The sequence below is a fragment of the Cucumis sativus genome, chromosome 2, assembly GCF_000004075.3.
Source record: "Cucumis sativus cultivar 9930 chromosome 2, Cucumber_9930_V3, whole genome shotgun sequence".
NCBI classification, from domain to species: Eukaryota; Viridiplantae; Streptophyta; class Magnoliopsida; order Cucurbitales; family Cucurbitaceae; genus Cucumis; species Cucumis sativus.
Window position 1 is genome coordinate 14055501 of NC_026656.2, and position 142173 is coordinate 14197673.

The following is a 142173-nucleotide window of genomic DNA, read 5'->3' on the forward strand; positions in this document are numbered from 1 at the left end:
TATTAGTCTTCTTTGCTTATTAATTTAAAACCTTACATGGTTGAATACTACACTAATTTTATTATCAAAATGATGAAATGAAGTCATCAAAATATATATTTTCCATGTTCAATAATTAGTACACAATTATATAAAAGTTTTCTTTGTATATATTTTTTTTCATGCATTTTTACATTTTTACCCTGTTTGAAATAAAGTCCTAATTATTCCAATCATAGGATAATTGAAATATCACACTTTTATTTATTATACATTTTTTTAATCTTAAATATTTCATCCTAATCCCTTATATATTACTTACTAATAATGTTCAAATTTAATCTCTAAATATATTTTAAATAATAGGCATGTTTGATCCCTAAATATACAAAATAAATGTATTTGTAATCTTCAATTTTTTTTAGGATGGACTTTAAAATGTTCTTAGAGTTAGAAATATTATATACAATAACAATACAAATATAGCTTTAACTTATTAGAATATAATTAATTGCATTGACCAAGAGATTAGTGATTAGAAGTCATTGCTCTCAATCATTTAAAAATAAAATAGATAATAATAAGACATTATTTAAGATAACATATCATATCGGTATTGGTATGTACGTGTATCTTCAACATTAAATACTTATATTTTCAATAAATCTTAAGCTTTGTTTTTTAATAAAAACTAAATAATAGTTATTCACAATTTCCATTAAAAAAAAATACTAATGTAAATAAGTTTTCAAAATTTGGAGTAAAAATACTAAAAAATAACCAAAGTTTTTGAAATAATAATCTACACTATAATAAAAAGAAAAGAAAATTAAGTAGGGTTTCAGTATAAAATTGATTAAAAATCCATGTAATAATATTAGACATTTATATTATGTTTGATAACTATTTTTTTTAAATTAAGTTGTTGTTTTGTTTTTTAAATTTAGTTAAAAATTCAAAGATTATATTTATATTCATGAAAGATACAAATAATTATTGTAAAATAAAGAGATGGAGTAGGTTTAATTTTCAGAGAAAAATAAATGATTATGGAATAAGAAGTTACAAATAGTATGAATATGTAAATTAAAATAGTATTTATAACTTGATGGTTTATTATATTTTGAGAAGAAAACAAAAATGGTACACAACACAATGTGGCAAGATAGTAATAAATACTGAAAAGGGAATATTAAAAAGTTACCATTTGTGGCAAAGGACAACCATTAAAATAATTCTTAATAAACTAAACTTCACATCTTTTCATAATATATATTTATCTATATTTCTCTCTCTTTTTCTCTACAATATTTATTTATTCCATTTGTTATTATTACTAATATTTTACATTTAAATTGCTAAAGCATAGATAATCAAGAAAATACAAATTTTATAATAAAATTTTTAGTAAAAAAAAATAATAGTTAATCTATATATATATATAACAAAACTAAAAAAAATTAAAATTTACCTTTTATGTAACAAAAAGTAAAGTTGATGAATTCTAGATATTCTATTGCTTGTTTTGAATTTTGAGTTAAATGCTTATACATCTTTTTCCTATTATTACATCTATTTCTTCATATTTTCACTTGTTTTTGTTCGTGATTTCTTTTATCATTTCTTCTATAATTTTTTTTTCTTTATCATCTCTCATCTTCGAGTCATCTTCTTGTTCTTTTTTCATTATTTGGTATTGTGTCATTTTTTTTATTATATGGTATCGTGTCCTTTTTCTTTTTCTTCTTTCTTCTTTTGTTTTCGTTATCAAGTATTTTCTTCTTCTTCTTTTAAACAATCGTGTATCAATATCTAAACGATTATCTTGGTACAAGATTGTAGATCAATATCATTTAGATTTTGTACACTAGTGTATTAATATCTAAACGATCAATCATCTATCCTAGATAGACAGAGATATACCACTATTATTGTCTATCCTAAATAAATTAAATAAGTGATAGATTCAAATGATTGTTTACCAAGATCTGAGCGATCTTTTAAACTCTATTATACGATCGTTTAAATTAGAAGTTTTTTTGGACGTGTGTGTGACATATTAATCACATGGTGCTTTTTTTTTATTTCATGTTGCAGCCTTGTAGACTTTTTCCTTTTCCAAAATTGTTCTACACTATGTAAATATTTTTACGTTTTGTTCTAATTTTTTTAAAAAACCCCTAAGATAATTGTATTTTGCATTTATAAATAGGTTTGTTTTTTAATATAGCAAAATGAACCAAAATATTTATCTATATAATAAAGTATCACTAATAAATATTGATAAACGATGATAGATTAATGATAAACAGTGATAGACTATTACCATCTATCACTAATAGATGTCAATCAGTACCAGTAATAAAATTTTGCTACTTTTATAGGTACTCAAACGTTCTTTTTATTATTATTATTATTTAAAATAGCTTTCTTTTAAATATATGTTTAGTACCATGTTTCAAAAAATCAAATTTCAACTAAAACAAAATTTTTTGAAATGCATTTAATAATATATGTTTATGAACAGTGAATTAAAAGTTGTTCTATTTACCCATCAAAACTATTAAATGCAATTAGCTTAGAGCATTGGCTCATTCTTTTTTCCTTTTTCTTATTCCTTTTCTTTCATTTTTGTATACTGAAAAGAGTTAAAAAATTATTAAATGATTGAAATATTTAAGAACTAAGTAGAGCAGACACTATACTTAGTTGACATACAAATAATGTATATCAGTAAATATTACAAGATTTCTGTTTTCAATATTCTATATACCAGTTGTTTTTGTGATTTTAATATATGATAGCCACTATAACTAGAACTTTACAAGTATAACAATATCTTTTAATATCAAACTGATTTAATAAAACATTTGTAGAAACTAACATACCAATTTAACTTAAATCATCATGAAATTGTATTTAGTTATGGACAAACTTGGATGTTTTCTGAGTTGCATCCATCTTTATGCCGTCCAAATAGTTTTGCTAATAAAAAATTTTCAAGTAGCAAATATATATACGTGTGGGTGCACCTATATGTTATCTTAGGCCATCTAATTTTAACTTTGATATATTTTGTTTATTCTTCAACTTTTGTTCAATTTAGTTCAACATACATGCAAAATGTTTATTTTGATATTTAATCTACAAACTTTAATATATATCATGTATATTGTAGATGTTCTTTAATATTAAGTTAATGATATTTTTATTGATCAACGTATGGTTTGCATATAAGTGTATCATTTACCATCACTGATTAAATTTCTCTTTCAATTGATTAAAAGAGGGTTATTTCACACACGTGAAAGCCATCTCTATTGCCCTATAATGTTAGATACCGTTGTTTGTTTGTTATAATTAGAAAAATGATAAAAAGAAACAACTAATTTTCCATATATATATCAAGTTACCAACCATAATGGAAACCATGAACTTGACTCTCAAAAAATACATGGACCAAAACATGAAAAGACTAACTCTAGCTTGTGTTTTCCCACGCTTTGGTGTCGTTACGAGCAACAACAAGTGTGAGGACTATATCCAAGTAGCGAGATCGTTACGTTGAAGGTGACAACAACCATGATGGTTTCCATCGATTTCAGTTATATGAGAAGTTCAAGTCATTCAACTAAAGTACAAGACCAAAGTTTTATGTGGTTGATGAACAAAGTGAAACCCATGGAATGCAAAAATGAACTAGTTGTACCTACACAACCTTACCAGTCCCTCGATGGTTTATTACAGATAAGATGAAGAAGATGATGATAATAGAATAGATAGGAGAGTTTGAAAAATATTCCTACATGGGTGATTCTCAAAATTCTACTTGTAAAGACTAAGTTCAGATGAGGTGCATGATAATGTGAACCAAGATGCCATTAAAAAGGGTAACCAAAGTGAGAATTTTGACTACAAATTCAACTATACATTTCTGGAATATTATGCAGGAAGGTCTCATACACATGATTTTGAAATTTCTAATCTTTTAATCAAACAAATTTTTGAAAACTAATTAAAAAAAATAAAAAGTAAGTTTTAAAAATATTTACAAATATCATAATTACTATAGTCTATTTAGTGTGTCACCATAAACTCACTATATTTATAAATATTTTTATTAATACTACGTTTATATATATATATATTTTAAATGTTAAGTTGTGCGTAATGTTATAATGTTAGGAGCATAGTAGATTTATAGTAGTATGTTATTTGAACCATGTTCAATTATTTAAAAAAAGTAATATAAAATTTAAAATAATAAATTGAAATGAATGGAAAATTAAGAAAATGATATAAATCACGAATATGAAATTAAAAAGAAAAAAGAAAATTGTACGAGTGAATGAATTAAAAAGTGGAATGGAATATGAAAGTACTTCCACCCACTTGTAAAAAAGGAAAACTTGGTACACCGAAAACTGCACCCAAATTACTTTAATGTGGTTTGGTGACACCTGTTACCAACTATATAATATACACAATATATATCTATATATACTCCAAATCACACAACTTTATATACATCATTTTTAAATTAAATATAGTCTTTGTGTACTCCAAAAAAAAAAGAAAAAAAAGATTTTGTTCTTGTATTTGGTTCGATTTCATTTGATCGGCACTTTGAATTGTTCAAAATTGTCCGAGAAGTAATTACAAATATAATAATTAAATCTAGAGGTTTAGAAGTAAGGATATCACATTCTACTAAAATTTAGATTCAACTTTAAAAGTTGATCAGTGAAAAACTATATTGTTAACATTGTACATCAATTTTGATGTATTTGTATTTTATTACGAAATGTTGTTATATAATCGATTATTAATTTTTAAGAAAAATTGCAGTGAGTAGCATTTTGAGAATATAATATAGCAAATATAGTACATTGTTTTAGAATTTTGCAAATATAGTAAAATTTTCACTTTTAAAAGTATTTTTCATCCTAAATTTGTTGTTATTCCTAAACTACTAGTCAATAATTTATTTTTTTTCCTCTTTTTATTGCTCTATTCATCCCTCATTTCTTACGCGGGAAAAATGATTTGTTCTTTCTGTTTTAGTTTTAATTTTAGTACATCAATAGTACTATAACTGCAATATAAAATACAATGGTTGTTGATCAAAGTAATTTAACTTCGTTTGTGATTTTTCTTTACTTTCTTTTATGTGTCTTTGAGCTAAATCTGATTTTAAATGATTTTGTTTTATTTCTTTTACATTGGTTTTGCTTTGGTTTTACTTTCTCTTTGTTTTGTATATCAGACGTACTTATATTATATGTATCAGTTGGTCGATGTACTTCTTACGTGATTATTTCAATTTTTTTTCAAACTTTACATAGTTCATTATAATCTTATTAAGTAAATGAATGAGATATACTCAGTGTATCACTATCAAGTGTATCGTATATCGTCATATCAGTAAAATGAATTCTTATCAAATATAAGAATTAAGTTTACAAGTTTATTTAATCAATCAAATGTGTAAGCGAAGAATACTAAGTGTATTTGCAAGGTGTATCAAAGATATCACGTGCATCAAGCTACAAATTTGTTGAGTGTACCAATGAAGGATAACAAATTTATTAGTGGTACATCAAGTGTATCAAACGTATCAGTGAAGTCTTTAAGTTTATCAAGACCTAAAGAGTATAAAAGTGTATCGAGAAGAATCAAGTGCAACAAAAAGTATTAGGTGTTTTAGGTGTTTTAGGTGTATCAAAGAGTATCATAGTGCATCGAGTGTATCCCAAAGGTTATCAAGAAGTATCAAATGTACATCAAGTGTATCAAAAAGTATTAAGTGTATAAAGGAATACTAGATGTATCATATGTGTATTAATGGATATTAAGTTTATCAAGTGTATCAAACGTATATTAATGACAAAGACATTTGTGAAATTTTACATATTCGTAGGTTTGAGTTGGACTTTTTTTCCATTTTTACAAGTAAGAAATTTGCGTGGTATCACTTATTTTGGCTATTTTGGGAGTACCCAATTTTCAAATTGTTACGGAGGGTAGTTACCCAAAATTAAACTTGGGTCTAAGCCCATATGAGAGCTTGTGAAATAATTTGGGTCTTCTTCCTAGATGACCTATCTAAGTAGATCCGTTTTTGCTTCAACTATTTTTTGTTGTGACTAGATAAATGATAAAATTAAAGGTTTAATCATAATAAAATTTAATTATTAAAATGGAAATTTTGAATAAATAATAAGAAATATTAAAGTGTGATATTGTAAAAAATATCTTCATTTGAATTAAAATGCAATTCAACTTGGAGAGGTTTTAAAAGGTTAAAAAAACACTACAATACCCGATAACTAAACCAAATACCATATGATGGAGATGTATCTATCCGACGTTAAATATATTATATCTAAATGTGGTATTTGGTTTAGTTATCTAAAATGGGATTCAAGATAATGTGATATAGCCAAGAGAATGGAATTCAAGAAAGTGTGGTTGAAACAACAATCAGAAACATGGGATTGAGAAGGAGAAAAAGAGATTTTGGTGGGCAGCTAAGTAAAGAAGATGAAAAAAAATGAGATTTAGGGTTTTTTGTTTTCTTATTTTACTTTATTAACAATAACAACAACAATAAAATAGGCTTTGGATTGGTAGAAAAGTGCTTTTATCCTTTGAAAACGTTACCATGCGTGCATGTATGAGATTTGCTCTACTATATATGCACCTTCAGAAGACTGACAACAAAAATGGCAATACAATTTGCACAAAAAGAACTCATAGTGCACTCCCAAATGTGCATTTTACAACATGCTTCAATCAATATAACTCATCTTCAAAACCAAAAATCATCCCTAGAGACATCACTACTTTCAATCTTCCACTATGAATTATATATACAACTAAAATAAAATGGAAGGCTAAAAGTCATTTCTATCTCTCTAGTTTCTTACTCACATATAATAAGTTAGCCACATCCTAATCAAAACACTTCTAAAAACATATCAGGTAAGAAAACTTGTACGTGCAAGATAGTCGATAGTCATAGCACTTCAATACACACAATCTTAATTATACCCAATCCCCAACAACGATTTGATTCTTGACAAGGCGTGAAAAATGTGTGTAATATGTAGTTGGTAATATCGTTTAAAGAGTATTCATGTAAACAATATAAGTTGTGAGTGAAAAGAATTTATCCTTTTTCTAATACTTTCCATATTAACATTAATGACTTGATGACTTGAGGTATATTTGTGAAAAGTTATTGAAAGCACTTTTTAAAACTTGAGTTTTGGACATTTTGCTCTGCATATTAACTTGGAATATTTACAAAAATGGACCATTTTGTTTACTCCTAAATGTTTCCTCTATCATGATGATCAAACGTCAAAACTCTTTCCTCTCGCGAGAATGAAAGTGGGAAACTAAAAATCTACTTTTAACTTTTAACAGGAAGCTAAAGGTTTCTCAAAAACTATTTAAACAGAAAGCCATACTTTGCAAGATCACACATAGAGTATAACTTGCAATTATGGTACAAAATAATAATCAATTGAAACTTGGAACTTCAAACCATCTAAGCTCTTCTCTACAACTTCACGATTGATTGGTTTCTTGGTATTTTTGGATGAACTAACAATTTTGGTGCCTTTCTTCTCTGGAGAAGCTTTATCTTTCACATAACAAGAAGAAGCAAACTGATTCTCCTTTGAAGGTGAATTGGATTTCCAAGAGCTTTGCTTGGGATTCATGAGCCTAGCATAAGAATTACCTGGTTGTCGTCCAAATGTCGTCGGTGTTGGTGAACTGATATGCTCATATGAAGCTAAAGATTTAGATTGATTGTGCTGTAAACTTTTCATTGAGATACTCTCAACTGCATTGACAAAGATAGCTTCTTCATATAGATGTTGTCGAAAATTCACAACACGTTTTGAAAGCCAAACAATTTCCTCTTCAAGAACAGCTACTTCAGCAAGAAGCTCAAGTGTCTACAAGCAAAAAAAATGCAATGCAACATCATGGACATACATCAATATTGTAACATGGTGAGGATCCTACATTGAAAAAGATCAAGACTTTTGTAACCTTATGCTTCGAGACTTTTGTACAGACGACCTTCTTTTGGAGTTCAAGTGAAAAAGGGCCAACTACTTAGAAAAATAAGTTTTTTAACCTTATGCTTGCTTGCATCATCACCTAAATTATCGTAGCAAACCCTTCGAAGCATGCATGATGGCCACTGACACTCAATTCTCGATATTGATTCTCACTTTCAATAACTCAACACTTGATGTTGCCCCCTTAGCCTCATTACTTATTCTCACTTCTCGCTTCAATATATATTAAATTTGAGCAAAACATTAATTAATTTCTTCTTTCTTGTATCGTTTCATGTCATTTCTTCTTGATATTCACTCTAACTCTTGAGAATGAGTAATGACCTTGACAGTGAGAGTAAGTGTTGAGTCATCGAGAGTGAAGCGGGGTTAGTAGCAATAATTGATCATCAAAGGGCCACCAGATGTGCTAATTCAAGGTGTTAGTACATTAATTTCACTTTAGGATGATGCAATGTAATGTAAAAAAGAAAAAAGAAAAAACCTTAATGCTGTGAAAAGCGAAAGAGACAAACTTGGTCATATTTAATACAATATAAAAAGTATATGAAGTCTAAACTGATGTCATTTATCTAATGGTGAACTGAAAGAGACATAATCTCAACGTGCATTTGAAAAAAATCAACAGACTTGCAATGAGATTTGTAATGGTAGAGAGAAAGAGAGTTACAGATGGAGGAAGATAAGAAGGTAGACGAGGCAAAGCTCCTAAAGGTCTATTGAAAGCTCTCTTCAAAGCTCTTTGAACATTCTCCTCATGCCTTAGCTTCTTCTTCAACTTATCAACCTATAAAACAAAATAAAAAACAACATGCAATTAAAAAAAAAAAATTGGGTTTGTTTTTTAAAGAAAAATTTGATCAAATAATACATCTTGTAGTAATGCCATTTTCTTCTCTCTATTCAATCTTCTTCTATTATTGATCTTGATGATTCCACCTTTCTCATCACCCATCTCTGTTTCATCCCTTTCCTCCTGCTTTCACAGGAAACAAATTCAATATTCCAATAACTAATTAACACCATTTTCTTTTTTGTTTAATTTCCCTTGAGAGCTTACTTTTTCATGAATCGATGACGGTTTCGGTATCTGAAATTGAGCCTTGGCACGAACTCTAGCATTCATTTTTTCTCACTTCTGTCTGTGAAAGCAAAACAGAGCAAGAATTAATCAAAACAGAGCTTGCAAACAAACAAGAAAGGAAACAAACAGAGAATGAACCATTTTCGATTACTTGTTAAGAAAGAAGAACAAAGAAAGGAAAACAAGAATTCCTAGAAAATGGAAAGAATCAGAAGAAGAAAACAGAAGACAAGTGGGGAAAAACTATTGTGGTGCGCTCTGTTTTCTTGTGTTGATTTACCATAAAAACTCACACTCAATACATTCATCAACTCCTTGGATTTTTTAAAGCTCTTTGTCAATTTGTTTCGTATGAAACAAACAAAGAAAAAAATGTGAGACGGCTTCCAACTCCTTTTTTTAACATTACTTTTGTCTTCCAGGTTTTGCTTTCTACCTCAATTCTACTTTAACAATTCTTTTTTTTTACTCTATTTCTTAATAAATAAGAGAAAATGGGGTGAGTAATCAAATATTTTAGTTTGAGAATAAAATAATAAACATCGTATAAATAGCCCATGATTACGTTTTATAAATAGTAGGTTCATTTGATTACATTTGTTGTTTATGTGTGTTTTATGATTACAGTGGATGATTTGTTGTTAACTTAGTTCATATACTTGTTTATTTAATTTTTTAATATTATTTATTATTTAACATAATCATAACAACTTGTTTTAAATAATCCAATATGCATTGATGGTATTTAATTGAAGTCTTCAAAGATAGAGAACCAAAAGGTTTGAAAAACAAATCTATTACATTAGATTACAAATCAAATAACCTAATATGTTTAGCTAATATAGTGTAACATCATTACTAGATTTCATAACATTAATGAGTGGTTAGATTTTCATAATTTCATTATTATTATTATTATTATTATTATTATTATAACTCATGTGCATGCCCTCACTTTCATAGGTAAATCAAAAGTGGATGTGATTTTAAACTTTGTCTAAAGGTAATATCAATTATCAAAACCCTTTAAAAGAGGAAAATACTTTCCAATAATACAACAAAATTCTAAACACTTTCTTCAAAGAAAAGAAAAGAGAAATGAATTAATGATACAAAACAAATCAAAAGAATCATAAGGAGATCATTAGTGGGGTTAAGATGTTGATATATGTCCAAATACTCATTGTCTCAAGATTTGGCTATAATCACCCTTTTTCTTTGAAAAACAAATATAGAGAGCAATGTCACTCTCTTTTTTCAATATTAATTTATACCCTTAATTCTTCATTTAATTTTCTTAATCTAATCAAAATTTTGATGCTTTTCATTAAGATTGTCTTTGTAGGCTTTTTCAAATGTGGTAATTTGATCTCGTGGGAGGTTCGATCTCCATCTCCACAATTATTGTATTAAAAATGATGTTGATTTGATTTATAAACAATAATTTCTATTTGATTTATAGAAATGAAATAATCAATAACTTATTTTTATTATTATTTTGACAATCATTACTATTATATCATATTACATTATATTAAGTTGAAAAGTGATTATTTTGGGTAGAAATTTGACGTTGATTAGTGGATGAAATGAGTATTTTGGAAATAAGTGAACAAAATAAAAAAAAAGTGGCATACCGAAAGGAAGTTAATTATAATATCATAGACTGCTCTTTCTCTCCACTACCCTAATTTCTTTATGCAAATAATTTCAAATGAAAAAGAAAATAACAAAGGTCCATTATTTTACAAACTAATTAGAATTCATACAAAAATCGACCACCAAATTTGGTAGGTTTGTTTTTTTGTCAAATTGCAAATATAGCAAAATTTATCAAATTCTATCAATGATATAAGTCTATAACTGATACACCATATTGCAAATATTGGTTTATCACTTATATATCATATGAAATCTATCAGTGATAGTTTTGCTATATTTGCAATTTTTTTTAAATGTTGCTATATCCTTAATTATTATTGTTAAAATAGTCATCCATTACAATTTTTTTTGTTTTGTTTGTTTGACCAGTTGACCAACGACTATTTATTTTAGTTTATTTAATTTTTCTTTAATTATATATAAGATATATTAATCTTTATTTTGTTTTATTTTCCACCTAAATAATAAATTAATATTTTTAAAAATAGAAAAATAAATTAAAATATTTACCTATTATAGTAAAATTTTGGATTATATCTTTGATTATATTTTATCAGTATAGTATAGCATATCAATATTCAAATATTTTGTAAAATTTGCTATTTTTAAAAAATTTCCAATAATAAAAGTGAAAAGGTTTCTTTTTCGTTTTTATTTTTATTTTTTCTTTTTAGTTGGATGAAAAGCAGGTGCATATGATTCTTTGCACAGTATATATGTGAATAGTGACTTATGGTCCTCCTAAGTATGAGTCTCTTTCTCAACTATAATCTACTTCTTTCTTTGTTACAAGAACCCTTCAATCAAGATAGTCTAGAGAATATCTATGGATAACGGATGAATAAGCCTTTTGAAATTAAGATTCATGTACAAAATATAGTAAACCTTAAGCATATTTTGACGTTTGTTGTGACGGAGTTGTATAGGTTTTGTAATTGTTGGTCTTTTGCAGAAGTTGGTTTGTTTGTATGTAAGTGGATTTTGCATATTTTGACGGTTATGTAATTTCAGGTTTTTTTAACTTGTTTGAAGTTGATTGCACGTCGCATATATGAAAGAGATGTAATGATTCATATTTTTTTTATTTTTTAAAAACTGCTATATGTGACGGTTAAAAAACGGCAACAAAAGAATTTCGTTCACTATCTAAAACCAACAATAAAAGGATAATCCTTGATGGATAAAACACATCAATGAAAGGGTCGGGGTTATCTTGATGAGCTTTTCCATATTTTTCATGATCAAAACGATCAAGAAAGGGTGTTTGATGACTTGGTTTGGCTATAAAAAAACGATTTTTGTGTTCATTTTGAACACCAACTGGCTTTTAGACTAAATTAATTGCTCAATTCATGGAGGAGGAGATGTATTTCACACAAATCAAGCAATTGCAATGGAAATGCCAAGTAGGTTGATTAGTAGGAAAAGCCTAGTTAATTAACCAACTAATTTAATTCTAATTCCAACCTGATAGAAGAATCACAAAGATTAATTTTCAGAATTGTTAATCAAAATAGAAGAATTTAGAAATTTACTAAGAGTGGTAATTGTTATTTGACTTCTTAGCAAAATTCCATCTGTTTTGGTCAGTCATTTATGCAATAAAAAAGGTAGACTTTATATTATTTTGGTCATTCTTCTTGTTATCCCAAGACATAACATAAGTAGAGGAGTTTTCGTTCTTCCTAAACACTTTATGAAAAGCAAATTCCTTTAAAAATAAGAACACGTCTTCAACGATTTTATCTCTAAAAACACCCATAAAATAGTCTCTGACTTAATTTAAATTTACCTTTTATGTGTTGACATGGATAGATTTATTATAATTAGTTATCCAATTCAACCAAAACTTCATTCTTCCTCAATTCTTATGCCACCAACAGTCCAAATGCGTCAAAACATATTGATGAAAAGGTAATCTCCCGTTTTACTTGAGAAATGTTTTGGCTGGCAACTACAAAAGATTGAACGATAGGTTTTCACAAAATTTTCCATAACACAAATCTGTATAGTAAGTTCGAGTGTTAGCATTTCTTAAGACCCGAGTGCGTGCTAAAGGGAGGAAGAAAAACATTTAATAAAATAATATGCTTTGATATCACTACAGTAAATGAAATGTACAAAACCGATACAACACTACAAATCATTTACTACAAAAGAAAATAAAAGGAACTTATACTAAAACAAACAATCACAATGGAGGCCAAAAAATGGAGGGAAAAGAAAAGACGAAACCCACATACAAACATACAAACTATATAATATATAATACATCGAGCAGTTCTTCAAATGCAATCTGTTCAGCCGCTTTGTTGGGGAATGTGCAAGCAAACTCAGTAATGGCCAAAACCATGAAAGTTCATCTAGAAGCAGTGTCAAAATTAGTTTAACCAAACGGTGAAGGTACAGGTTCTGCAAGAGCATCTGATCGTTTTATGCTTCCCATGCCACAGATTATGCATCCAGGAGATGTTAGAGCTGAAAATTTAGCACCACAAAGATCGCACACATCATAACCGATAGTTGACAATCGGCTGAGGGTGGCAGCACAAAACATCGAGGGATCTTCTTGTGGATCAATGGACTTGTTCAACAAACCTCTTTGAACACACATGTCAATGAGGCTCCTCAACTCATCTTGCTTGCTTGCAGGAGCTTTGGAGAAGAGAAGTTCAAGCATCTGTTTGGAATAAGCGTAATTTTGAACCTCCATATTTCGTTTTATGGCAGTTCGAATACAATTTATCCGATGCTTTGCAAGAAGAGGCAAAGAACCTAAATGGCGTGATAGTCTGCCCATTTCATCTTTGGCACTAAGTGCACTTGATCCTTGTACCTTTTGTAATCGTCCGATTTCCTGCCGAAGATTCAACTGTTAGACAAACAAGATCTGGGACACTAAAACATAATGATTGTCAAACTTTTGATTCATATGATATTTGCTTTTATTTTATAATTGCCAAAACTTCAATGGCTAGAAAAAAAATTAGGGTACTGCTGAAAGGCCTCGGAAATCAATACCTGAAGAAGAGTAACAGCTATCTTGTACTGAGCACATATGGTCGCTTGAGCTTTAATATCAGCTCCTCGAGAATGGTCTTTGGCAAGTGCCAGAAAAGCTTCATCAAAACAAGACAGAGCATCTGAAAGATGATTCTGCTCTAGATGCGCTAACCCAGTCTTGAAGCATATGGAAGCAGCAGCACCACGGGGAACCTGCATGAGGAAATTAAGGTTGAAAATGATAAAGAAGGAATTAAACCAACAATTAAAACGTTACTGCTACAGCTAGAGAGAGGAATGCTGCATTGCAGATAGTTGAGCATTTAACCACCAGTATTTATTTATTTTTAAGCCAATTTAAACACCAGTTGATTAAAAAGGATTTGTGAACCTGTCCAGGTCGCACAGAAGTTGCTTGAGGTGGAGGAGGCTTTCCAGAATCAGCAGAATTTGGAACTCCTAGAACACTGAGATCAATAGGCTGTGAAGGAAATGAAGGCTGTGCTGGCTGAACTGCCTGAACTGAAGGCGGCATGGCAGTGGGCTGACCCAAGGATTGTGGTGGCACACCACCATCAGGTAGTCCAATTGATTCAAAAGGTAAAGCCGGTTGCTGGGAAGCTTGAGGGGGAACACCACCATCTGGAAGTCCAACATTAACTTCCGGTGCATTGGCCTGGTTGGAGGAGACCTTGTTGCTGTCAACTCCACGGGAAGCTGGATCTAACTGTGAAAGGTAAGTTCCAGGAGGAGGAAGGGAAGCTGCAATCTGAAGAGAAGGAATTGTATTCTGGAAAAAGTCCTCTGGAATGGGTCTGGCCGCAACTCCTGCACCCGTGCCCTGGGTAGAAGTCTGTAGGACTGGTGCAGGTTGCATCAATGAATCTGTACCAAAAGGATCAACCGGGGTGGCAGAAACAATTGGAGCTGTTAAAGCAGTTGTAGCAGGAGGTTGGGATAAATTTTGTGCAAGGTCCGGAGTGCTGCCAGTCAATGACTTGGTTCTGCTAATGGGTGGACCAAATCCTTCCCCAAGTTTAAATTGCATCGTAGCTTCTTTAATCTTTTTCACATCAACTGTGGGAGATGTAACCGGTTTATCTCGTATTCTAATATGTAGCTTTCGAGTTTTTGAAACATTCTCTTCATCACTACTGCTACCATCATTAGCAGTACCATACATCGTTTTCTTGAACTCTTCTTCCGCTTTAGCCTGTTCATCTGCAGCGGCTGAACTTTGTTTCATAAGAGTTTCCAGACCCATCAAATTATCCTTCGAGTCACCATCAGAAGATGCCTTGGATTTATTAGAAATGGATTTTGCTAAAGGTGTTTGAAGCCCAGTGGCCTTATCAACATTTCCACCAGCGGGTGCAAAAGACTTGACCAGGCTGTCCTCACTTACTACTTCAACGATACTGCCTCTACCTTTAACTGAGCCAAGGTAAACACCAATATGATCAGCAACAATTGAAGGTATAGAACCATCATCTGTTTTCATATATGGCATCACTTCTGCAGCTAGCTCCCATTGTGGTATAGCCTTCAAGTTGGTGGGAGTTTTGATTTCCCAGTTTCCACCTCCCCATTCTGGACCTTTGGGAACCATGCTCTCGGCAGCAAAGTTTGCAAAAATACCTTGTGTCCATCCTGTAGAGCGGACCCTTAAAATTCGCTCACAATATCGCCTCAGTTCAGAATCTGTTCCATCCTCTTCCAATTTTTGAGCTAAACGACGCAATGCACTAGGGTTAAGATGGCAGATAAATAAATCAAGTATGCTATCATTGTCTGCTATAACTTCAAAAGTTTCTTTGGCACTATCGAACTGACCAAACCTGCAAACTTAACTCAGTCAGATTTTTGGGAGAAAAAAAACAAAAACAAACTTATCACAGATTGATGAAAAGGAAGAAAATCGTTCAGAGACACAAACTCCCAAAGGGAGAGAAGAAAAACAAAAAGAGACAATTGCAGCCAAAAGGATTTTTCACAAGTTCCAATAAAGGAATCAAGAAAGCACAACTCACTACATTTTTTTTAAGCAGCATATGACCAAAAGCGACCAATCCCTCCCAGTAAGAAAATGAATTCAAACAAAAGGATAAATATAAATGCAAAGAAAAAAAGATTAAAAAGATGAAAACCAAAAGAAAGTAATGCCCAATCATACTCAGTACTAAGAGAATGGATTTTGAGCTATTGAATCAACATGCAGATGGCAACAAGGAAAACCAAGAGAGAAGTGTGATCTTATCTGCATACTTGATACAAGCATAACCCAACTGCCGAAACCGATGGAACAAGTGAGAGGTTGGAGGGCATCTGGGGTAATCTCTAGATCGTAAGAACTCATCCTTTAAAACGGATAAAGCAGTAGAAAAACGAAGTGCTTTAATAGCATATATACCCCGCAACACCTGAGTTCATCGATCAACAGATGGAGAAAAATCACAATTAATAATAAAAACTAGAGAAATTGCATCAAGTGACAAAAACATTTAGAAAAAAACAGATCATGGCACCTATTTTTTGCATATTGTGAATATGGCAAAATTAGTGATATCAGACGGCTATCAGACAGTAATCATAGGGCTATCAGATGGTAATCATAGGGTTATCGGCTTTTAAATTTGCTACTTTTGCAATTTAGAAAATGTAGTGACATGGACCCTATTATCATAAATTTTTTTGCTATTTTTACAAGAGCCTCTAAAAAATAATTAAGAGCAACATGTTTGGAAAGTGCAATAGGGTGAGAGAAAACAACACATGCTCCATCACTCACCTGCGTAAACTGTGGACCAGCTTGGGACAAGGACACTGCAAGATCTCCACAGACAGGAGGACCACCAGCTAAAATATCAAGAGACCTTGGAGTGATGCGCAAGCTGTCAAATCTTCATGGAGTAACATTCTAAGTCAGGTTTCATAACTTCAGATGAATTCAGCACAGATAAGGTAATAAAAGATCCATTAGAAAAAACGTGGTGTTATAAGATCTTATTTAACCAAGAATATAGCAAATTCAACAAAACTAAAATATCTGCAAATGGAAAGAAAAAAACCTTGATGTGATTTGGTATAATATTTCTGAAAGATCAAGCTTCTGCTCAAAGCGTTGTTGCATTGTAGCAAAACCAATAAGAAGAGGTTCAAGAAGTCCAACGAGACAACTCCTTATCTCTACTACCTTCTTCTGTCTGGGATTTATCTCTGTTGGATTTGCAAGCAGCAACCGGTCATTCAAAGCACCAACAAGAACTGCACAGAAGTAGCACATTTCTGGTCAGACTTACATAAGAGACATACGATATTTGCGGTTACGTCATACATCATAGATAAATACATTATAAATACAGTAAAAGGAAGAATTATATAGTTGCAAGAAGGAAAACCGACAGCTAGATTGTAAAACACACCTGCATAAGGCATACTGATCGAAAGAATGGTCCTCACTTTTCCATCCCAGCCAAGCACACTAATCGCTGTTGCTGTAGAAAAGACGAGTGCTGGTCCAATCCACAGCAAAGATCGATAGTGCACATTAGTTAAGTGTTCCAACAAGTTCTTCTGATCAGAAAAGGTCACAATTTGTGGAAAAAGTTCTATGCTTCATAAAAAACCTAACTCCTATTTCGAGAATATAGTGTAGTACTGGTCAATATTATTTATAGTGGTACACATTTCCTAAGAGTTACACAATTGAGGTACAAATTATGATTTATAATAATGTACCCCTTCAACATTATTTTCCTGCTAATTATCAGAACTTCTAAATTGGTTTTAAATTCTAGAGCTTTCCAAAAACAATTTTGATTTGTTCCTGAAACATAAAAATGTAAGACTCCGCCAAATTTACAATTTTTTCTTGTATCCCAGTAGGTAAACAAAGAACGGCTTATCAACTTTTCTTTTAAGGAAAAAACTTTTCGTTGATGAAATGAAAAGAGACTAATGCTCAAAGTACAATGGAACAGAAAAAGTAAAGAAGAACAGCTTATCAACTAATGTCAAGGATATTGAAGGAATTCCCTTATCAAATTTCGCATAAGTGCTTGCCAGTATATCAAGATCAGCTGAAACCATAAGCACTCTCTGGGTGGTTAGTACTCCAGCAACAAGCCCTCTAAGAGTTTCTTGCCAGTGAACCTGCAAAAGCAAAATGATTTATTTTTCCATGAGCATCATAGAAATGATTGGTCTCCAGAAGAATAAAATTTTTAAAATTCGATTCCTCTTTAGAAGATAATAAACCTCATGACAAAATATATGTCAAACAAATTCACTTAACTAATTGATTTATTTATTTATTGATTTATCTAAATTTGGGGCCAGGGTACATGATATAGATGCTATAGTTTGAATAGTATTTAATAAATTAACTTTATTAGCTATTGAGAAACCTTTTAATTATTCCATATAGTATAGATGTTTTCCTTAAAAGGTCCTTTCTATAGTGAAATATACTAGCCAACTAATTGATTTCATTTCTTTTCCTGCTCCTACTTGGTGTCTCAACTGACCAAATCTAAGATCTTTGTAACTACTCCATATTTACTTTACGCACTAGTTGGAGAGTTTTTTTTTTTTGATAAGAGACAAGTATATTCATATAACAAAACAGAACAGCCTAAGGGCGAGGGACAAGAGGGCCCTCCCCGGAAGAAGCTAGGGAACTAAGAAATGATAGCCTTCCAATTGTTGAAAATCATAGAAAGGCTATAATTACAAAAGTGTTTGGTGTAATTCGTACTCCACCAAGAAGCTGTGTGTTGAACCACAGTCCAAAAAGAATCAAAAGAATTAAATCTATCTTCAAAAATTCTGCTATTCCTTTCTTTCCAAATGCACCACAAAAGGGAGCGAGTCACACATTTCCATAAGATGTTTCCTTTTGGGCTATAACCTCTAATGTTGAGACCTTCAATCATCCAGCTATCAATCTTACTAGGAAGACAAAGCTCCAAGTAAAAAATACCAAAGTGTTCCAAGCTTTTTTTGTAAAGAGACAATGAAGAAATAGATGATCCAAGGTTTCCTCATCTTTAGAGCAAAGACAACACATCAAGGGGCTAAGCAATGTGTTCTGAACTTTTTTTTTGTAGCTTCTCATGGGTGTTGAGGCTTCTGTAAGCAAGCGACCATAAGAAAAACTTCACCTTCTTCAGAATTTTATTCTTCCAAATATGACGTAGTTAAGTTAAGAAAAGTAGACTTCGTAGTGAAGTTGTCATTCATGTTAGGAATCCATTTAAGACTATCATTCCTTTCAGTGGGGGCCCAAGAATGAAGAATTTCTAAAGCTGAGGCCGCATTGGCAATCTCGTTATCGAGCATATTTCTTCTAAGGCCCAAATTCCAAGAATGAGTTTTTAAACAACTGTATTAGCATCAACTTTGTACTTTCATTTACATCAACTTCAATAGGATGTACGCTAATATCTTGTTGCTCTTGTTTTGTTCAGGATATTTTTCCTCAACTCCTGAAATTGGTTTCAAACTCTTTTACTGCATTTTTCTTGGTTATTCTCATAATTAAAATGAATTCTAATGCTATTTTCCAGTCCTTGTAGGTGTATCGTTCTTCTTTGATGATAACCCTTTTTCTTCAACATCACCATGTCCAATTTAAATTGTATGCCGCATGAGCGTGAACATGTACCATTCAAACAAAGTAAATGAGAGTATTCTGCTTTGCTTCCCCTTTTGTACTAATACTAAAAGCAGAAAGAAAAATGTGTAGACAATTCCTCACATAATAACAAAAGTTCTTACTCATCTTCGTGGCTCTGCTTACCTGAAGTACAATCTCATTTACTTTCAGCTTAATTGACTTTCTCCCCTCACCCTTCGTTGGTACATAGTTACCATCAGCTGTCGAATTCCGATGTCCCTGAACCAGTTTTGCCAAGCCAATCTGGTCCCCATGAGATGCAAACATTAATGTTGATTCTACAAATGCAATGAATTAATCTATCAGCATAATGCAGCATTCATGGCACTAATTTAATAGAATAAAGCATGAATAGATGAATAGGGAATGTGTGCTCATTTACCTAAGGGGGTAGGAAAGATACGGTCCACTTCAGTTTCAAACATAAATGGCATAGGTCCACGGATAGAATTGTTATTAGTCTCTGTACTGTGGTTGTCTTCAAGAACTTTTTCATTGTCATTCTCTTGTGAAGTCTTTCCTCCTGGTAGTATATATAAAGCAAGTCCAGTCTTGTCGTCATCTAGAATAGCAAACTGATTCTCATTGGGACCAATAAAGGCAGCATCTCGACCTAAGGACACCAAAAATATAGTGATTCAATTGTGTTCCCAATCATGCCTGTATTTCTCATATATTTACCTTAATGCATTGAAACATATTGAATGTATAAATACATACCTTTGACTGTGGTGCATTTACTGTTTGCTGTTTGAGAATCAGTATTTTCCCAATAAAGTACAACTTCATTAGTGGCCCCACTAAACTCATAAGTTACAAGAAATAGACGCTGCTTTCTACTATGAACAATGAACTTCGGATGAAATTCAACATTCCCTGGGATCTGCAGGATTAAAATTTTCTCCACATTGAAATCCCACCTTTTGATTTGGATAAACTGAAGACTACATAATAATTATTGATAATATATAGGTCAAAATATTACCGATGTATACAGTTTCTTATAGATGCTATCTGAACCAGAGCATAGATTATATGCCATGAGGTTTTGACCATCTATATAAAAAGCCCTAACAGGATAATGAAGAACTCGGTTTTCTTTACTGAAGAAATTCAACTCCAAATGAAAGGGCTGTCATTTTATACAATAATGTTAGATATCCCAGAAAACACAACACAATATTGTAAATACATACAATACAAGTATTGCACTGGAAAAGATACCTGGCAAACTGGAACATCCTTCAAATGATGTTTGGAATCTAAAATTGTGATGATAGGTAACCGAGAAATTGGAGCATTTTTTGCATGGCCTTCCATAAAATGCTAAAGAATAATACAAGAAAGATATAAGAGCTCTTTTGATACAAGAAACAATAAACAGAGGAGTTGAATTGAAAAATATATCAAATCTGAAAAAGACATACAAAAAATTCCAAGATTATGGATCAAAATCTCTCATCAGAAACTCACATTTTCAAGAACAAACTTGCATATTTAACTTGAGCTTAAAAGTTCACACATAAAACAAGATCTCTATAACATGAAAAAGCCACAAATAATAATGTAACCTACACTGTGAAGGAAAGCCTTCCGAGCAATGTCCGATATAGTAAGTGAACTATGGCTGCCCAAAATGGTAAAAAAAAGATAATCAGAAAGTTATTCAAGAATCCTCAGTTCGAAATGACTTGAACTATCAAAACTTTGACTAATTGGGTTTATGTTTCCAATAAAAGAAAAACAAAAATAAATAATTTTGACCAAAAAAAGATAAGGGTGGATAAAGCCAAAAAGGTCATAACTCATGAGTATAGAAGTACCGCTAGTATTAAGTTTTATTCTTCTTCTTCTTTTTTCTTTGGGAGAGGAAACAAGTATTCTATTTCATTGAGAAATGGAATTACAAAAAGGAGAAAACCCAACCACTTATAGTAGATTACAAAAATGATCTCCAAGAAGTAACCACTAGTGTTAATTTTGAGACATGCAAGCATTAATATTTTTCAGTTCTCTTTTCAGAAAGGAGAGATGAAATGAAGGAACCAACATTTCTCATTTAAAAAATTAAAAATAGAATAGAATCTCACTATTTGACAGTATTATAAGTAGAATACATTAAAAGTTGTTATCCGGGACCCCAACCCCACATATCCAGGATTGCACCCTGTACCACTCTATCCAATGGTATTGAAGGATGAAACTTGAATTGTGTATGAAGAATTTTTTTCAAGGAAACAGATGATTTGAAAGGTCATTCATCTGTTCAGTTTTTGAAGTCAGATGATGGTTAACTCAGGAAATCACCAAACTCAGGTGCACAATCCTTTGTTTTTCGAAATGATCCAGTCAACGGGAAAAGAAGTAAATAGTTTGCACCTTGGAAAACGAAAGATCTGGCAATGACTAATATAACTTTTAGTGGTCTAGATGAGGACGAGATTTGGACAATTTCTTGATTTGTGCATGTCATCTTTGCATGGGCCAAATCTACTTTGTGTCCTTCCAAATTTGTTGGATGTCCAACAAGGGACTACAAATGAGAAGGAGATTGGTTCATTGAGTCAAGAATTGGTAGCCGAAGGATCATCCAAGGAGTCATATGAAGAGAAAATTGGTGCAGTTTTTGAATATGGATGTGACATTGCATGTCCTTCAAAGTGTTCTCTTAATGTTTAATGAATGGTGAAAATATCAATCATTCCATCAAAGTGTTCTCTGGAATTCCTAGATTATTTTGGGTCAACCATCAACAAGATTGAAGAGCTTTTGGTTAAGTATCTCTCAACAATTTATGTTTGGTCGAGACAACGGGTACTGTGTTTCAGTTTAATTACTTAGGTTGGCATGCATGAGAAGGTTGTAATTGAGAAAGTTAACGTGTTGCACCTTTGCTTTTTTAGCTTTTTTCTGTTTAAGTTTTTGTCTATTTGGTGGTTTCTTTCAACAAAATTTTGCATACTACTGAAGATGGCATTTTCTTTGCTTTCATCAAAGGTTTATGGAAGTTCTTTTCTTCTTGGCAGTATCTTGCTGCAGCTTTTGCAGCTCAATTGGGAGTAGATTTTGTTGCTTCAGCTCATTGGCTTGTCAAGATCTTCGTAGCTGTTTTGCTCTTCAACGTTCTTCCGTTTCTTTTTTAACTCTTGTAGTATTTGGAGGTTTCTATTTTATTTGGTTGTTTTTTTTTTCCTGTTTTTTTGGGTGCTTCCTCTTTGAACCTTGAAATATGCTTCACCAACTCTCACTACTTGACTTACACTTACCCTTTCATTGATAAAAACAAAACATGTTTCTTAATTCTAAACCTAATATATTTCTAAAAAGCCAATTCAAAAGTTTTGCTTTCAGCTTCAACATAATTCAAGAGCAAAGACCCAAAAAGAAAAAAGAACACAAAAAAAAAGTAAAGGAGATGCTAGCCCTTTCCCCTTTTTCGTTCAATCGAGTACAAAATGCATAAACTCACCCTTTCAGATGATGTTCTTGCAGCTGCGCTTGAAGTTGATGGTCAGCTAATATTCCAGATGCACCCAAGGATGAAAGCTTTTCTTTCAAAACAGATGCTGTAATAGCCAAAAAAACCAACAGGTTGAACATAACATGAAAGAAGATGGCACACAAAAAGAGGAAAGCTTCTATGTTTTGCGGCATCGTCAGATTGTATGGGCGTGACAAAAAGCAATCTTACATCAATTAGAAAATGTGTGCATATCATTTCATTAAACTATTGTTGGATCTCCGAACTTAGAAGTACCACAGTAAACTAGTAACATGTGAGGCCCCCAATTACCGTTCAGAATGAAATAAGGGCCAAGAAGGAAAATACGACCTCGACAATTTAGTTAAGACAATGGATTGGAGGGTGGGGACCAGGGGAATGTAAACGAAATGTGGAATCTGTGTAACGGGGATGGTAGTACATGTTATGAGGTCAGGTATTTTGTGCGTTTCAGTGTAAAGGAGAGGTGATAGAGGCTGCAAGATCTGAAAGGAGTATAAAATTTTCACTATAAATATGGCCTATAAGTCTATGCAGTAAGAAGGGCAATTACCAGAAGATCCTCTTGCACTTTGCAGAACTGCAAATAGCTGCTTTCGTCCTTCCCTTGTGTATGCAGCCCTGTTTTTTACAGTATCAGCACCTGACATGTTCTGTCAACCAAAAATGTGAATCTTTCTGGAAACTAACAAACCATTTAGTTTCTATAACATCGATTCACTTAACTGCAAACAGCAACGCTGCTAAATTGAGTTTAGGATGAACTTGTAATGCTTTGATCCTAGGTAGGGGATAAACTGCTTCTCCACCCTGCTGAGAAAGGATGCGAGGTATATCGATTGATTCAATTACTGCCAAAACATAAATAAATATAAGAAAATCAAAACAATTAGTACAACAAAAACACAAACAGAATGATATTTGTCTTCATTTGGTTGCCTTAATATTCCCTTGTTATATTTATTTTTCTGCTTTCTGCTCAAAGAAGAATGAAGACAATGCAAAAAATAAATGATCATCACAATCAAAACAATCAATCTTGATGTGTGTAGGCCAAATGAACGAACCATAAGCCATTTAAATTTCCCAAACGGAAGAAGTAAGGAAACAACAAAGAAGGGATAATAATATTCAAACCTAAAAACTTCAAAAGTTTTAGAAAAATGCATAAAGCACCGTCAAAACTTTAGCCGACCTTTCAATGGAATAATACACGGAAAAATAATAAAGAGAAAAGGCCAACTCTTTTCAATATGAAAAACTAAGCTTGCATTGTTAAAAAAAAAAAAAAAAAAAAAACTCATAGAGGTAATTATATTTCAAAGGGAAAAAGCTCCAACAAAGAACCACTATTAGTTCAACACATCAACAAAACTTATTTCCTAATAATAGATTTGTGATAAAATTATTCAATAACACCTCACCTGCAGGCTCAAAAAAATTTGCTTGCATGGGAGGTCTATTTGGATTCAGGATGACTCGCGTTTTCCAAACTTGGAGGTTTCCGTCTTTGGAAAGACTTACAAGTAACCGCAACATTGGTAACCAAGCAACTGAAATAATTGGCTGAGAACCCACTTGCGTACTGAAATTTCAATAGAAAAAGAAAACTATTACGACATTTCCAACTTTAAGAAGGTAAACTACTTAAAGCGATTAATGCAATAAATGGCATCTACTCTTCATGATGCTAGAAAAAATCCCAATGAATCCAGCATTTCAAGCACAAACGAACACTCAAAAAACTGTGGTCTGAGGGCTAGTAGAGACTCTAGCTATAGAAGGCTAGGTAAAACCTGGAAAATTAGAAGTAGCTTCTCCTCAAAAAATCAAGCAGACTGACGTTAATATACATACAAAATTGTACATACACATACCATTCGGGAGTACGATGTTAACAGTATGTTCTACACTTATCTTCTCCTCAAAAAATCATGTAGGATAGGATATCTTCTTAATGATTTTCTTCCTTTGAGCCTCTTTTCATTTCTTCTATGTAAAGTTTCACTTCTTAAAAAAGAAATATATTTTTATATCTCCTTCCTAATATGTAGCGATTATTTTTTCCTCAAAACATCATGTAGGATACGATATCTTTTCAATGTCTTAGTCTCTTATCACTTCTTCAACGTAAAATTTTAATTTCTTGATACAAGATATTATATCTTTTTTGTCTTTAATAATTTGTGGCAAAAAAACTTGCAAACAACTCCATGCAAGGTCCTACAATAGTCAAAATGTTCAAACCCACCTCATCAATGCACATCCCTCCCAATCCCAACCTTTTCCCTCAAAAAATTCAAATGTAAACATTCTTGCATTCAGTAACTTGTCAATCTATCATGGAATTATATGAGAACTTCTTTCATCACTTGTCCTTAAGCCATACATGCCCCATCAAACCATAAAAAAAAAAAAGAATCAGAAAATTAGTAAAATTACAAGATGCAGAGATGAGCAATCTTGTTTGAACCCCAGAATGCTTAATAGTAACCAACTTAACACCCCAAACGTTCCCTTAAGAGTTAGAATTTCTAGAGCACCAGATGGAAAATTTAAAATAATCAATTTGATGGCACGTAAATAGCATGCAAATGAAACAAGTGACCATAACTACTCACATTCCAATCATACTAGGCTTCTCAGTTGAAACATCTCATGTCAAAGACTATAATAACCACTAACTATAATAACCAACTCAACACCCCAAACGCCCCTTAAGATTTAGAAGTTCTAGACCACAAGATGGAAAATTTTAAATAATCAATTTGATGGCATGTAAAGCATGCAAATGGAACAAGTAACCATAATGACTCACATCCCAATCATACTAGGCTTCTCAATTGAAACATCCCATGCCAAAAGTGTACCCCTCCGGTCACCAACAAAAATCCACTCCAGAGTTGGATGAAAAGCAAATGCTCCAGCACCAATGAGTTTTATAGTGTTGTCAACTGAGCACAAAATGAAATTAAAACATTTGTTACTTTCATAAATACAGGGTGCACCATCCTAACAAAGAAAAAAGAAGGAATCTTCTTATCTCACGTTGCAGAGTATAATGAACAGCATAAGTATGAATGTTATATGCTCGAATCAAGCCATCAGCATATGCCACGTACTGCACAAGGAAAAAGAACATATCCTTAGAGTGTCTTTGAACACAAAAGAAGATATTTGAAATTGTACGAAGGATACAAATATTACCAATAGAGGTAGGCGAGGATGGCATGCAAGATTCACAATAGGTTTCTTCAAGTCAGTCTTAATTTTTGTTGGTGTTCTACCTCCTTCAACCGTTCCAACAACTATCGTGTAGCAACAAATATTCGACAGTTACACAGGCAATTATGCACCTTAACAATAAAACAAGACATAATCACAAAGAATATTGAAATTTATTAATTGATGGTAGCTGACCTGTCACACTCATTCTTTTGTGGAATCCAAAAAACACAACAGGTTGTAGGGGTGTCAAAGCAAGATGCACTTCTGTATCAGATGAAATTTGTTCCATCTTCTTCTCAGGGGAATGCAAGACACAAGTTTGTTCTGAGTCAAAGTCACAAGATCGGATTGTGCAATCCTACAGAAGGGAAGGTAAGAAACTAGGGTCAAAACGATTACCTACCTAACGTGGCCCATTCTTACTTCACTGCAGTATTTCTACAACTCCTCCAGCTACTATACCTACGGAATCAGATAGAAATTCTAACAGACTCCCCAGCCACACATTGCATAAACCCTAAAAAAGGGCAAAAAAAAATCTCCAAAACCTAGCTAATTGAGAGAGAGGTAGATAGAGAAATGTTACAGAACTTTGAAATACTGGTAAGCTGGATTGAACATTGAAGTCATCCAACCCTCTGATCATACTTTTTTCTTCTTTTTTCTTTTTTTTTTTGATAAGAAACAAATATATTCAAGAGGACAAAAGAAGAACAGCCTAAGGGTAAGGGACGAAGGGACCCTCCCAAGAAAAACCAGCAAATAAGAGCCTTCCAATTGTTAAAAATCATAGAAAGACGAAAAAGGATTCAGTCAAGTACAATGAGACATAAAGAGAAATTACAAAAAAGTTTTGTCAGAGTCCAATGAGAACATAGAGCCTAACAAAAGACCAAACATAATCCGAGTCCTCATCAACCTAATAGGAATGTTCTTACTTGTTGAGATATATTAGTAATCACTTAGAGAGTTTGTCTATGCTATTTGGTTATACCATACCTTTAAAAAGCTCTATTGTTCCTCTCACCCCACACCACCCACAAATATAGCACACACCTCAGAAGCCAAAGAAAGGGACCCTTCTCCTCACTTAACGGATTGAGAAAAGACTCCTAGAGCAAGACTCCAACATCTTTGTGCCAAGCCGTAATGTCAAATGTTTGAAACAAAGAATCCCAAACCAAGTAGCAGACTCACAACACAAAAGAATATGGACTAGGTCTTCCTTCGCCTTCCAACAAAAGATACAACAAAAGGGACCCACAAGCAAGGGCAGCTTCCTCTTATGTCAATTCAACGTGTTAGCATGACCGTGTAAGACCTTCTAAGTAAAGAACCTCACTTTCATTGGAATCTTAATCCTCCAAAGCACCAAAAATACATACATCCCTATGGGAGACGGATCGATCAAATTACGAATTTACGAAAGAACGACTTACATAAGATCCCCTCCAAAAGGATCAAGGTTCCAAATCCTCACATCTCTTCTCCCACATCTAAAGGGGTGGCCCTAAAGTGAAGAACGAAGAGTAGTCACCTCCATTGTTTCCCTATTGGAAAGAGCGCGACAAAACCTAAAAGAAAAAAGAAACGAGTTCCCAGTCCCCAACAGAAAATCATCAGCAAAATTATTTTTGAGAACTGAAAAATGATACAATCGGGGGAACAGAGAAGAAAGAGGTCTCTCCCCAACCCAATGATCTTCCTAAAAATAAGTATTTTTCCCCTCCTCCACCACACAACGGACGAAATAAAAAAGGTAGCTCTTTTGAAATAATCTTCTACAAGTTCCAATGAGAGTTTTTAACCCCTTAAATATTACCACTCAAAAGGGTGGGAGCTATGTTTACTAACAATAATCCTATGCCAGAGGGAGTTCGGTTTAGAGGTGAAATGCCAAAGCCATTTAGCTAACGATACTATTGCATTTTTTCTTTCAGTTATCTCAATAAATTTGGTTCTTTGTAAGAAAAAATTATAGAGAAAAAAGGGAAACAAAAAACTCAAGAATGTTGAAAATTGTCATAATGGACCAACCTCAAGCATTGCAATCACAGCATGCCCACTTGTGGGGCTATAAGACATGCGAACAACTCGAGCACCAATGTCAAGGGAAGAAATCTTGCAACCAGTTAATGCATCACATTCTGTGACCAAAAAAAATTAACATAAAAAAGTCTCATCCAAAAAGGAAACGGAGTATATAGCCAGAAAAAGAATATGCATCAATAAGAAATGCTTTTCAAAAACTGGTTAATAAGATTGCTAGATGCTAAGTTTATGACATTATGGCTAGTCATTATGCCGTTCCCCATTATTCAGGAACGTGTCAACTCATACGTAAAATATAGCATTATGTAACTACTCTCTTAGGGATATTTGTACTGATTGGGAGGTGTTCCTTGTAGCCCCAAGTATTTCCTGTTGTTAAGAACATTACTTCAATGAAATCCAAAATCCGTTCTCTGTTTCTCTTCCCAAAAGAAAATAAAAAATATCAACTACAACCATATAAACCCTAGTAATAATCAGACCACTCAAGTCCCCAACTACGAGTATGTTATTATGACTTATCAGATCCCGGAATGATCCCAATCCAAGCAAAAATAGTCAACGAGAAAGACTACACAGTTCACTCAAGTTCCCCGTCTTCTACTCAACTTTCATCAAGTATTTCCAAATTAGAAGTTGATTTACAAAGAATAATTATGGCGTTTCATAAGCCAGCAGCCTATAACATTTAGTGAATAATCTTGACATTAGAGCCTTTACCCAATTATCGTAAGATCCAGAATTGAACCGCTCACTTGGCGTTAGAGAGAGAAAACAGGAACCAAATGAAATAGTTCACAAATGAAGTGAAGAAGAAATAATTACTGACCGACGATGTAAGTCCCGATGGCGACGGCAACGAGTGCCTGATGGGAATGAAATGCAGCAGCATGAGGTTGCAACGGTTTGAGACCTCTCCCAACATGGCGTAGATCCAGATGATGAATCGTGTTCCACTCCATTTTCTACCGAGATTTCAGCCTTACAGCTTCCGCGTCATATAAACATAGACAGAGTATAACTTGAATTCAAGAATAAAAATCCAGTTCAGAAAAAGTTGTAAATCAAATTGGATCAAGAACAACAAGGGAACTATGAATTAGATCTTTAATGCTAGGATGATTCAAATGGTACCTGCTGAATTAACAACAATCGATCTGCTTTGGTTTATCCAACTCCGCGTTAAGAGTTCGAAGGAAATGAAGAAACCGAACACGATCTCAAGTGGGCTTCAACCCAAGAGTTTCCTCATTTCATTTCCGCCCGACCGAAAGTTAGCTAACAGGCGGAAAGTCCATCATCAGTCCCAAACCAAAATTTAAGGCTAAGGTTATAAAAATTACTTTTCCGAACTTTTTACCTTTGGGTAAAAATTATCTCATAATTTTTCACAAGTTTCAATTGAATAAAAATCTTAGCATTAGCATTTGATTAAGATTATAAGTGTATGTTTAAAAAATGTTTTTAAATTCAATTTTAATTATTGTCTTTTATCATATAACATCAAAGGAAGAAAGGGAGATAGGAGTTTAAGTTGCATCTTATTTTTGAAGTTTGGACTATAACTGATGGGTCAAAGATCATTTCTCTCGAGGTTTTCATTTGATCATCGTGCAATTTGATGTTTTAATTGCAAGGAGATTATTGAAGACATGAAGAAGTAAATTTAATTGTTCTAAGGTTCTTCATGGAAGGAGATTCTTGAGGATTAAAAGAAGGAAAGAAAATGGAGAAAAAGGAAAGAAAACAACTTAATTGGACCACCCAAAATCGAAAATAGAATGGACCCAAAATCAAACCATTGATTTTGGCTTTTATTAGACATTGGTTTGATATCCATTTTACCAAGTCAGGTGGTTCGATTGGGTTTCAATATTGGTCATAATCTAAAGAACCAAACTGACTAAACCTCCATTAACATCATGAATTCTAATATGGGATCTTATCAGGAGATCATGTTTCAAAAGTTCATAATTAACTATCATTGTTCAATTTAATAAATGGAAATGGATGAATGGTTGTAATGCTAATGATACAGGCTAATCAAATGAGCTTCTCAACTCACTTGATCATATGATTTACTCATTCCAAGTGTGATCTAGATACGTAATATCCTGTTAAGAAAATATCATCGTCTCTTCTCCAATGATTACTCAATACTCTTAGTAAAATATGGCTTCAATCTCTTCTCAAAATCAAGTAACGTCACATTAAAATCTCTCCCTACAATTCACATGAGAGTGACAAACTGCTCGATTCGTTCTAGTAACTTTTTTAGCAACTCAATTGTCACAAAATCTAACTAGTAAAGTACTCAAATATTAGTTTAGCACTTAAATCACAACATTGATTTATATTGAAAATTTAACGAATTTAGGTCACATTTAAATATATATGTTTAGGAGTAAGGTTGATCTAGACATGAAAAGAGTGATGTTAATCATTTGAAGTCGTTCAAACATGCCCTAATTCAAGTGGTTTAAAGCTACTACGAGGTTTTGTTTTTTTTTTTTCATAATCTTCTCTCTAATATTTTTCTCAATGTTTTAAGCCTTTCAATTTTCCTTCATGTTCTAAATTCTTGGCATCATCTTGCTTAAAAATTTCACCCTTCATATTTACTGTTGGATTTAAATATCTTCTATAACTTAAATGTTAAATTAATTTAGTTTCTAAACTTGGATGTTTAGTATAATTGTTCCATAAGCTCGTAAAGGAGTCCAGTCTAATCTTTGGTGTGTGTTTGCAAGAATCGGGTGGAAATTGCAAGGCACATCATGTGGGAGTGTTCAATTACTAGAGAGGTTTGACGTATCTAAATTTATCTCAACTGATGTTGATGTGCTTTTGGGATCATAAGCATCAATGAAACTATTTGGACCATTGGCATTGAATTTTGTAAGTGTATGTTTGATCTGGACAAAGTAGTGATTATTGTGTGACATATTTGGGAAGCTTAGGAATAATATGGTGTTTCAGAGGCAACATGCTAACACTAAGTCAATTTGTGATTTCGTAACCAAACACATTTTTTGAGATTCATCGTAATGGTGCAAAATCTAATGATAAAGGCAAAGGGATAATTTATCCTAACATCTTCCAGTCGTTGAAAAGATAGCAACACTCTTCAAATTTTTTTCTCTTTTGAAAATTGAACACAAATGTTGGAATCCAAAATCCAATTTAGGTGGATTAGAGTGGTTGCTTTGAGAGGTGTACTTGATGTTGGCCTTCAAGTTTGTTCCTCACTAGGTGAAACTCATTTTGAAGCTAAGACAATTTATCATGAACTCAAGAGCATTTCTCATTATAGGTATCAAATATTTTGGTCGAGTTCGATTTGGACGTAATTAATCTATTGAATGAGGACATTGACCTTGAAGTCTCCTTCATTTTGGAAATAAAGGATCGTGGCAAAGTGTTCGAGGTTGTCGCTTATAACCATATTTGTCATAATCATAATACTCTTACAAACGATGTTGTGCACAAAGCTTTGGAGGCTCGTGTATCTTTAATTCTCCGTTCTTTTTATCTTACATGATTTTCTTTACTTTTACTGGGTGAATGTTCAACTACTTTTTGTTTTTTGGTAGGATTTTGCCGTCCTAATTAACTAGAAAAACAAATAGTTTTAGTTCATTATAACATCGAATACCACAAAATAAACAACTAAATAGTTTTCTTCTTGTTGTACATAAATCCAAATTTACGTGGATTATTATTGTTCCATTAACATTACTAATTAATTTCAAACATCTATTTATTAAAAAAATTGAGTAGACTCAATACATGCATGTAGTTTTTAAATGTAATATAACAACTTTATTACAAGGTGAGATTATAAACTTTGAAAATTGAAATTCATTTTATTTATATATACATACATATATACACACGTACGTAAACTCTGCAGGTATGTGTTTATTTTGGAATGTAAGATACTAACTTAAACAATTTTGAAAATTTGAAAATTCATTCAAAATAGCTTCTATTTAATATATAATTTGAACAATATATATTTACATATAGTGAAGATGCATGGGCATATCATTATATTTATTAAAATATTAAAATATTATATATTCTGAATGAGAGAGAGAGAGTATATCTATATTTGATATGTTATTGTTAAGTTGGGGAGTAGGAAGCAAACTCCATTGGTGTTGTCTTAATAGTAAGACAATTTTAGTACATTCCCCCTGGCACAAACTTGTATCAATATCACAACCCTCCACAATGTTCTCAATAGCATAAATCTTACAATATTTCAAATCAAATCAATCACCGACCAAAATTCTATTCATTAAGGTAGCTTATAATTGATGTTATGATCAAATTAGAGTAGCTTTTTAGTTACGGTATATTTCAAATTTACCATCTTTAAATAAATAAACAAAAAACGTAAATAGAAAAAAAAGGATAGAATTAGAGTTATTTTTGCTATATGATAAAAAAAAAGTATTATATACAGTTGAATTAATAAAGATGTGGGAGGAAAATGGGATGGAAGAAAATGTAGCAATAATAACTTTATATTCTAAGCAAAATGCATGCATGTAGATATGATATAATATATATATATATATAATACAAAGAGAAGCTTATCTCACAAAAAGGGAAAGAGAGAGTGTAGAGAATAGAGATAGGATGGGAAAATGGGAAACCGTTGAAATTATGTGTCAGACCAAACATAGCTTACAATTCATTGCACTTTAGATGTAACGTTATATATCATAATTCATAATAATAATAATTTCTTCAATATATATATATATATTATTTACACTATTCAATGCACTTGAAATCTAACCTCTATTTATTTCTTCTTTTCTTTTTTCTCAAAAGGAAAAAGATACCTATTTTTTTTAACAAAATTATTTTTTATTTAAAAAATATGAACAAGATGATTTGAAATTAGATTGACTAAAGCAAAAAAAATTATTCATAGTTTTGTTATTTTCTATAATTTTCTTTTTGTGAATTATAATAATTAATCTAAGAAATAGATATAAAATTATTATAATTTTTTTAATTTGCATTCTGTTCATGAATATTATTTAGTCTTTAGAATTTATTAGTAAAAACACTTTTAACAATGAACTTAATTAGGTTTGCTATGAAACACCATTTTCTTTAGATAGGATTTGTTGGTACATGGCAGGGACTTTCTAAAAGGCTTGAAGCTGGTTTATTCCTTTTTGGGTTGAAATTGATTCACTCATAGGTTTGTTTGAAAAATGCAATATATCATTTTAAATTTTTATTGATTTCATTTGTATCTTTACATTCTTGTGATCGGTTAAAGGCTTTCTTTTCATCAACCGCAAGAATTTACAACGTTTTGCTCATAATTTAGGTTTGCCAAGCTCAAAGATTATGTTTCTCTAGCTCGGAAACCACTCTACGTGGATTGAATTTTACTTTACTTGATGAGTTAGTTGTTGTCTTCTTAAATCTTTTTGTTTTTGTCTCTTTCGTTGTACTAAAAAAACCTTTCGAACATTTGTAGTCTATTTAAATAAATCTCTAAAATCTATTGTGGTCTAGAAGGTACAATGAATTTTTGTATGTTTTGTATGATAGATCTATAAAATTTTGTTTTAATATGTCTTCCAACGAGTCCTAGATTTGAATATTGACGTATAAATAAACGATGCATTAAATATATAAAAATTAAAATGGCCCTCTAAATATAAAATTAAAATATTCATCAAAATGTCGATATTTTCACATTTTCATATGGGTTTAATATCGAAATAAGGAGTCAATTGATATAATTCTATTATTTCGTAGAAAAATTCATAGAACATAATAATTAAACAACAAAATATCATCAATATAAATATAATATAAGTAATAATAGTTATATTGACTTGCGTTCAAATTATAAAAGGTTTATTTACTAATTTAAATTTAGTTTTTATAATTTTTTATTAATATTTCCATCGACGATCATATTTTCAACATGAAACACAAATTCTGAAAAATTCAAAGTCAATCAACTTTTAAGTTGTATAAATTCACTCATCGAACCAATTAGTATAGGAGTATCGAAGAAATTTACCCTAACTCGTGTGTTGGATATATATGTATATATATGGCGAAAGAAAATGAAAATCGTTGAATATTGAAAGATAAAATGAATTTAATTGTTAGAAACTTAAAATTGAACTGAAAACCATCAATTTAATTAGATGAGGTAATTTCATAGATAAATTTAAAATATACGAAAGTTAAATTTGTAGTTTGTTTAATATAAATGAGTTGGGTTTGATTTTAGTTAAGTAACAACTAAATTAAGTTAATTTTACACATATTTCAATCTTTATATTTATTTGAATTTATTTTGTATTTTTTAGAGTTACTAAGTTATGCTAGCCTATCAACAACAACTTTGGTTCTTCATTTTTTTCTCTTTTTTGTTATAGAGTTGAGTTGAGAGCAAGTATTCAATAATTCTACAATATTCGAAGTTCGAGGCAACAATTCTACCTAAATTAGTCATTATATCCCGCTTGAAAGCTCGTCTAATAACTAATAATTATCTTCAAGACAACACTTATCAAAAGTGTGCATTGATTACAGTTTAAATATACAAAAGGTTTTAATATTCTTTCAAATATTTAACTGTATTAATCCCTTGTTATATCATATAACCGACTTAAGTGTGTGTAATTGCTTTGAATTGAATTGTAATAAGTTTGCTAGTGTATTCAATTCAAATTATATTCAAAATTTCCGGGTAGCAACTGAAGTTTGAATCTAATCTAAATTTTAATAAAGCATTTTTAAGTGTAATAATCTAACTTAATTACATACATGTATTAGCCAAATTTAAATGAAAAACATCATCATTGTAAAAAAATAGTTATGAAAGGGTGTTGAGAAAGTAATACATTACATGTGCATGGGAATTATTCAATTGATGGAAATAGTATATGTATATATATAATAATAATTTTGTGGACATGATTTTATGGGAAAAACAGAGATGGGAGAGATGTGTAGTTTGACTATTTTGGAGATGTGATTAGAAAGAAGGGGGAAAATGGTTGTTAGGGAGGCATGATTCATGAGACAACAACAATTTAAAGCTTTGGCTCTCTCTTGGGAGCAACCAAACTCCACTAACCAAATTTCACCCTCTCATTTACATTAATGTTATTGTTGCTGCTCTTGTTGTTATTATTTACTTTATCACATGATGAAGTAAAAAAAAAAAAAAATCAATAAGATGTGACCATGTATAGTACTATATGTAGCGGTATAACTCGTAGTCCAATCCAATCTAAAATTGAGCAAACTTGAATAAGATAAAAGTTATGTAATTTATACTGTACATAATATTTCTTACACATACATGACAGAATTTAATCAAATAAAGATGATGTGGGAAAAGATGTAATGACATAACTTCATAAAAGATAAGATACATGATATAAATGATTTTAGAAAGAAGGTATATATCACATGTGTCACACTATAATTTGGTCCCATTCAATGTCATCCTTATGTATTTCACATTATTTACAACTCAAATATGGTAAACTAACTAACTTAACAAAAACAAATTAAATATATATGTAAATAAATGGTACAAATTTTAAGTTGCAGTCCTTGGAAAAAATAAAATCTTTTGTTTTAACTCCCATTTAAATATCCCTTCACATAATTTTCTATAAACAAAATAAACGTTTTTAATCACAAATTGCCATGGTTTCATAGAAATAAAAATGAATTTATGATTTCTCATGTCGTGATTATGGTCAACTTTAGTAAACATTGGTGTAGTGTTTGATGATTAATTTAATCAAAATTCTTACCAAAAGTAAAGTGAATGAAAAAAAAAAAACTCCATTACCAAGTCATTTGAATATATATGAAATTAAAGTTTGTCACATGTGTTAGAATCTTCCATATTATTTTTATCAAGATAGTGTCACGTAACAAAAGGAATCGGAGATAATGATGATAACAAGAAGAAAGAAGAAGGATATCACAAGATAATATATATAGACAATAATACAATAGTATGAATATAATAATATATCAAACCCAAAATTAAACTACATTTTCCCTTTAAATAAAAAAGTAGACAAATTAAAAAGCACTTTTCCCCTTTACAAAATTAAAAAGAAAAGAAACACTCAAATAATAAGAGAAATTAGATTAGAGTGATAAAAGAAAAAAAACTTAGATAAATTTTCAAGACTGCATTTGCAAAGAAGCAGGCATTATTTGACAAGCCTTGAAAAGGGCAGAAGCGTAATTTAAATTCGCGGAATTAACAAAATTATTAAAATTGTTATTGTTGTTATTATTATTATTATAATTAAACCCAGCCTGCTCCAGCGTTTGGACTTGCCGTTTCAAAAACTTCACATAATGCACCGCCTCATCCAGCATCGACGCTGTGTCCATCTTCGTCCCGCCCGGCACCAGCCGCTGCAGAATCCTAATTTTCTGGCTAATCCTTTCCCGCCGGTGCCTCGCCGCCACACTCTGTGGATCTTTCGATATTCTCACATTCCGCCGCTTCGGCGCCTTTATCGCCTCCGGATCAATCTCCACCGGCTGCATCGCCGCTATTCTAAATATCATCTCTCTCATCGCCGCCATTCCTCCCCCACTTACGCCGCTCCGCCTCTGCCGCGCAGGAGTTTCGGGGATTATTGTTGGGGTGGTTTGGAATAAGGAGGTTCCGGGCGGCGGGGAGTAGTCGGAGAAATAAGCTGGGGGTGGGATTATTGGGAGTACATGAGGAGTGCAATTGGGGGCGGTGTTGTTTGGGAAGAATGTGGACGACATGTCGGATTGGGAGAGTGTGGATTTGAGGATGTCGATATCGTCCATCGGGATTTGGGGACTTGGGGACTTGGGGATTTGATTCTCTTGAACGTTTATGAAATGATCCTTTTTCTTTTGCTCTGTATTGAGATTTGAAGGGAGAGGAGGGAGTCTTTGTGTGTATATATAGACCAAACCTAAAACCTCTCTCTTGTGTTTATTAATTAAATTAAATGTTTTCTTTTCTATTTCTCTTATTTTAATAATATATTTTATTATTAATATTATTATTATTATTGGAATTATTATATTTTGCTCTCTTAAAATAAAATAAAAAGACTTCCATGCTTACCTTTGTTTTCAATAAATGATTGCTTGTTTGCTTTTATTGGACAAATGAGATTAGTGAGAGAACAGTATTTTGGGATTTTGAGTTTTGAGTTTGATTTCAATTTAGTATTTACGATTTAAAACTTTACAATTTCACTCTCAAGTTTGAGTTTTGTTTCAGTTTAGTTTCTAAGTTTCAAGACTTACACTTTTGACTTTGATTTTTCAATAAATAATATGATATTGCAAATTTAAAGAGATATGAAGAAACTGAGGTCATAAAATGAGATTTTGAGGATATGGTTAAAAAAAGTTTAAAAGAAATGAAAGATATTACATATATTAACAAGAAGCACGTTGATCATTCATTTGAAGAATTTTGTGAGAGTTTTCCTATAATTTTGTGCGTGAACTGTCTTAGAAGTCTATAAGAACGTTGGGATCATCCCGTCTCGGATTCTATTAATTACAGTTAGTCTAAATATATGTATTCATTTTGCTCTGTTTCATACTCTTAGAATTTTCAAACACACCTTTCAAACTTTGAAGAACAAGTTGATGAAGAAAAGAAAAAAAAAAGGTTGAAACAAATTATTAGTGTTATTTAAAAATTTAAAAGGAATAATAAAACATCACGAAATGTTCTATAATTTAGTGGGAATATTAAAAATGTTATCAACAACAAAAGGATTCCTTTAAATTTAAGCTATAAAATATGAACTTTTTTCTCATAATCATTGGGCATGAGAAGGAAACAAAATTAATAAAAAGAAATTAAAACTATACTTTGAGTTGATGTACATATATATATATAGGGAAATGAATATTTAATTAAAACTTAGAAAAAATAGTTAAAAATTAGAAGGGTCATAGGAAGTTGAAGTAGAAGGAAGGATCCAATAATATAAATAAAAAGAAATGTCCTTAACTCTCTATTTATTAATGCATTTATGATCCTCAATGGCAATCCTCCCATCATGTGTGGGCCTAAATCTTACCCAACTTTCCTAACCCCTTTTGGATAATATTTCTATTTTCCAATTAAGGACAAATTTCTCATTATTTTTTTTATTACTCCAAATAATATATCTCTCAACTAGATTTTTTTTTTTAAAAAAAAAAAGAAGAATTGCATATCAAATCATTCTCAAGATTCCATAGATTGAGAAGCAAAATGGATTATAGTTTGGAATTTGTATAATTTTGGTTTCTTTTTTTTTAATAAATATTAAAATTCTTTAGAAGATAATCAACATGTTAAGGAAGTGATTCATTTCTTTGCAACGTATAATGGTACTTTATCCTCTAACTGTGCTTATCCTTCTCTTCTTCTCTATCTCTATCGTGTGGCGTTATTTTTTATAAAGTGAGTTTGATAAGAGAAGAAAAAAAATGGTAAGAAACCCTCGTGTCCAACCCCAAACCTATCGAGATCATTTTTCTAATCTCTTAGTTCTTGCAAAAGAGAGAGGGAAAAAATTGTCATGTTCTTTTCTTTCGCTTTTGTAAAAGGTTCAAGGTTAGAAATTAAGCGACAACTTATAATCCAACGAAACAAAATCTAGTCCATAATCACGTTGAATTAAAATTTATGATTATTTTTGTTTCTCGCATATTTTTATTATTAATTAACCAAATTTAATAAAAAAAAGAATTTTGGAAGAACCATAATCACCAATAAACAAGAGCTCAAAATTATATTTTATGTTAAGTAAGAAAAGAGAATGTATCAACAAATTGTATCAAATTTTCTCAAGTTTAAATTAAATTTATTAAAAAAATCATTTTATATTATATATACTTTAAATCAATTAATCTTAGCTAAGTTGACAAATTGCTTATAACACTTAGTTCTAGAAAAATGTAGTTGTTGAATAGGTCAGAAAAATTATATGTTAAAAATGTATTTATTTTCTTTTCTTTTACTTGACCAATATATATATGTATATATATAGGTATTAAATATAAAAGAGATGCTAGAAATATTTGATTTGATTTGTTGAATTATAAAATGGAGGGAGAAAAAGGAAAAAAAGGAAAAAAGATATGTTTGAATAATGTGAAGTGCATGAATGGGAAATGAAATATGTCTGGAACAAAGTAACAAGTGATATATAATTAATATTATACATATATACATATATACATATATTATATTGTTTTTGGTTTGGATGTTTTTGCCTAGAAAATTTGGATCTCTCATGAGGAGAGAATTCCAAATGGGGAAACCCCACAATCACATGTAAAATGTCAGAATTCAAATTAAACTCTTCATTTTAAAAGGGAAAAATAAAAGAGAAGAAGAAGAAGATGGGAATGCAAAAGTTAAGCCATCCCCAACTGCTAAGTCCCTCCACAGTAGTGTCCACACCATTTGTCTATTTAATGAATTTCAATTCTAAATAATGTGTCCACCTGTCAAATTACGCGCTTCTCTTTATCGTCAACCCTATTAGTTTTTATCTCGGGTTAGTTATTACATAGTGTATCCACTTTTATTATTAGATGAACTCTTTATGATTAATTATCTAGGTTTTTCCTGATAATCATTTGTTTTGTTGTTTTGAGTTACGTTCTTGTGAAAAAGTGTAGGCCTTGTTTTCTCTTAATATAATTCGTTTGTGTTATCTTATATGTTTGTCTGTAAATCGGTTGGCCGTTGTTTCACGTTGTAGTCCAAAATGATTATCATGTTCTTGCATTATTGTTGATGTTCTTTTGAGTTACCAATGTTTTGTTGGCTTTCTTGTTGACTTGGACGTTCTTCTTCAGTAGAGAACTATCATATTTCGAGCTAGTAAGGGTGGAAGTTGAACTAAAAATTTAATATATACTATTGATCAATATGTAATATTTGAATCCACCACTACGTAAATTGTTGAAATATAAAAATAAGATAAAAACTAAAAAGGAAATAAACTTTAAGTTTTGTTTCAATTTAATTTATAGATTTCACGCTAATATTTTACTTTTACTCAATTTTGAGTTTTGTTTCAAATTGGTTCAAGATTACACTTTCTATCTAAAATTTCACTAAACTAATCGCTTTCAATCTTTGAGATTAATTTTTATTAATTGGTTTAAAATAACCTTGAAGTGAAATTCAAATTTTAAGTATTTATGAAAAAAATTCATGAAACTTAATTAAGCATAATTATTTTAAATTAATTAATAGATAAATTTAGTAAAAATTTTAAAGTTAAAATCGTAAATCTTGAATAAATTGTGATTATTTTGTTTTTAACTATTAGAAATGTGGTTGGTTTAAAAGAAAAAGAAAATTAGAAGAAAAGAATTTAGAATAAAACTTTTTGAAAAAACGGAAGTGAAAATGGTGTAAAGTAAAAGGGTTTTAGAAAGATGTCGGCTTGGCTCGTTCTTTTTCGGGTAAAGCCGACGTCCAACCGACCATATATCAATCAATAGTGTACAACAATAAATAACAAAATAATAGAATAGAACTATCAAAATCGACGGTTATTATTCATTCAATTTCTTCCCCTAAATTATGGGCAATACCCCCAATTTGGATGCTTCATATTAATATCATTTTCAACATCTAAATTCCCCCAAAAACATTTATTTCACACAAATAAATAAAAACTTCAATGTCAATCTGTTTTCTGAAAGTCATTGTCAAAAGGAAAAAAAATAAAAAAATACGTTCTCTCAAACCCATGAATAATTAAGGAGAAACATGGAGGAAAAAATAATTACATGTATACAAACCAAATTTAAGAAGCTAACACCTATCCATTCCCATCCCTATGTACTTCCTTTCCATCACAGAAGGAAAAAAAAAAGAACATATTTACCACAAAAACTGTGGATTAAAGTTTCAAGTGATTTGTAGAATGATAAATGCAGCTGCTGGGAGATAACTGTATAAACAATTTTGAGCTGGAGAGGGGGAATGGCACGCTATTTGAGAAGGATAGAGAGAGAGAGAAGAAAAAGTCTGACAAATTCTGAAGCAGAGAGAGTGAAGGTGATGATGATAAGTGGGCAAGTGGGGGTTTAATTTCTTCTTCTGATGGATGTATTCTTGTAAATTGCTAAACCGTTACTAGCTCTAATTTTAAAAGTAAATGCTCCATTCTTTCTTAAATTCCATTTTCACTCTCTCAGTACTCTCTTGCTTGCTTGCAACTCTCTTCTCTTTAGTTGTATAGCTAAGGAAAGAATATGACATTTTTGGTGATGACAATCCCTTTAAAACTGTATAGCCTAACCCTTATTTCTTGTAACGATATACTGTACTGTTTCTGATCTGATCTGATCTGATCGGTCTTGTGATCTCTTCTTTTCATTTTGGCCTTTCTCTTCAAACCCTATTCTCTTAACATTTATTGCCACACTCATGCAACCTCTCTCTCTATTCAATGTCCCCATATTGTCTACTCTCTTTTTCACCTTTTTCTTTTCTCTTTTGCTGGATTGTTTTGAGTACTGGAATTTTAGATACTCTCTCAACTCTTACAAGAGGGTTAGGAATAATAGTTATCATTTCAAACTACATTATAACTTTTAGTCTGTTTCAAAAATAAAATTATGAAAACAGTTTATTTTTTTATTTGAGTTAAAAAGAAATATTAGATGTAATGCTGATATTGGTTGAACAAATGGAAGGGTGTCATCAGCTTTTGAAAATGCTTCGCATATGCTTTATTGATAAGACAAGGAAGGTATGAAAGTTTTTTGTCCTTGTAAATTGGTAAATGTCAATAGAAATGGTCATCTTTTTCCATTTCCAAACATGTGGGCTGCAGTCTTAGGGCTTTGAGAAAAAGCTAAAGAAATGGTATTTTTGGTGAGATGACAAAAAGACAGAAAGTGCATTAATTCAATCCCACTTTCCTTTTAAACACAACTGAGATCTTGTTTGTAATGATTCCTTATTTTTACCTTCCTTCTTGGAAGCCATACATAGGGCTACCTAGTGATGTTGCATTTAATTAGGATTGTGATACATCCCCCTATATATGTATATAAATTTATTGTCCTTTTGCTTTTCTCTACATATTCCCATTCTTTTTTATTGGATGAAAGTACTTTGTGTGTTACAATGATCACAAAATGTTAAGATTCATTCATTAATGAGTTGGTGTTCATATGTATGTAAGCAATAGATATGACATAATTGGTCCTTTAATTTTAAAATTCAGATTAAATTATATGTTTTACTCTATAAATTGTCTATTTATTCCTACACATTTTTATATATATAAATTTTGTATAATACGTTTTTTATCTTTTTAATTTTACTCTTATGATTCGTTTTTGATATCCAGCTAATTAAGTTAAATATGAGGATTTAAGTATGAACAAGACAAGTTGTGATTGCTCAACTTTAGATCGATTGGTTTTAAAATGTAACTTTAAAAAGGAAATTCAAAATTTAAAGATAAAATTGTACTTTCCTAAATCTAAAAATCAAAGGTGAAAAGTACACTAAAAAAATAGGGGTAAAAATGTAATTTAGGATCACCTTTGAACCGTTGAGTTATATTTAAGTAGAATTTTGGTTTAAATTCAACTCCTCCAACAACCATCAACATAAAATGCTTCAACGACTACCTCTTATGGGCAAATGAAGTTCCTTTATTTTCAACAATTCTTAAACTTAATTAGTCCAACCAAATTAAATGTTATTGAATTTGATCAAATAATAATAATAATACTAAGAATTATTTTCTTCAAATATAACAAAATAAACCAGGATATTTACAAAAATAACAAAATATAATCGTTTATCTACAATAAATCGTAATAGACTATTTATATGTGCCTATCTGAATGTATCATATGATCAGATAACCGTCTATCTTAATCTATCATAGTCTATTACAAATAATCTGTGCAACACGTGAATATATCCCTTAAAAATGTGGTAAAAAATCTTAATATAGTTTAAAAAACTTGCAAAAAAGTAAACAATAATCTATTATATCTTTAAAAGAACAGGTGAGTCCCAAAATCTCTATACCAAATCAGTGAACGGAAGAAATGGATAAGATGAAATTGCCCAAAGCAAAAAAGCACAAAAAGTTGATAGAAATAACACAAAAAATCATCACTCAAAACACACAACAATAGAATTCCCATTTCACATTATTTTATACACAAAAAGAATCCATTATTGCCAAACCATCAAGCAAACCCTAATTCACCTTCTTAAACACACCAAAGAAAACACTATATACATATAAGACACAATCTAATTAAACTACAAACAACAACAAGAAATTTCTAAGTTGACAAAAAAGAGATGAGTACATCCCATGATTTTTCAAACAATTATGTTGTGCTAGTTCCTCAAGGGCTGAGTTTCTATGATCTCTTTAAAATGCTATGGAGCAATGAGATTGATCAAATGGGGTTTGTTCATAGCCAAAAGGATAGAGAAGATTATCTTCAAAACAGATTGATGGTTGTGCTTTTCTCTCTTCTCTTTCAAAAACTTCTTCTATTGTTTAGCAAACTACTTGCCAAACTTGGCTCAATGGTTGAGTTTTGCCTCAATTTGGTCTCTTCTAATGGTGGTCTTCTTATGCTTCAAGGTTTGACCTACTTTCTTTTTAATTTTCTGTTGGCCTATAATTACTTATACAGTTCCGTTGTTTTTGTTCAACAATTTTTGTATGAAAATCGACGAATAATTATTCACTTTTGAGATGAAAATGAGTGTATTATGCATGTTTAATAATCTAACATAAAGAGGGTATTTATGGAATTAGATAGTTTAATTTGAAAATGTGCAATGACTTGCCTTTGTCAAGCATTCACATGTGCTTCATCTTGAATATATAAATATTATATACTCATATAACTATCGTGGTTTTGCACAAAGAAAATGTGTGACAGAAGAATATTGTTGAACACATTTCGGCAATGAACTACTAGCTAAAGTGCTTGAGATCAAACTAAATCATATGAATTGTTTTGTAAAGACGGTTTTAAAATCACATTGGTTGATCAATTTAGTTTCACACAAAATTCAAACCATATAGGAATTAAAATGGTAATTTAACTTAACTTATACCAACAAATTCAAACTTGCTTCAGTCTAATAATCATTCGGTTTCAAGATTAAGCTGAGAACTAAATGCTCACTGCTCAGCTTACTTTAGGAAAAGCAAAAACCATGAGAGATTAATAAAGACGTGAGATAAACAAGGATACAATTTAAAAAGTAAAAACAAAAACCAAAGCAAAGCGAAGTTTTGAAAATTAAAAAAAAATGGAGTAGTTTCAACATGTTTTTGTTTTTGTAGTTTGAATTCAACTACCTAACAAACATGAAAACTATCGTAAGAAAATAGTGCGTGTTGATTTCTATTTTCTAAATTATTGTGTTTGAAGGGAAGATGGAAATCCCAAAAGCAGAATCAGAGAAGTTCATGTCATTCATTGGACAAATTGACAGAAGAGTTGAACTTGATAGCAGCATTAAGAGTGGAGATTATAGATATTTTTCTTCACTTACTGTTATGGCCTCAAAGCTTTCCTATGAGAATCATGCCTTTGTTAAAGTCACTGTCCAAGATCATTGGAAGGTAAACTTCTTAATAATTAATTAACTTCTTAACACCCATCCCTAACCTCCCTTCCTTCCTAATTCTCGTTATCAAACAAGTCTTAGGCCCCATTCTGTAACCATTATATTTCTTGTGTCCAAAAATATAATGGCATTCCTTCATTGCAATTTAATTTCTATACACTACCAATGCATGGTCATGTTTTTTCATAATGTGCAGATGGAATTGATTGGATTCTATCAGTTTTGGAACGGTAAGAATTAAATAATAAGCTATATATTTGAGTAAGGTCGAACATCTTAAAACAAATAATACCTGATAAAACGGATAGCTCATATTATACAGATTTTCAAGAACATCACACGACGAATGCTTTCATTCTTCGAGATAAGATATCAAATCCAAACATTATCGTTGTTGTCTTTAGAGGAACGAAATTCTTTGATGCAAATGCATGGTGTACAGATGTTGACCTATCCTGGTATGAGTTTGAGGAGATGGGTGCAATCCATGGTGGTTTTATCAAATCCCTTGGCTTGCAAAGGAAAACCGGTTGGCCCAAAGATGTAAAGACCGACCCGGACAGACCGGTGGCTTATTACTTCATAAGAGAGAAACTAAAGGAGTTGCTACGGCTGAACCGGCGGGCCAAGTTCATCATCACCGGCCATAGCTTAGGCGGTGCTCTTGCTGCTCTTTTTCCTGCTGTTCTTGCTTTACATGAAGAAACATGGCTTTTAAACAGGTTCTACTTTTTTTTCTTTTTAATTGCATTATTATCTTGTTTTCCTTTTTCCTTCTTTTTGAAAGCTAAATTGCATTATAGTGGCAAGTGTTTGAGATATTTCTTAAGAAAATTACAATTCATCACCATTTTAGAAATAATAATTAAGGATATAACAATATTCTTAAAAAATTATAAATATAGCAAAACTATCGTTAATAGACTTGTATCATTAATTAAACTTTGTATGATCTATCAGTGATAGGCCAATATTTGCAACATGGTCTATTGATGATAGACTTATATCATGGATAGAATTTGACAAATTTTGCTATATTTGCAAATTTTTCAAAATGTTGCTATATACTTAATTATTTTGAATCTAATTGCTAAATTGGTAACTATCCATTTTTCTTAGTACATGAATTATATAGGTGGGGCTCAACTTCCAACTTTTAGTAGGGATGTGCATAAATCGGATTGGACCGAGTTAGAAGAAAATTATGGACCAACTCAAATTATCTCGATTGACAAAAAAAAATGTTTCAATATCCCAATAGTTAATCCAATTTAAAAAATATGGGTTGAGTTGGTGGGTTGGTTTTTTTTGTTTTATCCCTCCATAATTTAGACGACTTTTCATATTGTTTTTCAATATGCAAGGTGAACAAATTATCATTCAAAGTGGTATGTGACACACATATATATATATTAGGTTTTAGATTATATATATTATATACATAATCGGGTTGAGTCAGATGAACCCGACCCAACTTTTTTTAAAAAAAAATTTAATCCAACCCAACCTAACCTACTTACGGTTTTGTGTTGAGTAATCCGCGTTGGTCGGGTTACCATTTTTTTTAACATCCCTAGCTTCTAGGAATTGAAGTCATACTAATATCATAGGCAACTATGGGTTGGGGGATTGAACCTCCAAACGTCTATGTTTAAAGGTTATGCCAATATATGTTTATTATCTCGATCTTTCAAATTTAAATTGTGAATGTATGTTTATTTAAATATTTTCTAAATTTTAAATTTTAAATTTTAAGAAAAGAAGGAACAATAAATGAGAAACTAGAGACAAAAAAAAGTATATCATTATCAAACAAGATGCATGGGAAAAACACTTTTCTAGGTAAATACCACAAATATGTAAGAAACTTAGGTGTAAAGTGTAAAATCAAACATTTAAAATGATTTTGAAATAATAAAATGTCTGTTATGGGTTATTTATACACTTTCAAACATACACTAAAATGGTGAAGTGAAGTTGTTATGGTTAGAACAAAGAAAAGTTTTGAGTTTCAAAGTTATTTTCATAGGATTCCTACCTTCAAAATATTTTTAATAGGTTTGTGACTTTGAACGGTGTGTTTAAGCAAATTTGTGAGGGTAATTGTATATAATTATATTGGAAGCTAGTTTTGACATGTTTAAATTTTACCTATAATAGCATAAGCAATGATTTAGTGAAGTTAGTTAATAGCGATGTAACTTTTCAAAGTATATGAATTAAATATTTTTTTGTGGTTATGTATAAACTAAATACATATATACAACCCTAAAATTTATGGATTTTAAAAGATTTTTTTTATGGTTAAATCTAGAAATTTTTCTGATAAACAAGACTCATATAACCCAGTTTCAAAACGTGAACTAGTTTGAAATCAACCAAAAGAGAGTAAAATCTAGATTGATCTTGATGATCAAATTACCTTGAAGTATGAAAGATGCATGTGAGATCTACATAATTCACAAGTAAGAATAACCCAAGTTAAACTTGAATAATTCTAAGCATACAACATAGTTAAGCCTAGAGTATCAAACTGCAACAAAAAACTTAGCTATAGGCTAAAAGAAACCTCAAAAGTTCTTAAGAATATCAATGGCGTGTTTGACACATGATCTTGAAGGAAGCAGTAGGAAAGCATGAAGTTATGAATCTCACCACTTGTTTGACCTAAGGAGCTGTTAGTGGCTCTCACTACTAAAATGTATCAATTTTATACCTTATCAACTCTTTATATCATGAATTTCATGAGTTTATAGACACCTTACTCCTACTATTTCACTTATTACATCCAAACACCTCTCCCAAATTTTAGTTCTACAAAGAAATTAGACTATATGCTACCCAACATGGTTGCAACTCCAAGGTACATAGAATGTTATAATTAAACAAATTACTAACTTCAAATATTGAAAATGAGATTCAAGTCCATCAGTCAACCTTAAATGGTTCTTGTAATCTTGTGATGCATATATAAATAAAGCTCCACCTAGAACTATTTTAATTAAAGAGTGGCTGCTAATTCATTGATTGATGCTTCACTTTATGTTTATATAATGGAACTTAAGTTTGAGTTTGCCATGTGGTTATGCATCTTAGCAAAATCATGATAAAAACTATCAATATTAATGTTTAAAATTAATTACATCTTAATTATATACCATTTGGTAATTAATGAAGGCTTCATGGGATCTACACTTATGGGCAACCTAGAGTTGGTAATGACAAGTTCAAAGATTTCATGGAAAAGGTGCTACATAAACATGGTTGTAGATACTTCAGATTTGTTTATAGTAATGACATAGTGACAAGATTGCCCACAAATAATCCAAATTTCATGTTCCAACACTTTGGTACCTGCCTCTACTTTAATAGTTGCTACAAAGGAAAGGTAATAAAAACAATAATCTCCATTTTCAAATTATATCTTTTCTTTTTCATCTTCTACTTTCAACTTTTTCTGCTCTAATATAAGTATATATAACATCCCACAAAACCTATAATTAACTACAATATCTAGGGTAAGAGTACTAACCAGACAACTCGAATAATCGAGCCTATCCAATCCATATTATAAAAATTGGGTTGGGTTGGTTTAAAATTTGGGTTGGATTGGATTTCAAGTTGGGGTTGAAAGATTTAGTTCAACCCAACTCAACCCGAATTAAAGATATATATATACATACACACACTTGCGGATCATTTGTTTAGCTTCGGTCTTCACGTCACACCTCATCTCTCTGACTCACCCTATCATATATGACGTTCACCGTCTTATTCTTAACTTGACAACCCATATATATTTAAGAGTTGAGTTGGAAATACTATTTGGGTTATTCAGGTTACGAACCCAACCAACCGAAAAATATGGGGTTGGATTGAGAATGTCCACCAACTCAACCTATTTACACTTTAACAATATGATTGTTGATTATATCTTTTACTTATCTTGTTCTTCCCACTTTACCTCTATACAAACTAATAAAAAATAATATACACCCCAAGCATATAGACATGTACATACAATTGAATTAATGTGAGCTTTCTTCACCATAAAAAACTAAATTGAACTGATGTTAATTTTAAAAAATTCTGCGTTCTCACGTCAACACATTTACACACATTCATACTTATCATATATAGATCACATCTAAAAGTGTATCACAACCAAAGTTATAGTATCGATTTTATTTCATAACGTTTTTAAAGAATTTAAGTGATATTTCTATAAAATTGGAAGTTCCATATTTTCTATCAAAATCGATTTATTGATCTCAAAACAACTCACTTTGTTTCTATACATACAATGACAGGAAGTTGAAGAAGAGGCAGTTAAAAACTACTTTTCATTTGGTGGACTGATACAACATTCTTTTGTTGCATTATGGGAGCTAATAAGAAGCTTTTTGATTCCTTACATTGAAGGACCAGAGTACACAGAAACTTGGTTGTTGAAAGCAATTAGACTTATCAGTGTTGTATTCCCATTTATATTCCCAGGTCTAGTAGCTCACAATATGCAAGATTATGTCAATCTAACTAGGTTGGGATGTCAATCTCTCTTTATCAATCTTCAAGATAATGTTATCGTTGAAAGTTATTATTCGTCAGATGAAGATTCGTGTTACGACATCGAACTTGAACATGAAGAGGCAATCTTTTAAAGTTTTACATGTAACTTTGATGATACATTCTTATACGTTGTTTAACTACTTATTGAGAAAGTAATCAAATATATTTGAAACTATGTTATTTAAGAGAAATTGTTTTAAATGACTAAATTGTTGAAAATGTTTATAAATATAGCAAAAATTTAGTTTCAATTGGTGAAAAAATGTGATATATTGATAAGATAGACATCTTAGAGTCTAAATTGATAGGAAAACCTAAAAATTTGAAAAGTAGAAACTCATTCGTTGAACCCTTAAATCAATTAATGTCAGACTTCAAGTGGAAGAACTTGAGTTGGATTGGCTTTTGATTGAGAACCATATTAGAAGATTATAAGAAAACCTAGTTCCCTACCCTAAATTTGGGTACTCCAGGAGTAAGTTGATGGAATGTTTTTGAGATTGAAGTCGGAGGTAAGAATTGGAAGGTGGTGAATAGGTCATATCATATAGAAAAGAAAATAATTTGAGGGAAGGAAGGGCAAATATGTAAGTTGACTGAATAAAATTTCATTTTGGGCCTCCAAAATGGGTTAGGTGTGCAAATTTGTCATTGAGGAACGCTGGTACATAGGATTGTAGGGAGATACGTGGCGGAAGTGGAATGGAGCACCACCATAGTTGGTGTAGTAGGGGATCACATTGAACAACTTTTCATTGCGCTGCCAAAGTCAAAACTGGAGGACCTTAAACATGGGCGAAACCCGACGGCTTTAAAGCCCGTTCTGGCGCGCGATAGAAAAAGAGAGCGAGAGAGAGAGAGAGATAGAGAGAGAGGGAGAGAGAGAGAGAGAGGGAGAGAGAGAGGAGATCTGCGTTTAGGGTTTTGTTGAAATCTCAGAAATTTTGATAAAAAGGTTAGTTGAGCGCGTTATCCACGAATATCTACTGTTTTTGTCTGTTTGATTTGTTATTTTGAGCTTTATTCGCAAAGAAGAATTTGAAACAGGGAAAAAGAAATGATAAATTTGGTGAGATTGCTCTGGTATTTAGCTATTGTGTGTGAGAAAGAGATGTGCCTCTTCTTGTTATCATGTGCAGGGAGCGAGTGCGAGAGATTTGGGGAGAGTGAGCGAGCGTGGGTCTTTGAGCGAGCGAGCGAGGGAGCGAGGAAGAAGAGGAGGAGAGAGTGATATACTTTTTCACTTTTAGGGTTCAATTTCTCTGCCTTACCTGCGCCCATTCATCATGGATCGGAAGCTGGTGGTTAGTATTTTCTTTTCCCCTATTCAGCCACGTCTTTGTGATTTTTCAGCCGTTTCTTCTATTAAGTAATCTGGTTTCCCCATTAGGTGTTTTTTTTTTTATTACCGATTTGATTTGCTCTGTTTATTTCTTTTATGAAATTTAGGTTCTTGGCATTCCATGGGACGTCGATACAGAAGGGCTAAGAGAATACATGAGCAAATTTGGGGAGTTGGAGGATTGTATTGTTATGAAGGTTTGCCTTTTCTATTCTTCTCGTGGTACTACATTCGTTTATCCATTGTTTCTATGGTTTTTAAAAAGCACGCTTTTGACTTGAGCCTAGTGTTATTAGAAGTGTGATTGCTCACTCTACAGCAATGGTCCTTTGGGTTGAAGCCCGCCCAAGCCACAAAATAAAAAATTACTTTAAATAATTTTTTTCTATACACGAAAATGAATAGTATTATGGCTATTAAGATAGTGAAATGCTCGAGAATGTATGTGGTGTGGCCTAAGAATGACTAAGCTAAGGAGCGAGTTCTCCAAGAACCAAATCACGAAACTTTATTTTTCATTCGAAGTGTATTTCAATTCATGCGAGGAACCCTTTTTCTGTAGGAGATTAAACGTAAATGAGGGTAAAAAGGATTAACCTCTGGATTTGCCAAAATTACCCTAATCCTACCCCCATCATTCTATCCCTCCCCAAAGAAACTCGTCTTTGATTTTTAAAAAGATGATATGACTCATTTAATGAAGCGCTACAAAACCAACTATCTACATCTTGTACAATTTTTTTTTTCATCAGAGAAACACAGCTTAGGTACAAATAGACTTAGCATTGCAAGAATAAATTCATCCAATTCAACAAACCAAAAACCACCTACAGCAGAATCGCTTGGTGAAGAAAACTCAGTAAAAATGTTGGGAAAATTTAATGTGTTTTGGGATGATGGATTGAGTCTTTTGGGTATGGGTTGGGTTATAGGCTAGGAATTGGGACTCGATGGGTTTAGACTTGTAGTGTTACAATTCCCAATTTGCTTGGGGATGGGTACGAGCTTAGGTCGATTGATTATGGGGGCGTTGGGGAGAAACTCTTTGCACCTGAAATTTACTTCGTCATCTCCTCTATTCAACTTTTTGTTCTCAACAAATCACCCTTGATTTCTCTATTGGATAGGGTCATCCAAGCTTTGATTTGGAAAAAATCTTGCTGACCTTATCATCTTCCCTCTAGACATTGTCTAGGGTTCTCACCATTCTTTGAATTGAGTCGCGCATGGTTGCTATCTTCTTCCTCTGCTTGAACATCTTCAAATTCTCCTCCTTTTTTGTTCAATTACTTTACTTAAGTTCTTGTCTACTATTTCAAAACCTCCTCCCATGCTTGTGATTTTGATTTCATGTTGATTCTTGCTACTTTGGTCTTTTTCTCGATTTGGCTTTGATTTCAGTTGCTAAAATTTAATGTTTGACTTTGTGTGGCTTCTACAAGATCAAACCTTCATCCATACATTTGTTTTCTTTTTTTCTTCACTGAAAAATCCATGTGAGTTCTTCCCCAAATTCATTCTCTTGAATGAATTTTTGATTTTGTTGAATTACTTCTGCGTCATACAAAACAATACTCTTCCTTGATTGAATTCTTGTTGTTCTCTGAAAAGTAATTCAAATTTTGAATAATTTTTCTCAGGTTATGCAATATGCTGTATGTTGATCCCTTCTTCCATCATCTCCTCCATTGCGGTAGGGTTGATGTGTAGGAATTGGGTGTGCTTGAATGGGCTTGTTTCTCATTACCAAGATAGTAACTTTTGTCCCTAAACATATTTGTTGTGTTGCAAAGGATGATCTTATGAAGCCCTTCTAATTTAAAGGGTTTCTCCTTGTAATTACGCATTGCTGTTTACAACGAACATAACTCATGATGTTTCCTCTTGTGATCTGCGTTGCCAAAAGTTTTTCGGTCTTCACCAGTGGTAGTCAACATTGGCTAAAGTGATTTCTCTGATACCAAATCGATGTAGCCTAGGAATGACTAAGGATGAAGGAGTAAATTCTCCAAGAATCAAACAGCAATAACCTCATTATCAATCAAAGTGTATTCAATATTGGAGAGGGGTCCTTAATTATAAGAAAATAAACATAAATGAGGTTAAAAAGGATTAACCTACGGATTTACCAAAATTACTCTAATCCTTCTTCCATCAATCGAGCTTTTTAGAGATTGTGGAGATAAATGATTACTCTTAACTCTTATGTATACTTTTTAGTTTCTTCATAAAACATTACCAAAAAGAAAATTTTGGCTTCAATCATTGAAGTGTTCAACCCTAACTTTGTGAGTCTGTGACGCTTCGACTCCAAGTAGAGCCTTATGAAGGGCTCCTCTCTTTTTCTGAAGCCACATGGCCATTGACCTAAGGCGTCTACTTCTAAGAAATTTTCCAAATTATTCATTAGGCCTTGTTCTCTTGAATTTGAACTCTTTTAACGAGCTAGTTCTCTCTCTAGTGGCTCTTGTTGGGCTATGGTTTTTGTGTATGTGTTTTTTAGCTTTTGCAGTTTTGTTTATTTATTGTTAACGCTTACTTAATGAAAGTTGCTCTCTTGATGAAAAATGATATTTATTGGTTTTGTTTTGCTGGGGGATTCTATGCATGAAGATAGTGAATACTTTTTGAGACTAATTTTGTGTCATTACAACTTTTTATTTTCAAGTTCTTTTATCTTATAGCCATATGTTTTTTTAATGTCAGGAGAGGTCAACTGGTCGGTCTCGTGGTTTTGGATATGTGACATTTGCAACCGACGAAGATGCTAAGGTAGGAATATGTTAATCACTTTCTCTTTTGATGGACTTGATGTCTTTTTATGCCTAACATCTCTTTGTTGCAGAATGCACTATCAAGCGAGCACTTTCTTGGCAACAGAATGATGGAAGTCAAAGTTGCCACACCTAAAGTTAGTCTCTTTCTCTCTCTCTCTCTCTTCTCTACTTGTCCGACTCTCTTGTGCACATTTTCCTTATGCAGAGTGGTCTTTGTTTTATCTTCCTGTTTGTTTGTTTGTTTTTTTTTAAAAATAAATATATCATAAGAAGTGCGAGTACTTTGTTTTGATGTGTATGCATACAACTGAATTGGACGTGGACTTCAAATTTTTCTGTTGACAGGAGGAGATGAGAGCACCTCCTAAGAGAGTCACAAGGATTTTTGTTGCAAGGATCTCACAAACTGTGACTGAGGCTGCCTTCCGCAGGTAGTTTGGTGTGATTTTCTGCTATTCCTTCTTTTTCTTTTATTTTTGACCATTCGAAAATGAAAAATGAGGTTGTCACAGTCAGTATATTTGAAGTTGAAACATGTGTTTTGACTTGAAATGCAACCCCTGGAAATGATCTTGATAGCTGTAAATGTTAAATCAACTAACTTGTTCATTTCTGGAACTGAAATGGAAGAATCTTATAGACTAGGGATGAATGGTTAATTTTAAGGGGGATAAATGATAAAATTTCAGGCCCTTTCTTAAGCACATTTCCTTCTTTTTTCAGTCATTCTATACTTGAAGTCTATGAAACATGGATATTTTAGCTATGGTAATATTATTCTATCCATCACTTGTTGAACAGTATCTAGAAAAAATAGTGATATTGGACAAAATAATATATCTTGGGAGTAAAATTGAGCAATATTTTCTATGTAACCTCAGATTTCCTTGCGGATAAAAATTATGTATATTTAGGATAATTTATATTCTAATTACTGTGTTCTTCGTAATGTTGTGTCTGTGTTCTACTCTTTTCTTAGGAGAGAAACAAGTTTCATTTTATGGTTTTTTAATATTTTCTTGCAGTCATTTTGAGAAATATGGAGAGATAACAGATCTTTACATGCCAAAGGTACGGTTCCTTTTCACTAAAGTGGGAAAATAGTTCTGTGGTTGTACTACCAAGTTACCAACTGTCTTGTGCTAGAGTAAATTAGGAAGGGATATTTTATTCACTTTCACTTATCAGGAGTTCATGTACTAAGCAAATTGGGAAATATTATTTTGATTTGATGACTGCATATGGAACACCCATGCTTATGTGCACAATCTATAAAGTATTACTGACATTATTTAACGTTTACTTGATTAATTATTCAGGACCAGGGATCAAAAACCCATCGCGGAATAGGTTTCATCACTTTTGCAAGTTCAGGTTGGATTATGTTTGTATATTGATATATGATTGTAGAGTTCAAGTTGCCAATTTTAGTCTTACTGGTAAGTGGTAAGACAAGTCAACCTCCTTGTAGTGTGTCTTGACTTTTTTCTTGAACTTAAAGTTTAGAAAAAAAGAAAAAAAAAATTGGTAACCATCATGGGTTGATCTAATTGGTAAATAAGGGAACATCCCTTTGATAAAGGGCTAAGAGGTCATGGGTTGGTGGCCACCTACTTAGGATTTAATATTTTAGGAGGTTTTCTGACACCCAAATGTTGTAGGGTCAAGCGAGTTGTCCCATAAGCTGACCCAAATACTCACATACGGAGGAAGTTTCTTTTACATCAATGATTTTGTCCTACTCCTATTAAGCACAAAGCACTGAAGTTTGAATAATGTGTGTACTGCTAGTGTCCAACAGATGTTGGACACTCCAAACTTGGATATATGTTAGTTTAATTCACATGTATGGGACATTAGTTATCCTTGGTACAAATGGACTACGAGTTGGTGAAATTTGATTGGCATGCATTGAACATTTGTTAATCATAATAAATAGACGAGAAGTAACTTATGTCATTAACAATAAATTTTGAGGTGAAATTGCATAGTAAATGCTTAATCTAAATCTTAATAACTTTTATATATTCTTTTAAGACAGTAAATTGAAACAAGTGTACTATTAAATTTTAAAATAAAATGTAACATCATGTTTGTTTTAGGCTGGATTTTTCTTTTCTTTTCTTTTCTTTTTTCAGGGGATTTTCTATGAAACATTGAGTTAGAGAGTATAAGCAGCTGAGTTTTAGTGAATTGAGAGTGCTTGGGATAAAGTTTGGGATGTACCCACCTCAATGGTTCATAATCATTGGTTCTTTGCTAAAACTGTTGCTCATAATGTTTGTCATCTGGTAGCTACTCTAAATAGTTCTTTTGTGTCATTGTGACTAAATTAAAATTTTTGTTTTTGATTTTTATCTCTTTTTGGTTGTACTTTCTTCATGCTTCATGAGGAAAGCTCTCTAGGGTTTTTGCCCCTTTTAGTGTACCTTTTGCTTGATATTGCCTCCTTTTTCTTTAATTTTTTTTCTTGACAATCTGCATTGTTTTCACATTGACAAAAAGTTTCACTCTTATCTTGCAGATTCTGTGGAAAATTTGATGGCTGATACTCATGAATTAGGAGGTTCTAATGTGGTTGTTGATAGAGCAACCCCCAAGGCAAGAATTGAACACCATGTTTACCTTCTGGATATTTTTCAATCAGTATTGAATATGTACGTCTAATTAAAGGTTTCTATATTATATTTCCAGGATGATGATTTCAGGCCCATAGGGAAAATGCCGCAGGGGGGTGGTGGGGGTGGGGGTGGATATGGTGCATACAATGCTTATATTTCTGCCGCAACAAGATATGCAGCTCTTGGTGCTCCTACCTTATATGACCACCCAGGCTCAGTTTATGGGAGTATGTCCCCGACAGTACCCTTGTTTCATGTGATGCTTGGTTTGGGTAAACATTGTTATGATGATTTACCTTGTCATTGGATCAGGAAGGGAATTTCGAGGGATGGGAAAAAAGATTTTTGTTGGTAGGCTCCCACAAGAAGCATCTGCTGATGATCTCCGCCAGTACTTTGGTAGATTTGGTCGTATATTGGATGTCTATGTTCCAAAGGTAAAAACTAGATTTAGTTAATACTGACTTCGTGAGACCCACTGATTAGAGATATAAGCCTAAAGATGCAGTTGTTACTGATTAATATAGGATCCTAAAAGATCTGGCCATCGAGGTTTTGGTTTTGTAACTTTTGCTGAAGATGGTGTAGCAGATCGTGTATCTCGAAGATCTCATGAAATTTGTGGACAACAGGTATGTGTGCATGTGACTTTGCTTACTAGAAGGAAGCACAATGGTCTGTTTGAACGTTGGTAGAATATGTAGAATAGAGTTTTTATTTTTATAACCAAATTTATATATACATGCTTGTAGACATGGACATGAAACACTGGAATTCCATACATATACTACAAACACCCACACACTTTCTAAAGTGCAATTACATGCTCATTTTAAGTTCGTTACGCTCTCTCAGTGGTGGGTTGGTTGATTCTTTTTACTTCAATCATGTATATAGTCTCACCGTTGGATTCTGCAGGTTGCTATTGATTCAGCCACACCTCTTGATGATGCTGGAGCTGGAGCTGGAGCATCTGGAGCCAGTGGAACTTTTATGATGAATAGTGCTGCCGATTCTTTTGGCGGCTATGTGGGGCCTATGAGGACTTATGGAAGGATGTATGGAAGCCTGGACTTCGATGATGTAAGTGCTTCTGTTTGGCTTCCTATTTGAATTATATTTAAGTTGCCTAAAATTTAGGTGGTGGTTGGTAGGTTGTCCACCACATTAAGTGATATTTACATTTACTCGTAAATCCATTTTTCTCAAAAAGTAAAAAATACTTTCACCCTGTTGAGATTAATTTGGTACATTATCAATACGTTACCTTAATTATGTATCATGAGATGGACTATTCAGTTTAAAATCTTTAGAAGAAACTCAATAATATAGTTCACCTATCTAAGATTTAAAGTCTTACGAGTTTTTTAACACTCAAATGTTGTATGGTTAGGTGAGTTGTCTCATAAGATTAATTGAGTTGGGTAAGCTGACACAAACAACACTCATATTTTTTGGTATGACCTATCATGGCATTGTTTGATGATACAACTAGCATTGCTTGAGAATTCATTTAGATTTTAAAAATACTCGAGTAAACAATACAATACAAGTACTTCAAAATGTAAGGAGTTTATGAAGTCACCTTTTGAGTGGTTTTGCTTGTTTGTTTCTAAGATTAGTTTGTTATTCTTATACAGTGGGGCTATGGAATTGGTGGTGGAAGACCATCTAGAGCAGACTGGAGGTATAGGCCATACTAAAGAGAGTAGACCACCTTCATTCTTATAAATAAATCAACAGAAATGAATTCCTCGGCCCTATTTATGAGCAACATATTCGGAGTTTTGGCCTTTGTAGAGTAATCTTTGGATGTATGTTTATTGCATTCTTTCCTTTGTTTTTTTTTTTTTTTGTTTCTTAACTGAAACGCGTTGGATTCTAGGTCTCAGGGTTTTGGAGGGTAGGTTGGTTGTTTGTTTGTACCCTTGGTTAGAAGTTATTAGTTAGTTGTATTCTTCTCTAACTCTGCTTTAAGAAAACTCATTTTACGAATTTTTTTTAGAATGGTTTGGGCTTCCACCGGCAATTAATTATATTCATGAGGCATCCAATGCCACATAACAGTGACTACTAATCACTTCTGCTTGTTCTGGCCTTTATGACAAATTTCACGCAATTAAAATTAAGCCATTTTGTAGGTTTCTGTTTTAAATAAAAACCGAAGGTGGGATAAAAGATGTATATGTGTATTGCTAGAATACGATTATGGATCTTTTTTCTTTCATTTGTTTTTTCACGAGAAGTTGAAAAGGCAAAGAAATGAGGAGATGAAATGAATTAGTTGTAGGCAAATATGATTATTGATCTTGAAGTTTGACCTATGTAGATGTGTTTAATGGTAATTAAATGCGTTAACTTTTATCCTGCCAGTTTGAAGTTTAACCGTGATTTAAGGAGAATCTGAGAAGTAGTTTTGAAGAACTTTTACAAATTTCCTTTGGACACTTTTATTTCCTAAAGTTCTAGATTATTACATTAAATTGGTAACCTAATATAGTAGTGCCGACACTCTAGATTCCTCTCAACACAACCACTAGTTGCAATAGCTCAATAAAACTAAAACTACTTTAGTAGACTTGTAATTCAATTTTTTTAAAACGGTTATAACTCAACTCATATTAGGTTTGTATTATCAATATCAAGAGAAAAAAACGTCTCTAATTTTTCTTAGCCAAACATAAAGTAGAGGTATTCTCTTTCCTTACAAGTATTAGGATCCAATTTAGCACACGAAACTGTACTCGAGAAAAAGCATTCTCCAATATCTCTCTTCGTTCTAAATTTCTCGACTCCCTCCCTTTTATGGGCAGAACCATCATCAGGACAAATATCAGGTCAAGGCAATCCTTGTCCAATGAGAAAATACCAAGTTGAAGCAAACAAACTTTGATACTCAATACATTGTACAACTATTTGTCCCATGAAAAAACTTTAAAAAATTTCTTAATGCGGGAGGGACACTGAGAATCGCTGGCCTACAATGAATAACGTATCTAACGATAACAATGGCAAAATTAATGGTGCCTCCAAGGCTTTTGATACGTACATTTGGAAGTGATAAATCTAAGGCTTGGGGGAATATTTTTTTACCCCTCATTGAAATATCAAAGTATTACCATGAGATTCACTGTTGTTTAACACCGTGTTAATATCTCAGCTCCATCATTGGTTATTAAGATGGTGTGTTCAAACTGTGCTGACAGGCTCCCATCTTCTGTTACCACGGTCCAGTTATCATTCCACATGACAGGATTTATGCTACCAATGGTTAGCATTGGCTCTGCACAATAATTCAAAAATGTGTACAAAAGAAATCAGCAATGGCGCAAGATGATGAAGGTAAGAATTTTAATATGACCCTACAATGTACATGCCAAAAGAATATTTTCCAACTTCAATTAATTTTCTAAGAGTTTTCTTGACATCCAAATGTTGTACGATCAGACGGGTTGCCCCATGAGATTAGTCGAGATGCACATAAATTGGTATACTCAAGAATATTAAAAAAAAGACGTGCATGCCAAAAGAAGTTTGAACTGTATTAAACAAAAAGAGGTTTAATTTTGTAGTTGAAGAATATGCTAGGACCTTGCAAGTTTGAGTCTTGGAAATGAAAAATATTACACAGGCCCTAGATCAGTCAAGAAACATCTTTTGCATGCTTAATCCAAATTAAACCTTTGACGATTGGTTTTCTAGAGCAAGGAGAGGATTGATGTGGTGAATCTAAAAGTCGTAGAATAAGAAAAGTAGAAGAGTTGAATTTGTAGAATTAAGGGCTCAAATCGATCATACAATTGAAGCTACCAGTGATTCACTCAACAAAAGTTGGTGTTTGCATCATTAAAAGTTCAGTGTTGAAAAGTTCATGGTGATTAGTTTTTCTCGCCTACATCCATAAGTTTTGAATGCCTAAAAACTAGACTTTATACCACAATAAATGTAGATCATCATAATGCTATCAATTTGGTGCTGTGAGTTGATAAACCTAACCCCACATTCCAACCTACCAAATTTCAGTGAAGTTTGACCTAGGCGTTCTCTATTTCATATAAAGAGCTCTCTTTTATCTAAAATCTTGACCACTGAGAGTTCTGACAGGTGATGATCATCAATGAGATGACTGCTGCCATATATAAATTAGCATTAGTTCCCCCCCCCCTCAATAAAGCTTCTGAAGTTGCCAAAAAGTGACCCAAGTGGTAAGCCCATGATCCGCAGGGACACGACCTCTTATACAAGATTGTTCAAAGGTTGAGTTTCAAGCTGGAAGAATAAAAGATGAAGTGACTTGCTTTTGCTAGGATGAAAAATATTTACGAAGTGCCAAGGAGCTCAAGGTGATGATAGCATGGCGAGGTACAGGTTGGTAGTTCCAAATTCAGAAATATTATCCAGCAGCATTCACTTCTTACTGGTCACGAGAACATGGTTGGCTTGAAGATTCCTGATTAGCGCCTCTTTTCATAGCGTGACAGCATCTTTAGCTTAAAGATGACGGAGAAATGCATTATGTTTTGTGTATTAAAAAGCCAGCCAATGGAATTTAAGATTAGGATTCAGCTGAATCTTTAATGATTTGCTGAACCTAGACGGAGTAGACAAAGTAGGGCTACCAGAGAGCTTATTGCTTCTCATTAAAGTCCTTACTATAAGATTATGATGGGTAGATGTAGCCTTAAATACCCCTTTTTGTAAGGTCCTTTAAAATGGTCATGATCCTAAAAGGGCAATTTTTTCAATGGTAGCGGCTCGCCGGGATATAAACACTAGGTAAGGTCTTCCAGTTTTGAAAAGACAAATAATGTTTTGAGATTGGTAGACTAAGAGCTTCCTCCTAATGCTTCCTTTCCAAGTTATTTTCAAAATTACTTAGCTCAAGATATTTGTCTTAATTGGAATGCTTTCATTCAAGCTATGTAATTATGTCATCATGACAATTGACATATAGTGCTCTAATGTTATTGATATATTTTGTTTTGGGATGTCATGAAGGTGCTATGGGTGTGCCTAGTTCAGACAGTCAGGTGTGCATGTTGATCTCTAGTAGTAGTACTTGTATCCACTTTATCTCTTTGTAATTCAAAGAATAGTCTCTTTTCATTTCATTAATGAAAAGTGTTGTTTCCGTTTTAAAAAAAAAGGAATAGCCTGCCTGATGTAGACTAAGGTTGTTTATGATGCATATGGTAACAAGAAGAGGGAGAAAAATATTATGATTGTTTAGGCTCTAGTAAATTGGTAGAGGATAGAGACAAAGAGGAAGGGTATAAGATTTTGTAAGGTACTAAGTTGGGAGTAAGGGGCATAAAGGTAATTAGATAGAGAATAAGTTAGTATATCTTGATATAAATAAGAGGTAGTTGTTGAATTATCTGGGGCTTAGGTAGACATAATTTCAAGAGGGGTTTGAAGAGAGAAGGTTCAAGTGCCTTAGAACTCGATTATCTTGTAGTTCATCTTCTATATTTCAATATATTCCAATCTTATTCTAGTTAGGAGGTATACCAACAGCTTTTTTTGGTTGAACTAAAATATGGATGGAAATAAAATTTATCATAATGCTATCACTATGATTCAAATTATACTAGAAAAATAATTGCAAATGCAATTTCATCCAACCACTTTATATATGAAGTTTCCATCAATAACTTAATTTACTTATAGCGGACTTCATCTGCATGTTTCAAGTACCATCCGAGAAAAAATTATATATAAATACAATATATAGGAAGGTTAAAACCAATAGAAATATAATACCAATTGTAAATGTTTGATTCAACACCATGCGCCCAGCATCATTGTTCCCTGAAAAGAATAAGAAATCTTGCTTGGTTAAAAAATTTCACTTTTTCGTGTGCTTGGTTAAAAAATCCAAGCATCTCACACTTCACAGTACAACAAAAATAGCATATAAACTGAAGCAGGAAATCTTTTCTTGAGCAAATTATAAAGAGAAAAATGCACCAAATAAATTGATGAGGTTCCACCATACCGTCCACACAAGTCATTTCTTCACAATGTAAATAATTTTTCAACTTTTATCATAAGCGATATAAAACATCTCTTTAAAGATTATTCTTCACAGCTAAACAGTTTTCATTATGATCAAAAGAGAGGCTAACCATATGCTTCATATGGATCTTATGACTTCATTACACTTCCATTATTAAATTATTTGTTATTTTATAACCACGAGCATAAGAACTTGTAAAGATCAAAACCATGTTCGATAACCAGCATGACAATAAAAGCACACTGAAAGCAAGCATCTTCAGTAATTGGCAAACACCTTTCACTTATTTTAGTTTATCTTTCTTAGTCAGAAATTGGCGATCCATATTAGTATTTATTTCTTTTGGGGTTTTCCCCTTCATATCAATGGATTGTTTCTTTTACCCAAAAAAAAAAGCAAGCATCTAAAGAAGGGAGTAATTACTGAAGTGAAGAACAACTGGATCAGCATGAAACACACGTCCAACACCGTGGCCAACAAACTGTTGAACTACACCATATCGATGCTTATCTGCATGGTCACTTGATTAAGGAAACAGAGAATTATGAGAAAGGAGATTTTCATAACTCTAATATATGACTAAAGGTTTGAGAGATATATATACAAGTGTGCAAAGATAATCTAAGTAAGGGACGGTAAAAAGACAATAAAGGAAACATTACCAAAATTAACAATAATATAACCGTACTAATATAAGCACTGTGACACTAAGGGCCACTCAGGGCAAACAATCATCTTGGACGCTATAATTAGACAAAGGATTTGAATACAAAAAGAGTCTAAATGAAAAAACTTATCTTGAAAAAAATTTTCATTCCTTTCCAGCCAAATCTGCCACAAAAGAGCTCCCATAGCACAACTACCTAAAATCCTAGTTTTTCCCGATGAATTCTAAGCACGTAGGGCTTCCACAGCCACCTGCCCCTCAAAATTTTCTTCTTACCCGAACAGAAGATAATCATATCATTAACATACTATAGATGCAACACATACACCATAGGTTCCCTTACTTCAAAACCTTTTATGATTCTATTCTCTTGACAATATTATGTTTGGCTGAAAGCATCACTGATAATGAAAAGAGAAGGGGACAACGGATTGCCATGCCTCAAACTTCTTTCAGCTGAAATATTTTTCCTAGGCTTGCTATTAATCAAAACAGAGATTTTCTGTATAAACGCACCCTCTTGTTCATTTTCTCTACAAGCTACCATAGCCTTTTTAACTCCGGAACAAGATCAAGGAAGTGCCAATTCACTTTATACTGAGGCCTTCAACGTCCAACTTCCCCAATTCTTACTTAACTTCCAAAACTTCAACTACTACCAAAGCTACAAAGAATCCTCTTTAAATTAAATCTCAGCTAATTCTTTAACCCTTCTCTTTCCCATTAGTTCGTAAAAAAGAGATTTTACTTCCCTAGCTAACATAACACGTTTCCAAATAAAAGCAGAGACAAAAACTGTCTTTATTAAATTAGAACATGCTCATATTTGTGGTATTTTAACACAATCATGTCACATCTAGGCATTAACCACAAAAGGAATCGGAGTAGAAAATAAATCTAATCCTTTACCTTTCTCTTTTGATAGGTAACAGAAAATATCATTCATACCTAAACCTTGAAACTACAATCATCAATGGTGTCATATGGTTCAGCAGTACAAAGTGGGTTTTCTTACTGAATTATTTTGCCAATTTTCTTGAACTCCACTCCTGGTGCACAGATGGATATTGCTTTATCTAAGCACTCTTTAGTCACCTAAAGCGAATTGAAGAAAAAAGCAACAAAAGAAAGAGATATTAATAAAAATATAGACAAGTAGTTATGTGTTAAAAGACATCGAGAACAACATGGCTATATCTAATTGTATAGCTACTCATTAACAAACGAAGAAAGAAAAAGCTACCTGGACAAGTTTTCTGGCTTCATCATCAACATTTCCACAGAAGAAAGTTGCTGAAGTATCACCATGGTACCCCTACAGATTACAATTTCAAATAGCTTAAATAGTTTTAATAGCCACAAAATTTTATTTTGTTAAAACAACAGAAAAAAGATTGATGTTGCTTTCCTACCTTTCTAGATGAGATTTAAATATCAACGTCCATCTAATGAGTGATAAAAAGTGTATGAATATCAGCTTATGAGACACTTTACAATAGCCACCCATTAAAAAAACAATAATCATCATAAGCTATTGAACATCAAGATTGCTTTGAAATCCCAGCAGTAAGGATACCTATTTAGATGCCCAAGCCCTACGTATGACCTATAATCTTAAAGAATGCAAAAATGATAGACAAGAGACAAGTTCATGGGCATGGATATGTTGAAGTTATTAGCTTAATGCGTTTCTAAACAATGGCCGAAGCCAAAATTCTTAAGACTTTATATTAGAACCCTTTAATTAGGCTCATATGCATAGATAGTTCCTTCTATATCTCTATTCCTTTTAAGACTTCTTTCCTCTTTTTTCTTTCTTTTTTTGCTTTTTTCCCCCTTTTTCTCACCCCAATTATGATTAGTGTCCAAGCTAGCTTACAAATATCTCGGACAATCTCATAAATAAGTGTCTAATCCTACAATTGTCAAACAACTCAGAGTTTTAATGGCCTACATAGATAGTCACCATCGAGTTTGAAATTGCTTTTTTATGGTCACTTTAGAGTGTATAAATTGGGCTGTAGTCCTTTTACTTTGCAAGAAAAAAAATATTCACACCACAGGCACAGACTACATGGTAATGAAATTACAAAGTACCAATGAATTCTCACAAAAATTTCATCATTGGTATGCATGGAAGCTAATGAGTAGCTGCCACCCTCCTTGGCCCATTTAAACTAAGCCTTTTGCTTTCACCTAATAGTCTCACTTTTAATCACCTCTTCAAATTCAAGTTTCAGAGACAACATTTCCTCCCTCAGGGAACCAACCTCTTCCAGTCTATCCAAGCAAAGCATGTTAATGCCAGTTAAAAAACTGATTCTTGCAAAAACTTCACAATTCAAAATTCTAAGTGATTCCTTCAAACAACAAAGTTTGTGCATAAAATGATAACCTTCCAATGTTCCTAGGACCCTGAGACAGGTAAAGAGCTAAAAGACGGATGAGACAGCTACATATTTCCAAATCTAAAGAGGTTGAGCGACTTGTCTTTAAAAATATTACTGTTCTTCAACAATAAATTAATTGCTCAATTTTCTACAATACCATGTTCTAAGAGAAGAGAACCTCAAAATTCACCCCAAGAGACATGCTGGGGTAAAAAAAATAACAACAACAATAATAATAAATCAACACAAAATGTTTAGCAGCATGGACATATCCTATATAAAGTGACCATAGACTTTGGGAGGTAAGGTTAATCTTAAGACCCATGGACATAAGCATATGCATGTATGCAGCGTTCCCCAATAGATTTTGAAAGGTTAATTTTGAGATCCAAAGTAGCTTTTAAGGTTTCAGTGAGAAATATTAGAATGGGGTTTCAATGAGAAAGATTAGGTTTCTGATCTTCAAGCCATCAAAAGAGGAAAAGAAAAGGCTGTCATATCTACTAATTGAAGATGAGTTATGTGAATATTGTTGCTTCCACCGATAACGTTTCAATAGTTGAAAGAAGTTGTGGAAAAAAACAGAAAGATAAACTTATATAACTTTAGATTCTCATGCACAGTGTATAAAATGAAAGAAATAGGCACACAAGGTCAAATAAAGGCCAGTATGAAATATTTAAATATTTAAATATGCATCTGTTGAAACAAGTTAGGCTCAGAGTTGCAAATCTTACATTTAGATAGACGGTAACATCTATATTGATAATATCACCATCCTGGAGAAAAAAAAGATCTAAACGTCTCAATTCATTATCATAAAAACAAGCAATTGACTTATAAATAAAATTTGTAGATGTTACTAAGAATCATAGAGAAGACCTCAAGAGCTCGGGAATCTGGTATTCCATGGCAAATGCATTCATTCACTGAAGTGCATACACTCTTTGGAAAGCCGCCATAGCCCAGAGGTGAGGGATAGGCTCCATTATCAATTATCATTTGATGAACAGCCTTGTCAATATCATCAGTCATAATACCTGGCTGCCGATAGATGCAAGAATCAAAATTTTGCAAAAAAATATAATGGTGATTCATAGATGGGTGCAGCATGAACTAATAAACTATAAGTAGTTTAAACAATATAACAAAAAGAACTGTTACATCTAAATTGTTTTTCCTTGGATAAGAAAATGAAAAAAAAAAAAAAAGGAATTGAAAAAGGTAGTACAGATAAATAGTCAAACTTGATCAAAAGTTGAGAGATCATAAAAATAATCTTCAACCCAATTTAAACAAAAACGTGAGTAAACGACAAGATTTCTTCATGGTTAGAAGCCCAATAAGAAGAATTAAGACATCTCACTTTTGAAGCTCATCATTTCACCCATGGCATGTTCACAAACAATTCTATTTCCCGTTCTCAAAAGATCCCAGCAAAATAGCTTGTGTAGCATTCAACCTTATGTTCTTAGCCTCACTAACTGAAGGAATCAAAGATATTTAAGCAAGGAGCTCCACCACAGAGAATGCAGGATGGAACTGGCACCACATGCACATTCAGTGTATTATCAAGTGTCAATGAACAAACAGATGATCTAAGTGCTCTCCTCCTTTTTGAGAAAAGGCACACCTAAAATGATTGACATACATGGTGCATGGAGGATACCTCTTTTGAAATTTTTCATCAGTATTGCCTTCAAATATCCAATTAATAACACTAGAAGTAAGCACGTAGCTTCACTCCACTGTTCTATAGAGGCATTTTTTGGCAGAAAAGTAGAAGATTGAGGATTTTTTGGGAATGATGTAATGTCAACTCTTTGTTAGGCCACTTGGCTGGAGCAAGTATATTTCAAAATAATAAGTACAAAAACCAGAGGTTGGAATCTATTTGGGACAGATTTCACTATTTTACTTTGCCAAAATATGTTCATTTGTTAGATTTCAACCCCCAATGTCAATGAGTCTTAGAGAGTCAAAGTATCACTTGAAAGTAGAATTGTAGATGAAAGTAGAGCATATAGTTACATGTAATTTACTCAGCGACCAGCCATAATAGGCAGAAAAATACCTTGACTAATGTCCCTGCATATTCTAGAACTTGGGCTGCAAGCCTCCCAGAAGCTCTCATACACTCTATACCCTTCTCATCGTGCACCTCAGGTCCACTTGCAATTCCAGGTGGTCGTTTAGATTTGACATAAGGAGGCCTTGTTATATTGTCTGGAACAGGTAGACGAGGAGAAATTTTTCCAGGTCTTAGGCGTTTACGTTTCGTATTTTGCATCTCATCCAAATTTCTATCAATTTCAACGAGAATAGTTAACTTGACACCTTCTGAAAATCAACATATCCCAGTGTTTAAAATATACTAAATAAAAGAAACAATAATGAATACAATTCTTAAGCATGCTCATTAAAAGTTCCAACTCCATGTCAAATATCTAAACGTATCATGACCCCTTCCGAAACTGTATCACAAAGGAAAAATCTAAATAGGATGCCTAACGAAACAGCTATGTAGTTCATAAAAGATATCGTATGTAACTGTGTGAGTGTAGATCTTCAAGATTCACATTGTGTAGTGTACATGTGCAAAAGCACATAAAAGGACATCTAAGATGTTAATGAGAATCTTCCTACTACCCTGTTAACTATATGACCGTCAACTGTGTTGGGGAACATAACTTATATAACTATCAATTATAAACTACCATGTGCACCGCACATTGTGAAATGTAACTTGAAATTGTCATTACAGTATTCATTTGAAGTCCACAAATCAGGAATGAATACAATTTAATGTCATGTGAGTATCCATAAGAATTAAGGAACAATTCACATCCTGGGCAGTCTAAGTGAAAATTACCGATTCAAATAACCGTAAATTTCAAAAGGCGAGAGCAAAAAACTATTGAGCTCCAAACCTTCTACTGAAGAAGAGGTTGGTCAAACCAGAAAGCGCCCTGGATAATTGCATGGAGACATGTTTGCTTCCTACAAAAGAATATAAGAAATACCTTGATGTTACCCAGATTTTGCATTTAAGAGAAAAACAGAAGCAGCCAAAAAAATAAAAAGCAAGTGATTGGATGTTGCTAACTAATTAAGTGAGAAGACAAGTAGAACGAATTAACACAAGAAACCACTGTAATTAATAAGTGATTGGATGTTGAATTCGGATTGGAATGGCATAACAACAAATCATCACTAGAGAAGATCAGGAAACAGGGGATTTTAAAGAGTTGCTAACTAATTAAGCGAGAAGACAAGTATTCAGAAAGAACAAAAGGAGCAATATATAACGGAAATGGAGGAGGAAGGTTAAAAGAATACCTGGATTAAAGAGTTGATGAACAGGCAGCCGAGAGCGAAGGAAATGGTTAGCACCAACTCCTAGAAAGGATGAGAAGAGTTTTGCTTCTCCGTACACCAAAGCTCCGACCATTTTCGCTTTCTTTCACAATCCAAGCTCAGCCTGAAACACTACAACATTATTTATCTTTTTGAAAAATATATGTTAGGTGAGGAATTTGGGGAAATTTGTACGGATGCCTCCAAATGGAGGCCATGTGTTTCACAATTCAACTTCAAACTTCTGATGAGTAATGGTCTTATAATATCAAGATAATTCCATCTGCTTGCAAGGTCAGTCCGCTACAAACTTCTTCTCGTTCCTATTTCTCCCTTCTAATTTCTGTGCCTGAATACTATTTTTTTAATAACTTCTAGTTCTAGCTTCTCGTTCTTTTTCCTAGTTCCTAATCGGCATGACTTCAATTTTTTCTTTTCCTAGTTCCTCTTTCTAGCATTTGCAAATTGAAGAAAAATTTGGAGAACGGAGAATAAAAAAACACATGAGAGAAGAAGAAACAAAGCATAAAAATGGAAGAACATGAAGATGGCAAAGGAAAAAATGAAAAACGAAATGAAAAAAAAAAAAAAAAGAAGAAGTAAGAAGAAAAGAAACAAAAAAAAGGAAGGGTTGCAAAATGAGAAAGGAAGCAGGAATAAGTGTAATTTGTGACATCAACGGAAGGCCAAACCTCAATTGTTTTTAACTCAGGGCTATTTTTCATTTTGGCCCTTTAAAAAAAAACCTCTATACAATTATTCTAGGAATTTAACCTTCACTTCGAAATTCACAAAGTTATCTTTTATCATTCATGTGTCTAAAAGAACAATTTTTTTTTAGTTTAACCAGGGGGATTGGGTAGTTTAGACGCGATAGTCAATTCAATTTTAGAGCCAACCAAATGTAACCAGACTATTTTTGTAAAGAATGGATTAGAACCGATGTTCATTGAAGAATAAAACTGAAGGATTGCTTTTATTTAGTTCTCAGTTTTCTACCTTCTTTTCCTTCTAAATTTTTATTTGGGAAAATTGCACAAACCACCCTTAAATTAGATCATGGGGTCGATTACAATCATTACTTTCAACTTGATCGATTATCCCAAAAACTTTTGTAATTGTTGCAATTAACCCCTTTGCTTAAATTAGGGTTTTATCTGGACATCAAATGTGAAAAAGGGAGGGGGCAAACTTGTCATATATGTAAAACAAAAAATGCCTCTTCCTTTGTTCAACAATAGAGATGAAGGGCCAAAATCATGGAAGACGATGTAGAAAGGGGCTTTAACAAATTGATGGAAAGCTTCATGTGAAGCCACCATAGAAGTAAGCATGGGAAAATTAAAAATAAAAATAAAAATAAAAAACTTATCTATGTAAAAGCAAACCGATTGAAACCAAAACTGAACCAGCGAAAATGAAATCCCAAAGCAAACAAGTACATGAGACGGATTTAGATGGTACCTGGAGCTGGTATTGTCGTGCACGAACGGAGCAGTGCGGCGGTGCAAACAGAGGAGGAGTGTGTTGATACAGACTGAGACGAGCGACCCGAGGAGTTCTGCAGCAATCAAAGATGAACTGATGTGTATTTATGTAGTGGAGGACAAGAATTCTAATTGTTTTTCATAGGATTTTGGCAGCAAAGAAGAGAAGAAATCTGATTTGAGAGGTGCAAAACAATGAAGGTGCTTCTCTTAATTCTTACCGAGAAATTCAAAATGAAGTGTTATATGTTTGTAGTTAAGTCTCTTTTCAAGAAGTTAACAGCAGCTGAATGTATGGATAAGGAGTTTTCTAATGGCTTATGGAAGTCGGATGGTAAGAAAGAAACTAACACTCTTCTTAGTTGGTTAATGGTTTTTGGATACTTAAATTGAGCTTCACTTCTTTGAAGATAACTGGTATCTCATTGTGTTTGTATTAGTCTTCTCTTAGTAATCCTAAATCCAATTAACCGTCGTCTTATAATGACTTGCGTGAGTAATATGAAGAGAGATACAAAAATCAATATTTAAGATACAACTTAAAGGATCTATGTATATGAATGAGATTGGTTACTTTGTGATATTATGGAGTTGTACTTGATACGCGCGCTTTGTGTAGATGACATGTACGTGTGGTATTCTATGTAATGAGTTTGCATATATAAGACGGACTACGAAATAGTAACTATTAAATGTAATTTCGTTGACTAGTTAAGTTTCTATTTCAATAAGATGACCTATGCAACTAATTAGTTTTTATTACGTTTATATTATGAATTTATGCTCATGAGGAACTGTCTTTTGATTTGTATGGATGATAGTGGTTAATACTTCAATTCAATATGCCTACAATTTTGGAGACAAGATCGAGTGGGGAGCTAAGAACATAATAATACAAGATGGATTTTCACTCATTTTCGACATTAGGGTAAGTATCGAGTGTTTCCTTAAGTGGTATTTCTAGGACTTGAACAAAGGGTTCTACCTTCTCACTAGTCTGCTATTTAATGGTTGAATCATAAGCAGGTTGTTCATTGGAAGGATCATCGATGCTTATCATAATACTACCATTCATATTCTTTCTCCAAACACATATTACCAAAACACTACCAATAATAGCCATTTTCTCAAACACATATTATCATAACACCAAGATTATCATAATCCTTTTCCCCATAACTCTTTCCCTCCCCCCAAACGCACCCTTAAGGATTTAAAAGTAACTCGAGGGTAAAATGGTAATTTGACCAACTTGTGTTAAGAACACTTGTGAAGAACTAACATATTGTTATTGGTCTATATCTATAGACACATAAATATATCTACAGAGAAGAGTACAATTGTGATGAGTTTTAATAGAGTGTACACATCGTTAACGAACATTAATTAATATGTGGTTAATGAGTTTAACAAATAACTTCTGACGTAGGTCCATCAGGTTTCCTTCCCAACTCATTATGCTATAGCTAAATATAATGTCTCTTATTTCTAAGGCGAATGACCCTCCTATTTTTCTCGACTCATATATAGTCCCACATTTGTTTGTGACATTAGTTTATATCCTAATTACTTTTCTCAACATTAAGACTTCATAAGATTGATAGACTAAGTGATGAGTTAACTTATCAATAGTTATCAATAAACTCAATAAAGGAAATGCAAAAGTGAAGGAGGTATAAAACACAAACATTGTTAAAACCCTAGGGTATTCATCAGCTGAGCTCTTTAGAGGATTTAGCTCATGATTAATAATAATAACTAGATTTCATTAAATAGAAAACCATGACTACAAGGTAAATGTTCAATAGATGAAAAGAAATTGAGATAGACAATTGCAAAGATAAACTAAAAGAAATGTATAGATTTCATGCTCGACCAATTTTTTCCTAGGGTGATTCATCTCTCTTTCAAGGTCGAACATCACTTCTCCACAGGTTTTCATAGGGTTGAGGTAACCTAGAACGTTCAAGCCTCAAAGAGACTTTCGTTCTTGAAGCTTATTGTTGGGAAAGAATGAGATTTAACGACTGAGATGGTTCAATGATTCTTGAAACGTGAGACTTCTCCTCCATTTATAGATCAAAAGTGTTTGAATAATGACCCAAAATCATGCTCTGAACATTTACCCATCATTTCAAGTGTTGAGTACAACAGCTCTGTCATTAAAGTGTCAAACCCATTGGTCAGCTCTACTCGTCTTACAAATAGGAATAGAGCATATAACCCTTTACATCTTCAAATTTGTAGAGATCGAACTATGAGTCCCTAGCTGTGTGCAATCAGCAAAAGGAATATAATTTGCCAAATCAATTCGAAGACTGCTGCAAGCAATAATAATATTATTGAGACCAAGATCCAATATGTTGTGGTAAATTACTTCTATCTCTTCCATTTATCAAATTCTTACATCAATATAATTTGCTAAAAAATATCATCTAAAGCTCACAACTTTATAAAATTCACCAGAAAACTCCAAAATCAAAACTTCACCTTCAAACTCAACAAAATGATGTTACATCAGATTCATTAGTGGTTCTATCATTACCTCTAGTGTAATTTTTTGTGCTCTTGAATTTTTCTATGATATGACAAAGTATCGATTCACCTCTCACCTTGATATCAACTAAGGATGAGAATAGGATGATCGAAATTGAAAAGAACATACTTGTAATTAACTAAAAATTTAAGGATTAGATAGTGAAGAAAAGAAACTTGAAAGATGAATGCAAGGCCAATAACTTACAACGACTCCTCATCAATAACGAACTAACAAACAAGCTCCGTCAATCCAGCTCTTCCAACATGAGAGATAAACACATAGATGAAAAAAAGATTCATTTACTATTTTAGCGGTGGTGCGAGTTGATTTTCGTTGCTTGTTGTTCGATCCCAATGCTTAATGGGGATGGATTGTTGATTTCCGTTAACCCAAATGGAGCATCAAGCCAGGGTCGAAATGTCATTGTTTTGAAATCTTCAGCGGCGGCGACGGTGGCCGACGACGACGGAGACATGACGGTTTCCCAGTTGGCCAGAAGTCCGAGGCATAGGCTTGCTTCTTCCTCGGTCTGTATCTCTCTCTGTCTCTCTCTCGGAATGGATTGTAAGCGCTGTTCTGAGATTTGTATTTTTGGTTATGATTCTTCTTTGGGTTCGCGATTAACAATAGGTCATGATCCGTATTGGTACTAGGGTAAAGCGCGGAAGCAAATGGACGACAATCCGATGGTTCAGAAGGTTAAGAAGAGACTTGCGGATTGGAAAACTAGCCATGTGAGACTCGTCCTTTTTTTTTTTTCCTTCGTCTTTCATTTTTCTTCTTTATATGTATTAGGAGAGATAAATTCCCTGAAAGATTCTTGTATGTATTAGTCGGCTGACTGTCTTTTATTTGAAGAAACAGATTCCATATGCACTTTCTATGGATATGTTTGTCGTTATTTTCGAAGAAAAATGCTTTTAATAATTCAAAGTCAATTGTAATAGTATGATAATCACCTTAAGAAATATAAATTTTCGAATTGATTTGGAGTGATTTTAAGCATTACAAAAGTGGTTTAACCATTTCAAAGTCACTTCATAACATGCATTAAATAGACAAGTTGGAATTGATGTTCCAAGACATGAATAGAGTTCTTAAGTAAAATATAATGATGATGATTACCATTTCATCTTCATATTTGAGAGTTGGGATTTGGTTTATTTCCAATGGCAGGGTATTCTTGTAAAGAACTTTTAACATCTAATGGAGCTACATTTTCTTTTTCACCAATTGTTAATCATGATTATTGCTGGTTTGTAAAATGGAATATCCCATATCATATCATTCACTTGCATTTTTTACCATTTTCATTTGAACCTGTTTTCAAACCATTTTAACATCTTGGTTTTATTTCTTGCGTTAGTGGATGAAATCCGGACTCCATTCATGTTCTTTCCCCTTTACAGTGCCAATTTAGATTTATTATAGTTAGTGTTGGACTTTTGGGAATCCACTGATCCAAATTCTTGTTGATTCTTGAGCAGGCTGTAACGGGTCCTGGAGGGAAGTTTATGAGGTAGGTGCATTATGGCCTCTGGTTTGTGTCAATTGATGTGCAAAATTGTGCAGACGTATAGCACAACTATTGTTTAACTATAAGCTAATCACAAAAATGTTTTTGCTTTTAAAGCTTTGAGCAAAATAAGGCAGCATTTGATGAGCAATGCTCTCCTGGGGAATTTAAATCGTCTGCTGTGATGCGGGCACTTGAGGTTCGATCAAATTTGGAACAAGAATTTCCTAGCTTCGTGCAATCATTGGTCAGATCACATGTTGCAAGCTTATTTTTGATGGTAGGCCTTGCAAGAATACGTGATTTAAAGTTGAATTGTATAATTGATTAACGGGTAGTATTTCCTATATGTATATTTATCTTTATAAAATAACAGGGGCTTCCTGGGGCATTCTGTAAGTCATACTTGCCAGCAAGAGATAGTACAATGACTTTAGAAGATGAAGCTGGGAGACATTTTCAAGTAAAATATATTGCACATAAGACAGGGTTGAGTGCTGGATGGAGACAGTTTTCTGCTGCACACAAGTTACTTGAGGGTGATGTTTTGGTCTTTCAACTAGTAGGGCCTACAAAATTTAAGGTAATATATTGAATTGTTACAATTTATGTGTGTTTGATGATGTACATCTACTTTTTGAACTCTGAATATGATCATGACTGAGATGATATAACTGTAGTCCACATATCATCCATTTTAATGCAAGATTTTTAGATCAGAGAGACAATATGACAAGTTGGACTACAAAGTGGAGTCCATAATATAGAAGATTTTTAGGAACATATGAGATGGAGTGAACTGATGGTAGTTCCTTCGAGAATTTAGTTTAATCATTTTAATATGTCAGTTCACGTATGTACTACTTCATTTTGTTGGACAGTGAGTTATGTCAACGTTTTGAGTCTTTAGTATAAAAATTGAGATGATTAAACTAACAGTACAATATTTGATTTTAAAATCAATCATCTTCACCATACCCTGGAAAAAACTTTTGGATGAAGTTTTTAGCATTTCTTTTATTTACTTTTATTGAAAGAAATGCTAAACATTCAATATTGTTTATGTGTACGAGGAAAAAAGTGGGTAAGGGCAGTGGGGAAACTAAGGGGATAAATCCTATTATGAAGAAATGAGTGGCGGATGTGCAAGTTACAGGAGGCTAGGGAGGTTGTTCTTTAATGCAGACAAAAATGAAGTTCGTTAGAGTTGAAGCAGTTCATGGAGGTGTGAAGAATTCAGTTTATTTTCATTTGTATTGAAAGAGGGCAAAGAGCCAATATATATAAGTGAGTACAAGAACAATTGACTAAAAAGTAGGGAAAGTAAATAGAAATAGGTTACAACAGTAAAGAAAAATCCAATGTGTTAGTGATATATAATTAAATTTGTCTTCAATCACTAGTTTAAGATGGTCCTAGCTGTGTTCAAGCCCCTGCATTGTTGTTTGCTCCCCAATTAAAATCAATTTCCACTTGTTGGGCTTTTCAAATATTTCAAACTCACAAGTAAGGGGGAGTGTTAACGATATATAATTAAATTGCCTTCAACCACTAGCTTAAACTTTTGGATGAATTGGTGATTTAAGATAATGTTCTCCCAAAAACACATGAGAGTGGAGAAGTGATGAGTTTTCCACAATGAAGTAAGGTCTTGGAAGAGAAGCTTTAGTGAACAATAAATCAACCACTTGATCTTTGAAGGAGACAATATTTGTGAACAACCTTCTTGAACAAAGTGAGTCATTTTCAATGTGCTTTGTTCAAGCATGGAAACTGGGATTGCTTGCCGAAGATATAGCATATACATTGCCACATCACAAAATAAAGGTGCCTTTTAGGTAAACATTTTTATCATAGATCAATTGGCAAAGGCAGTGGAAATTGATTGTAGTGATAGCAAATGACTGATTCGACTCTGGTAGAACAAGAGGCGATTTGCTACTTCTTGGCAGACTGAAATAAGAGTGGCCCCAAAGAAGGTGGCAAGTCAGATGTGAATCAACAATCAAAGGAATCACCATCCAATTAGCACCATAAAAATCAGTTAGAGATAAATCACTAGGTCAAAGGAGAATTCCAAAATCTTTTGTACCGCACTAATAGCAAATAATATGTTTGACTATCGTGAAGTGAACAACAATGGGAGGTTGCATGAGCTTACTCACATGATTCACGAAAAAATTAATATCAGATCAGGGTGGATATGAAATATTGAAGAGAGCTGACAAGCTACAAGTTAACAATGAAGGTTGCATCATGGTAGGCAGGAGCAGTAATATGAAGATCAGTGGTAGTAGACATGGGAGTGAGGCACAATTTGGCTGAACCCACTACGGAAGGAGACTAGAAATGTATTTTGATTGATTGATTCAAAGACCATTGGTCAAAGGGTGAATCTCCAAATGTAAAAATATTGTAGTGGCCAAGATCAGAAATTTGAAACTCACATGCTAGTAGCTGTCTTAATGTGGAGATACATGTAGAAGATAATTTAAGGAAGAACCAATATAGTGTACAAAACAAAAAAGAGGAATTAGCATTGGAGGCAGCAAAACCAATCGTCAATATGTAGAAGGTAAAATGCTCCATTCAGGCATGTGGGTCTGCTTGAGGCCATAGAGACTTTTGTGCAAGAAGCACGCATGAACTGGACATGATGTATCAATTAAACCATCCGGCTGAGTCATGAGCCATAAATACCATTTCTTTTAATGTGTCATGTCATGGAGAAAGGCATTTTTGACACCCCACTAATGTAGAGTTCACCGGATGACCAAGTAGAGCCAAAATAACATGAATAGTAGCCTTCTTGATGATGGTGCTAAGGGTTTTATTGAAATCAATACCTTCAGTTTGATGGTAACATTTTGCAACAAGATGAGCCTTAATTATACATGGTTTGAAATACCCATCAACAGCCAACCAAATTCGTGGCAAAATCACAAGGAACCAATAACCATGTGTCTTATTCTTGGAGGGGAATGGACTCTTCAGCCATGGCTTATCACCATGCTGGATGATCAGTATAAGAGCAGAGGATATAGCAAGATGTAGAACATACACAATCCCAGATTTGGCTCGTGTTTAAATAGGATGGACATTATGTGGGATGTCCAGTGAAGTGGAGCTTGCACAAGGTATAACCGCTGAAGATAAATCAGCAGGCAAATTTATTAAGACAGACGTAGAAGAAAAAAGTAATAGAGTTTGGATATTTTCTTAGTACCTATAATGGTTATGATACAACCCATTCCTTGAGGACAAGGTTTGTTTTGAATGGCCATGTAATGTGAGAGTACTATTTGGGGGATACATGGTAGGAATTAAAATTACTATAATATTAGTAAAGGAATTGTGGTAATTAGCTAGAGGTGTCTTGGTTACAAATAGAGGATGTTGGAATCTTAGAGGGAGTGGATCTTTTTGGTGAGAGTTTCCATTGTGGGACTTTATATTACTATCTATGTATTTCTATTATAAAGGTAGGGAGAATATTTTATAATGGAGTCTGCTAGAGTGGAAAGTAGAAAGGAGAAGGTATTCAGTTACTTAGCAGTAAAGACCAAAGAGTGATCGTATGAGTAAAGGAAGAATCGTCGATTCTACACTCAAAGTAAACTCTTAGATGGCAGAAAGATAACACCACATTTCTAAATTGCTTTACATGGCAATTGATTGTATAGATTGAAGCTGGTTAAATACTATAATAATACGAATAGTGTGTTTGAAAGTTCCTTTTCCAATGAATTACAAAATACTTTTATAAAATTTATTTATAGTTGTAACAATTCAAGAAGAGAGTTGAAAATAACTCTGAAGTACTTGATCATTATTAAACTTATCACTGTTTTAAAGGAAGTTTTGAGAAGATAGTCATTCTGAGACCTCCTTTTTCATTTTTAATCAATGAGCCGTAACTTATTTGGTTCTTCCTCTACTGTAGGTTTATGTCACAAGGGCAAGCGATCTGACCGAAGTGGATGGTGCCCTTGGCCTTCTCAATTTGGAGTCTCGTACAAGGCATAGCGATGCAGGCAATTCTATCCACTGATACTCTGTTAATAATATCTGTCTATTTGCAAACTTTTGTGTGTTAATGAATCCAAGTCCTCTGGAATGTTGACTACAGGAAAAGATACAGATTACAAGGGTGACATGGCTAGCGACATTTTAAACAAGAGACGTGTAAAGTCTGCTCTGCTCGATACGGCTGAAAAACAGAAAAAGCGGAGCCCGATGATGTCCATTTCAAGGAACCAGGTAGCAGAACAATATGTAAATACTAGTGAAGAGGTTGTTTCAGCAATAGTTGAGGCTTACGACGTCTATCCAGCAGTTCCATTTAAGCACATCAAGAGCTTTGACGACTTCAACATTGTAATAGATGGACTATCAATAAATTCTGAACTGCCAAGAGACCTAAGGAAAAGATATTATAAACTTTGCTGTAGTCAGAATATGTTTCTCCATGAAAATCTCATCCAAGGCATGAATCGCAAGTTAGTTACCGGTGTTATTTCCGAAACAATTACTATAGCCAATGCCATTAAAGCTAGCGATCTATCTACTTCGCGAGATGAGTATTCTGCATGGGACAAAACTCTTCGAGCCTTTCAGCTCTTCGGTATGAATGTTGGATTTTTACGTACACGTCTACATAGGCTGGCAAACCTTGCATATGAATCAGAAAATGCCTTGGATCTCAGAACATTGGTAGATGCCAAAAATGACCAAGTGCATGTGCATGATGAAATCAGAAATATTGAGACAAAGCTTGTTGAATTGAAGGAAGCTTGTGATAGATTTGGAGCTGCCATTGATGGCTTAGATTCTAAAGCTGAAATTTATAAATCCAAGTTCCAGGAAGAAGTTTCTGCTCCATGGTAATCATATGTACTCTATTGTTTTTGTATATTCATTTTTTTAGTACAATTCTTTGTGCTCCTTTTTAACTAATCTTGCAAATTGAATATTTACAAATAAAAGAATATGTAACTAAACAAAGCACTTTTAAGATGAGGATTGGATCGGTGGAAATGACTTGCTCAACTATGTGAAGTAGGTCAAATTTATTCATTGGTGAACTTTTGATTGAAAATTCACTTTTTCCCCTAGTGCAAAGTTGTTCAACATTGTGAAAATGATAAAAGTTTTATCAGAAATCGAAATGTATGATTGCTCTTGATTAATTCTTTGAGTATGTAAAGTAGTAAATAATCATAATCCAAATGACTCAAAGCTATTTTAATGCTAAAGTGAAGTTGGTTGAATGGTATTAACATGCCCTTCATGCATGGTGTATCTAAAAATCTATCCTTTGTAAATAAGTTTCTTGAAGTTAAAATTATTCTTAGTTAATCACACTTCTCAAATGGTTTTAGGTAGGATTCTCATGCATTGAGCAAAATATGCAAATTTGGTGTTTCGTCTACATTAAATTTGTTTCTTTTTTATGTATTTTATATTATTATGTTTTTTTTTTTTTTTTTGCATTTCTTATATGGTTTGAGCACGAATATATATAATTATACCAAATAATTTATAAAAATAATATGAAGAATTAGAAAGAGCGAGTCTTCCTAAGTCTAGAGGAGACGGAAACACTAATTTACCACTTAACCAAATAATAATATTGATATAATGTTAGTTTTATATATATATATATAATGAGCATAAAGTTGCTACACTAAATCCACCAATGTAAAAAAACAATATGTACGTAAGGTAAGTGGGCAACACCGAAACAAATAAAAATATAGAAACATATAGAGATTATTAGTAACACAATTCAAAAGCTCTACTCTATAAAGAGTTTAGAAATTACAATGAAAAGTAATCATATGGTAATTTAACTCACTTTTTCGGCGATTCACGACACGTATAGCTTCCTTTCTAGTTTCAGTTTAGATTTTTCATAAGTTTAAGCTTCTCTCACTTTCCCAAAAAGTACTTTTCCAAACTTTATATGAAATTCCCTCGATGTAACATACTTAAGCTTCCCTAAGGGTGATATCATGATCTCATCTTCATATATGCAAGCTTTTCTCATGCTTTGACAGCTCTCCTCAATATACATAAAAAGAAAAACTCGAGATCTTGAGTTCTATCTAATATACTGTTATTTCCTTCTCAATTAATATTTATTTTCACTTGTTAGGCCTTTCACATATTTCAAGTTCATAAGTTAGGAAAAGTGTTAGATGATATATAATTAAATATACTTTCACCCACTATTATTTAGGTTTGTGCCAAGTACACTTTTTTTAAAAAAATAAGAAAGCTAACCCTAAAAAAGTACAAAACCACAATAAATACACACACACATGCATTTATATAGTTTTTTGAGAAGATTTTCAAGGAAAGAACGATAGAGAAAAAGCAATAGGCCACGAAAGTTGCAAAATCTCTCACAAACGATAAATAAGAATAAAAAAATATTATGTAGAATCTACTTACTTATCACGTAACGATGTCACACAACATATTGCGAACGTAATCAAGACATGTTGCAAAATATGTTGCTAAAGTTCAACATGTAACAAAAATCAATCAATCAAAATACAATAACAAGTTTGAAATGGTTCGAATGCAATCATCAACTCTCACATTGACTAGAGATACAAAGATAGTCATGAGTTTACAAGAGATCAATACAACTATTTTCCATGACATGTAAAAGACTTAGTCACGAGAATACATACACGTAAGTAGACAATATAATATCATTTAAACTTAGAGGAAGTATACATGTTAAAAAGAGATAGAGAGAGAGAGAGAGAAATAAATGCAAAGATAGTGGAAATGAAGTGGCAATGTCCTTTGTGTTAGATATGTTGGTCTGATCTGAGCCATTTTTCAGAGTTCAGAGACACCCATTGCCATTACACCTTTGTATTTGGAAACTATTGTTAGGTATATGCTTTTAAAGATTTTTACACTTCTTTCCAACTCCCAATTTTCCCATTATTAATTCTCATTTCTTACCTTCAAATTCCATTTTTATTTTAATCATATATTATGAACAATCGTGGCTTAGCTGTCTGCTGCATTAATATTGTGAAATTTTGCATTGAAACTCTCATATTCACTCTCTCATTTTAATCAAATACTTATCTCTCTTTTGACTTCTTTCTCTCTTTGATTAAAAGAAAATTTATGAGAAAATGCTGATTGGTGAAGAACTATGCTTTTTTCTAATCCATTAATTTACAACTATTTTCCAATTATTTTACTTCATTGGTTTTCGTTAATTTTTAGTATTTGTTTCAAAAGAAGTGCTTCTTTTTGGTACTTTTAGAATAAACACTTCTTTAGAGACCCCTTTTCATTATTATTATTATTATTATTATTATCATAATTTGTTATTAATTAGTCTCATTCTATATCAATTTTGTTTTTTTTATTTTTCAAATTTCAACTTGTTTTTATTTTCTACCACTTTTAAGGATATTGATTTGTTTAGTAGAGAACTACTAAAATTAAATAACAAGACAAATAAACAGTGCTTACAAACTTATTTTTGAAAAATGGACTAACATTTTATAATTGTTTGATTTTTGAAAATTGTGTTTCCTTTTAAAACATTTGAAATTTTAGATATTTTTTAAATTACTAAAATAATTTAGAAAATTGTTTTAGTAATCAAATTTTGACATATAGAAACTAAGAGATGAAATGATGTTTATAAAAATTAATAGACAACTATGACTTATCTTTTATTTTGTTTTGGTTTCTATTAAAAATGATTGTAAAAAAGATCTAATATATTTCATTTTGAAGTACCAAAGTACTCCAAAGTCATTTCAAATGGTACTTCTTTTGTAATATTCTCACGTTTAAAAAGAAAAACCAACTAAATAAACAAATAGAAATCAATAGAGAAACTATTATTAAATTTACGATATTCAAGTTAGATAGAGAATGAAATTAATTTTTTGTTAGTCCAACCGAAACCTTTTGAAAAATTCTCATGGATCTCCAATTTTTTTAAAAGCCAAGTGTGAAGAAAAATAGAGAGATTTTAAAAAATACGACAAAAACAACAAATTTTTATCAAACATAGCGCAATGACATTCGATATATCTTACAAACCAAAAAAGAGATAAGTGATTTGAAAAACTAAAATTTTTTAGGGTAAAGAACTTAAGAACTTAAAGATCAGTTAGCTACAAATCTGAAAAAACATTAGCATTGATCATACAACACAAAAATCTAAATGGTTAATTTAACAATTTGAAAAGAAAGAAAAAAAGAAGAAAGAGAAGAAAAACCGAATGAACAAGAAGGCTCTCTACATTCCTTTTTCAACTTTTAACTAAACTTCTCCCACTGATCTCTAGAAATCAATCTCCACATCTTTGCAACTTGTTCCTGATCCTTCATTTTGTACCTGAAAAACAACATCAATCCAAAACTACCCCATTAATCACTTGAGACGAACAAGGTTAAGAAAAATAGTAGGAATCACATTGAATAATTTTTCGTCGTGGGTCGTTTTCTTTTACCTGGTGGGAGGAGTTTGCCCTCGTACTAGACGAAGAGGACGACCAACCGAACGGCCTTTTGCCACTGCTGACATCACGGCTGCTGCTAGAGCCATCGTTTCTGCACCCTTTCTTGGAAGCATTATTGTGAGACTTTTTCAAGCCAAGAAAGCCCTTCCATCGGCCCCTAGACGTAGGGCGTTGTGAAGCGTCATTGTCGTCTTCGTCTTCTCCCTCCTCTTCCTCGACGAGAAGTTCTTCTCTAAGAGTAGTAGCCGTTCTATTGGAGTCCTTATAAGGGAGAAGACGACCCTCGAAGAAAAGCTCATCAGCCGTCATCATATTGTAGTTGGAGACAGAGAATTCAAAATCGGAGGAGGAGGAGACGGGAGGAGCTGCGGAGCGTTGCTCTTGGTATTTGAGGGACTGTTGGATGTCAACGAAGTCGCTCGAGAAGGAGATACGAGGGCTGGTGGCCGGAGCACGGCGGTGGAGGGACTTATGGTCGGAGTTGTACATGTCTAAGCATGCCATTAGAGAGCTCAAATCAACATGAGGGCGAAGGAAAGGAAGAAAACTATATTGTATAATATAGAATATATGAGTATGAACAAACAATAATGTTACTTAACAAACCTACCTATTTATATGTGTTTTCTTTGCTTTTGACGGCTCTATCCTTTCTTTTCTATTTTATTTTAGTTTTTCATTTACCTCTCTGTTACCATAATTATAATCAAACGATTAAATACTCCAATTCTCTTAATATATATATGTATATCATTTACTTATTTATAAAAGTATTTTAATTTATTTTACTATATTTTATAAATATTGTAATTTATTAATAATTTTATTCTCGATGAAAACATAAAAAAAAGAATGAAATTATATATTAAATAGAGAGAGATAGATAGATGGATGGATGCATGGCATTCCATGATGTGATGTTTTGTCATGACATTTTTGAACTTATATTCAATTATGACCAATCTTTGACTCTGCAGTCCTAAAGTCTATTGTTTTTCTCTTTGTGTTCATTTTTTCTTTTTTCCTTTTCCTTTTTGTGAACCTCATTTAATTCCTTTTCCTTTTTCTTTATTATACAATTAATTATTTTGCTAAATAAACCATCATTTTCATACTCCAATTTCTTAAGCTTCCTTTAATGATTCCCATTTTTCTAAAACAAAAAACTCTCTCCATTTTAGATTAGAAAAACAATCCTAAACATAATATTTATATATTTTCTTCTATCCATTTTTCTTTTTCTTTTTTGTATTAACTAAAAAGTTTAATTTGAAAATCTGATTAAAAAATTAACTCAATTTTTATTTCTTTTTTAATTGGTTACTCGTATGTTTGTTATATATGTGTGTTTCTAATTTATATTTATTAAATAAAATAACATATTTAAAAATAATAATAAAAAAAATAATTTTCCTCGATATTGGAAAATATATTTTCTTTACTTAATACAAAGCAACAGTGTTTTGACTAAAGAAGACTCCAAGAAGTTTCCTTTTAGAATATAAAAAAGCATTTAAGGAATTTTTAAATAATATATATATAAAGAAAAATGTGTGTTGCCAGCTGGTATAATAATATATAGTATATACATAGATTTTGGTAAAATATTATTATACAAATAAAAGTCAAACATAAAAGATTCCAATCAATATCTTACACTAAATATATATACAGAAATGCTGCTTTGCAAAAAGAAATTCATTTTATTTCTAGTTATGTTTAATTCTTTTTTAGAATCCATAAATAAGAAATAAGGGGAAAAAATAGTATATGTATGTGTGTGTGAATGTATCAATGCTTTTATATATACATATATGTGTAAAGAATGGCAAGCATCTCGCAAAAAAGAGAGAGTTAACAATGACGTAAAAGAAGGATTCTAGATCTCGAACGACAATGTTAAATTGGTAATTTTACATTGTGATGTACAAGAAAAAGACCAAAATTAATTAGTTTTGAAATTTGAAGTTAATTTTCATTGGGTTTTGTCATCTTTTTTTTTAAAAAAAATGTTCTCTTTTTTAATGTTGGTATTAGATTTGTTCTACAAACTTTGCATAAGTGAGTTTTGAGTTTAAAGAAAGTTATTAAATACGTCTTTGTTATTTCATTTCAAACCATGTTGCAAATTCAACAAAAGCAAAAATTGTGATCATAACAGGTGCTCAAGGGGTTTGAGATATCAAAATTGTAATCCTTTAGAACCTGTTTGAACCTATCTGCTGAACATTAAGAAAACCTTGTCTTATATTTGAGATTAGAAAATATTGTGTATGTTATGACAAAAACAAAATGGAGAAGTAAGAAATGTGTAAACAATAAAGAACGACACAAAAAATTGTACTGTTTTCTAACAATGTGTCAGCTACATCCACATATATGAAGGAGATAACAGTGTTATTATTTGAGGAAAAAAATACAAAAAAATATATAGATAGTCGGATACCAGTGAAATTAGATGGGTTATAAATTAAAATGATACCTCTCTATACTATCCTAGACCCACAATTATAAACGACATGTAATTTAAAATACAAATCTAGAATTCAGGCGCAATGCCCCGAACCCCCACCAAGTATAAAAGGATGATACATAAGTTTTGCCTCATTGAGGTATATTACAAAGGGAGGCCATTGTTCTAATATGTTAAGCCAACAAGATGGTTGTTAATATGCCATGGATGCAAGAAGCTTTTGTAATTAAGGGCCACTATTAGCTTCTACATATGCCATCAATTCAGAGAGTTTTAATTTGTTAGAGTGTTACCGGTAATTCGGTTCATTCGATTAGATAGTCCACTAGAATTGAATCGAAATTTTGATTTTAGATATTATACAAAATTGACTCAAGCTAGCTAGTCATATGTTCGGTTCAAACCGAATCGAAAGGTAATATTTAGTTATTTTGATTTGATTTTCAATTTTATACATAAATAATTTATATAAGTATGATATAGAATTATAATGTTAATTAAATTAAATTCATCATAATCATGAATTTAGGAGGGTGTTGTAAAGAAAATTAAAAAAATAATGGCACATAATATAATTTCATACACCGAAAGAAGTTTTGGAAAACAAGGTTGAGAAAGCCACATTCAAATTCAATTTAAAGTTAAAATGTAAATGACAAATCAACGAGTAATTAGTTATATGAGTTAGGAATGCAAACAAAATTTCACTTTGGATAGTTAATAAAGTAGTCATGAGTATATAAGTGAGAATAATTATATGAAACCAAAAACAAAATAACGAGAGTACATGCCAAAGTGGATAATCTCATACGTTCGTTATAGGTAAGATATATGGAGGTTCATTGTCCTTATCACATATATTTACATAATTCACTAACAATATGTCAAATTCACGAGGGAGAAAAATAATAGTTTTTATCGAGAGAAAAATCCAAATTACATATAAAGAGGTGTGTAAATAGTTTAGACAGTGTATTCTTCTAAGCTTTAATAAAAAAATATCGCAAATAATCTAAATATGATACACAAAAATACAACCAATTAGGTTTTGGGGTGTGTTGCTCTCAAAGCCTCCACTAGTGATGTGTTGGCCCTAGATTCCAATTCGCTGACCAAGCAGTATGATCCTCAATTATATTTGATATGATTCAAAACGTCACATAACATATTCAAAAGATTCCAACATGACGGAAAGCATCGTGGAGTAGATACAGGTAGTAAGAGAGGAGAGGGGGGAAAAGTGGAATGTTTGAGGGGGAAAAAGGACAAATAATGAAAAGTAGAAGAAAGTGGGTCCTAATGGGGAGAAGAAGAGGACACTAAATAAATGATGGAATTAATGAAAGCTTTTTGAGATGAATGGAGGGATGCCAAGGAACCACTTCTTCACTGCCACTCTTTACAGTTTTCCATTACTCATCTCATTGAAAATCACCACTCTCCTTCAATAGCTGGCCTTTTGGGAACTCCAATCTTTATAATATATGGATATTTTTGTTATAAATTGAAGAGTTGATTTATAAAATTGAAAGGTTTTAAAGGGTATAATTGAGAGGGGTGAAGAATTGGTATTTGGAAATTGGGGGTAAAAAAGAACAATAATTGAGAAAGAAGTGGAGGTAGAGAGGAGGGGGGGAAGGAGGCAGAATATGCAAGTGGGGAATTGGATTGGGGAATGGCATGCATTAGGGTCAGTTTGACCAATCTTTGACCTGCATTTTAGTAAATTAGCTGCCCATTCATGGGGGACCACCCCCACCCCCTTCAACCAAAAGTACTTTTCCCTTCCCTTTCTTTTAACTTTCATAATAATTTTATCTTACGACTTCGTGTCCATGGTTCTTCTTGTATCGTGGAACGAAGACGACCTACTGTTATGAAAGCAAAATTTGATGTGACTTAAATCATACCATTCTTACTTAGAGGAACCATAAAAAGTTCGGAAAAGAGGAGATCGACCCCCACAAACCAAAAACTTTTTCTTAAATTTATTTAAAAAGAAAAACAAATCTATATCCGTCACCATATTAGACAATATTTGTAATTATCAAAATTTGTCATTTAAAACAATTATGTTTGGTAAATATTATTGTTACAGGAAGCATCTAATTAATTTCTAAATTCTAATAAATAGTTAGTTAACATATGTGTTTAACCAGCTTTTATAGGTTTATATTTATCCAATAATTAATTGATTTTTTTTAATTTTATATCAAATCTTCTTGTTATTTGAAATTTACCCTAATTTCAATCTTTTTCTCTTTTATATTTATGAAACTAAATATCTTTACATTTTTAAAGTTTTTTGTTTTTGAGAAACTAGTTTCACGAGACCAATTATTTAGTTCTGAAAATTGAAAAATATTTCAATTAGTATTGAAAAAGAAGAATACACGAAATCAATAATCGAAATAAACCCTAATTAAACTTTAAGAATAAGTATCTCACATGCAACCTCTAAAATATACTATATAAATTCTTTTCTCAAAAATCTATAGCAGAATAATTCGAATAATATATGTATAATATACATGAGATGTAATACTTTGATCCTATCATTTCAATGATTCAGTACTTACCAAAAGGACAGAAAAAAGCCAAAGAAGATTGTTTTTATTTATTATTATTCTTATTTAAAAACAGTGACAAATTCAAAATTTTATCAAAATGCTATAAACATTAAATTTTAATTATAAATTATAGAAACTAAATTTAAATGGAAGTATTAATTATGAGAGGAGAATGGTTTGAATTGTAATGAAAATTGCCACTGTCAGTTCAACTTTACTGTCTTTTCATTCACATTTTTGCAAATTTCTTATCCTCCCTTTATTACACATCTCTTTTTTCTTGTTTTTCTTTCTTCAATTTTTTAAAACAAAGATACCCTAATAATTATTTTTGTAAAATCATGCATTCATCTTCTTAAAATTATAATATTTTTTTAAAAAAAAGTTGGTTTGATTGGATGATGCTTTCAATTTAGATGTTCCTTTTGTTTGTCATTCATTTTATTTTTGTTTCATTTTGAATTAAGTTCATAAAATAAACAACAATACTTTTTCAAAATAGGTCAAAAAGAAGAAGATGCTATTTTGATATATTAAATTATCGATCAACTTAAAAGTTGTTGAATTTAATTAATTATATCAATACTTCAAAACTCAAGAACTAATTACATAAATTCACTTTTTAACAAAAAATATATATATATATAGATTTAATTTTGAAAAGGCCAAACATATTTATTAATAACATCTTCACTTCATATTATTCTTTTCAACCACTTGAAATGTGTGGTGGGAAGTAAATAGCAAAAAAAAAAAAAAAAAAACATCTAAAAATGAACTTGATATATAATAGTATTGGTATGCACTCGATCCTAAAAGTTGAATGTGAAATCTTCCTTCCACCGTATGAAGACGGAATGAAAGCAAGTTGAGTTGAGTTAAAATAGTATGGAAATGGAATGTGTTTTATTGGAAGAATTAGAAGCAAAGTGATTGGATTAGAGGAGATTAGAATTGATTAGGTTAGGAGCAATGGGAAAGAGGCATTTAGATATGTAGTAGTAAAAGAGGAGGAGAAGGAAAGGGTTGATATTTTAAAAGAGGAGGGGGACACGTGGAGGAGGCTGTACAGTCACGTGGTAATAAAAGAAGGTGGACGAATGGGGGATAGACAGGTGGTGAAATGTGGATGGGTGGAAGACCAGTCAAAGAAAAGAAAAGAAAAGAAAAGCATATTTGAATATGAGAGAATGAGAGAAGAGAGATGGTGAGGTGTTGGGGTACAAAAAAATGTGGTGTACTATTAAAATCACAACAGTTGTTCTAAGTATTTTGTTTGCCTTTTTTGTCCCATGGTTATTGTCTATAGGCTAAATGCTTCTTCTTACACACCTCTCTCCTCTTCACTCACTTTTTCCCTTTTTTATTTATAACTTCAATTACAAATTTTATTAAAATAACTACTTACCCTTTTCTTCTAAATATTTTGTACCCTCAAGTCTCTCATTCAAACACACACAGAAATTGTCAGAATTCTAGGGATTTTTTTTTTTTTGAAGAGCTAACGAGTGTAATTAGATTATAAGGAATTAGTTTGAATTGAAGATTAACGGAACGAAATAAGTTTTGTATTGTTCAATCGAAGCGTAAGTTTTGAATTACTTGTTCTATTTGTAGGCCACCAAACACCAAGAAAACCCTTACGTTCTATATGAGATGATTTTTCTTTTCTTTAGTGCCAAAATATAGGGTTTTATTTAGAGTCACTTGAGGTAAATTTTTCATGGTTAAAAAAAATCTTATTTTATATATGTAATTGATCACTTAACGTTGAGATCGAGTTCCATATGATCGTTCTATTAGTCATTTTTAAATATAACTAAATGAATTAAAATATTTATAAAATATAGTAAAATATGAACAGTCTATCTATGGTTCATTACGATATAGATGAAAATAGATTACTATTTGTGTTTATCCATGAAAAAATAGTAGGCGATGTCAAACACGACATCACAACAATATATATGATAAAATCACAATTATGAAAACATGCACAAAAGTAGTGACAATAGAATTCCTTCTTTAGTAACTATTCTCGTATATCTCTCTCTTCAACGTTTTAACTTAGACTCCTCCTAAGCTTGAGCTTCCCTCACTTCCACAATATGCTTTGGCTCCCCTTAAAAGTGAGATGCCCTCACATTCACTATATTTAGGCTCCCCTAAATACAATATCAATAATGAACTTCTCCCGAGTTCTACAATGACTACTTAACCAATTGTCTCAACCACAAGCACAAAGATTTACACTATCAATACATGGAAGGTTAAGGCTTAGACAATCTCTAAGCTCAAAGCGTTCAAGTTCACTGTTTTCTAATAAGGTGACTAACCCTAAAATGAATTAGAGCACCATATAAATATGGCTTGGTTTGGAAATATATTTTAGGGATAATAAATATTAAGTGCACGAGAATAAAGGAAGGAATATATGAATGAAGAAACAAGATTCACAAAAAATGCAAATCAATCATTCGTATATGAAAAAAATATTTGTAGAGGCCTCAATGTTTGTCGTTGACATGTTGTTCAAATTTTTCCTTTAATAAAATCAGCCAATCAATGCATTAACAATCTATATCATGATAGACACAAATAGTTGTCTATCACAAATCCATTATGATATTTTGCTCTATTTATAAATATTTTTAAAAGTTTTATCATTTAAAGTAATTTTCCTATTAATATCTTGATTACTCTATATAAAAAAAATAACTATAATAGATAACAACTTTAGGAATAATAATTATGTATTGATCTATTAAAAAAATTACAAATATAATAAACTTTTATGATTTATTAGTAATAGATCAATATTTGTAATATGGATTTTCAATGATCGACTACTCTCACTCACACACTTTGACAAATTTTACAAATTTTACAATTTTTAACAATTTTTTCTTATATTTACAATTTTTTTTAAAAAATGTTCAACAATCACATATATATATATATATATATATATATATATATATATATAATATGTGGATCCACGTATGTCAAGCCCAGCTAAAATTTAAAAATTATTATAAACTTACAATTTGAATACGATGATTAATTTTCTTAAAAATAGATTAGTTTTTCTTCTGCATCATTGTTTTATTTTTTATTTACACTTTTTAAATAAAATCAAATAAGAGTTAACTAAAAATGAATATTTTCAAATATAATAAATTGAATCAAAATATTTACAAAAATATAACCAAAATTCATACCTAAGGATTTAAAATCGTGGTGTATTTTGTAAATATTTTAAACATTTTTACCATTTACAATAATCTTTTTTAAGTAAAATTATTAAAAATACAATAACAATAGAAAAATGTTAAACTAATAGCGATTAAAACTCTAAATCAATGATTATGTTAATTTAAATACTAAACTTTGTTAGGCATATATTAATAATCACAAACACAACCAAAATTATTGGCTACTCAATCACAATGAGAAACCCACAAATCTATCACATCAATCATAATCATAAATATATTGAACATAGATTCAAAGAAGGAATACGAATAACAAAGCTAAAATCAAACGAAAGTCAATAGAAAATCTCACAAAAAGAATCCATAAAAAGCCCAAATGACCTCTAAATCATTGGTTCAAGCCTAACCCAACATGGACATCCCAATCTTTCTCACCCAAATGTCAATTGCAAAGCTTCCAAATGTAAAACTCACATATAGAAATGAAGAAAAAAAAGTTATCAATTTTGATAAGTAAAAATAATTATGGGAAAAATGAATTTTTATTTTCTAAAACAAAGTAATTTAGAAAAAAATAGAAAAAATAGAAAAAGAAAAAGAAAAAGAAAAGAGGAAAGAAGGCGGTCCAATGCGAACACTGCCTGATTAAGTTAGACGTTTCAATGGGAACCAATTGTTCTAACATTCAAAGCTTTCGACGTTTGTGTTAGACGTTCGGATTTTCTCTGGATTTCTTCTTCGTGCTGCGGCATCGTCTACTATGGTACGTTGTTTGAATTTCACTTCAAGAATTTCTCAATTTGTTGTTCGATCTTTGTCCTGATCTTGGATTTGATTCGATTTTTGCAGCCATGGGGTCGTTTTTGGTTATTTTAGTCTTCTTATTCTGTTGCATTTTACGCTAGTTTAGGTGAATTGTATGAGTTTTTGATATTTAGAACGTGGGTAGAAGCCGCCTTTGATTTTCATAAGAAATGATGATATGCAGTAAACAGCTAGAAACTGGATTGCTTCTTTTGCCAATTCCTTTGTTTTCAGGTGAAAATTGGGTTTTGATTGTTATGGGTTGTTTTGTTGGAATTTGCAACCGTCTTTGTAGGCAAGCTTATACAGAGGTGTTTCTAGGAAGGAAAAGCCTAAAGGACGTCATGGGTTAACTCCCCAAAAGAAGCAGGAGATTAAGGAGGCTTTTGAATTATTTGACACTGATGGCTCTGGTGTGAAAATTATTATTTCTTGTTTTATGCTTGTTATTGGTTTTTTATGTGTGTGGATGGGGTACTCAGTTGTTAGTCTGTTTTACTTTTGGTCAGGGACTATCGATGCCAAAGAACTCAATGTAGCAATGAGGTATGAATATTTCAATATGCATCGTGGAAGTGGAAGCTAAAAGATTGTAAATTTGAACTTTTGTAACTGATTTTATTTTTGTGGCAGGGCTCTTGGTTTTGAGATGACCGAGGAGGTAACTCTATGCCTCTAGGCCGATTAACGTTGTAAAGTTTTTTTTTTTTTTTTTTTAGCATTTATGCATGCGCCATTTTGAAGGACAAATTATATGGCATTCTAGCATGCATGAATACCATTAGATAAGATCGTCAGAAAACATCAGTTTATTTGTCTTGTGGTACCCACGTTGTTTTTTCAACGTCTTAGGCTAATCTTTTCTTCATTGTTACAATGTGATCAACGTGGTTAATTCCTATTCCCCCATTATTGTGAATGCAAATAGTAAGGGTATAACTTATAAGGACAGTGGTATCTTCTTCAGGGTGAATTGCCTGTTTATTGTGGAGTGAGGACCTTGACTGTCTTATTTTCAACTATGCACAAGTGTTTTAAAAAGCCCTCTCAGGCATGCTCCTAGGCTCAAGGCTTAGGTCTGGTGCCTCGCCGTGAAAAGGCAAGGCTAAAAGATAAGGCATGCATGCCATGGGGGGTTTTACATTATTTTTTAAAATAGTAATGATTAAAGTTTTTTTCCTTTGTTATTAACTAGAAAAATTAAATTTAGCAAGTCTAAACAAAATTTCTAGTGTTAAGAGGACCTTTTTCTTTTCCTTCCATATTTCCACTTCAACTATGCTTTCTCTCCTTATTGTAGTACTTTTATGTATACTGCGCCTCACAAAAAAGGCCTTTGCTTTCTTTTGCCTTGCACTTAAGCCCTAGAAGACTTGTGCTTTATTGCGCCTTGACCTTAAAGAACACTGTCTGCAGCTTCGAAAGACAGATTTTTCTTTTATGGAGAAGGGTATTGTTAGAAAAATTTTGTTGGAGTGAGTGATTGTAATATGTAGCAACTAGTAAGTCTTAAGTTTTGGTATCCTTCACATAATACCCTGTAGTTGGAAGATACGGTTATACAAATTAACAATCAATGCCGTAACTTGTTTGAAAACGAATAATCTAATTACTTTGGATTGAATCCTGACTTTAAGATTTTTTCATGTGATAATTATATTACTGATTGACATTTGACTGATCTCTTGTCGCTCATTCCAGCAAATCAAACAAATGATTGCAGATGTGGACAAAGATGGAAGTGGTGCCATTGATTATGATGAATTTGAATACATGATGACAGCAAAAATTGGAGAGAGAGACACTAAGGAGGAGCTTACGAAAGCATTTGATATTATTGACTATGATAAAAATGTAAGGTTATGATCTTTAATCTTTTAGATGATCAGGATCCAGATGGAGATGGCTATGTTTTCTAAAATATCTGACTGGGAAATTTATTTATTTCTTGTTTTAATGTAAATGCTGTAACTGAGAACAAAAATAGTTGTACCAAAATATATTTATGGAATTTATCAAAATTCAATTTCACATTTAAAGTTTTCTTACAGAACTTTGAAGAAGCTAATTTTCTAAACATTTTGTTATTATAATTGAATTGGCGTTACATTTTCATATTCTTTTTCCTGAATTTAGGGGAAGATATCTGGCAATGACATCAAGCGCATAGCAAAGGAGCTGGGTGAGGTCTTCACTGACAAAGACATTCAAGAGATGATTGATGAGGCTGATCGAGATCGTGAGTCACTTTTACTCTATTTTTTAATCAGGTTTTCTTTTGTGGGGTTAGTTTCATGTTTTATCCATTTCTTGTTTGCACCAAGCAAATTTGTTTCTTGATGGTATATATCTGCATTTGTGATATTTAATTTGATGAAGTGGTCGATCCATCCTTTTACTTAATCTCATTTCATTAATGATCTTACTCGAACAAGATCTGTTCTATAGGTTGTTCAACTGTGTCCTTGAGTTCTAAGAAAAACCCTCATTTCTGTACCCTAGTAAAATCTCCCATTTCCATTTTTTTAAAATTTTTGATAATCGAATGTTGGGTTCCCACCCCTCTTATGTCAGGATGATTCAATAATAAATGTTGCTGCTCAATTAATTAAGCTATGAAATGCCATTAACTCTATGTGTATTATCAATATCTCTACGTGTGATTCGTCGAGACATAAACTTCTCCAACTTTTTTTTTAAGAAAATGGTTGAAATGCATTGAATAGATATGCTCATTTTTATATTCATTATTCCTATTAATGAACTAAATCATATAGTTATATGAGTGAAAGAAAACAGCTTATATAAATAAAAATTAGCAGTCAAAATATCGAGTCTCATTTTCTATGTATATTAAGCAGAAAAATATATAGGTGCAAGAGAGCCTCCTCCCATTATGCTCATGGGACGCTCCTCGCAGTTGGGTAGGGTGATGGGAGACAACAAGAGTTTCTGTTTTATGTTATTGGGAATTTTCCATTTTACCCTAAATCAATTGTTGCCATAAAGCATGTTTTTCATGACAGTATATCTTCAAACTCACTTAGCCAAGGATGCTTTAGTCTTATCTGTTAAAAGGTTGTAAGCCAATACCTACATGAGTAGTAGATCTTGTGATCTTTTCCTATTTAACAAGTTGAGGTCCCGAGTTAATTGAACTATCTTTCCAAGGGAAATTTCGGTATAATATTTCAATAAGCAATGTTGTCTTTGAAAATATTTTTGGAGAGGGATGGATAGTACAGGGTAAGGTTCGATAACTTGACTTGTATATGTATGCATGCATGCATGTGTTCGTGGTGTGTGTGTATAATATTTTCAATGGCAGCAACTTTCATCAATAGAAGTTGAAAAAAAATATGAGGTCATACAAAACACCAAACCCACAAAAAGGGATCCAACTAGAGCAGGAGTCTCCAACTATACAAAATAATGCCCATAAATACTAAAGGTCTTTAAATTCGAAGCATATAGGAAAACATGAAATCTAATAAGGGACCAAAGTCACTAGGATCCCTCTCCAGCTGGCAATTCTCTAGACACTCGGTTGTTCTCCTCATCCCAAAGATCTCACAATGTAGTATTGTTGTGGAGGAGAATAACTGAGTGAAAATCTAATAAGGGAAATTGGGCTAAGGTTGAAACACCAAAAGCATTTGGCTAACAAAGCTTTGTTATGAATCCTTAAATTCCCAATTTCTAACCCCCCAAGGAAACCAACCTCTCAAATACCTCCCATTGGACCAAGTGTGAAAATTTTCTTTCTTCCACCTCTTCCCGAAGGAAATTATGCTTGTGCTTGGGCTTCTCAATAGTCTTACAAACATCAGTTATCACTCTAAAAAGGACAAATAGTTAATAGGGATGCCATTCAAAACAAAATGAATCTAATCAACTCTTCTAGCTATGGGGAATAGCCTTTTTTTTTTTCAAGAGGACAACCTTGTCCTAACTTTGTCCACCACGAAAAACAAATCGCTTTTGTGATACTTTCAAGAGGGAGCTAAGTTAAGAAGAGGGAAAGAAACCAACATCACATCCTACTGCTTATCTCCTACGCTTCTTGTCATTACAATTGAGCCCCATAAACCTGACATTTACTCCTGTTAACTTTCAGCTTAGACATATGTGAGACCTATTCTTCCCATGTATGATTCTCTTTGTGGTTTATCTGAATGTAATTCAATTGGGGTCGTTCCTGTCGTTGTGGTCTTCCTTGTTTGTTTTTCATTTGACATTTACAAATATATAGCTGGTATGGAAGAAAAGCAGTTAACTTGGATTTGTAAATGCAGGTGATGGTGAAGTAAACGTTGATGATTTCTTTAGAATGATGAGGAGGACAACATATGGATCCTAGAGGTCGAAGCAGAATGTGTATCATCCACGCAAAGTATGAGCATGGTTAGTACAGTTGTGAAAATAAGAGACATGCCAAAGTATTATGTTTAGGATGTTTTCATTGTGTAACTCGTTTCTGTTTGTAAGATAATATTTTTTAAATTTCAGAGTGAGTTCGAATATATTTTGTTATTGTTTGAATTGTGTAATGCTAGTGATTGACATAGTGCACAAATTTATTGAGAAAGCCATTAAAATAAAGAGGGAGCTGGTAAATGTGTACAAAACCATTTTGAAGAAAGCACTGGAAGAGAGGGGGCGCGAAAGAAGTTCTGTATGATGTGATAAAATCGTTTTGGGGAAACTAATAGAGAGAGATGGACATATGATAGATGGGGAAAAGGCTGGCCAATATAATCACAAAGGGAAGGAGTAGAAGGGAGCATAGAGTAGAACCTAACTATAGGGAGTTTGAGACTGACCTCGATCTTAAAAGTTGCTTATTAAAATTTAAGACTGTCAGTTGGTGCGTTTAGGTTGGTCATGGTCGTGTGGCTATTTAGATTGGAATGGCTACCACCATCTATTGTGTTACAAATGTCATAAGGTACCTTGGCACTAGACTTTTGTGGTTTGGAGAGAGAGGCCATCCTGAGGCACTATACTTCATAGTGTTAATAGCAAAAAGGGGCTGTTTGGGGAGGGGAGGACTATTTTAGTCATTTTCAAGTTTGGGGGAGGAATATGTTTAATTCCCTTGTTCCTTCTTAATTCTCTCTCTTTCTTACTCTCAATCATTCTCATTCTTCAATCAATAATTTTTCATTTCCATCCAACTTTTTTCTTTTTCTAAACTATTAATATTTTTTTCTTAATAATTATGTTTTAACAAATATAATTATTTTTTCATTTTTTTCACAACAATTTTATATATATCTACATATAAATATCAAATTTCTAACAAAATTTTACTCTTCAATTTAATTAAATAAACATCCACAAAAAATATTTGATTAAATTCAAATTCAACCTCACTCGTAAATATTTAATTAATTTTAATTCTACAAGACCATGAATTCTAAATTAAATATCTCGTGCTTGAATTGCATGACTCTTTTTGTTTTGGTTTCTATTGCTTTTTTTTTTTTTGCATTATCCTGATGTACGATGTAATTGGCGTTCATCGTGTAAATGCATTATGAATAATTTTTCTTCTCGTATTTCATTTTGCTTCAATGCTATTATGTTCGTCGTCGTTTGTTAATGATACGCAGTTTCACGATATTGTACTTATAATATAAATTTTCTTTTGCACGTAATACATCAATTAATTTATTGGCACGAAAAACTTGTTTACGTGTTTATGAAAACTAACGGAACATGTTTTTCAATAAAAATTTCAAATTTCAGTAAATTAAAAGTAATAATATTTGTGGATTATTGAATTTACAATACGTTTTTTTATAAAAAAATAATTTTTTTTTTGTCATAATCATTTCCACTTATTTCTTTCTCCAAACAAGTATTACGGTAATCGTGCTCGTTTATTTATTTTGGGAAGGATCATCATAATCGTCACTTATTCCTTTCCCAAATAGGATTGATCATACTATCCTTTCCTTTTCATAATTTTCTTCCATTTTTCACAATCCTTTTCCCCTTATTTCTTTCCTTTTCCAAAAACACCCTCTCTAAGGTTCAACTTCATCATTATATCTTAGTCCTAATAAATTGTGTTGTATATAATCGAACTTTGAATAGAAGATCTATAGAAATAAAATTAAAAGAAACAAAATTAAAAGTTGAAAGATCCGATTTAAAAACCTATCGAGTACAACTTTATTGAAACGTTGATAAACCAAACTAATAAACTTTAATTACTTTAATTACCTTATTTTTTTTGAAATAATTTTATGAAATACTATTTATTTATTTTTGATGCACAATAGATCTCTCTCAAACACATGTTTTTCGAGATGAATTCCTTTAAAATAAATTTTACTCTCTTAGGGGTGATTACTATTCCTAAAATCCATCTAACTTTTTCAATTTTCAAGTTGGAGAGAATTATTCCTCGTTGGAGTTACAAAAAAACGTGTATAGAAAAACATTATTATAAGGTGGTGAAATTTAAAAATGGCATTTTTTTTTTTATTATTGCTATGTTTTGGTTCTTTATACGATTTTTTAAAGAGTGTTATTTTCAATATATAACGACAAAAATAGGATTGAAGGGAAAATAATCTAATGAAAAAATGAAGATCGAGAAATCGTAGAATGCGTGCATGATTAAGATTCAAAACATGTACGTATCCATCTAGATTTAAATGAATTGTAGACTCGGCATCTACTTTACCCTAAATCATGTATCGAGTCAATGATTTAAATCTTTACATGTTAAATCATGGATGAGGTTCACGAACTCTTGGTCCTTAGAGCTCATATTTTGTTTCAGTTGATGCTCTCTTGCAACTTTCTCTCTAATTTCTTATCCTCCAACTGTCAAAATTCTTTTTTTACAATATATGATATTTGGGGTGAATCGGTTCACAAATCTAAGATATTTTTCAAGTGGATGAACAAATTTGTAGATTTAAATGTATATTAGGCTTTTCGTAGTTTTGTACTTATTTTAGATTGTTGTCGGTGTTTTTGTGTGATAGTTTTGGATGAGCTTATTTTACTTTAGACTATTAAGCCATCTATAACGACGAAGGTTTAAATAATTGATATTGTATGACGAAACATTATGAGATTTTTGAGATTGAGTTGAACGAAGGTATTTGTTAGTTTTGTAGTTATTTTATGTTTACAACAAACATATTGTTATACAATCCCAACAAATCCATCTCTTATTTAAAATAATTTTATTTTTATCATATTTTATATTATGCGTCAAATTAACCATTTTTTATATCATGCATCAAACCCATATTGTCATTCCATTTTCTATGTATCAATATTGACAGTATCTATAAAGCTAAAGAAAATTAAGAAGTTGCAAAACGATCATAAAGTGAAATAGATCTTTAAGGGAAGAGTACTAAAGTTTTGGGAACATGAACTCATGGACCATGCGTGTTCACAGTTTTAGACGTAAAATTAAGAACATGACACCATGTGGCATGTAGAACTTAAAATCGTGGTTGTCCAGGTATACAATTTAGAAGTTTTTTTTCTCAATAATATTCATTTACCCGATCGACAAATTTTCAATCCTATATTTTGTGAAAGTAATCCTATATTTTAAAATCCCCATTGTTCTATATAGGATGACACATATATTCCACACAATAGTGAAAGAGGAGAAAAAAAAGAGAGGGGATGCTATTCAAACTTGGATTGATGTCTTGTGTTGATTTGGAACTTGATCCCCAAATTTTAAAATATTCTTTCTTAGCATTTTTTTTTACAAAGTATATTAATCTTTATGCTTGCAAATGTAAAAAGAACTCAACATAAGAATCTATTCCCTTCAACTTTAACAAAAAATCTCTGCCCAAGGGGGATAGTATAAGCATCTTTTTGCTTACCTTTTATCTATCTGTTTTTGAAAATAACTACCGTCTACCCCTTTTAATTTTCTTTTTCAATACATATTTATAGTATGTTTTTTGATTCATCAATCATTCTCCTGCAATAACTTTAGTTAACGTTGTTTTCGTCCTGAATGAAAATACATATCATTAAATTGCTGATATATATCAACAAGAGAAAGAAAAAGCATATCAAAGATACCAACAAATATGAAGTATATATTAGTTAAAATGATATATACTGTGATATATATATACTTAAAGTATAACACTGATATATTCAAAGGACATTTCAAGTATATATGATTGGTGAACCAATAGTGTATTATATCATTTCAAGAAATGTAAGTATTACGTTTGTATACATACATAGGTTTGAAGGGTATGCTTAAGGTGTGTGAGGGAAGTTCGTTTATGAGTTGATGAATGAAAACTTTTGAAGTGAGTTAAGTAGAAGAGAGGAAGTTAGATCACGGCCATATAAATAATTTAAACAAAGGCTTATTTGGCAAGCAATCTACAACTCTTTTTATCGTTGGAATGAGTTATAATTTTATGAGTTGTAATTTATGATTATCGATGAAAAATAATAATGGTTGCAACATAAACCGGGTGTGGATTAGAAAAGCATTTGTGTCATATATTAGAAAAGTTATGACTTTGGTTTTAAATCACGATCACCGTTTGAAGCCCTTTAAGCTCAGGTGTGAATGATATAACGCTTTAAGAGAGTATTCTATGTGACTATAATAACTTTTTTCATATGGTGGAGTACTTTTTCTCATTCGTCGTCTATCTACGTAAATTCTCGTATTTCCTAATTTTTCAATATTTTTCTTCTTATTCATAAAATAGTAGGAAGAGATCGTTCTCCTCACCTCTAATTATTAAGCACGTCTCTAATGGAACAACCACACATTTTTAGTTCATCTTTCATTTTTCTCAAATTATTCGATCGAATTACTAACATCGTTGTTAAGAAGAAAAAAAAGAAGCTTGAAAAGCATAGGGATATTAAGATTTATAGGTAAATAAAGTATATATATGTGCCCATTAAGAATATGTAAGTACTTATAGCATAAAAAAGGCAAAAAGCAAAAAGCAAAAAAGATTATGAGAATGAAGATATCATAGGTATATTAAATTAGTGGACTTATAATGTATTACTGCCTAAACCGACATGAATTAACAAAACAAAATTAAAATTTACGCACAAATTAAAATAGAATATATTATTGAAACCTAAAATAGAAATATAACATTTCATAAAATATTTATGGTTCAAAAATAAAGTATAATAAACGTCACGAATATAAATATTTTGTCAGTATTTTCTATTTTTTAGAAAATTTCTAAATTATTTAGAATTATAAAATTGAGTAAAATTAAATGGTTAAGACGTTAATAGTGAAGATATTTCCATATTAATTATAAAAAATAGATTATTCGATAAAATATTTATATGAGGCAATTAATTTTGTCTTTTACTGATTCTATAAGTGTAAATAGTTTGTCATTTTTTCTATATTTTTAAAAAATACATTAAAACTAATTGGTTAAAGTACCGTTTGCTTTCATGTGCTTTGGTTTTCGTTGTATTTTAGGTCATATTTATCGAACTGTTATGAAAATATAATCGTAATCAAATTTTATCGACAGATCAATATTAACGAGGTTGAACCACAATTGTGATTGAATTCCTTTTTTACAAGGATAATTGTAATGTGTAACAATTTTAGGAGTAGTAATTAAATATATAGTAAAATTTTTAAAAAAATTGCAAATATAGCAAAGTCTATACTTCTATCTCTAATACATTCTAATGATTTATCAGTGATAGACCAATATTTGCAACATGGTTTATTAGTGATAGACTCCTATCATTAATAGACTTTGACATATTAATTTACTATATTTGCATAATTTGATTAAAATGTTTATGTATACTTAAATAATCTAATTGCAATATTTGCAACTATCCATTTTTATATATAACGTATACTTAAAATTATGAATTTTGTAAAATTTACAATTATTGTTACCATTACCTCTACCTCTAAAGGTCAAGCAGTATCAATATTAGTAATGGTGGTATATCAGTTTGTATTTCAGTTGTAACAATAATAATAATGATAGTCGCAACGTAACTATATCGGTAGCGGTAACGATAAAAGGTAAATTTCAGATGTAATTGGATTGAACATCTTCTTCAACTTGTCGATCGAATTACGTTATTTCATTATAGCTTTGGATGTGAGCTTCGTGTGTCAATACAATTGCATAACATAAGTAAAAAGCTTAAACTAATCAAATGATACCCACTTTTCTACGTTTTCACTGTGATGAACATGATCTTAATCTTTATATTTTTAATAAACTTTAAGTCGTTTAATATATTTTAATAAATCATCAATTTTATCAAATCATCAAAATAACATATTATACCCTAATTAGTTAAGTAATAAATAATGTTATACAACAAAACACACCATGTAAATATATTTTCAAAATATAAGAGAAAAAGAACAAATTAAACTAACTCCAAAGACCATTTTCAAGAATCAAAATAAATACTTGAGAAGTAAAAAAGTGTATTAGATTTTAATCATTTGGCACATTTACTCTCCTCTCTCGCTATTCGTCTCTTGGTTTCTTTTCTCGTTCTCGTTCTCGTTCTCCTCTCTCTTGCACTCTATAAGGTGTACAAATCATCGTTAAAAGCTGCTTAAAAGCATTCGAAAAATATATGTCGACAATTCTTTGAGAGACTTTGTTGAAACATTATTGTATCCACGTAGTGATACATAGCTAGATTTCAACGATATGTAGAATATTGGACGCCGCTAAAACTTAATCTTTACTATGATGTATACATGCCAATAAAAATTGATACTAGTACGTAACGCGTTCTATAACACATCGTTGCAAATTTTTCGTTGAAAATATATATTTTTAGCGACACTTGTTACTAAAGTGCATTTCAGCATTTGCATATAAGTTCTGACTAAAGAAAAGTTATATGTTTAATATCATAACATGTAAGAGAGAAGCTTTTGTAAGAACAAATTGAATACAGTTTATAGTATTTGAACTATCAAACCCAATCAAAGGTTCCATTATTCCATAAGAAAAAGAAATAAAAGGCAATTTGGTAAAAAGGAACTTCTCTTTATAAAAGCAATAACTTCAATAAAGCATTTTTTTATTTAGTAGTATTATTATATATCTAAAAATGTCATTTGCAAATATTTTGTTTACTCCTTTACAAAAGATGAATATAATCTTAAAAGTTAAAATATAGTTGACAATAAAAAGCTTAAAATTGGAGCGAAAACAAACACAAACAAAAATACGAAGGGTTAATATATATTTTTACGTATCTCTCATTTTAATTCTTATACTTTCAATAGATATAAAAAATAAGTTGGTACAAATAGTTTATTAAAAGAGTAAATGATTTTTCCATAGACGTCCGAGACGGGTCTTTTATTTATATATTCTTTGACCTTACCTACATAATTAGATTGCTCCAAACTTAAGCACACTTAATTATAGAGTTCTTGTGATTGAGCCACCGTAGAAAAAATGTATATATACGTGATAGGTTTAAGTAGTAATATCTTTCAATTTTTTAAACATTTTTCAACCATACTTTCCTTTCCTATCTTCAAAATGCTGTTCAGGCAAATGTATTGATCTCGATTCATTCGTGTATCCTTTCTAAACTATGGAATAAAAAAGTATTATTTTTAAAAAATATAGGAAAAATAAATTTATATAGGAGGGATATAAATAGAGGGTTGATGGTTATACATTAATTGTGATTGGCATATAGGAAGAGATGTCAAGCTTATTGAAGTTATTCAGAAGCTGTTCTGGAAAGCGACCATCCAAAAACACTTCCTTTTCCATACCAATCAAAGAAAGGTCCAATTCTTCCTCACCCTCTTCAAAGCACTTCCGCCCAAACTTGGAGGAGATCAAATGGGTATGAACAATTCTTTTTTTGCATGAATTATTTCAAATCTTTTTATGAAAAAAACATTGAATTATTTCAAATGTTCATAAGCAATAAAGTTGCTGAGAAAGTTATGAACTGGAACTCTCTATAACAACATGCTGTGCTACGTACGTTCGTAGTAATGATCTCTTTTGGATTTAATAGGCGTTTGAGAAGTTTGACTCGAACAAGGATGGAAAAATCTCATTTGAGGAGTACAAGGAAGCTCACCGAGGCTTGGCTGGAAGCAAAGAGATCACAGACGCAGAGGCAGAGAAGTCATTCAAGCTTGTGGATGTAGATGGCGATGGATTCGTGGATTTGAAGGAGTTCGTGGAGCTGTACACGATGAGCAGCGGGGAAGTGAAGGTGGGCGACATCGAAAGTGCCTTCAAAGTTTATGATTCCAATGGAGATGGGAAGATAAGTGCAGAGGAGGTGATGGGGATCATGAAGATATTGGGGGAGAACACCACCTTGAAGGCTTGCAAGCAAATGGTGAAGGGTGTGGACATGGATGGGGATGGCTTTATTGATGTCCAAGAGTTTTCTAAGCTCATGGGTAAGTATTCGAGTAAGTTTCAAAATTAAAGAACCTAAAACTAAAACCTCGGACGCCCCGTATCCATTTTAATTTTTCTCGAGTGCAACGGTTGATCTCTAGCTTAATTTTCAAAAACAAAAACAAAAAAATAAAATGATTGGAAAACGAGAGCTACACATGTCTCTAGTTTTTAGACAAATGAACGTGGAAAACAAAAATTCTAAGCTATATTTGAAGTTTGTATCCAATAATTAGGAGGATAGTTATATTGTGACAATGTTGTTGATTAATGTGCGACTACTAGTAGTCATTATGCAACGTGTAGATTTGTGATGTAATTTTTGTTAAGTTGTCAACATCTTCAAACGATGAAGGGTTCAATATTGATATAGTGAATTGAAAATCTCTATTATATAAGAAAATTGATGTCAAGATTACTTTTATTGATATTTTCGTTAAGATTTACATTATTGTCAACATTCGTGAGTATAATATATAAGTGCGAGTTTTGTTGGGGCATTTTTAGATATAATATATATTGAACTAAAATATTTATAAAATATAGCAACGTTTTAAATTCTATTAATGATTTATTTCAACAAAAATTTATAGTTAATATTTATCTGTAAGGGTGTTCATATTGTTGATGATATGTAATTAAATTTGTCCTCATCCACTAACTTAAGTTTTTAAGTCAATAAGTGATTTAAAATAGTATCAAAATCTACAAGCAAGATAGAGTGTTAGTGATAGATAATTAAATTTGCCTTCACCCACTAACAAACTTTTGGTCAATCGATGATTTAAGATACATATCTATGATATGATTTTAGATGTGCGTATAAGCATTTGCCATAAATTGATATATATATATATATATATATATATAAATAAAAGATGAAATGATGTTAATACAATATGAATGTAGCTTAACATGTAGCATTGTTATATAGAATTATGTAACTTTAACTTATATACTAAGATTTATTCTAAAAATTGAGATTTTGTCTTCATTATGTGTTGTCTTACCTTGTTTCAAATTTAATCATTGCCATATCTATGTTTAGACATATGAAGTAATGAAATCATGACAAATAAGCTAAACCCTAGAGGGCAAAATTGTATTTTACTTTTTTCTTTGGATAATTTTGTTAAACCCTATATTTACTTAAGAAAACCTATCTTTCATGTTAGTTGATGAATCAAATTTTTGAAATCGACAATTATCCTTCTTTTGTAAGTGACCTACAATTTTCGGAACTCTACTTATTAAAATAATATATCTAAGAGTGATGATTCCTACTATATGATCGTTACATGTATGATACTAAATTTAGTTGGAATAATCACATTAATAGTTGCATTGACACTTATCTTCGAACTCAAATCTGTATTGATAGTTACATTTTAGGTGGTAGTCACAATTACAGTGACAGTTACATTTATAGTTATATCTGTGGCTACCTATTTATATCATTTGCACTCATTTTGAGACTATTATCTTACTAAAAAAGAAAAAAAAAAAAAAGACCTGACGTGTAAGTTAACCTCGACCTTCATAACGCTGAAAAAATGAGACATGAATGAATTCAAAAAAGAAATGTTACTGATATGGAAAGAATATTAGCTAATAACTAGATAAAATTGGTTTACTATCAAACATATTAAAGATAATATCGTACTAACGAATTATTGATACACATACATCCAACCAAATATGATATAATTAGTATGTATATCAGTGATTAGCATAAGATTCAAATTTCATATCCCTATCATAACTTAAATGGAAAGAAAAACTAGGGGTGATCATCGGTTGGGTGAAACGGTTTTGTACAAAAACTGGGGTCGAAAATCGACCTAATTGGTTTATACTAAGGAAAACCGACAAGCAATGTTCAAGAATTGAATCGAGCGACCAAACCGCGGGTTGGTTTCAATCAATTTGGTTTTCTCATCAGTTTTTCCACCCCTAATGGTTCATTGGGCCTAACATTTACTTCAAATATAAATATTTGAAGTTCGACCAGAAATAATAAATATAAAATAAATATCTATATTCCATTTATATCTATATATTATTTTTGTATGATCAGTCCCTTTCGGGTAACAAGTCGGTTGGTTTTGCGAAACCTTTTAATTAAATCAACCACTGAACGTTTTTTTCTAATAAAACCGATCATTGGATGTCGGTATCGTTCAGATCGTTTTTTCGAAGGTTAATGTTTAACCATGAGAAAAACATAGATCTATCATCAACCCATGAATCTCTCACCGTCTAACTGTTATATCAACTAATTTGAGAAAAACCTGTTGAGTGTCAACTTTTAATTACACGTGCCACAAAAATCCATACCAAAATTGTATTTCAGCCATTATATGAACCCTAATTCCCAACTTCAATCTGAATAAAACTCAATCTTGACCTCAAATCCCACCTGATTCATCCATTTCTTCACTCATATTTCCTCTCAGCTTAAGCAGTGTAGTTAGTGCTTCATCAACCTCTGGATGAGACTGCAAACCAGAAGAAAATGATTGGATCTTTGATTTGGCTTCAATCCAACTTACACCAGGATCCTTTCCCACCATTTTCTCTCTTATTCTTCTCCTCATCTCAACAACACCATCCCATTTTCCTGCTGCAGCATAAAGATTTGATAGCAATATATGCGCTGCACTGTCTTCTGGATCTATTCTCAACACTTGTTTTGCTGCATTAACTCCTACTCTAAGGTTTTTTTTAACAACACATGAACTTAAGAGAGTTCTCCATAGCTCTGGATCATTATTTGCAAATGGTGATTTGGTAATCATTTCCTCTGCTTCGTCCATGAACCCAGCTCCACTTAACAAGCTTACCATACAAGAATAGTGCTTAGAATTCGGTATAATGTTGCATTCTTTCATATAGTTCCATAAAAACTGCCCTATTTCAACTGAGTTACTGTGATTACAAGCAGAAAGTAAGGAAAGAAATGTTACTTGATCTGGTTTGACACCATTGTTTTGAAGGTTGAAGAAGAGGTTCAATGCTTGTTCCATATTCCCATGGTGGCTGTACCCACCAAGCATGGAGTTCCAACACTTCAAATCTGGACATGGGACTTGAGAAAATATCAATTGAGCTGAACCCAAATCACCATTTTTAGCATACATGTTGATTAGACTCCCTAAGACATAGATTTCAGCTTCACTCCCTGTTTTTATTGCTAGAGAATGAAAAATCTCCCCTTGTTTTAGAGTGGCAAGATCAGCACATGAACTCAAAGCCAAACTTAGTGAAAAACTGTCAAGTTCATGGCCATTTTGATGCATTTGATGAAAGCATTTGATTGCTTTTTCCCCTTCACCAATTCTAGAATACCCACTGATCATTTCTGTCCATAGAACAACATCCTTCACTGCAACAGTCACAAAAACCCTCGCAGCAGCTTGAGATTCACCATTTCTAAATAACATGGATACAATAACACTGCTTATAAACACACTGCCCTCAAATCCATCCTTTATAACTTGAGCAATAAAAGACATTCCACTCAAAAGGTTGTCAATGGTGGAAATTACAGCTGCATATGTATAATCATCTGGTTTGGTAAGCGATGATTTCTTCAATTGTTGAAATAGCTTCATGGCCTTCTCGTCTTCTTCATTCTCAGAACATCCTGAGATGATCGTGTTCCAAGCAACCAAATCTGGGTTTTCATTTCTGTTAAAAATGCAAAATGCTGTATGGATATCCCCACAATTGCAGTACAAATCCAACAGAACATTTTGCAAAGTTCTATCAATAATGGCGTTTGAGGTGATGATACGGCCATGGATGAGGCGGCCAAACAGGTAGTCTCCATTTCTACAACATATATTCAAAATCATTGCATAGGTGAATTGAGTAGGAATTAGACCAATCCCCAGCATTTGATTGAACAAACGAAGCGCCTCGTTTAATTTATCGTGCTTCAAATTTCCAAAGATCATCGTATTCCAAGTCACTACATCCTTATCGATCGTCCACCGGAAAACTTTTCCAGCTGATTCCAAATCCAAGCAATGTGAGTAAGTCCCAATTAGTGCGGTTTGAACACGTACATCATGAACAAATCCACATTTCACTACTTGGGCATGAATTAAAGAGCTCCAAAATGGATCTTCAGTGAAAGAAGCTGCCTGCAATAAGCTCGTTATAGTAAAACTATTGGGTTTGAGGAATTCAAGCTCCATTTGTGAAAGCAGGTTGAAAGCCAATGGAGCATGACCGTGAGACCGAGAATAGGCTGCGATCAGAGCATTAAACGAAACGAGATTTCTTTGCGGCATTTTCTCGAACACTTTCTGTGATTCCCAAATTGCACCACATCGTGCGTACATGGATAAGATGTTGTTGCAGACGTAAGGAGATAGAGACGAGGCGGTGGCTATGGAGGTGAGAATCAGAGCGTGGAGCTGACGCGCCGCCTTCAGCGAGGTTACGGAAATGCATTTTTGGACAAGCGCTGATAAAGAAAGCGCTTCCGTCATGTGAAGAGGAACTCTTTTATTTTGGGTTTCAAAAAATGAACGAAAGGTTTCTCTTTTATACGAAATATCATTTTCACCCTTTAGAAAGACCCCCGGAGCCAATATCATTTCGTCTCACAATTCGCCATGGAAACTGAAAATTTCGAAGCTTCAGTAGCTGAACTCATCGACGGTGCCTGAGAATGACGCTTGGCGGTGAGAAGTGCTTGCGGCTTAGCCGGCTCGTCGATCATTGTCTTCATCCTTTTACAGTAAGGTTTCGCTGTTCTCTATTGTTTCCATTTCTTTTTCTCGATTACATATTGCGCGCCAAGTTTTCTGTGATTATCATTGAAGGTTCATGTTTTTCACTTTTGGTGAATAGGAAGAAGATGGGGTGGTGTTGGAGAGCAAAGGGAAGGAAAAGGAACTGCTTATTGCGCTCTCTCATGTTTGCTTCGCTCTTCTTTACTCTCTTGGTTCCTGTGATTCTGTTGTTGCTATTGGATTTGGAAATCTTCAGTATTTTACATTAGTTCGTTGCCTCAGTTTGTTGACTGGTCGTTCATTAGGTTGTAACTGAAGTTCAGCGCTGGGTTCGAGAAATTGATGGCGACTCTGATAATGTTAGTCTCTCTCACCTCTCAGACATTTGTCCTGTTCAGTAACACAAAATTCTTCATTGATATAGTATTGTCGATCAGGAAGGGATTCAAATGCCGAATTCTCATGAGAAAAGAAGTGATGAGCAGGACCAATCTTTGGAGAGCCACCATTATATGACGAAGATTGTTTCTGAATTGGTAATTTCTTACAATCAAGGACTTAGAGAGGAAGATCACAAAATTTTGGAGTTCTCTCTTCTGAAATATTTGTTCTTGCATTCTATTAACTATATACTTCTTCCGTAAATTAAACAAGGAAGTTTTTTATACATCTTTTTATTTCTCTGTACTGTGCATGCATAATGTATTTTACATTTCCCTTTGTGTGCAGGTACCTTTACTTGCTTTTGAGAATAAGTATGTCAAACATCTTGTGGGCAATGTACTAACAGCAGTTACAAAATTTATATTTCTAACTGTATGTAACTCTACTCATGTTTGAAATTTTAGTTTATCGCTATCACATAATTTTGGGTTAATAATAAACACATTTGATTATGCAGGGAAACGCAAGCGACTGGTGTGAATTAGTACACTCGTTATGTTTTAGCATGGAGTTAGTGCTTGCCAGAATCATATCTTCTCCTGCACCTTCGATCACTGGGTCTGAAAATTTAGACTTTTATTTATCAATCTTACAACCTAAGCTGAAAAATGCCAATTTTTCCACGGTTGCTGGCCTTCTCCAAGTTTTGCGAAATACCTTGAAATTCTTGAAGCAAGAGCAGAGTGATCTTATTGGAGAGTTGTTTGATTCTGTTAATTCTTGTCTTTCAAAGATTCCTTGGGATTTATTAGGTAGGATCCTTACGGAGAAAATATGTAACATTGTAGAAGTCCAGAGCAACGATGATGCGTGTTCTGATAATTTGCATCAGAGGCAAGGATTAAAATTTCTGTTCCTAGGAAATTTTGTTCAATTTCTCTGTTCCTTGGCTGAGCCAAGTGACTTTGAGGAAGCTTCATGTGGTTCATTTAAGAGTCACCCCCTACTTGGCACAATCATCAACCTGATTCCTAACCTTTTTGATTGGTGCCTTAACAACCAAGTAGATCACTTTGATAGGTGCTTGTCCCGATATTTCAGTCACAAGCTGCTGGTATAGATCTACTCTTTTTCTCCCCCTCCTCAGAGTATACCTTAGATTAGCCTTCTTGAGATAAGGCAAAAATATAATAGGAATACCTGGTGGCTGGCTAGATTGTTCTATATGGTTTTTATGGTGCCTCAATTATTTATTTGGTTGGATGTTTTTGAGAAGCTTGATTCTCATAAGTGACAATGGCATCTACTTCCAACATCAAAGAACAGCGTAGATAGTGAAAGTTGAATTCTATTTAAAGAAATAGGTGCCTGGAACATATGTTTTATTGGAAGTTTTCCACTTTACATTTTTATTATAATTCTGATTCTTTTTTACTTTTAAACCCTATCAAGTTAAATCTATACCTTTAAATTAACTTTTGTATCTGGTTTAGTAATCTCCAATGTTTGTGCTAAAAGAATTTTAATTGGACAGAGGGTTTTGAGATCGATTTCAATTTCAATTGTGCTGTGAATGTGTCCGTACCATTTATGTGTTACCGACACTGTACATGTTATATAACTACCCTGTTTCTGCTTCCACAACTTTGGGTTTCATGGAAGGGTAGTTCAAGTGTCTGAGTGACGTTCTTCTAGTTGTCACTCAAATTTTTGCAATCCTGGATTGTACGTTTTTGTATGTGAACGATAGCTTGACTCTTGATCTTAGTAAAGTTCTACTTTTTATGAGGAAGAATGTGTTTCTTCTAGTATAACTTACTCCCCTCTTGGAAAGACATCTTTAGCTTTTTGATCCCTGCCCCACCCCACCTCTTCTTCCTCATAATATTTACATAGATACACTAATTATCATATCTAAGCTTAATAATTTATTTCTGGGTGCTAATTGCATTGTGTGAATTTGATTTACCTGCCAAAATCTTGGGCATCATTTGATAACCATTTGATTTTTGGCACTTGAAAATCAAGCTTATAAACACTACCAGGACTTATTTGTTTTGTTATCTACTTTTTATGAGTTTTAAAAAACTAAACGAAGTTTTGGAAACTAGAAAAACTAGCTTTTAAAAAGTTAATTTTGTTTATGAAATTTGATTGAAAATACAATTGTTTAGTTAGGTATAATGAAAACAATGATTAAGAAGTTGTCCGAAAACAAGTACAATTAACCGAAAGCAACAAATGATTAACAAACAGGATCTTCAGTTTTAAAAGATTGTTGATGATATGCTGCACTGCTCTTGAGTCATACAAGGTTTAATTCCTAGTGGTTCACTAAGTTCAGTAATTCTTCATTTTTCAGATATTAATGATCAGGCTTAGTTTCCATTGCCATCTTCAGTGTTCCACTCTTGTTCTATGGTTGCAACTTTGCAGAAATTGTTTCCAAAACCTCTTGTTGCTTCCAAAGCTTGAGCTGGAATCTACCGCTGATACTTCCCTTGAAGATTCTCCATTGATTGTGAGCTATTTTGGTGACAAACGCAGTCCATGTTCCTTGCATCTGCGAAGACTAGCTGTTTTTCTATTCCTCAGGTGTTCCTTAAGCTTCATATGTAAACAACCAACTGAAAAGTGTGATCCGTCTATAGCTATAAAATCTCAGTTGATCTACACTACAACATTGGAAAGTAAATGTGATGACTGCACTTGTAGCAAGAAAGGTGTACTGGAGCTTTATAAGTGGCTTCTGGGGAACCTTCCAACAAATATTTTTCTGGATACTAATATGTATGCAAAAAACTGCACCAAGTTCGCATCATCATTTCTCCAGCTATATATGCACGAGGTTTGTACACTTTCTTCTCTGGTTTTCACTATGTCATATAAGGTCTTAGAATTATTTTGTGTTTTATCTTTTATTTTATTGACGCACATTTTCATTTTTTTGCATTGTCCAAACGATTGGGCTTTATGGTGCTCCTGCTTTGTACATCTTTCTCTCTTGATGTTTCTTATCAAACAATGCTAGTATGTTTTAAGCTCTATCAAACTAGAGCTAAAGTAATGTTTGAAAAGAAAAACATATTTAAATAACATACATTTAGGCTTATATCTAATAATTTTATTGTCTTGAACTCTAGGATGATTTATTATTCAAAGTGCTGTTGCAACTTCTTCGGCTGCCTTCTCATACAGAGCCATGGTTAGTAATAATCAGTTTGGTTTTACATATATTTTGATTAACTACCACTTGCAGCATATTTAAGAAGATCATTGCTTGTATTTAGTTCTAGTGAAGGACCATCCCAGGAGGTGAAGGAAGTTATACTTTTTCATGTTTCAAACATTTTTGATCCTCAGCACATGTTCCACATTTTTCTTAAGGAGGCAAGTAACATTACTCCAGCCAGGCGATACCTCCACCTAAGTTTCAATTCCTTCATTCCTCTATTTGCTTTGACTGCTTCCATTTTCCTTCCTAGAATTCTAGACGTTGTTTGACTAGTGTCTTTATGTGCAGTTAAACTATGATCATGAAATGCTCTTAGATTACCTCATGTCAAAAGATGCAGGAATATATTGTTTGGAATACCTACTAAGGTATGCATTGTTTTAAAATAATAACAATGATTTTCTTGGGTGTGCCCTACTGCTTTGTCACTTTTTAAAACTGAATTCAGAAGTACAGTTGACATTTAATTACCTTGGAGTCCACAACTTCCATGCTCCTTGTCTGCAATATGGTCTAAACTTTTGTTTTCTGGTAACTTTTTATTATGTGTGGGGCAGGTGAGTGGTAATTGGTGCCTTAGGATATGAGCATCGACCTTCCCTTCCTGATACCTCAGATTTTTCTTTTTGTAGATGCCTGCATATAATAAATGATTCCAGGCATGCGCTAGGGGATTCATCAACAATTTTGGATATCTTAACTGACTCTTCTGGCAAGAGAAGAAAGGTTATGCTGAACAGCTCAACTATTTCAGAAGAGCGATTGTCTGGTTCACTCAATCAAAGCAATGAAACACTTCCATCCTTTGAGGACACTGGAAATTATGATTATGGCTACAAGCCTCAAAGAGTTGGGGTAGAATCCCTGAAAAAATCTAAAAATTGTTTGCACTCGTTGAAAACATCCTTGGAAAATCTTCACAGAGAGAATCTCTTTCCATACAATCCCAAAGTGCTCATAAAACGGTATGCATGTCTGCACGATGCTTTATTGAGTAAGATTTTAACTCTGGTTTTAATAATTTATCAAAAAATTCTCTGTTTGTGTTGAGTAATTTACAACATCTCCTTTGATGTGTCCTAGAAATCTGTGAATATTTTATCTAAAGGCTATGTTAACAAACAAATTTAGCAAAATAATAGGCACTCTTGCCCATTACTTATGAAGGATTCTCACAAGTTCATTAGAAATTTTGTACATGAGGCATCGAGAAAGTTTTGTTTATTCATGTCGGATAGGTGTTCCATGCCAAATAAAATTATTTTTTTCCTAATTAGAGAACCTTTAAGTATGTCAAGAGTCTTCTTCAGAGTTTGGTTGGATCTATGATGGAATGAATGAACCTTCGGGGGATTTAAGAAAAGAAGTCACTTCTCTGCCGGGAAGAATTAGGAATTAAGGTAAAAGGAACAAGAAAAAGCTCGTATTTAGGTTGAATATCAGTTGGTTGGAGTCACTTATTAAAGAGTACAAACTGAAAACCAACCTACTGGCCTCACTTACTTGGAAACCAGAGAAACTGAAATTAACCTATTGACTAGTGGTATGGTTTGTTTAATTATAACTGGAATTGAGCTTTCTTTTAACTGGAGTAGTATGATTGTCTTCTTTTTACATGGCAGTTTGACGAAATTTTTGGAGCTTCCCATGGAGATTAAGTAATTAAGAGTCGTCCAGCCCCATGCAGAGGTCCTCTTCTTGAAGCATGGAGCTCCCATTTTGATTTAACCCTCAAGCGTGGAGATCCTTTCAATCTAAAAGCTTCACTTTCGAGTTCTTAAAATAAGACTACTAATGGTTTGATCAATTGACTTATCTTCAAGTTATCTCCTTCCTAGACGGGTAAATAGATTGACCTTAAAACAGCAACGCTTAATTACTATTGCTATAAAACAAGCTCGTATTTTATCTTTGTTACCTTTTCTTAATAATGATAAAAATGATAAACAATTTGAAAGAAGCGAGTCGACTCCTAGAACTATTGGTCTTAGAACCAGGAATAAATAGGCTTAGCTTACTCTTTAATTGAATTAAAATTCGGAGCTTATTTGAGAGTGAATCATCAATTGAGGTAATTCAAATGTATTGTATTTTTCAATTCAGAAATGCTTTTGCTCCCTTGGCTTACAGTGCGTTTGGATTGACTAAGTGTTTATAAACATTTTTTCACACTTAAAAAACTAATCCAAAATGTGCTATCTAATCCTGCTTAATTTGGGATTGTGGTGGGTTTTCCCATACCTGTAATGAGTCAACCCAGCAGTATACACCAACACACAGATATTTCTATACAGTAACTCAATACACAAATATCAAGAGGAACAGTTATACGATTTATAACTCTTAACACAAAAACAACAAGCAGTCAAAGTATGGTTCCAGCCAAATAAGAGGGTTGTTCCTCTCCCAATGAAACCCAGTTCATCAAAAAACAACTCATTACAGCCAACGGACTATAGGGCTTTGAATCTATGATTTCACGTTCTTATTTGGCTGTCTTGAAGGCTTTGAAATCAATAGTAGAATTTGGTGTTGATGTTAATTTGAATATGAAATGAACGAAAACGAAGTCAAGTTGCATCAACGGGATCCAAAGGAGCAAAAGAGGCTTATATGGCCTCTGCCTTGCAGCATCAGGGCACTCTGAAGTTTGTTTGTGCGACAATTCTCATCAATGTCACGATGTTGTCCCTAGCGCAATGATGTCGTTACATTTGTTTAAAAACATGTTTCTGCCGCCCAATTGACCTATTTCTGATTCCAACTGCTTTTTGTACGTCTTCCTCTCTACATTTTGAGTTCTTTTCATGAGTTTTATGCCTTTTATCATTTTCTCATCGTTCGGCGTGTGGATGAGAGGTTAAGATACTCGTTTCTAGCTTGGGTCACTAAGATAATTTATCTATTTCTTTGTATTTGTAACATTTGAATCAACTCCTTTATATTGTCAGTTTCTACTGAATATTGATCATGTTTTTGGATGTTTTTGGATGGGGATTGTATAATTCGTTGCACCTTTTCATATCTTCAGTTAAGAAGTTAAAGGTTAGAATAGCTTATTATTCAAAATTAAATTAGATTGGTATTGATCTAATCAACCTTGAATTGGAACTATTTGGTGCTCATTTAGACGCTTGGAAATTGATCACTCCATTAATTAAGAATCTCTAGAACTTAATACGATTATGAAAATTTAATCATCTATGATTTTCATCTAAGTTGAGATGGGATCCTTTGTTGATAAATGCTCCTCTAAGATGGACAAACAATAGGGTATCTAATAGAAAATTAAAATAAAGATACAAATGAAGCTCTTATTATAGATTTTCAACAGTAAACCACAAAAAGATTAATCAAGAAACAATGACAAATTATTAGAAACTTTACTACTGAAACAAGTGAATTGAGGATTTATTACAACATAGAAAATACAGTGATTAAGTATAATAACAAATCAAAGTAGAACTAACCCTCTCATCCCTCTCAGGGTCTTCAACCTTTCAAATTTTCTTCCTCTTCTGTTTCTCCTTTTCCCTCCTTCTTCCTTTCTTATCAGTCACCCTGTTGTGACTAATAATTAAATTAAACCTCTAATCAAACATAAAATTAACACAAACATACCTTTTCAACAGATCAGAAAATGAATATATAACATATTACAAATATTGTTCAAATATCTATATGTATATGTGAGTGAATATATTAATACTTGGATGCTTTGCCACACTTGAGAGCATTGGGTGGAATATCAGTCTCAGTATATAAACTCTTTTCATCATTCCAAACTCTGACATATAACTGTTGACCCAAATAATTTCTCCACCATATTGTAGATCTTAAGTTCCACATCCCCTTGTTGTCTAATGACACTAATATTGCTGTCCATGACCTTGGATATACCTGCCCAAAAACACACACACAATCAATCTTTTTTTCTTTTTTAAATTTGATTTTACAATATTCTATATGATTATATATATTCATTGGATGAAAAATATATTAACTAGGATTGTTACTTGCATTCGACATAGATAACAAATGGAAGTCAACAAAAGTACCTGAACAGTGTGTCTTGATATACCATCCACTAAGTTATAACGTTTCCTCATTTTATAACTCCAAACACCAGAACCATATCTGTTCAAAAACAGAACAAAAAACACTAAGATTTAGTCTAGAAAACCAATAAAAATCCTACAAAAACGAAAAAGGGTTATGAAAGGAATTGCTAACCCAACAACATAGAAACTTGTTCCATCAAAATGCCAAGCTTGGACAGTGTTTTCATTGTTCTGGAACACAATTTCCACAAAATCATGAAGGGTAATGTTAACGACAGAGACTCCAAGCATTGCAGGTCTTGAAGTTGGGACATCAGTGAAGGTTTTGAAGTCAAAAACACCATCAATTTTGAACCAATCAGCCAACTTTAAAGGTGTTGGTGGATCAACATATGACACACTGTTCACTGCACAACGAAGAGCTCCTTTTATCTTTCTCAATGAATTTTCTAATATGAGTCTTCTCACTACTGTTATGTTTCCATAGTGGAATGATCCTTGTGGGTTCGGCCTTGCTGCATTTGCTGTCAAGTTTAATCTGTCGAAATCATTTGAAGTATAACTCAACTGATCATTAGGACGTTGTATGAATTTATTGTGGTTGTATAATCACTCTCCATTCATCTTTTCTTTATAGGTATAAGAACGGTATGTTTTATAGCAACTAACAATATGGTCTCGTGATCGAAAATATAGTTGGTATGAGTACTACTTATCTATCAACTGATTTATTTGTATTTTAAAAGACCAAGGTGATTCTGTTAAGACGTTTAAATAGAAAATATGAAAAGAATAGCAGATTAATCTTTAAAAGCAAACGAAACATGAAGTGTCAAACAGAACGAACCTGATGGTTCGGGCTTGCTTCATGGACCAATGGAGTTGATAAGTAGGTCCAATGGGCAAAGGCTTGGAAGGAGGAATGGAAGAGCCTTCATATCTAAGGATACCAACAGTAGTAAGAATAGTAGGCTTAGTGAAACGTGAAGAAACCACAAAGTAATAATCCTTTGGTAAATTGTTAAGAGACACCAAAACAGCAGCAGATTGGCCAGGATGAATATCCAATGATTCGTAAACTTCTTGAACTGTGTGAGCTCCTTCTACTTCCACAAGTGTCATTAAATGTCCTTGAATCCTAAAGTTTATCGATGTTGCTATCCCAACATTTGATATCCTCAACTTGTATGTTAGCCCTATACAGAAACAATATATAATTTAATTACTACATATGTACTTATATCGATCATATATAGTTAACAATATAACGAAGTGAATATTATATTGTTACCTTTTTTAAGAGTTAGTGTTAAACTAGGTTGTCCATTGATAAGAAGACGATTAGGTAAAGGCAGCAAAATTCCCGAATCCAACTTCTTACGCAACGTCTGCACAAAATGACATACCATTAATGAGTACTTCTAATGTAGCTTAAAATTATGTAAAGGTTTGAATTACGATTTACTACTAGCTAGTAGACATATAATGTATAGTAGGAATGAGAAGAAAGTAGAAATTACCTTATGGTCGGTATTGTACCAGTCGCTGATGAGAAGGTCGACCTCGGCAGCGGGAATGGGGTAGGGAGTTGTTATGACACTTCTAGGTTGAATTACAAAGGCTCCAAAGCCACCAGAAGCCCTTTGGAAGTTGATGGAAGGGAAGTATGTGAAAGTTCCAATTTGATCTTTAACTTGGAATTTGTATGTCCAATTTGAGTTTGGAGGGATTGGGCAATTTGTCCCTAACACCCCATCTTGCCATGATGTCCTCCTTTGCTTCACTCCACTCCTAAATTTATTCACATAATTCCAATGACAAATTAATTAAATATGTATACACTTTCATAGGATCAATTATATATGAAAATTCTTTTGCATTACATTTATAAGGGTCTTATCTTGATTTATAATTAATAATTAAGTTTGAGGACTCACCATGTAAAGAGAAAAGGCTCATCAAGCTTGTTAATGACATTCACAATTATGTTGTCATTTGTCACACACTCTATCTTTGGGGCTGGAAATTGCCCATTCACAAGGATTACCTATGCAAAAAATTATAACACAATATTAAATTTTGATTTTTTTGTTGCATAAACTTTTTCATCTTTAATTACAAAATTGAAAAAAAAAATGCAGTTCTTGAAGTTAATTTATTCTTTATTTTCCCTATATTTTGCACTTGCTTTCACTTTAGTTCCTACAATCTGGTTAAAATCTTTCCAAATACAGTTGTTGTTATTATTAGAGGGCAATACTTTTCTTACTTGAAACACCCGTTTTAGTTAAGTTAATTAGGGTTTAAAGGTTGTTTAATTAGTTACAAATTAATTACTTTTTTTAAAAAAAATGGCTACGTCTTGGTAAAAAAGAAATGAGTTAAGAGCACAAAAAGTGTGGAATTGAAATTGGGTCGTTCAATACACATGTCCAACCAAATTACTCTTCATTTTTAATAATGCATACTATACTATAGACATCACATGAAAATATCTTATCGTTAATAAAATCAACCTAACAAACTTACATTATACGATGAAACATGAATGGAGCTAGAACTTAACTTAAACACAAAAAAGAATTAACAAAGATGATTGTGAACTTGAAACTTGAAACGTGACCGTATAAAAGTGCAACAATGGTTTCTCTTCATCGTGTTATTCATTTCATTTTAACTTTTACAAGTGTTTTCAAAATTATATAATTTGAAATGAGGTATAAATTTTGAAAAAGAACTGTAGATCACAAATGAGGTTGAAATTTGTGTCATGAACCATAAATTAGAGGAGAGGTAAAACCTTTTGATTAAACCCAAGAGGAGCACGTGTACCGTAGGTGACTTGAAAAGTGAAATATCTATATGGGTCTTCAGCATTCACCCATCCCAAACTACAACAAACCAATAGTACAATAATTCCCAAGCTCAAATTCATTACCAAATTCCCCTCTCTCATTCTTAATTCTAAGTACTTCCTTAGCAGCTTCCTGCATGGAAAAGAAAAAGTAATTAATCTCAAAGCTTAAGGGCATGCAGCGAGAGAGAGAGAGAGAGAGAGAGAGAGATCAGGTGAAGAAGAAAGAGGAAGTCATGTTGAGAGAGAATAACCTTAATAAAAGATATGAAGGAAAAATGATAATAAGTGTAAAGAAAGAGAGAAGAAAGTGAATGGGAATTAAGTAGAGAGAAGGGGTTCGTTGTATTATATATATTTATGTTAAGGAAAGGATAGAAGAAGAAGATGATGAGTTTAGGGTTTGATTTAAGGAAGGGGTGAAGGGGACACCACGAGGTTCTGCAATTGTATTCGCCGGATTTCATGGCTAACTTAACTTGCCCTTCTCTTTCCTTCAATACCATTCTTATTTTTATATATAAATCTTAACCACTCTCTTACTCCTCCCTACTTCAACCAAGGAGTGAACGAAGTTGTGAATATATCTCTTTCACGACGTTTTTTATTATCGTTTTTACGGTGTCTTTTCGACTAGTTTTATATTATTTTCGAGAGAACTTATCTATCTTTTTTTTCCTTTTCTTCGTCTTTATCTCTTTTTTCCTTTCTTAATTAAGATTCAATAAAAAAATGTATATTCATTCAAAATTTACATTTTTTTCTTACAATATATATATATATATTAAATGATTTTCAACTACACCCAAAACATTTTAACTTTTCAATCACTTGTGATCTTTTTATTTTACAATTTATGAAGTGGCATAACTAATCCTTTTCACCTTGAGACAAATATTACAAACTCTACGTTACAATTTTACCTATTTCTTTCATTATTTTGAAGATTTATATTAAATGTTTACTATTTTAAAATTCTTTTGACGATATATTCATTGACACGTATGTACTTTTGAACTAGTTTATATGTAAAGAGTATACGCTACCACAATATAATATGTTTGGAGTTTAGATTTCAAACCTTCAAGTTAAGAAAGAGTAAACTATGCTTAGATGAAACATGAAACATATAGATATATTCATTTGCTTGGGTTTTCTCATATCTAAATACATATACATATATATATATATATATAATTTGCTTCATTTACAAGAAGGGTACTTGTGATTAATGAAATGTTTAATGGAATAGGGTTAGATTTTGGAGGGCAGAAACTAAAAAGTATCAAAATTTTCATGGTATTTTGATATATACAACCTACATAGTTATGATTTTTCTTCAAAATTTTAGAAAGTGTTTAAGGTGTGCTTTGTAAGAACCCACATCCAATCCATGACTCGTTATGATGAAAAAGAAAATCTATCTTAATTTGATACTAAAATGTTAATATATAGTTCATAGTATAATTAGTACGATCACATCATCAATTCCTTTCCTTAGAGGTTTCAATCATCTCTATACTAAATAAAGATAATTTAAATTTATTTTATTACAAAAAGTAGGAGTAGTTTGATAAAAAAGAAGTTCGTCCAAAATATCAAACTCCATCTATATACATTACAAGTTTATGAAGTGTAGGTAAGTCGGAAACACATAACTTGCTTCTTGTTATTGTTGTTAATAAGATTGAACTTATTTCCCAATAATTCTATTCCAAAATGAAGAATGAATTGGATGGAGTGTGATTTATTAAGAATTAATTTTAAAATTGTATATATATTATATTATAGTTTATGAACATAGTTTAGTGTGAGATCCAAAACATATTTATAATTAATTTAAATAGTGGAAGTGTGTAGGAAAAGTGAAGAGGAAGAGTTGGGTAATAAATTTGATTAGAAGCGAAGTGACTGGCTACTGGGTGTGTCGGTGGCAAAGTTGGCTGGCGAATGGGCGATGCTACAAACCTAAGCAAAACCCACCTCAGGCTCACGGCATCCACCGGAATTGCCGCATCCGGGTATGGATCCTTCATTAATTTCCTTCAAACTTCCATCTTCCATTTTCAATTTTATCTCCTCACGACTATTTCACTACTTAGTTTTACGCTTATTATTGTTTAACTTCAAAGGACCTCGTTATAAGAGTTGAGGTAGAGGAGTGCATTCTTTGGTTTGCTTTGCTTTGCTTTTGGGATGAACCAAAGACCAAACCGAAACCGAACCAACTTTGGTTCAGTTTTAAACCGTTTTTGGAAAAAGAATAAAGGTCCTTCACTCCGAGTTCTTCTTTTCTGCTTCTTTTTCCCTTTGCTTCCATTCCAATTTCCATTTTATTTTGGAAGTCGGAAGTGTGCGACAGATGAGGACAAAGAGAAGTTAAGAGATGGAGTCGGAAGTGTGCAATTGACAAAAAGAAAGGAAAGTGAAGAATGGAGATGAGAGATGGAGCCAAAAGGTCGAGTTGGGCCGAATTGGAGAAAAATTATGAACCAAACCAAAGTATTTGGGTTGGCAAAAAAAATAACCTTAGCAGTTCAATATGTAAGAGTCAACCCAACCCAACCTAACCTAAAATAACTTGAGTTGGGTCAAGTTGGGTTGGTTGGTTGATTTTTTTTCTTTTCTTTTTCATCTCTCTATAATTTATACAAATTTTCATATTGTTTTTCAATAAGGAAGGTGAGCAAATTGTCATTTAAGATGCAAGATGACATATATATTATACATTCAAATTCTAAGTCTATAATATTCATTCAAAAAAATGTTTACTTTTAGGTTTTAAGTCTACAATATCTTGGACACCCTCGAGCAATCTTGGGTGAAATTGAAGAAATAAGTAAAATCTCAAAGCTAATCACATTGTTTTTCGATTGAGATGAAGGACAAAAAGCTTTAGAGATTGAGTTCTCGAGCTAATTTTGGTGTCTGTCCGGTTGGGATGGAAGTTAGAGTCGAAGTTAAGAAGCCTAGAACTCAAGCCATCTCGAGGCCGAGTTCGGTTGAGATTGGAAACAGAGAAGAGAATTTTATATAGTCAACCCGACCCCTTACTTGCATGACTCGGCTATCCGACGAAACTTTTTTTCTCTCTTCAATTTCCTAACCTAACCCAACCCAACCTGACCCTTACGATTTGGGTTGCAGAATCAAGGTTGATTGGATTACCGATTTTTTTAAATACCACTAGGGTCGTTAAAGTTAGGGTTTTTCTTATGTTATTATTAATTTTATACTTTTAAAATTAGGCCCGAAGAAAAGAACAACACAATAAAATTGTTTGGGTTGGGTGCTTAATTTACTAATATATATATATAAGGAAGTAATAAATATATATTTAATTGGATAATTGCAAATATAACCATTAGATTTAAAATAATTAATTAACTATATAGTAACATTTTTTAACAATTACAAATATAGCAAAATTTGTCAAATTCACTTTATCAATGGTAGAACAATATTTAAAACATGGTCTATCACGAATAGACTTTGTTATATTTATAATTTTTTTTAAAAAATGTTGCTCCATACTTAATAATTATTCATAAAATTGTTACCCATTATAATTACCTTATTTAATTAGTATCAATGTTGATATATCTATTATATAATATAGGCTACAATTGGTTCAGGTTTTGCAGTTTTTTTAGGTGATGAATCGAGGATCAAACTGAACCTCTTGGTTTTGTTCCTCAGAGGACCAGTGGTTCCACATTTCTAAAATAAAATTGAACCAAATCAATCGGTTCGATTTATCCTAGGTTTTTGCACACTCCTAGTTAAGGGTCATATAATTGGTTATCACGATAGCTTCACACACTAGAGATCCTCGATTGTAATGTAGGTTTTGAGGAATCTTTTCATATGGTAAGCTCAATTTGGTTCAAAATTATTATAGGATTTTCAAATTAAAATATCTCATCAATATTTCTAATCATTATATGGCTAAATATCAACATAAGGAATTGATTAATATTTGGAAGAAGAATATTCTTAATTTGGTTTTCAAATGTCTTATTTTCATTCGAATAACATTATATTAGAACAAATCATTACACGTTGAATCAGAAAGTTAAATAAAAATTATTGTTTTCAAATATAACAAAATGAATTAAAATATTTACAAATATAGTAAAATGTCGTTGTATATCAAATATAGATACAAATTGACCATTAATACAATTTATCTGTGACTAATAGATTATGATATTTTATTATACATCAAAGAAATAGCACTTTTACAATTAAGACAATTACCTACAAAACACAAGCAAAAATACAAATAAAATCATGAAAGATGAGTAGCCAAAACTACTTTGGGCATGATCTATTTAAATGCGAATTATGGCTTTGTTGGAGTGTTACACATAACTTTACAAACACAATAATCTACATGTTAGTGTGATTCTTAGCCAACTTTCTATGCCTAAAATTACATTAAAATCTTACATATATCTACGACTATTAGATCAGTTACTCTCTTTGTCGATACATGCATTCAATAACTATACAATAACTTTTAGACTCGTTTGAACTATCATTTTCTAGTCTCGAGACTATTCATTTCGTTTAAGATATATGACTTAACCATTAAAAATGAAGATATAGCTTATGTCACTATTTGCAGTAACTATCAATTCTTTCGAACTTATATAAACTATGTTTTTATTGTCTTGTCTCGTTGGGTGTAACATAGAAGTTATTTAATTTATTAGATTAACAACTATGATAGATTGTCAATGTTATTTGGTTGTACTTTACAAAATTTAAAATAAAAGTTCAAACTAAGAAATTTGGTTGATTCTTCATTTGACTAATAATTAGAATATCAAATGTCTCTAAAAACTTACAAATTACGTACTTTAGAGAAAAGGTGATATTATTTATTTTTTCAAGACAGAAAATTATTGTTTATTTAACAATGAACAGTTGAAGACTGAATTGTTAGGGGAAAAATGGGGAAAAAAGTCAGTGGTTTATTGAAGAAATTGATTGATTGACTTTCATATATATATATATAAAAGTTTGTATGAGTTTGGGCACATGAGAAGAATTGAATTGCATGTGTTATGGAATTGATTTGAGTTTGCAAACAAACCAACCTATGATATATATATTTTTAGTTTCTTCTTCAATGTCCCTTTGAGATCTCACCTTGGGATTTATGCATTTCATTTTGCTATTTTCAAGTTCTCAATACTTTGATTTCTTGTTTATGAAGATATAATGCATCTTTTTTATTTTTATTTTTTCTAATTAACTAAATTTGAGACTAAATTCTACTCTTTTTTTTTTTTTTACCTCCTACAAACTTGTGTTTTAATTTGATTCTTTTTTAAGTTTTAAGTGTTTTATTTATTTATTTAAATTTAAAGTTTGTAATATGTCTTTATTTATTTATATGGCTTAATTTATGCAATTTTAATAGTAATAATAATAAGAATAATTATTGTAAATGAGAATACTATTTATAATATTTACAAAATATGAAATTTTGCAAAATGATTCAACAAACACAATTGCCAAAATCACTCAACAAACACAAAAATCATCCCAAGTGTGAAAAAAAGTATAAACTTTTTTGGATTGAGTATATATATATATTATTTGAAAATGTTTTTAAAAGCTATTAAAATAATTGTGAAACATTTCAAATTTTTAAGATTTTTTTTTTTTAATCCAAAAGCTTAAGCTAATTGATAAAAGCGAATTTAATATTCTACACTTAACACTTTCTCTCACTCGTTGAACTCAAAATATGTGAGAGGCTAACAAGTGAAAATAAATATAAATTGGGCAGAAAACAACGATATAAGAACTTGAACAAAGAACTGACCAACTTACACTAATACCATCTTAAATCATCATTTTTGGGTTATTCTACGATTTATAATAGCTTCTATTTTTGTAACATTAAGACACTAGTTTAAGCTTACATATTCAAGAAAAATGTAGAGTGTGTTGCTAATCTAAGAAAGTGAAACGATTTGAACCATAGGACTCTTAATCGACAATACATTCTTACGTTAGTTCTAAGATTTTTTTTTCTTGTCCGTACAACTTCCTTTTGAAGCTCTTTTTTGTGTGTGGAAGTGTTATTGTATCCGTAATTTGCGAGTTGCTTGACAACTACTCACTGTTGGCTTGAGAGTTTCTTCTACTGTTTGTCCCAAGCAATCTCTTATGGTATTTGTAAGTCGAAGTTGCAAATTGTATTAAGAAACTATTCTTCAATAGGTTTAGGGTTTCTTAGATATATTGTTTAACCTAAGTTACTAAGGTAAGTTATATCAAGCAAATGAACAAGGTATTATGACATTTTAGATGTATTTAGTTCAACATTGAAAAGAAGATTGAAGTGTTTGAAAACCGATTCAAATAACTTTTGAAATCCTTTCGAACATTATTTTAGAATTTTTTTTCTTTATCAAAATGGTTTAAAAAAAAATCCCTTATCAATTCAAATGAGTCCTCAATCACCATGTCAAAACCGTAAAGTTAGAAAGTTCTACAACCAATTAATTATAAGAAAGAAGAGTCATCTGCTTCAAAAAATAAAGAAAAAAGAAGTCTCTTTTGAACACCAGAGAAGAAACACTGTCAAAACACTTGAGAAATGTGAAATATAAACAAAATTCACATGTGCTTGTGGAAAGGAACGAGTCTTACATGAAAAGTAGCCAATTTATTTGATGAACCAAATGGGAAGTGAATCCACATAACCTATTCCTTCTAACATCTCTATGTAATTGACATGAAATAGATTTCGTTTGTGCTGCAACTAAAAAGATAGAACTTTTCCTGTCAAAACATAATGACTCGTAACTTATGAAGTAACATTGGAAAAGGGACAAATCAACAGAAAGTCCATAACTTTTGTACAAGGTACACAAATTCATGCAAAATAACAACGACAAACAAATATAGGACAATGTCAAAAGCAATAGTGAAATCAAGTTCAACTGGCTGCCGGAAAATTAACAGAATAGATCTCCTGACTTTCGGCAGTGTTGCACTTTCATCTGACCCTGAATTCTTCATAACTCATAGCCTTTAAATCATTTTCAACAACGCGAGTTAATAGCTGCGTTTTAATGACGTGGCATAATCCAAGGAGTGCAGGTAAGGTAAACCTGGGGACAGCAAGAAACACTTGTAAAGATAATCTACAATGCAAAGAGAACAAGCTAATGTTCTTCCCTCTTAAACAAATTCTTTGAAAGTCAGAATCAGTCCCAAAAGAAAAGTCCCATAACTTTTGTCGTTTCTGCACCTCTATATCAATTGTCAAATTGCATAAACTATTTCACCACTGCTTTCTATATCAAGCTCAGACTCGTCGTCCAGATCATCCATGTCGTCGTCGTCATCCATATCAAGGTTATCTGCCATGCACATAAGGCCATGTGAACCAACTGCTGGTATTGTGGCCTCAGCGATTATCTGCATTATTGCGTCGAGGCTCTGCATCGGTTGATCAGGCTCTTCAAATTGATTTCCCATTGTGTTTTCATCCATCAAGTCCGATGGGAGATTCTTCAAAAACCAGGAATGGTTCTTAATCTCGGGAATTGTGATTCTCTGTCATGTAAACAGATACACATGTAAAAGAGTAAATGTGAGTTTTTCGATGAGATTGAATTTCTCCATGTTGAAAATTGAACATAAAACTGTAGAGGTGGCAGGTTCAAACAAAACTTAAACTGCTTGGACTTGAAGTCATAATCCAAATGGGCAAAAAGGGTTATTTAATCATATTTAACTGCAAGTATTTAGGTCTTAGAATTTTCAGAAGTTTAGGACTCGTTTGGACTTTGGAGACTTCTCAAATAGCTATCTGATTTCTGATTATTAAAAAATAAATATAGTGAAAATATGTTTTGTTGACTGTTTCAAATTGTTTTTTTTCTTGTTTCTCTGGAGTCACTCATAAATAACCCGACTTTTAGAGTAAAAGAAAATAAGAATAATAAATACTCTTCATACCGTTGCAGGATCTGCCTCAAAAATCCTTGATATCAGGTGGCGACACTCGAGAGATATTTGAACACAATCTGGAATGGAATACTGGACGCCTAGGATTCTCTGCAATGAAACAGTAGAAGAATCTTGAGGTCATGCATTTTCAACTCAGAGAGAACAAAATAATAATAGGGCCATATCACATACTTGTATTGTCTTTCGGAAATCCTTTGGTTCATCAGGATCCTCAAAAGGATAGGCTCCAACAAGCATTACATAGAGGGTCACTCCACATGACCACACATCTGCAATCTGATGATGAGCATAGAATCAAAAGAAAATTCCTTTCAATGTCTAACTACCATCTAGCAAAGATGTAGTGTGATGCATGAAGTTCAATGAGTAGTTACTTAAGAGTACAACTTTATTTCACTAGTAAGATGGAATCAAAAAATAAGAAAAAGACTGCCTATAGGCTCTGGTACATATACCAGTGTAATTTTAAAGCACAATAAATTTGCACAACCTTTACGTCTATTAAAGAACTTATGTCTTTAAACTAAACAAAATTATAAATTTGAGATTGGATAAAAAATGCATGTAACACACAAATTTGCAGGGAAATCTGAACCGATATGGAGAAGGATGAGAGTTGAGAATAAATTCAGGTTTGAAAAAGAGTTCCATGTTTTTGGTTTTTCCCAAACTTCCATAGAAAAACAAAGATAGAATAGGAGGACAAACAGCAAAAAAACAAACCCAAAGAACAAACAAATAACAAAAAACCTTAAAGAGGGAGTCAAACTAAAGACAGGAGCACTACAATCCAAAAAAATAAGACCTAAAGGATGATAAAAGTTTTGTTACCAAATCCCACAAAATTCCATGTAAATATTTCAATACCACCCCAACAAAGCAGGCACGTGTGATGTCATGCAGGAATATTATGCCGTCTAGTAGGTTCAACGCGTCCCCTTTGGTTTGTAGTTATCATTTTCTTTTTATTTTAAATAACTGGACCCTCTTTTGAAGAGGCTTTTTTATTTTATTTTTTATAGTTTGGCATTTTTTCCCGAGTTCTTTTGTCTTGGAGAGTTAGAAATTGGAAATTTAAGGATTCTTAACAAAGCACTATTAGCCAAATGTCTTTAGCAATTCAACCCCTCTCTTTATCACATGTGTTCTATTTTAAAAAGTTCAGTTCCAACCTTTTGAATGATTGTCACTTGGGGCTAAAGGAACTTGACGAAATTTATGGCATTTCTGAAGAGTTCCCTGCTTTCTCTCATTTAATCCATTGTGTGGTGAGGGAGAGGAAGAATACATCTTGTTGGGAAAATTGGTGGGTGGGTGATAGACCCCTCTACTCGATCTTTTTGTGTCTCTTTTATCTGTCTTCCTTAAAAAATTATGTGGTGTTCAATTTTTTAGTTTGGTAGAGGAGTTCCCTATTTCCATTTCATCTGTAGTTCTTTGTCAGATAGAGAAGTAACAGAGGTTACCTATCTTTTGTCCATGCTTGAGGCCTTTTCTTTTGGACTTGGGAGAGAGGATATTCTTCTGTGAAGCCCCAACTCTTTGGAGAAATTCTCGTGGAAATTCTTCTTTCGTAGTTTGTTAGACCCCTCTCCCTTAGGCGAGTCAATTTTTTCTACTCTTTGTAGGATTAAGATTCCTAGAGAAGTTTAAGTCCTGTACCCAACAAATTTTAATTGGAAGAGCAAACACTATGAATCGGCTTGTGAGGAAGTTGGCTAGCTTTGTTGCATTCTCTGTTGGAACTCGGAAGGTAGAGGAAGACTTGGATCACATTCTTTACTGATGTGCGTTTGCAAAATTTGAGTGGAATTACTTCTCTCAAATGTATGACTTCTCACTAGCTCAACACAAGGATACTTGTGATATGATCGAGGAGTTCCACCTCCATCCCCCTTCCATGCAGATGAGAATGATCACTTTTTATAGCTTGTCAGGGTATGAGATTTATTTTGGGATCTTTGGAGCGAAATAATCAAGTGTTTGAAGGTGGAGCACCACAATGGAGCAATGTGTGGTCCCTCGTTAGATTTCAATTTTCTCCATGGGGTTTGATTTTGAAGATTTCTGTAATTACTAAATAGGCACCGTCTTGTATTGTCAAAGCCCATCCCTTCTAGGGGACTTCGTTTTTGTATACCCTTGTGTTCTTCCTTTTCTTCTTCTCTCAAAAGAAGTGGTTGCTATAAATCTTTTAAGAAAATAAATAAAAGAGAAGCAGCAATTTTGCACTGCCACTAAACTATACTGTGTCCAACTAAAGAAAGTGCTCTAGTTGGTTGAATGAGATTGAGAATAGCATATAGAAAGACATGTCTCACATTGAAGGCAACCAGAACCAGAAGTAATTTAGAAGAATCTTACCTTGCCATCATATTCTTGCCTTAATAGCACTTCTGGAGCAATGTATGCAGGTGTTCCGACTGTTGACTTTGGTTGTGAATGGAGCACAGATGACTGAGAAATATAATGAATATAAGCTATTGTGTCATGATGATGCCACAAAGCAATAATTTGAAAGAATTGATTCAACATATATATCTTTACATAGAAACTTAAGTAGAAAATAAAGTCGATGAATAAGATAAAATCTGACTACCCAACCACAGACCTTCCGCAGCCATGAAGCTTGGGATCTGATAGATAGAACTAAATCTAGATTCAAATCTTGTCTAGCACATGTATATAAAACAAGATTAAAAGAGCACATCAACCTTCAAGAGAAACATAAAAGGTTAGCTGACATCTAGACAAGAAATTTTCTTCAAACCCAAGATACTATAAAAGGGGGCAAAACAGGAAGGCATTCCACACAATTGAACAAATATATCAAAATTGGAAGTTGCAAAGAGAAAATACCGAAGAAGTAAAAATTGAAATATCGGCTAAATTTTGTGTAATTTAAACAAAAACTAATAGTTGCAATGGAAAAAAGAGAAATCAATACCTTTGAGTAGCCAAAGTCACATATCTTCAAACGAGGGGCTGGACTTCCATCCAGTAAGGTGTTCTCCAACTTCAAGTCCCGGTGACACACTTGCTTCACCAATAAAAGCAAGTAGAAGAAATAAAAAAAAACAAATTTTCCACTTCCTTTCAAGGACAGGATTTTACAGAAGAAGAAGATAAGGATTGAAGATGCATATAACAGTTCAAGTACCATTGCATGGCAGTAGCTGACTCCCGATATTAGTTGTTGAAAGAAGAAGCGAGCCTACACCAAGACAATAATAACTTCATGAGAAGAGGGAACAAATAGAAAGAAAAAAAAACAGAAGGTCAAATTCAGGAATCTAGACCTCATCTTCACTAAAGCGTCCTGCATTGCTTATACGCTCAAAGAGCTCTCCTCCAGAAGCATATTCCATTACAATTGCAAGATGGGTAGTGGTCAAGATGACCTACATACATGACAGCAATAACCAAAGGTAGAAATCAGTCAATAATACTTGAGTTAGAAGCAACACGGAATGAAGTAATAAAGTGAGTTGACAGAAAAATCTCCCAAAAAATAACTAAATACTTGAGAGACTACCTCTTTGAACCTGACTATGTTAGGGTGCCTCAATGACCTGTGATTGATGATTTCTCGCTGAACATTTTCATCTATCTACAAGACAGTTTCATATGAATTAGCCTTCGATAAGGAGCTAGTCCACTAACTATTATTATTTCAAAAGAAACAACATTTTTCATTGAAGAAATGGAAAGAGACTAATGCTCAAAAGATACAAACTTCAAAAGGAGTGAAAAGTAAAGAAAATTACAATTTAAATTAATATCATAAAGAGAAAAGCCAACAATGGAAAAAGAAAATCTAATTATTTGAACAGAAAAAAAAAAAACCCAAGTTGAAGGAAAAAATGGAATTGTCTTTAAAGATTTAGTCTATGGGTACATGTTTTCTGGTAGCTTTATCTTATCAAAGTATCCCAAATGGGTTCTGTTTTCTTGTAATTGAATAGTTCTACTATTTACATATAAGAACATGCCAATCCTCAAACAGAACATTACTCAACAACCTACCTCAAAATGAAATACGGGAGCTACGATAACTAAAGAAAGGTGGAAAAGTTAGGAGCATTAAATAAAATTCTCATGCCACTCTCTTTCACACTGTCGATTCATATAAATTTCCAAAAAGAAGAAATGGACAAAAACAAACATAGCTCCTCATCAATCGGCCACAGTTTACAGGGAATTTCATCCTTATACGCATCAATTACTACAGCTAGTTCTCATGTTAAAAAAGAAAATTTCCCAAAATACATAAATAGTAATAGGAAAGAAAAAGAAACCAAAGAAATGTGAAGGAAAATCCCAAAATCCAAATTCCAAATTGAGATATTTCAAATTCCCAAGTAACAGATAAAAAAGAAAAGCACCCAATCACAAGATTTTTGTTTGAGTTAAAAAGAAATAAAAAGAGTCATAAAAGCACCTAAACCCAATGATTAAAAGTAGAACAGAACAGAACAGAACAAACAACTGTAAGTCACACCAGCAACGGAAGCAAAAAAAACACCCAAAGCTAATCAACAACACCAACAAAGAAAAAGCTAAAACCTAAACTTCATTTAATTTTTTTCAAAAAAGTGAAAGATTAAGCTCCAGAAGCTCATGTAAAAAAAAAAAAAAAAAGCTAAGAATCAAAGAGTTAATGAAACAATCCAGTGTTCACCTTATCTCCTCGCTCAATATACTTAACAGCAACGAGCTCTTTAGTATGCTTGTCTCTCATCAACCTGGCAACCCCAAAGTTCCCGGAGCCAATATCTCGAACGAAATCATAGCGGTCACTGTCGTGCATAATCGGCATATCCATGGCCGGCCCCACAGTAATCGTCGCCCGATCCATTCTTCAAAGACTCCGATGTAGTCCCGATCACATAAAGAGAGAAATGGAAAGGGTTGAGTGGATCGGAAATTGGAATAGCTGGAGCTTGTATGGGAAGTCCACCGGTGAGATGAATGAATTCTCCAAAGAAGTGTGAAAGGGGTTGTCAGTGAATTTAGAGATTAAGCAATCGGAGAGAGAGAGAGAGAGAGATGGTCGGCGACGGATTAATATCTATGGACAGTGAACGGAGAAATAGGATTATTTTATTATTATTATTATTATTTTGAAGAGAGGATATTTTAGGCAGTAAATAAGAAGAAAAGAGATGAAGACGAAACTGTGTCGTTTAATGGGAAAAGGGGAGAGAAATACGACGTCGTAAATAGAGGAATTGGATTTGTTTCTTTGGCCGTCTTTGTTTGTCCAATGAAATTGACGTTTCCTTTTCTCTTTCCCTTTTGGTTTTTTTTTTGGGTTTAAATTCCTAAAATATCCTTAATTTGGATAATTCTGGTCCGGTTCACGTGAATCCAAAGTGTCAAACCGTTAAGAGCTCAATTCCACTACGCTACTCCCCACGTTTTCAATTCTTATTCCCCTTTTAGGATAAATCACTTTATCTTCATATATTCATAACACTCCAAACCTCACATCATAATAATAATACAACGTTGTAATAGTATCTCTCGTCCAACACTAATCTTAATTGTTCATCTCATTCGCTTACTCTAACGTTGATTTTTCTTCTTTTATAACTTATTGTTTAGTCTAATTTAATCATAAGTACGACTATGTTATCTAGATTTGCAACATTTTGTTTGCTTAAAATGACACATATTAACACAGGAAAGTCCAGTGAGTTAGATACCAACTTGTTATGGATAAAAGATTTTTCACGCATCTTCATAGTGTGATATGTATGATATAGTTTATTTTTCGGATAATAACTCTTGTATGTTTTATTTTTTGAATCAAACTATAAAATGTTTCATACTTGTGGGGATGGTATTGTCTCTCGCACGTATATGTTCGTAATCTTCATCCTATATAGTTAATTAATGTGAAACTTTGATCACTACACTATCAAAGTTTCTCTCTTTTTAAAGACTTATCAAATCTTTGTTCTACAATCAAATATTATTTTGTCAACATGGCTAAATTGAGATGTGGGGCTCTAGCTATACCAGTTATTGTCAAGGCAATGTGAATGTGAAACTATATTTGTGTTATTGACAACAACTTCTACTGCTCATTCTACTTTTGGTCTATTAATATATGTTTGGTTTGAAAAGAAAATCTTATAATTACACGAGAGAAATTTTAAGACTTTGAATCAACTAAATGTAGAATCTATTCTACATACAACATTAGATAAGTTTCACTTTAGAAAAAGAAATATATAATAATAAAAAGTTAGTGTAAGAGAGAACATGAGATATAATTTACTAAAGTCTCTCTTTATAAAAGAAAAAAATTAAGAAAGAAACCTTTGGGTTGAAAAGAATCAATCTTTATCAAAGAATTGTCTTTTTAAGTATAGATATTGTATGCATTACTTTTTTCTTCAAAATATATATTTTCTATACTTATTTTGAATTAACGAAGAATTTACTACGTAATTTTAAATTATACATTAGAAAATTAAGATTTTGAAATAACTTTGATTGCAGTTAATTAAAAACTACAAAATACCCATAAGACGATTGTTATAATTTTAAATAGTTATTTGGGAGTCCGATTTAATAAAACATCTTACATATAAATCGATAAATTAAAAAACAAATTTCTTTTTTATAGATTATAATAACGATGGTTGAAAATATAATTTTTTAATATAAAGACTAAATTGTTTCTTACTTTTTCACTTAAACAAATTTAAATGTATAGAGATTAAAAAAAAACTATTAAAAGTATTTACAAAAGCAAATATTTTAATATATTTGAATATATATATATATATATATATATATAAATAAGAAGGAGAAGAAAGGAAGAGGATAAACGGTGGGAATGGACGGAGTTTGTGAAGGCGTTATCTACCGTTTGATTTTTACTTACCTAACTTCCAAAATGGGTCCCACGGATAAAGGTTAGGGATACAATGGTAAATTCGTTCAATGCACTTTCCTCCACTCACTCAATGTGAAGAAATCTTCGTAACAAAGAAAAGGCCATGATGGTAAATTCCTTTTTCTCATCCTTGATTGATTTTGACGGCTACGATGGACCTGATTACTTCCAAATGATTAGATGAGATTGTAGCCGTACGATTCCATCCACCCGCTTTCAGTTTCTTATTGGGTCAAAGTCAAAGCTTCTTCTTCTTCTTCCAAGTTTCTTTGTGTTCTTAATCCTAAATTTAGGTTTAGTTAATAAATTTGGTGTTATTGTTTTTGAGTTAAAATATTTTTCTTAGAAAAATGTTTTAGATGTATTGCAGTTTAAAATTTTCTTTATTTTATAGACGAGAGTTCAGTAGTGTAGTTTAAATTTTTCTTATTTTATAGACGAGAGTTCATTACTTCTTTGAATCTTTCAGATGGTGAGACAATTGTACTTTTAATATTTTGTTAAAATTGAGTGGTTTGATTTTGAGTAAGATTTTTTTGTTATAAAATTAATATATTATTTTGAACTAATGTTAAATAATTTTGTTAATGTGTCTTTTATGTATTGTGTATTGTACTTGTTAGTCACTCATATTTCACTTTTATAATAACCTTCTTGTTTTTTAGACTCATTTTTGTTGTAGACGGTACATGCTTGACCTAAGGATTTAGAAAGTGGCTAGAAGTAGAACTTCACTTCTTTATTTGACCCAAAGAGTTCGTGGGTTTACCTAAAAACCATCCATTTTGTATCCGGTCAATGGGCTAAGGCAACTCTTTAGATTACTCGAAAATTTTATTAAAACTCAAACATAAGTCATATGGTATAATAAAAGAAGATGAAACATTTGCAAATTTAACTAAATTTAGTTGTTAGTAAATGAGACTAATTCAAGTTGAAAAATTACAAATTTAACTTTCATACTTGAGTCAAATTTGTATATGAAACATTTCAAAGTTTTTAATTAATAATGAATTATATTTGGGTTGGATTTAACGAGTGTTGAACAAAACTAACACACATGCGACAAATATTGAAGAGAAGTGGATAACCAAGTCGAATTGGTTAATAAACCCTAGTTAGTCATTTGATACGACGATTCGTTAAGTTTAATTACTTAAATACAAACATTACGAGTTAAGTCAAGTCAAGTGATAGGAGGTATAATTAGCTAGTTATTGTATAAAGTTCATATTACCCCTAATAACAAGTCATTTTTTGGGCCTAGCTAGACGACTTGAATAAGATGTTGAGGTACTTGGATGGGATTAAAGTTATCTAGAAAACTCTTCATTTATTTATTTTAGTTTTTGCTTACATCATGTCAATGGTAGAGGGTGATCAAGTCTAAGACTTTGTTAACCTCTTCCATTATATAATATACACTCTTTTGTCTGTCCAAAGCACATGAATCCTTTATTTGATGATGTTCATGGCAATATTTTATGTTAGTGGTTGGCCAAATGTTAGAACTCTTATAATAGAAAATGTTTTTTTACTAGTAAAAGAATACCTAGCGTTTAGATTTCATGACACCCGTTCGATCTTTATTGATTCACTTTGATCTTCGTATTAGAAAGAAAGGATCAAGGATATATTCCTCAATTTGTATGAAAACTTACAAGGAAAATCTAAAAAGTAAAACTCCAAAAGTATATGTCGGAAGTAAACAATATTACATACTATTATAGATTTACAGGATTATCGTTGTCTTTAGCACTTCATGCTTCTAGAATTAACGTTCATTTTAATTTTTGCATTTTTACAATATCTTTATCTTTAGGGTTTGTATATAACTTTCGAAATGTTTGTAATTTTGATCACTCCCTTAACACAACTTTAGTTCTTTTTCGATCATGTATTGGTCCTTATGGTGCAGAGTTTGGTTAAATTTCACGAATCATAGTTTGTAAAATGTTGTTCTTTGAAACACTTTGATTGATTTTCGGTAACATGCTCATCTAAAGTCTAAATCATAACTTAAACTTCCTATATAATATGCTTATTATTTTGAAAGTAATTAAATTAACATTGACAAAAATTTCCTCATCAATCTATAGCGCCCTCTAGATGCTATTCTACTTATGAGAAAAAATATTTGGCTATTCATAGATGGATCCATATATGGTCAAATATATATATATATATAACTTCTTGAAAATCTTGAGAAGTTACCTACTCCATTAAAACGAATTTAATGGAATACGTAATGGAATTGTGTACCTATTAGAAACAAACAAATGAATTAATATCAACCATCATTTACCTATTAGAAACAAACAAATGAATTAATATCAACCATCATTTACATCATTCATGTAAAAAAATGTCATTTAATTTTAAATATATCTCACCAACTTCTATCATTTATGTTTGACTTATGTATAGCCACATCTAATTTAATATAAACCATTGACTTATGTGAGTAAAACGGGTTGAAATCAATGTATAGCTTGCGTTTGGAGTTAAAATTGTCGATTATTACATGAGAGTGAATAACATGTTAACGTCAATGATTTTATTACACAACCAACAAATGGTTGTCACATTCGCTCGCCAAACCTGCTACCTAAAAGTTCTTTAGAAGAAAATGTTTATTGTAAATTATTTAGAAAGTAACCTTGCTACCAAGGATGGCCATGCAAACTTGAACGATATGCATCATGATATATACTTTAACTAGTGAGACTCCAAGTTTAACAAACCTTGATGAAGATTGATTTGCTGATGCTTAATTTTCGCTATATTTTTTGTTATTTAATGTTAATTTTATTTCTTTATGTTTATTTATTAATTTGACTAAGATCAATTTGGGGCCAACTAAACCATTATAGGATCATGTTTCTATTTTTGGCTAGGAAATGCCAAATGATAAATCTCATTATGGGCCAATGTTAATACACAACCATTATTAGTGGAGCATAAACAATCAAATTATTTGTAGAGAAGAAAAAGATATTTTAAATTATAAATTAAATGAAGTTTGGGGTTTTTTTTTCTTCTTTTTGGCTTTTTCTTTGATGTTGAACAAAATGATACACTATTTATATTCTAGAGACTATTTGAAATCAAGATATGAACGTTGAGTAAACATATACTGAGTTGCTTGTTTTTGGATTTCATGTTTGCAATATTAACATTAACATTAACATTTGCGTTCTTAGTCAAATTTTAAAAAATAAAAACTATTTCCCCTCTAAAACTTTGGTTAGGTTTTGAATCCATTCCTAAAATCTACCAATAACCATTTAGACTAATGGATGAAAATGATGTTTATATGGTTAATTTAAAACTTAACCTAAAAACCAAATAATTATGAAATGAAATGAGATCTTTTAATTTAAATAGAATGTTGGAATATCTTAAATTTGTTATATAGTGCTTCAATCAACTATGTATAAGAGTTTGATTATTCGTAATGAACTAAAGTCTAGGAACTGCACCCTCGAAATATAAGTAGAATTCGTATTTTTCAAAACAAGAAATATAATTTAAATTTCTTACAAATTAAATTAACTTCTCCATCTTATGTATAAACAAAATAGATAAAGTTAAGAACTCGATTATTTTAAATGAATGAATCAAATAGAAAAAATTCATCAACTTTAATCACACAAATGGATTTAAGGTTTCAATTACCTTTAAGAACGATGAAATGACGGAATAAAGACAATTTTCTTTTTTTATAAACTTTGATAATCGAAAATCTCTCCTTTGAGAAGGGATAGTTACAATCACATACAATTTTATTCATTTTTAAAACTTAGACAATATCATTCATATTCTTTTATTCCACTACTATTTAAACCACTTTATTTAACTACTTTACTGTCTCGATAAAAAAAATTTCATACTACATTAGTATAATGTAGGATTGAGTTTGACAATATTAGAAATATATTGATAAAGAAGACTTTCGTGTATGAACTCATTGAATATGTAGTCCTTGTTTTCAACATGTCTATCCTCTCACATCAACATCTATTAATGAGATTGAATTCAAAAAACCAATCCAACTAGTATGTATTACAATTATGGGTTGGTGTGGGTTGCCTTGCCGCTTGGGAAGTTTGGCCATAGCTAACAGAAAGGCAGTGACTCGGCAGAATTGAAGATTTTGACTCATTGGTTTTTCAGTGGACGAGTCGAGTACCGACCCTCGACTCACTGGAAGATCAAAAATCACTTTCACTCCTCTTCTTTCCTTCCCTTTTGTGACGTTTTGTCAAACCAGAAAAATAAAAAAAGAGCCATGGGGTATTTGACGTTTTGTGGGATGTGGTGGAAATTTTGCGGAGGACCCACTTGCAGAGGAGGATCAAGAGAAATTTGTTGAACCCATTAGACTCTTCCCTCATCTGGGTTTGATCCTTTTTCTCTTGTTTTCTTCTATTCTCTTTTTTTTTTTCTTTGTTTTTTATGATGAACAAGTGTTTTTGATACAATTTTCAGCTTTTGGTGTTTTATTTTATCACCCCATTTCAGTCTGGAATAGAGTGGAATTCAAGTATCCTTTCTTTTACGCCTTGAATTCTCTTTTGTATTACCCTTTTTTTGCTTTTTCTTAGTTGAATTGTTCTTTTGACTTTGCTTGTTCAGGAAAGTTTCAGCTATTTTCAGAGGGAAAGTTCGGCTTTGGATATGCTAAGGAGAATATCTTTGTGTCATTTATTTCTTTTTTGAGGACTATGCATTGGTGGGGTTCTGAAGTTCTATCTGATCTAAGATTTTTCCGATCCAACAGTCTCTGCAGCTTCTATTGCTTTTTTCAGGTGGAATGGAATTGATTTCTCTTTTACTTGATATTGTTCTTCCTTCAATCCCTGTTGCCTTTCCTTTGAACACTGGTGTTTCGATGACGGTTTTTGGTGGTTTTTCAAACGAAGCCTTTTGGCTTTTGATTATTGAAGCAGAGATGGGTTTATCAAGAAGCTATTGGTTTTTATCTTGTACCATCTTCAAGAAGAATTGGCTTACTTCTTGTACGTCAAGTTTGGAAGTTGTTAATTTCATGATTTTAGAATCTTCCGTTCAATGGGTAGATTTGTTCTCTTTCTGGTCTGGGTTTAGAGTGTAATGTCTCTGGATGTGAAAAGTTCCATTTTTGTGAAGTATCACTGTTTTATTTTCTTTCGTGGCTTTGCGTGCGGAAATTTAAAAATCTGTTTTCTTTCTAATGATTTTTATAGCTACTAGATGTTTCTGTACAGCGTGGATGCCACTGTGCGATGCATTGGAGTTTCTAGGAAATGCCATTGGGTCTATATTAAGCTTCAGTTGGCTGAAGTCTTACTTGTCCTGCAAATGTTGTATTAGCTTTGGTTCATTTGAGAAAATTGGGACGGACATTATTCTTTCTCTGCTCGATGGATTCTGTTGCTACCTTTTTCTTGTTGCTGTATTGCTTGCTGCAAACCTATATGTTTCAACTACGTTGACCTATTGAAAAAGATTTGTGCATCACATATACATTTCAGAATTTAGGGTGGATGATTTCAAGTTCCTGACTGAATAACTTGCTGCAGGAAAAAGTATAGTAGCCGAACAATCCAATACTAAAGTTTCTAGTATGGGTTGGTGGACTAAGCTTTTCAAAGGCCATAAAAGCTCATACAGGGAAAGTTATGGAGATAGAATTTGGGATGAACCTCGAACCTCTGTGGTAGGAATCTGGTTTTAGTACTCATTTTATTTTATTTTGCTGTTTCTGCTGTTTTGTCCTAGGTGGATATACATCCGACCACTTCATAGACAGTAACTACAATTACATTGTTGAACAAGAGGAATGGTTATGGTGCCGGAATATGACGTATACAATACAGACTTAAAATACTTCTCTATACTCAGTGCTGATTTGTATTCGTGTAAAACTTGACCGCAGGAGGAATTGACAGAATATGAACAAGAGGAAATTGATTATGCAATTGCACTTTCGCTTTCGGTAGAAGATCAAAATGGGAAAGCAGTGAAAGGTGAATTTGGCTGAAATTTTGCAATCTGTGATTTGTTGACATATCTTATGAGGAATTTCTAAAGTCTATCGTGTGTTCATCACTTGGTGTGTGTTTGGTAAAGCAGGAAGATAGTTATCACAGAATGAAGCATAAGATATAAGAAATTAACTTATCAATTATCATCACTGTATATATTAATTATTTCAATGATGGTTAGCTCATGTTTGACAATAAGCAATAAGTCATAGAAATTAAGAACTCGTGGCTTTGACTTCTTCAAAACACTTGTGGAAGATGTCTTAGACAATATAATACATACAAAAAACTTCCAGATACTTCAAAAATTGCTCTTGCGATTACACTTTAAGAATAGTAGGTATTGTTGATAAAACTATCATGTCAGCGGGGAGAACTATTTTAGATGTTGAAATGGTGGTCAAATGGTCCTATATTGTTTCTTGTTAAACAAATGAAGAACTCACGGAAAACAAGGGTGGAAAATGCTGAAACAAGAGAATGTGCAATTGTGTTTTTTAATTCTCATGATTGTTAACAACAATAAGACAATGCCAAGTTATATCAAGGTTCTATTCATAGCCTGAGTTTAGTATTTTATGTTTTGTGACTTATCAATTGCAGACGAAGAAGCTCACAGTGATGAAGATGAACACAGTACCAAAGCTGAATCAGAGGATGATGAAGAAAGTACCAAATGCCTGTCGGAGGATGATGATCAAATTTCTAAATCTCATTTGGAGGAAGATGAGCAACTGGACAAAGCTCAAATGGAGGAAGATGAGCGACTTGCTAAAGCTCAAATGGAGGAAGATGAGCGACTTGCTAAAGCTCAAATGGAGGAAGATGAGCGACTTGCTAAAGCTCAAATGGAGGAAGAGGAGCGACTTGCTAAAGCTCAATTGGAGGAAGATGAGCGGATTGCTAGCACCCTAGTGGAGGATCATGAGAAGGTCTCCACATTTCAAGCTGAAGAAGATGAGCAGTTAGCTAGAGCTCTCCAAGAAAGTCTAAACATAGAGCCACCACCTCCTAGATTTGATAGTGGAAATATTTTCAATCCTTACCCTTTCTTCTATCCACCAGGATACAGGTACGTATGGTCAACATGCATATTTTTTGGCCTCATCAAAGGGGTTGTGGCGAAAAACTAGCCTATCCACAACCTTGGTCTAGTCAATGATAAGTTTAGTTACAAGTTGCAAATACCAATGAATAGGCTTAAGATTAAAAAAATCTATGAATTGGTTCAAAATTTCAAATCAAGCGGATGAATCAAAACTTCAATCTAACAAGTCAAACTTCTGAACCTATCATTTGTAGATTGGGCCAGATCACTTTAGGCTCAAACAGTAGTCTAGGCATGTGTAGTCTGGTTTAATATGGGCTTGTATTTCTCCCACTTACAGTATTATGACGTGATTTGCATTTTTTTAAAATTTCTTTTCACAGACGTATGGCATGATTAAAACAATAGTGGGCAATTAGGATTCATATGCTATCTTACTCTTGTTTGTTAGCCACTGAGAATCATAGATAACCCCTAAGGTCCTTTTAAATATCATTTGGTTTTTTGTTTTCAGTTTTAAAAACTAAGCTTATAAACTTGGCTATGAATTCAAATATCTTTTCTAAGGAAAGTGAGAATCAATGTTAGGAAATAAGGAGAAACACAACGGAAAACAGAATTATTGTCGAAAGGGGCCGAATAA

The 142173-nt window shown here is 32.3% G+C and overlaps 14 protein-coding genes and 1 long non-coding RNA gene across 35 annotated transcripts in view; 7 read left to right on the plus strand and 8 right to left on the minus strand.

Moving 5' to 3' along the window:
* Window positions 1–7232: 7232 nt before the first annotated feature.
* LOC101210543 lies at window positions 7233–9591 on the minus strand. 6 transcript variants are annotated; one of them, XM_011651041.2, is made up of 5 exons: window positions 9456–9591; window positions 9139–9220; window positions 8950–9057; window positions 8749–8865; window positions 7233–7949 (listed from the first exon to the last, which is right to left on the minus strand). In XM_011651041.2, the coding sequence occupies exons 2-5, from the start codon at window positions 9202–9204 to the stop codon at window positions 7488–7490; spliced, it is 753 nt and encodes a 250-aa protein (XP_011649343.1). In that variant the 5' UTR covers window positions 9205–9220; window positions 9456–9591; the 3' UTR covers window positions 7233–7487. The 6 variants fall into 6 exon arrangements, with proteins under 6 accessions (XP_011649343.1, XP_031736542.1, XP_031736543.1 ...); XM_031880682.1 differs by having other exon boundaries at window positions 9443–9591; XM_031880683.1 differs by having other exon boundaries at window positions 8950–9054; window positions 9456–9590.
* Window positions 9592–12870: 3279 nt separating this feature from the next.
* On the minus strand, window positions 12871–29581 carry LOC101204486 (hypothetical protein). Its single transcript, XM_011651043.2, has 25 exons — window positions 29421–29581; window positions 29116–29307; window positions 28272–28381; window positions 26427–26592; window positions 26214–26314; window positions 26055–26127; window positions 25825–25960; window positions 24431–24591; window positions 23733–23857; window positions 23560–23659; window positions 22974–23070; window positions 21080–21131; window positions 20729–20830; window positions 20490–20636; window positions 20225–20387; window positions 19887–20117; window positions 19628–19782; window positions 17851–17979; window positions 17250–17367; window positions 16896–17091; window positions 16616–16727; window positions 16093–16247; window positions 14219–15665; window positions 13846–14040; window positions 12871–13681 (listed from the first exon to the last, which is right to left on the minus strand). The coding sequence occupies exons 2-25, from the start codon at window positions 29246–29248 to the stop codon at window positions 13211–13213; spliced, it is 4875 nt and encodes a 1624-aa protein (XP_011649345.2). The 5' UTR covers window positions 29249–29307; window positions 29421–29581; the 3' UTR covers window positions 12871–13210.
* A 14070-nt stretch (window positions 29582–43651) lies between these two features.
* On the plus strand, window positions 43652–49724 carry LOC101210786. Of its 3 annotated transcripts, none has more exons than XM_011651857.2 (6): window positions 43652–43963; window positions 44766–44959; window positions 45161–45194; window positions 45287–45686; window positions 48142–48352; window positions 49275–49724. In XM_011651857.2, the coding sequence occupies exons 1-6, from the start codon at window positions 43672–43674 to the stop codon at window positions 49623–49625; spliced, it is 1482 nt and encodes a 493-aa protein (XP_011650159.1). In that variant the 5' UTR covers window positions 43652–43671; the 3' UTR covers window positions 49626–49724. The 3 variants fall into 3 exon arrangements, with proteins under 3 accessions (XP_011650159.1, XP_031736554.1, XP_031736553.1); XM_031880693.1 differs by having other exon boundaries at window positions 43797–43963; window positions 44771–44959; XM_031880694.1 differs by lacking the exon at window positions 48142–48352 and having other exon boundaries at window positions 49275–49456.
* Window positions 49725–50288: 564 nt separating this feature from the next.
* On the plus strand, window positions 50289–58350 carry LOC101204731 (RNA-binding protein Musashi homolog 1). Of its 4 annotated transcripts, XM_031881559.1 has the most exons (15): window positions 50289–50488; window positions 50673–50837; window positions 50983–51072; window positions 52516–52568; window positions 53582–53647; window positions 53721–53786; window positions 53998–54083; window positions 54678–54723; window positions 54972–55026; window positions 56177–56253; window positions 56347–56500; window positions 56586–56710; window positions 56801–56905; window positions 57192–57356; window positions 57914–58350. In XM_031881559.1, the coding sequence occupies exons 3-15, from the start codon at window positions 50997–50999 to the stop codon at window positions 57974–57976; spliced, it is 1137 nt and encodes a 378-aa protein (XP_031737419.1). In that variant the 5' UTR covers window positions 50289–50488; window positions 50673–50837; window positions 50983–50996; the 3' UTR covers window positions 57977–58350. The 4 variants fall into 4 exon arrangements, with proteins under 4 accessions (XP_031737419.1, XP_031737420.1, XP_011649346.1 ...); XM_031881560.1 differs by having other exon boundaries at window positions 50289–50837; XM_011651044.2 differs by lacking the exon at window positions 52516–52568 and having other exon boundaries at window positions 50300–50488.
* A 716-nt stretch (window positions 58351–59066) lies between these two features.
* LOC101204976 (methionine aminopeptidase 1D, chloroplastic/mitochondrial) lies at window positions 59067–70522 on the minus strand. Of its 4 annotated transcripts, none has more exons than XM_011651045.2 (11): window positions 70171–70522; window positions 68689–68838; window positions 68280–68349; window positions 67424–67652; window positions 66232–66393; window positions 66087–66128; window positions 64203–64274; window positions 63975–64054; window positions 62716–62813; window positions 62037–62084; window positions 59067–59556 (listed from the first exon to the last, which is right to left on the minus strand). In XM_011651045.2, the coding sequence occupies exons 2-11, from the start codon at window positions 68798–68800 to the stop codon at window positions 59411–59413; spliced, it is 1059 nt and encodes a 352-aa protein (XP_011649347.1). In that variant the 5' UTR covers window positions 68801–68838; window positions 70171–70522; the 3' UTR covers window positions 59067–59410. The 4 variants fall into 4 exon arrangements, with proteins under 4 accessions (XP_011649347.1, XP_031737422.1, XP_004148033.1 ...); XM_031881562.1 differs by having other exon boundaries at window positions 68689–68854; XM_004147985.3 differs by having other exon boundaries at window positions 68689–68830; window positions 70171–70521.
* A 1413-nt stretch (window positions 70523–71935) lies between these two features.
* Window positions 71936–73075, minus strand: LOC116401971. The gene is made up of 2 exons (XR_004214299.1): window positions 72937–73075; window positions 71936–72514 (listed from the first exon to the last, which is right to left on the minus strand). It is a non-coding gene; the product is annotated as an uncharacterized LOC116401971 (long non-coding RNA).
* Window positions 73048–79362, plus strand: LOC101211030 (B3 domain-containing protein Os01g0234100). The gene is made up of 7 exons (XM_004148008.3): window positions 73048–73259; window positions 73386–73466; window positions 74220–74251; window positions 74366–74528; window positions 74625–74831; window positions 78192–78282; window positions 78378–79362. The coding sequence occupies exons 1-7, from the start codon at window positions 73086–73088 to the stop codon at window positions 79133–79135; spliced, it is 1506 nt and encodes a 501-aa protein (XP_004148056.1). The 5' UTR covers window positions 73048–73085; the 3' UTR covers window positions 79136–79362.
* Window positions 79363–82409: 3047 nt separating this feature from the next.
* LOC101205218 lies at window positions 82410–83356 on the minus strand. Its single transcript, XM_004147986.3, has 2 exons — window positions 82753–83356; window positions 82410–82637 (listed from the first exon to the last, which is right to left on the minus strand). Exons 1-2 carry the CDS (start codon window positions 83263–83265, stop codon window positions 82584–82586), a joined length of 567 nt encoding a protein of 188 aa, XP_004148034.1. The 5' UTR covers window positions 83266–83356; the 3' UTR covers window positions 82410–82583.
* Window positions 83357–91594: 8238 nt separating this feature from the next.
* Window positions 91595–96425, plus strand: LOC101205458 (probable calcium-binding protein CML20). Its single transcript, XM_004147987.3, has 7 exons — window positions 91595–91782; window positions 92119–92236; window positions 92333–92369; window positions 92457–92484; window positions 93525–93677; window positions 93960–94062; window positions 96119–96425. The coding sequence occupies exons 1-7, from the start codon at window positions 91780–91782 to the stop codon at window positions 96181–96183; spliced, it is 507 nt and encodes a 168-aa protein (XP_004148035.1). The 5' UTR covers window positions 91595–91779; the 3' UTR covers window positions 96184–96425.
* Window positions 96426–103306: 6881 nt separating this feature from the next.
* LOC101205694 (probable calcium-binding protein CML32) lies at window positions 103307–104689 on the plus strand. The gene is made up of 2 exons (XM_004147988.3): window positions 103307–103688; window positions 103866–104689. Exons 1-2 carry the CDS (start codon window positions 103542–103544, stop codon window positions 104289–104291), a joined length of 573 nt encoding a protein of 190 aa, XP_004148036.1. The 5' UTR covers window positions 103307–103541; the 3' UTR covers window positions 104292–104689.
* Window positions 104690–106494: 1805 nt separating this feature from the next.
* Window positions 106495–108901, minus strand: LOC101211281 (pentatricopeptide repeat-containing protein At3g50420). 2 transcript variants are annotated; one of them, XM_031880716.1, is made up of 2 exons: window positions 107230–108901; window positions 106991–107101 (listed from the first exon to the last, which is right to left on the minus strand). In XM_031880716.1, the coding sequence occupies exons 1-2, from the start codon at window positions 108868–108870 to the stop codon at window positions 107033–107035; spliced, it is 1710 nt and encodes a 569-aa protein (XP_031736576.1). In that variant the 5' UTR covers window positions 108871–108901; the 3' UTR covers window positions 106991–107032. The 2 variants fall into 2 exon arrangements, with proteins under 2 accessions (XP_004148057.2, XP_031736576.1); XM_004148009.3 differs by having other exon boundaries at window positions 106495–108901.
* LOC101211532 lies at window positions 108873–114587 on the plus strand. 2 transcript variants are annotated; one of them, XM_031880718.1, is made up of 12 exons: window positions 108873–109013; window positions 109127–109192; window positions 109314–109367; window positions 109446–109544; window positions 109738–109824; window positions 109910–110506; window positions 111755–112240; window positions 112536–112597; window positions 112683–112782; window positions 112916–112995; window positions 113260–113621; window positions 114250–114587. In XM_031880718.1, exons 1-12 carry the CDS (start codon window positions 108945–108947, stop codon window positions 114252–114254), a joined length of 2067 nt encoding a protein of 688 aa, XP_031736578.1. In that variant the 5' UTR covers window positions 108873–108944; the 3' UTR covers window positions 114255–114587. The 2 variants fall into 2 exon arrangements, with proteins under 2 accessions (XP_031736578.1, XP_031736577.1); XM_031880717.1 differs by having other exon boundaries at window positions 113260–113592.
* Window positions 114588–115921: 1334 nt separating this feature from the next.
* On the minus strand, window positions 115922–119925 carry LOC101206164 (L-ascorbate oxidase homolog). Its single transcript, XM_004147989.3, has 9 exons — window positions 119797–119925; window positions 119489–119675; window positions 118626–118735; window positions 118209–118479; window positions 117980–118076; window positions 117536–117884; window positions 116861–117226; window positions 116686–116764; window positions 115922–116527 (listed from the first exon to the last, which is right to left on the minus strand). The coding sequence occupies exons 2-9, from the start codon at window positions 119642–119644 to the stop codon at window positions 116330–116332; spliced, it is 1626 nt and encodes a 541-aa protein (XP_004148037.1). The 5' UTR covers window positions 119645–119675; window positions 119797–119925; the 3' UTR covers window positions 115922–116329.
* Window positions 119926–126210: 6285 nt separating this feature from the next.
* On the minus strand, window positions 126211–132676 carry LOC101206398 (serine/threonine-protein kinase SRK2I). 4 transcript variants are annotated; one of them, XM_031881112.1, is made up of 9 exons: window positions 132225–132676; window positions 131079–131153; window positions 130843–130944; window positions 130491–130757; window positions 129908–130000; window positions 127715–127819; window positions 127532–127630; window positions 126819–127126; window positions 126211–126678 (listed from the first exon to the last, which is right to left on the minus strand). In XM_031881112.1, the coding sequence occupies exons 1-8, from the start codon at window positions 132399–132401 to the stop codon at window positions 126833–126835; spliced, it is 1212 nt and encodes a 403-aa protein (XP_031736972.1). In that variant the 5' UTR covers window positions 132402–132676; the 3' UTR covers window positions 126211–126678; window positions 126819–126832. The 4 variants fall into 4 exon arrangements, with proteins under 4 accessions (XP_031736972.1, XP_031736971.1, XP_004148038.1 ...); XM_031881111.1 differs by having other exon boundaries at window positions 126801–127126; XM_004147990.3 differs by having other exon boundaries at window positions 126211–127126; window positions 130491–130583; window positions 130704–130757; window positions 132225–132670.
* Window positions 132677–138507: 5831 nt separating this feature from the next.
* LOC101206633 (protein DA1-related 1) overlaps window positions 138508–142173 on the plus strand; it is a 7332-nt gene continuing 3666 nt past the window's right edge. Inside the window, exons 1-6 of one of the 3 annotated variants that reach the window (XM_031881036.1) lie at window positions 138514–138854; window positions 138945–138999; window positions 139092–139264; window positions 140018–140154; window positions 140374–140464; window positions 141086–141554. In XM_031881036.1, the coding sequence (XP_031736896.1) occupies window positions 140062–140154; window positions 140374–140464; window positions 141086–141554 (653 nt within the window). In that variant the 5' untranslated portion in view covers window positions 138514–138854; window positions 138945–138999; window positions 139092–139264; window positions 140018–140061. Of the gene's footprint in view, window positions 139000–139091; window positions 139265–140017; window positions 140155–140373; window positions 140465–141085; window positions 141555–142173 lie in introns of all 3 variants that reach the window. The other 2 variants (XM_011651051.2, XM_004147991.3) reach the window with 2 other exon arrangements.

Bases quoted from the DNA above. Each gene is read 5' to 3' on its own strand.
- LOC101211532 (XM_031880717.1), top strand. From the start codon at position 108,945: ATGACGCTTGGCGGTGAGAAGTGCTTGCGGCTTAGCCGGCTCGTCGAT. The intron at 109,193-109,313 runs GTTTGCTTCGCT...GTCGTTCATTAG, and splicing joins TGCTTATTGCGCTCTCTCAT to GTTGTAACTGAAGTTCAGCG. The intron at 113,593-114,249 runs GTATGCATGTCT...TTTACATGGCAG, and splicing joins CCCAAAGTGCTCATAAAACG to TTTGACGAAATTTTTGGAGC.
- LOC101204486 (XM_011651043.2), bottom strand. From the start codon at position 29,248: ATGGAGTGGAACACGATTCATCATCTGGATCTACGCCATGTTGGGAGA. The intron at 17,980-19,627 runs GTAAGCAGAGCC...TTGCTTTTGCAG, and splicing joins TAAATGAGATTGTACTTCAG to GTTCACTGGCAAGAAACTCT. The intron at 17,092-17,249 runs GTGTGTTTTACA...ACTTCTGTGCAG, and splicing joins GATCAGTATGCCTTATGCAG to TTCTTGTTGGTGCTTTGAAT.
- LOC101206164 (XM_004147989.3), bottom strand. From the start codon at position 119,644: ATGAGAGAGGGGAATTTGGTAATGAATTTGAGCTTGGGAATTATTGTA. The intron at 117,227-117,535 runs GTTCGTTCTGTT...TGATTTCGACAG, and splicing joins AAGCAAGCCCGAACCATCAG to ATTAAACTTGACAGCAAATG. The intron at 116,528-116,685 runs GTACTTTTGTTG...GTTTTTGGGCAG, and splicing joins TATCAAGACACACTGTTCAG to GTATATCCAAGGTCATGGAC.
- LOC101205218 (XM_004147986.3), bottom strand. From the start codon at position 83,265: ATGGCATGCTTAGACATGTACAACTCCGACCATAAGTCCCTCCACCGC. The intron at 82,638-82,752 runs GTAAAAGAAAAC...GTTGTTTTTCAG, and splicing joins GGGCAAACTCCTCCCACCAG to GTACAAAATGAAGGATCAGG.
- LOC101205458 (XM_004147987.3), top strand. The intron at 92,237-92,332 runs GTGTGAAAATTA...ACTTTTGGTCAG, and splicing joins ATTTGACACTGATGGCTCTG to GGACTATCGATGCCAAAGAA. The intron at 94,063-96,118 runs GTGAGTCACTTT...TTGTAAATGCAG, and splicing joins TGATGAGGCTGATCGAGATC to GTGATGGTGAAGTAAACGTT.
- LOC101210786 (XM_011651857.2), top strand. From the start codon at position 43,672: ATGAGTACATCCCATGATTTTTCAAACAATTATGTTGTGCTAGTTCCT. The intron at 43,964-44,765 runs GTTTGACCTACT...TTGTGTTTGAAG, and splicing joins TGGTCTTCTTATGCTTCAAG to GGAAGATGGAAATCCCAAAA. The intron at 48,353-49,274 runs GTAATAAAAACA...ATACAATGACAG, and splicing joins ATAGTTGCTACAAAGGAAAG to GAAGTTGAAGAAGAGGCAGT.
- LOC101211030 (XM_004148008.3), top strand. From the start codon at position 73,086: ATGCTTAATGGGGATGGATTGTTGATTTCCGTTAACCCAAATGGAGCA. The intron at 74,252-74,365 runs GTAGGTGCATTA...TTGCTTTTAAAG, and splicing joins CCTGGAGGGAAGTTTATGAG to CTTTGAGCAAAATAAGGCAG. The intron at 74,832-78,191 runs GTAATATATTGA...CCTCTACTGTAG, and splicing joins TAGGGCCTACAAAATTTAAG to GTTTATGTCACAAGGGCAAG.
- LOC101206398 (XM_031881112.1), bottom strand. From the start codon at position 132,401: ATGGATCGGGCGACGATTACTGTGGGGCCGGCCATGGATATGCCGATT. The intron at 130,758-130,842 runs GTCTAGATTCCT...GTCTTGGTGTAG, and splicing joins GACGCTTTAGTGAAGATGAG to GCTCGCTTCTTCTTTCAACA. The intron at 130,001-130,490 runs GTATTGATTTCT...TATATTTCTCAG, and splicing joins GTGACTTTGGCTACTCAAAG to TCATCTGTGCTCCATTCACA.
- LOC101204731 (XM_031881560.1), top strand. From the start codon at position 50,997: ATGGGACGTCGATACAGAAGGGCTAAGAGAATACATGAGCAAATTTGG. The intron at 53,648-53,720 runs GTAGGAATATGT...TCTTTGTTGCAG, and splicing joins CAACCGACGAAGATGCTAAG to AATGCACTATCAAGCGAGCA. The intron at 53,787-53,997 runs GTTAGTCTCTTT...TTCTGTTGACAG, and splicing joins TCAAAGTTGCCACACCTAAA to GAGGAGATGAGAGCACCTCC.
- LOC101211281 (XM_004148009.3), bottom strand. From the start codon at position 108,870: ATGATATTGGCTCCGGGGGTCTTTCTAAAGGGTGAAAATGATATTTCG.
- LOC101210543 (XM_011651041.2), bottom strand. From the start codon at position 9,204: ATGAATGCTAGAGTTCGTGCCAAGGCTCAATTTCAGATACCGAAACCG. The intron at 9,058-9,138 runs GTAAGCTCTCAA...TTCCTGTGAAAG, and splicing joins CGTCATCGATTCATGAAAAA to CAGGAGGAAAGGGATGAAAC. The intron at 8,866-8,949 runs GTATTATTTGAT...TTTGTTTTATAG, and splicing joins AAATGGCATTACTACAAGAT to GTTGATAAGTTGAAGAAGAA.
- LOC101204976 (XM_011651045.2), bottom strand. From the start codon at position 68,800: ATGGTCGGAGCTTTGGTGTACGGAGAAGCAAAACTCTTCTCATCCTTT. The intron at 66,129-66,231 runs GTCTTCTCTATG...TTTTTTCTCCAG, and splicing joins CAGATTCCCGAGCTCTTGAG to GATGGTGATATTATCAATAT. The intron at 62,085-62,715 runs GTAATTACTCCC...TATTCTTTTCAG, and splicing joins TCCAGTTGTTCTTCACTTCA to GGAACAATGATGCTGGGCGC.
- LOC101205694 (XM_004147988.3), top strand. From the start codon at position 103,542: ATGTCAAGCTTATTGAAGTTATTCAGAAGCTGTTCTGGAAAGCGACCA. The intron at 103,689-103,865 runs GTATGAACAATT...TGGATTTAATAG, and splicing joins ACTTGGAGGAGATCAAATGG to GCGTTTGAGAAGTTTGACTC.